At 36.2% G+C, this 111370-nt stretch overlaps 6 protein-coding genes and 2 pseudogenes across 7 annotated transcripts; 3 read left to right on the top strand and 5 right to left on the bottom strand.

The window, feature by feature from the left end:
* The first annotated feature begins 8928 nt into the window (after window positions 1–8928).
* Window positions 8929–13919, top strand: LOC142613871 (uncharacterized). The gene is made up of 6 exons (XM_075786385.1): window positions 8929–9202; window positions 9400–9959; window positions 11293–11485; window positions 11719–11783; window positions 11968–12178; window positions 13422–13919. Exons 1-6 carry the CDS (start codon window positions 9044–9046, stop codon window positions 13755–13757), a joined length of 1524 nt encoding a protein of 507 aa, XP_075642500.1. The 5' UTR covers window positions 8929–9043; the 3' UTR covers window positions 13758–13919.
* Window positions 13920–16601: 2682 nt separating this feature from the next.
* LOC142612109 (uncharacterized) lies at window positions 16602–18229 on the top strand. The gene is made up of 2 exons (XM_075784234.1): window positions 16602–16739; window positions 17483–18229. Exons 1-2 carry the CDS (start codon window positions 16602–16604, stop codon window positions 18227–18229), a joined length of 885 nt encoding a protein of 294 aa, XP_075640349.1.
* A 24249-nt stretch (window positions 18230–42478) lies between these two features.
* On the top strand, window positions 42479–47838 carry LOC142611656 (putative LRR receptor-like serine/threonine-protein kinase At1g63430). The gene is made up of 13 exons (XM_075783754.1): window positions 42479–43032; window positions 43457–43595; window positions 43713–43784; window positions 43909–44052; window positions 44133–44282; window positions 44978–45094; window positions 45170–45234; window positions 45567–45818; window positions 45929–46134; window positions 46261–46393; window positions 46507–46664; window positions 46971–47186; window positions 47323–47838. The coding sequence occupies exons 1-13, from the start codon at window positions 42948–42950 to the stop codon at window positions 47566–47568; spliced, it is 1983 nt and encodes a 660-aa protein (XP_075639869.1). The 5' UTR covers window positions 42479–42947; the 3' UTR covers window positions 47569–47838.
* Window positions 47839–48842: 1004 nt separating this feature from the next.
* On the bottom strand, window positions 48843–51003 carry LOC142614160 (RNA-binding NOB1-like protein; annotated as a pseudogene).
* A 1786-nt stretch (window positions 51004–52789) lies between these two features.
* LOC142613725 (actin-depolymerizing factor 7-like) lies at window positions 52790–55617 on the bottom strand. Of its 2 annotated transcripts, none has more exons than XM_075786196.1 (3): window positions 55516–55617; window positions 54064–54323; window positions 52790–53539 (listed from the first exon to the last, which is right to left on the bottom strand). In XM_075786196.1, the coding sequence occupies exons 1-3, from the start codon at window positions 55516–55518 to the stop codon at window positions 53383–53385; spliced, it is 420 nt and encodes a 139-aa protein (XP_075642311.1). In that variant the 5' UTR covers window positions 55519–55617; the 3' UTR covers window positions 52790–53382. The 2 variants fall into 2 exon arrangements, with proteins under 2 accessions (XP_075642311.1, XP_075642312.1); XM_075786197.1 differs by lacking the exon at window positions 55516–55617 and adding an exon at window positions 54529–54608.
* Window positions 55618–72928: 17311 nt separating this feature from the next.
* LOC142613891 (calcineurin-binding protein 1-like) lies at window positions 72929–74623 on the bottom strand. Its single transcript, XM_075786410.1, has 3 exons — window positions 74105–74623; window positions 73674–73746; window positions 72929–73457 (listed from the first exon to the last, which is right to left on the bottom strand). The coding sequence occupies exons 1-3, from the start codon at window positions 74390–74392 to the stop codon at window positions 73219–73221; spliced, it is 600 nt and encodes a 199-aa protein (XP_075642525.1). The 5' UTR covers window positions 74393–74623; the 3' UTR covers window positions 72929–73218.
* Window positions 74624–76667: 2044 nt separating this feature from the next.
* LOC142613343 (uncharacterized) lies at window positions 76668–77319 on the bottom strand. The gene is made up of 2 exons (XM_075785654.1): window positions 77050–77319; window positions 76668–76919 (listed from the first exon to the last, which is right to left on the bottom strand). Exons 1-2 carry the CDS (start codon window positions 77302–77304, stop codon window positions 76893–76895), a joined length of 282 nt encoding a protein of 93 aa, XP_075641769.1. The 5' UTR covers window positions 77305–77319; the 3' UTR covers window positions 76668–76892.
* A 12720-nt stretch (window positions 77320–90039) lies between these two features.
* On the bottom strand, window positions 90040–100056 carry LOC142611548 (G-type lectin S-receptor-like serine/threonine-protein kinase LECRK3; annotated as a pseudogene).
* Between the last annotated feature and the right edge of the window lie 11314 nt (window positions 100057–111370).

Consider the following 111370-nt stretch of genomic DNA (forward strand, 5'->3'; position numbering starts at 1 on the left):
CATTAGGAAAGAAAAGTAGTGATATAAAAAGCCATAACACATAAATATTCATCAATTATTTAATGCTATAAAGAAACACAAACAGCTCAGGTTATAATAGGAAATGTAGTAAGACTCTTTTTGATGGCCATAATTAGGATATCAAGGCCATAATGTTTGACTTATATTTGGCTTTAATGGTGGGGATATTAAAGAGAAAGTGGTGAGATTTTTTGGTCACTGATCTCTTTGCATTCTCTTTTCCCCTGCCATATATATTGTTAAGGATAAGATTTGCCAACCAAAATAGTGGTGCCGTGTAGCTGTGTTTTACCTACATAATAGCTGTTGCATATTGCTGCCGTGTAACTGTAATGTAGCTGCATAATATTCAAATTTAAATATGATCTGTGTGGCAGCTGTAGATAGATATTTCAGTACTTGATTTGAATTGTAACAGAGTTTAAATTGAGATATGATGATAGGGTAGGGTAGAGTTAATTATATTTTGAACTTCTTGTATTTGAATTTCATACAGTTGTAAAACTCTATAAATGATAAGTCCCAAATCAGATTGGTTGGGTTTTGCAAATTATATTAGATAACTATTATCTTTACATATATACACACACGTTGCATTCTTTGAACGTGTATAGATTGTAGCTATAAATCCTCTCAGTTGTACATCTATTCAAATCTAGACTTCAACACCCAAATTGGAACATTAAATTCAACAATCAAGGCTATTTTAAAGTTGGCATATTTTTCTTAAAATATCTCTAAACGGCATATATTTATTTTCCCTAAAATTGGTTACCATGAATTCACGCTTTTCTAATTAAATTATGGAATTTTCCATCAATGGCTTAACATAAACATGGAAATTATAATAATATCTGACTTTTTGCATGTAAGGATAGAAAAGTACCATAGTGATTTGTTTTGTTAAGTCTTATTTGTTTCACCCACATGTCTCTTAAGAACAATGTAGCGTGAAATAAGCTTAAATATTGTTTGCAAATGCTTGGAAAGTAGAAAGGGGGTACACATAAATCTGACCTTAAGACCATAATGTAATCTTTGAACTGGGCCATATCCTTGAGGATTGTTGAGATCACTCGAATTTTGTGGTCGTCCTTTGTGTAGTCCGTGCCTTATAATGAACGAACCATCCCATTAATCTCCCTCGGCCATAACACCCAAATGGGTGCTTTGTTTCCCTGCTTCTATAGCGTGGGCCCTCAAGGAGAAAAGGTAAAGGCCATAGGGTTTGAGACCTTTGATTTGGATTCTCACATCTTCATCTATGTGTTTGGCTAACAAGTCATGCCTTGACGACAATGGTGTCTCAACGATGCCTCTTTATCTCCTTCATCTCAGCCCAATCTTGACAATGACAATGCTTTAGTATAATATGTTTGAATCAGATCATCTTTTGTAAGACTTGGAGAGGTTTCATCGGAGTGTTCATATCTTTTGATTGAACTAAATGACCCTTTGTCACAGGAACAACTTAACGACTTGTCGAGTCCCCACAGACGGCGCCAAACTGATGATGCCAAAATCGTCAGTTGGGTCACTCATCCAATCCGGAGCTTTAGATGATCTCGTAGGACCTGCAAGATAAAGAGAGTAGATTAAAGAGACCACCGGGTTGTGCCCATTGGGGGAGCCTCAGATGCTTAAGTTAGTATCAACCCATATCTTTCATGTTTAGATAATGATTTGTAGTAGTTTTCTTACGTACCTCCGCTAATGAGATAGATTGTCCTTTTTATAGGCGGCTTGGATAGTTGTTGTACATAAATTAGGGTGATTATTACCTTGATTGTAACGTTCTTTGTCTTGATGAGAGTTTATGACCTTTGATGGTCGTTATTGAATGTGTTGAGCGGTTATCTTTGATGGCCTACTAAATATGGACGACCTTAATGATTTTTCTAGACTCATCAGGACGCATTAATTTGAGTAGTAATATTACTTTCTTTGTCTTGTAATAATAATATAGACAAAATTCAAGGCATGAATAAAATCAAAATTACAACAATTAATTCCACTATTTTAATGTTATACCTTGTAAGTTTGTAACAATAAAGAATTTAGTCAATTCAGTTTAAGTGGTTATAATAAAGTTGGCTTCTACAGTTCTCTACTCTATAGCCATATGAACATATTGTATTTTCTCAACCAATAACTGATATTGCAGTAAAATTATTTATTATTGAAAAGAAGAAATAATTAAGCTCATCCCTTAAAACTTTATTTCTTGGACTTTGTTTGATATGATAATTGTCATTCAATCTTTAAAACATATTATGCGTCTTACCTGAATATTTTTCTTGTGATGGGGACAAAGAGAATAAGATAGGCGCTTCATGACCATTCAAAGCAAAAAAAGCTTTCTTTCTAGCCAAATCCCAAACCCTCTTAAAAATTTTAGTGAAAAGGAAAAACTCATCAAGCTAACAAAACTAAATTGACTAACTTCTGCTAGAAGTTGTAAGAGAGAAAGAAATTACTTAGTGAAAACTATTGTGAAGGAAGAAAAGATTTCAAATTTGAGCTCCCAAATAACAACCATAGATGCAAAATGTCAAGTTACACCAGTCATTCATAGAGGGATTTTATGGAACACCTAGCAGATATAGCCAAGAAATAGAACTTTGTTGATCTACATGTGTTGAAATAGAGGGAAGCATAAATTTCCAGTACCAACAAAAATTTAGAATAATGTAATCTTTTTTTTTTGATAGGTAGAATAATTTAATCTAGAAATTAGAAACATATTGAAATATAAAATAAAAGCAAGCACAAACAAACACACAGTAACTCTGAATAAAGAAAAATATAAGAAATATAACCATCTTCACTCAAGAGAAGCAAATAGACTCAAACAAATAAAAGTCCATCATCAAATAATTTGTAAAAGAATGAAAAATCTATCCAAAATCCAACCAAATCAAATCTAGAATAAAGAGAGATGTGGCACAATAGGGACTCTGCCCTCATACAAACAACAATGAAAACAATGGTCTGATGAGTAAGTCTCTATTTGCATCAACTTGAAAAAGGAGCATGATCACTAGAGGGACTGCGTGTGATATGTTGTTGGCTTTGTAAGTGATAAAACTGAGCCAACAATACTACTTCTGCAACCTCATCTCTTCTATCTTCCCTTTTTTTTTTTTCTTTTTTTCTTTTTTTTTTCCTTTTCTAATTCTATTTTTTGAACCTACAAGTTAATTTTATTTGTAAGTATCAAACAGTGTCCATTGGGTAGACTTCAGAAATAAGAGTCACAAAGCAAACCTACTAAATTGTAGATTTGAAATCAAGTTTTTAAGAAGTAGCCCACATAATAACACTTTTAATCAACCAAAAATCACAGCTTTATTTAAGAAAACAAAAAAAAAAATCACATGAGCCTAAATAAAAATTTTAGCTTAAATATTGAAAGTGATTGTAACTTGGGAATTTATTTTTTTTTTGCTTCATGTTTGTCACCTATAGTATTCAGTGTGTAGCTCTAAGTGTCTTTCTTTTGTGTTTAGACGGGAAAATTCACGAATGTTTGCAGGAAAGTAATACATCCTTTTTTTTTCTCGCCATTTACTGCAGGAAAGAAACAACCAAGAGGCTAATGAAGTGGAGGGTAGTTGTTGCTTTGTTGATTTGAGGGATAAAAGAATTACTTGTGGCCCAATTCATGTATTTGAAATAACTCAAATATGGTACTTCAAAGTTAGCTTGAATATTGAAAGTCTCATTATTATAAAGCAAAAACCCCAAAATTAATCCTCCAAATTTTATATAATCCCAAATTCTACTTCAATAACCCCAAAATATTAACCAAATAAAAATGTTATGAATCCTCTCTCTCTCTCTCTATATATATATATAAACACATATAAAGAAACTAAGGGCATGTTTGGTACATGTATTTAAAACATATGTTTTCAGTTTTCATTTTTTAAACAATATTACACATTTTTTCACACATGTTTTTACCCACACGTATTTTCAAAAAATACAAACAACATTACTAGAATAACGTTACCAAACGGCCCCTAAACTAACCATATTTACTGCCAATGGTGGCGTAAGCCTCTTCCACAAGCTTTGCCAACTGCAAAAGGGTACTTCCAGCATCCAACAACAATGTATCATATGCTTTCTCAATCCACTATCCCCCATCTACCCAAAAGACCAAAAAACAATCAGAATATGCAACCACCCCATGTTAAAATAGTGCCCCAAAACTATAAATCACATAAAGGCACCAAAACATCAAAACCATACAAAAACCCTTCAAATCCAACACTTTTTTTTTTTTTTTTTGCTAATTCAAATAAGGCGTAAATGCACTTTTAGTCCTTATATTTTGTACTTTTTCCATTTTGGTCTTTACATTTTGTTTTTACCACTTTTAGTCCCTAAACCAATTAACGTCTAACATTTAGGTCATTTCCGTCATCCAACTATCAACAAAAGCTAACGTGGCTGATAGTGGAATAAAAACATAATATAATTTCACATTAATTAATTAAATTTAAAACAAATATTAAAATTTAAAAATAAAAAAATAATAAAAAAAACTCATTAGTTTATGGGAAGAACATGAAGAAATCAAGAACTCAAACCCAAATCAAAGAACTCAAGAACACAAACCTAAACACAAAATTTTCTTTCCAGCCGAACCCAAACCTAGAAATTTTCTCTCTACCTAAACACAGAAAAATCCAGCCACCACCTCCACCGATTAAACCCAGCCAACAAACATAAACACAAACCCAACCAACAAACTTAAACCCAGAAATTTTCTTTCCACCCAAACCCAAACCCAAACCCAAAAATTTTCTTTCTACCCAAACATAGAAAAATCCAGCCACCACCTCCACCGATCAAACAACCACTACCCACCATCATAGCCACCACAAACCACCATCCCAACCGCCACAACCAAACCCAACTCGGTTTCAACCCCAGCCACCCCGATCTCTACCCACCCTAGCTGGCTTATAACCCACCCACCCCAACCGAACCTCAACCGCAGCCACCCCGACTCAAGCCACCCCAGCCGGTCTCAACCCACCCACCCCAGCCTAACCTAAACCCAACTTGACATCTACCCACCCCAGCCGGCTCACAACCCAGCCACCCCAACCCAACCTCAAACCCAGCCACCCCGACTCAGGCCACCCCAGTCGATCTCAACCCACCCACCCCAGACCAACCTCAACCCACCCCACCCCAATCTCAACCCATCCACCCCAACCACCACTCACCATAGCCACCACGAGCCACTGCACCACCATTTACCACGAGAGTGAGAAACATGAATATGAGAGAGAGAGAGAGAGAGAGAGAGAGAGAGAGAGAGAAGAAAAACTAATTTAATAAAGTGAGAAGGAAGAGAAAATAATTTGAACCCATTTTATGATCTCTTCCCAAAAGTGATCATTGAGTCAAGATACTTTTTAGATCTTAATTTTAGTGATTTTTTGTTTTAATTCTTTTTTTTATTTAGTTAAAATTGATAGATTAATTTTTAAATTTATATATTGATGTGGCATTATATTCTATTTGATTATATTATTTTTTTATTCTACCGTCAGTAACGTCAGCTTTTACTGTTAGTTGGGTGACGAAAAGGAACTAAATGTCAGACATTGATTGGTTTAAGGACTAAAAGTGGTAAAAACAAAATGTAATGACCAAAATGAAAAAAGTGCAAAATGTAGAGACTAAAAGTGCATTTACGCCTTCAAATAAAACAAATTTATATAAATTACCAAATAAAAAACCATTGTGCTTTAGGTTGAAAGTCTAAAACTGCACTAGATGGTGGATTGGGGAGAGAGAAAGCAAGGAGAATGTTGCCTTACCAAGTTAGGTTTAGGGATTTCCCAAAAATTTTCAAATACACAATCTCAAAGATCATTGTGATTCCATCTTGGATCAAATTAGAGCCTATAAACAAGGGCAGAGCTACATGTTAGGCAAGACCCCACAAAAGTTTTGAAAATATCATTATAGTATATATAGAAATATTTAATATTTTAATAATTAGCCCCCAAAAATGGCCCTTGCCCCCTCAAATATTTGAGTTAGTCTAACAATGTTCTTAAAAAATTGGCAATTGGTATAGTAGTTATAGAGAATGTATTGTTACTCAAATTCTTTTTTTATTATTGTAAAATGAGTTCTTGTATCTCTCAAAGTTTTATTCATGTCTTTGAAAATTTCATCAATTCATTTGAAATTTTTTTACTCGCAATGGTAGACAATTTAGTAACTTATATTGGAAATAAAATTTTAAAGATTTTACTATAGAAGATGGTAAAAGATGAATTTAATTCTATGAAACATATAACTTTAAGGATTTCACTATATTAACTTATGTGTGTGTATAGATGTATGTGTTTGTGTATGTGTATGTGTATGGATGATTGTATAAACGAATAAATTAGTAACAAAATCGGACCCCCCCCCCCCCCGCCCAAACAAAATTTTTTGGCTCCAACCCTGCCTATAAATTCCAAATTTCCAATAAAAAATCAAAAAAAAATTCCCAATAAGCCAAAAAATCAAGTTTATAAGAGGAGTCACAGGAATCCAAATAAAAGTCCACAAAATTAAATCCAAAACAAAAGAAAAAATCTAACAGCAATTTTTATTAGTTCATCATCATTTTTCTTGTTAACCCCTCTCATCAACATTTTGTCAAACATATGAAAACATAAAGATACAAAAATTGGAATTATTTTCAGTAACAAAATTGAGGGCAGCAATCCATAGTAAAAGAGAAAAAAGAAGAAGAAAAAAGAAAAGGCACTTAATATTTCAATATAAAACATATGTTGAAATCAATAGAAAAGTAATAACACCAAATAAGAGATACTGTAAGCGCACAATTGCACCTGGCCCCAAGAACAGTTACGGGCTCAGGCCCAATGAGCCTTAAACAATATGAATTTGTAGAGTGTGGGCTTGAAACCCAGGTTAGAAGTGAATAAGGATTAAACGACAAGTCAAAGATTGCCAACACTTGAAAACAACAAGGAATATGGTAAATCAACCTGCTCGGACGCAAGCCGAGAGCTGTTCTTATATTATCTCTTTCTTTTTTTTTTTCTCTTGGTTACAAAAAAAGGGATCCCTCTTCCTGTTCTAGGTTACTCCTTAAATACTCCTCTTTTTGATACTTTGTACACGTGTTGCCCCAACTCTCCCTTAGCCTAGATATTTCTTTTCTCAGTGCCTTTGAATAGTAACCAGAAGTTTCCCTTCCACTGTTCAGGTGTCACTTCCCCATTAATGCGGCCAGGGTGGTAGGTGCAGGGTCTTTAATGTGGAGGTGGCAGCCTTTATCTTTGGTATTTCTCTAACATTAGTGCTTCCAGAACATTCAAAGGTTCACCCCTTTTAACCATTGGTCTTGACCATATCATTCCCTAACCTTTACCATTAAGTCCCTCGTTCTCCAGTGTCTGTCCGAGGATAAATTCACCCTCGGCTGGATCCTCGAATCCTCGGCATATGGGCCGACCCGTAGTACTAATAAATTCTAAACTCAAGAGCAGGTCGGCCTTCTTTAGCATGGCCTAAAGGCCCACATCCCCATCAGGGTCTTTTTACCCCCCACAGATACAATAAAGGGGAAGAATTGACAATTTCTTCTTCTTCTTCTTTGGACTTGACTTGCCGTTCAACACCATAAAGTTCATAAACAAACAAAAAATGGCTTTAATTAATAGTAAACATCAAATAGCGAATCAAATTCATGACCTTCACCTTAAAATTTTCCTTACATTGATATTGCGGGGAAGAGATGGTTGGATGAGATTGAGATTGAAGAGGCCCTGCTTCAGAGGCTGCATTAGGATTTTTGGATTGCTTCCAGCTTCCTTGACGACACTGGTGGTGGCTGTGAGAGGATTTGAGTTTTGGGGGAGGGGGGTTTGGTTTTGATTCTGGGGAAGGAGAGAGTTTTGATTTTGGGGGAAGAGATGGTCACATGAGAGGATCTGAAAAGAGAGGGGAAGCATCGGGTTTTGTTTAGTTTTTTTACTTTTTTTTAGAAGAAGAATCGGGTTTTGTTTTTGGGTTAGAAATAGTTTTTTTTTTTTTTTTAATAAAGTTGATGTGTATAAACGTGGGAGCTGTAAAAAAAAAAAGTCAATTATTGGTCAAAAACTTCGATTTTATAACAATAATAATAATAATAATAATAATAGGGTGACATCTTTTTTTTAGAAGATAATAGGGTGACATCCTAAATGTGAGGGCTGCACTTCATTTTGTTTTCCCTTCTATGTAAAAAGACTAAAATAACACCCACATGCCAACTTCTCTAAATTTAATTACTAAAAAAAATAAAATTAAAAAATATGTTAGAATTTTTTTTTTTTTTTTTTTTTTTTTTTTTTGTAGAGGTTTAAAAAATACGGGTTATTTGAAGTTGACCAAATCCATGAAAGTCTGAGTAATTAAGGCTCATAGGAATAACAATCCGTTTTAGTCCAATAATTTTTTGACCCGAAGCCAATGTAATTCAAACCTACGGACCCAATCCGCTTGGTAGGTGTACCATATTGTACGCATAGAAATTGCTGCATGAGTACTGATCCTTGTCCTCATGCCGCCATGTCCTTACTGCCTGTTGTGTTTGCAAAAGAATGACATCTGCTAGTCAAATTGTATGTCATCAAGAACCTCATAGATCTCCTGTAGTGAAGGTTTTCTGGAGAGATACTGGATTCCTATTTTACTATATATATAGATAACCGCACCCAAGTTCTCCTTTGGACCAATATATTGTCCTATCTAGCCAGGGCTTAGCTACAAGCCTAATATAATAGTAATTAATTAGTACATCAAAGTTGATCTACTTTGACGTTCTATTTTTTATGTTAAAAATAAAAATAGAAAATTTCAACAGTTATTGGTGAGAGGGGCACCTGAAAATAAGTAACGACTAGAAATTTTTGCATAATCGAAGTTGCATCATTTTCTCTCTGCAACAAAAGACATAAGAAATTACACAAGGTTCCTGAATCTCCTGATGTTGCGAGTTTCTGAACTGCTAGCTAGACAATTCTCAGGCACAACAATATGGCAGACTCGATTGAAAAAGGGACCTACAGCCACTACTGCTACAACCATCCTCTTCTTTCTCATTCTCATCACCCTCACCTTTATTTCTGCCATTCATCTTCACACTGTAAGTCTCAGTATACTTCGTAGCCCATAATTATTTAGTACCATATATACATATATTTGTTCTTTGCTTTAATATTCCCGTACTTTCTTTTCTTGGGTCATTAATTTTTTGTGTCAAAACTTGTATAACTAATAGTTTGAGCTTTAGCAAAGAGAATTAAAAGTGTATCATCTTTTTGCTTTTTTTTAATCTTGCAGTCTAAAGTTTCTGCTTATATTTCAACAAACTTCACTATAACAATCTCTGAAAAGCATCAAACACCCACCAAAAGAATTGAATTCCCACTGAACTGTTCCATTGGAAACCAAACACAAACCTGTCCAACAAACTACCCTAAATCCTTCAACCCCATCAATGATCTCGACCCATCACCAAGACCCGTATGCCCAGAATATTTCCGGTGGATCCACGAGGATCTACGGCCATGGAAAGCCACAGGAATCACAAGGGATATGGTTGAGAAAGCCAAAGGGAGCGCACATTTTCGGCTAGTGATAGTTAGGGGCAAGGCCTATATTGAGCAGTACAAGAAATCAATACAGACAAGGGACGTGTTTACTATATGGGGTATTTTGCAGCTTCTAAGATTGTACCCTGGTAGGATTCCGGACTTGGAGCTCATGTTTGACTGTAATGACCGGCCGGTCATCCGATCAGACGGCTACAACATGACGCTGGCTCCACCGCCGTTGTTTCGGTATTGTGGTAACAGGTGGACGATGGAGATTGTCTTCCCTGATTGGTCCTTCTGGGGTTGGTAAGTTTGATAATGGTTTTTCTCTTCTTCCTAGCTATAATTGTTGGTTAATTTCTAAAAACTTTTCAAAGCTCACGTTATTTCACGTCAGCCTTATAAAATATGGTATTTTTCAATTTTATTTTTAGAGTTACAAGTAATGTTAAATTATAAATTAATTAGAAATTACCCTCTCTTTTTTATTTATCTAAACAAATTTTATATACATTAGACAAGAAAATATTTTCTATGAAATATCTAATTTGATTTTTTAGTACTTATCAGATAAACATGAGTCATATTTAAATATCTTTTACTGAATTTTTCATATATTGTTAACAACCTATTTTTATGATTAAGAGCACTCCTTTATTAGTAGGATTCAAATTTTTCATCGCTATTATTATAACATCGAATTATCAACAACAAAAAAATCAAATTAATAAATAATAAAAAAAAACCTAGTTTTCATGTTTTGTTGCAAGAATGGTAGGTAATAAGTTCCATTCATGCTAGAGTAGACTATTCTTAGCTGAATTTAGCCTAATGTTTGTGAGTCCTACTTGAGAAGCTGACCAATATGAAAGCTGGATATTTAACGTGGGTTGCCACTAAAATAACATATGACCTATACCACATGAGACCTAAACCAGTTAAAGCCTGAACAGTAACAGAGTGGGCTCTTCTCATTTATTTCAAGGAATCAAATTTGCCCACCTAGCTTCCTCTTTTTCTTTTTCTTTTTTTTTTCTATTGACAGTTTGACACAGTCGTTTCTCTTTCTTTCACACAAATTAAAAAGGTTCTTTAAGGTAGTCATATGATTACTACTACAAAGTTATTAAATTATTTGCTCAAATATTGGATTCTAACTTCTTTGAAATACTAAAAAATGTATGTAGTATATAATATATAGTACAATAGTGGTTATAGCTATTATATATTTAGTCTCTCAACAAAAAAAAGCTATTATATATTTATATTAGTAGCACCTCCATGGGCTACATGAAGATGCTAGGTCCGAAGCTTGTTTATTTATTTGATCGGATCACAAAATTGACATATATATATATATATATATATATATATATATATATAGACACTGAGTATTTGTTTTTCCAAGGCTTAGATCATTAAATAAAAAAAATTACAATTCCCATTTGACTGAATCAACAATTCTTTAAAAATTTAAATACAAATGGTCATACATATTCCTCTTTGGAATTCCTTTAATAGGAACTTTCATGATTAGGATCACCCCCTCCCAAAAAAAAAAAAAAAAAAAACTCTCTATTTTGTGCCTCTAATCAAGGAAATCGTTCTTACCCACTAAAGTGCTACATGGTTTATATAGGTCTGAGATAAATATAAAGCCATGGGAGAGCTTGCTAAAAGAACTTAAAGAAGGTAACAAGAGGAGCAAGTGGATCAAAAGGGAACCATATGCTTACTGGAAGGGAAACCCTGCTGTAGCTGAAACCAGAAGAGACCTCCTCAAATGCAATGTCTCTGACAAACAAGACTGGAATGCTCGCTTATATGCCCAGGTTATTATGAATTCTGTGATTTTAGGACTAAGATCACATGGTACATGCCATTAATTTGGATCATTTGATTAGAAAAATTTCTTATACTTTTTTCTTAGATAACTTCAACATGCACGAGTGTTAAAAATCAAAGGCCCCTATACATGCCATTCTATTTATTTGGCTATATGGACCTCTTAGGCAAAATTTTGTTACAATTAATATATGCATTACAAAATGGGTATAATTTGCAGGACTGGATCCTTGAGTCTCAGCAAGGATATAAGAAATCAGACCTAGCAAGCCAATGCACACACAGGTAATTAAATAACTCATCCTGCCCATCAAACAAGAAATTAATATATATATATATATATATATATATATATATATATATATATATATATATATATATATATATATATATATGTTATGAATTCACTTGTTTTCGAATCTAGCTAATCTTAGACACTTTCCTTTTTACTTGTTTATAATTCACATAGATACAAGATCTATATTGAAGGATGGTCCTGGTCTGTGAGTGAAAAATACATTCTAGCCTGTGATTCTGTCACACTGCTTGTAAAACCAACTTACTATGATTTCTTCACTAGAGGTCTGAAACCTGTGCATCACTACTGGCCTATAAGGGATGAAGACAAGTGCAAATCCATTAAATTTGCTGTAGATTGGGGAAACAATCACAAACAAAAAGTGAGTCACTTTAACTTCATTTTTCTTTTTCGCTTTAATGTGTGTTTGGATCAGTGTTTTGCTAAAATCTTGTACTTCTTATATGTTGAAAGTTAGCAAAAATACAATTACTCATAAAAAATGAAATATTAAAAAATTGTACATAAACAAATAAGCTAATAAGCTAACCGAAAAAATAAATAAATAATCCAACTACACTTGATAGGCCAAAAAAGTATTGACCCATTTGCCAAATAATTAATTAATTATCCCAATTAATTAATTAAGTCAATTTAACATACAATAGCGTGGTAGCACAAACAAATCACCAACTAAATAAAATATAGCGAAAAATAAATTTGACACAGGTGATTTGTTTACGAATGGAGAAAACCACCGAGGCAAAATCCCACCGGGTGAATTTAAAGTCACCACTCCCGAGAATTCACTATTATCAAAATAAGCGGTTACTAGTAAAAGAAATCTCAGTACCTAATACCAACCTACAATTGAACCCTTACCCCAATACCCAATTGGACTTGTACTGTAGTAGCAATCTCTCCGTTCAATGCACGAATCCCAGTACGTGACTAACCAATAATGCACGAATCCTAATACGTGACTAACTCATTTGCACTAATCTAGTGACTCACTCATCAACTTGAGGAAGATGTTGTTTGCAAAGTTCTTCAGTTCATCAATATGAAGATCAAAAAGTTCCTTGATCACAAAACTCTTGGCGCAAAGACGCGGTAGCTTCTACAAAGAGAATGATGAACTAGAGCAAATTCTGTCTTCGATTACAATATGCGTGTAACAACAGGTGCAACAACCTTTGCATCACTTGTGACGGCTCTTAAAATAATCCTTATATATATATCTAGAGTTGTGAGAAAAGAAACCCTACACAAATACTCAAGGATATGCGTGTAATCAGATCTGGAAATTCTAATTTCGTAATTCTCGACAGATACAACTTGTGTCGAGCTTCAACATTAAATCTCGATAGATAAGCTACTGTCGATACATCTGTCAAGTTTTAATGAACAACACTTCTTCACTTGTTTCTTGAACAGATTTGCATGGCTTGACCACTTGACTTGAACAGCATATTTCTTTAAGTCTTAAGCCATCCTAAATCTACATAATTACAAGTAAAGTGTGTTTTGTCAAAAGATTAGTCAATTACATCAAATATGTCCCTAACAACACTCCTATACAATTCATTGCTTATTAAATTTATAAGATCCCATGGACTTTGTAGGCACAAGCAATTGGAAAAGCAGCAAGTGACTTCATTCAAGAAGAGCTAAAGATGGACTATGTGTATGACTATATGTTTCATCTATTAAATAAATACGCTAGGCTCTTCAAATTTGAGCCCAAAATTCCTGAAGGAGATATGGAGCTGTGCTCGGAGACTATGGCCTGTAGTGCAAATGGATTAGAGAAGAAGTTCATGATGGAATCCCTAGTGAAGGGGCCTTCTGCGACAAGCCCATGTACCATGCCTCCTATTTATGAACCCCGAGTTCTTGGAAATCTTCATAGGAGGAATATGAATATAATTAGGCAAGTGGAGAAGTGGGAAAATAAATAGCGGAAAAATATCACTTCTCCTAGAGGTAAATATAGAGTCTTATTTACTACGACACTAACTGATGTAAAAACGTTGTAACACACATGCTCTCTTGAGCCATAATAAGAACTTCACTCACATTTAATTTTATATTAATACAGTTGGTTTATAAAGTTCAAAAAATGAGTGTTTTTAGTTTTTGAAATTTCAAGTGATCATTATTGGTCTCTGAAGTTTTAGAAATGATTGTTAGATATATCTAAAGTTAAAAAAAAATTAAATAAAATAAGCATTATCATTATGTTATACACATGCCAAAAAAAGTAACAGATTTTGACAGTGGTTAATAACGGTTAATTTAAACATTAAAGACAAAAAATGCTATTTTTTTAACTTTAGTAACCAATACAACTCATAGGTAACCTTTAATACCAATTGTGTATTTTTGACCTAATTTTAATTATTTTTAATAGAGGAAACCTAATTTTAATTTTTGATAATATATTTATAACAAAATGCAAAGAGAAAATATGTATATAAAGGGAAAAGGAGATGTCATCTGATCTACTCAGTGCAAATCAAGATGAGTAAAAGTGGACACAACTTTTGTTATATAATAATAACATAAAATTACAATATGATGTGATAAGACTTTTTTTTTTTAAAGCTTTCATAGCAAGTGTAGCATTTATATATGCCCGTCAAATAAAACGAAAGCTTAGAGGGCGTTTGGATTGAAATTATTCGGGCTGCGTTTCCGCGTTTTTGCGTTTTCAGATTTTTTTTTTTTTTTTTTTCAGCCGTAGTTGTTGACTAATTCCTCATGAACAGTACATCCGTGCACTGTTCATGGACCCACAAATTTTACTTTTCAGCAACTTTTTCATTAAAAATGGGTCTCACGGTACTATTCACACATTTAAAAATGATTTTGCTACAGTGTTTTTAGTTTTCAGTTTTCAGCAATAAGTTCTATCCAAACGGACCCTTAGTTTATACAGATAAACCAACTCTGAGCAAGAAGAATTTTTGTTTTGAGAAATGTTACGTTTATAATATTTTCACAATAAATTATAAGAAGTTTTTTTTTTTTTTTTTGAATACTAGGTACTTTTAACATACACATATGGAGAGAGAGGAGAAAGTTTTAAAAAAACTGACAGTGGTATATATTCAAAAGACCTAACTCTTGGAGAATGTCATAATTAGTAAGTTGTTATTGATTCTAATTTTAATTAACAATTTAAATTACTTTTTTGCTCACTTATAATAACCAATAACAACTCACTGCTTAAGATTTATTATAAAAATGTTATAGACATAACATTTCTCTTTTGTTTTTTCCCATAAATATTCAAGTATTCATTCCAATTCAATTCAACATTAACTCCTGATGAGAATCAAATTTAACCTCTTATCACATTGTAATCATTACTAACATCCTTTTAAGATAAGAATTGTTAGAGATATCCAAAACTAATAGTTAACGCCCAAGTTCAATCTTACTTGAATCTTTGCTTGTACACCAAGAAGGATTGGCTAGGGCCTTGACTATCGAGCTTGAATATTTTTAACATGAATCAAGATTTACATTCCTCTCACTAGTTATAACAATTTATAATATAAAAAAATCCAAGAAATGAGAGGGTCACATTGACCAACTATGGTTTTTGACATGGTTTAAGGGTTATATATATATATATATATATATATATATATATATATATATATATATATATATATATATATATATATATATATTGTACGGTGTACGATTATAGGCCTACTTATTTTGGGCCCAGGCCAGGATGAGTATAAATATTACCAAGCCCAAGCCCAAGCTGAACGTCATGATCGGCCCACTACTCATAAGCTCGGCATACGGACACACCTTACGTATAGGGTGATCAGAAGGTATGCCTATGGTGTGTGGCAGCCTGAGAATGCCCTCGGGAAATATGCTGCCAAGCAATTTTTGGAGGCTAGCACCAATTCCAACACTCTCAATCCCATTTCCAAAGGAGCATATTCCTTGTCAAGAATAATCAAATGGGGCCCCACCCACACGAGTGGAACCAAAGGGGTAATGATGATTCTTCCACTATCCTAAAGCTATAAATAAGAGGAAGAATGAGGAAATGGGGTTGGACAGCTAGGAGTGAAGGAAAAGAGAGAGAGAAAAAGGGAGAACAAACAGTCAAACTAGAGAGCTCAGAGAGAGAAGAAGAGAGGCACGGTTGAGATGTAGATTTTTCTTGAAGTTCACCCAGGAGCTACCCATAATAAGAAACCTAATACTCACAGTATAAATAAATTGTGAACCCAAACAATAGGCCCAGTTAAGAGAGGGAACTTTGGGTACGCACAATTGACGCCGTTTGTGGGAATCTCCTACACAACTGTAGTTTTGTCGAGATTCAAGCAGTGAAGATTTCTGACCATCATTCAAGGAGCTACACTGCTAGCGGGTCTAGAGGATCTTCTCGGAGTTCCAGTTGGCGAGAAAGGAGGTACAAAAGGAATGAAGATCGAAGACACGAATGAGACGAGGAGCATTCTGACTCTAGGGAGGGGTCATCCCAAACATACCGATCAGTATCTGATGTTTTCGAGCATGAACATCATGATAGGAAGGATCAGGATTTGGAGCGCTTACGTATATTGGTGAGGGACTTGGAGTTGAAAGTCCGAGGTGGACGTCGACGATGGAACCGTGATGAGCATGCCGAGGGATTTGCAGTGTGGGGGGTAGTCATGGGGAAGCATCCCATCAATTTGGGTTCTTATCGGTCTAGGGATAGGTCTCGGGATTACATCAACCGAGACTCGGCTTCACCTGAGAGGTGAAGGCCACGGAATGCCGCGATGGATGCCATGAGCCAAGCATTACTCAGAGCAGCCCGGTTTCCGTTCTCGGAAGAGATTAAGGGAGCACCAATGCTAAGTAGATTTACCAGACCCCATTTTATTGCCTATAATGGGAAGACGGACCCGGTTGAACATGTAAGCCATTATATTCAAATGATGTCTCTGCATAATTAGAATGATGCGTTGATGTGTAAGGTGTTTCCCTCTAGTCTTGGGCCTACCGCTCTGAGTTAGTTCAATGGGTTAAGGAATGGATTGATTCATAATTTAGGAGAGTTGATTCAAGAGTTCAGGGTCTAGTTTATGACATGTAGTCGAGTACTATAGCTGGTGGATGCATTATTATCGATGAAGATGGGGGCCAGGGAAACTTTTCGGAGTTACGCTAGTCGGTATTAGGAATTATACAACGAGATTGGAGAGAGTAATGAAAAAGTCGCTGCAAGTACTTTTAGGTTGGGCCTCGAGGATTCTGAGTTGTGAGAGTCCTTGACAATGAGACCTCCCGAGGATATGAGATAACTTATGAGGCATATTAAGGAGTATAAGATGTTGGAAGATGATCAGCAGTAGAATAAGAGAAAGGCGCTAACCTTGACACTGTATTCGAAGGAGTTTTGGCAAAGGGGTTTTCAATTGAGATCCAAAAGGGATCTGAGGATTCAAGAGCCTAGTGCTCGGGTAGGGGAAGTGAATGTGACATTTAAGGAGCTTGTGCATAAGATTTTGGGGTGGCTAAAGAATGAGCCTCATTTTCGGTGGCCGAGCAAGATGGGGGCGATCCGTCCAAAAGAAATCAAAATTTGTATTGCACTTACCACCAGGACAAAGGGCACACCACCAAATAGTATAGGATTTTGAAGGATCATTTAGAGCAGCTAGCGAGGTCGGGGCACTTGAAGGAGTTCGTTGTGGAGCCTAGGGGTAGTGAAACTGGGCAAACTACAAGATCTCGGGGGAATACTCTCCCACCTGCATTGGGCATGATAGAGGTCATCCATGCTGCTTCAATGGGTACTTCGGTGACCCGAAGGAAAGGGGGGTTGATTGTGGTGCTAGTAGAAAGCCACCGAGAAGAACAACCCCCGAGGAAAAGGATGAAGTATGCTTGGGAACCGATTATGTTTAATGATGAGGATTTGGAGGGAACGTCTCAGCCTCATGATGACGCTCTGGTAGTCACCGCTCAGATAAACGGGTTTATAGTAAAGAGGGTATTGGTGGACAAGGAGACTGGGGCCGAGGTGATGTATCCTGATTTATTTAAGGGGTTAGGACTAAAAAGTGAAGATTTATCCAAGTACAATACGCCCCTGGTGGGATTTGATGGAGAGATGGTGGTCCTTGAAGGGCAAATCTCACTTCCTGTAAATATGGAAGGAAAGGAGGTAATGGTGAATTTTATAGTCGTCAATTCATTTTCCCCTTACACAGCGATTCTCGATAGGCCATGGATCCATGCAATGGGAGTGGTCCCGTCTACTCTGCATGTTAAAGTCAAGTTTCACACCGATCATGGTATTGCGGTAGTGAGGGGAAATCAACAAGTGGCTAGGCAGTGTTTAGTGGCTGCTGTGAACCGAGAAATAAAGCAGAAAGAATCTACCGAGGAGATCCCATTATAGCAATTACAGGAGCCCTAAGGGGAGAATGGGGCTGGTAGTGCAAAGGATCTTATTAAGGTAAGTATATTACCGGATGAGAATAAGAGTTTTCAAATAGGGGCAAATATGCCGCATGATGATAGGGTAAAAGTGTTATTGTTGTTGGTGCAAAGTTTGGATGTTTTTGCTTGGAATCTATATGAGGTGCCCACGGTGGATCCAGAGTTCATAACTCACCGACTTAATTTGGACCTATCATACCCACCAAAGAAGCAAAAACCGAGGAGTTCAACGAAAGAGCATGTAGAGGCTATTAAGCAGGAGGTCAAAAAGCTTAAAGAGGCGGGAGCGATAAAGGAGGTCTATTTCTCAGAATGGCTAGCTAATATGGTGGTCATGAAAAAGAAAAATGGTAAATGGAAAGTGTGTGTGGACTTCAACGATCTTAATCGAGCCTGCCTGAAAGATCCCTTTTTGGTGCTAAAGATTGATCAATTGTTAGACACAACGTACGGACACCCGAGAATGAGTTTTCTAGATGCTTTTAGGCTTACCATCAAATTGCTCTAGCTGCCGAAGACTAGGAAAAGATGTCATTTCTCTCTCTTGAAGCTAATTATCATTATACTGTGATGTTGTTCGGCCTTAAGAATGCAAAGGCCATATATCAAAGGATGATGACTAGAATGTTTAGGGAGAAGATCGAGCATACCATGGAGGTATACATTGACGATATGGTAGTGAAAAGCATGGAAGAGCAGGGGCATGTGGGTGACCTTACAGATATCTTTGAAGTACTCAAACGACATAAGTTGCATCTCGATGTTGATAAATGTGTCTTTGGCGTGGGGGTTGGTAAGTTCCTGGGGTACATGATCACTCACCGAAGAATAGAAGTGAATCCCGACCAAATTAGCGATATAGAGTGCCTCAAGTCGCCGAGTAACCCAAAAAAAGTACAAGTTTTGACTGGCATGTTGGCCGCACTAAATCGATTCGTTTCAAAGTTTGCTGATCAATACCGTCCATTCTATCAACTGTTGAAGAAATTTAAGGGTTTTCAGTGGACCGAGGAGTCTGAAGAGGCTTTCCAGGATTTGAAGAAGTATTTGGTACGGGTACCGATATTGTCAACCCCGGAGCCTGATGAGGATTTATTCATGTATCTATCCGTGTCCGAGCACGCTGTAAGTGCTGTCTTGTTGAGAGACTGAGGCTTACAGGAACCGGTCTATTATAAGGTATTTACCTTTAGAAAAGTTGGCATTGGCGTTGGTACATGCCACTAAAAAGCTGCCTTATTACTTTCAAGGCCACACCGTTTACGTATTGACTAAGTATCCATTGCAGTATTTGCTAAAGAGATCTGACTTCACGGGCCGAATAGTCAAATGGGGAACTAGGCTTGGTTCATTTGATATATGGTATAGGCCTAGAAGTTCGGTCAAATGCCAAGCTCTTGCTGACTTCGTGGCAAAGTTTTCCCCGAGAAGAGAGATGGAGATGGTGTGCCATGTGGAAGTTTAGCTTTGGAAAGTATTTGTGGACGGCGCATCTAGTGCAAAGGGTGCGGGGGCTAAGATTGTTATAATCACACTAGAGGGAATACAGATGGAACATTTTTTTAGACTGGGTTTTAAAGCTTCCAACAATGAAGCTGAGTATGAAGCCTTACTCATTGGACTAAAAGCCATTTTTGACCTAAGAGCACAGGAAGTAGAGGTTTACTTGGATTCACGACTGGTCATCAACCAAGTAGAGGGTAGCTTTAAGGCTAAAGATCCCCAGATGATCAATTTCTTGCGGTTAGTAAAACAAACCATGAGCCAGTTCCAGAATGTGAGGTTGATTCAATTGCTCGGGGATAGAATAGACATGCGGATTCTTTGGCCACATTGGCATCATCGTTAACTGAGGAGGTGCCCCGATTGATCAAAGTGGAAGTTGTAAAAAAATCCAACATAGATGTAAAGGTGAATGTCTCGAATGTTAGGGTGTTTGAGCTATGTTGGATGGATATGATCATTGACTTTTTGGCTGAGAACCATGTATCGAGCAATGCAAAGGAAGTTGAAAGGGTACGTAGAACTGCTGCTCGGTATTGGTTGTCTAAAGACTGGAGATTATATCAGAGATCTTTTGGGGGTCCGTACTTGTTGTGCCTCCACCCCAACAAAGTTAATGAACTCCTAACCGAACTACATGAAGGGGCATGCAGCAGTCACGTTGGGGGACGATTCTTAGCTCACCGAGCAATGACTCAAGGGTTTTGATGGCTCAAGATGCAAAAGGGTGCTGCCGAGTATGTTCAAAAGTGTGAGCAATGTCAAAAACATGCCCCGTTTATCCGTCAACCTGCAGGAAGCCTGAATCCAATTAGCAACCCTTGACCATTTGCACAGTGGGAGCTAAATATCATCGGTCCATTCCCCCGAGCTACTGGAACCAAAGATTTGTGCTAGTAGCAATGAACTATTTTACCAAGTGGGTTGAGACCGAGGGCTAGCCAATATAAGGGATGTGGACGGGAAGAAGTTCATATGGAAAAATATAGTGACTCGATTTAGGGTGTCGGAATCTCTAGTATCGGATAATGGCCTACAGTTTGATAACAAGGCTTTTCGCAAGTCCTGTAGTAATCTCAGCATTAAGAATAGGTACTCCACCCCAACTTATCCTCAGAGCAATGGTCAGGCTGAAGCCACGAATAAGGCCATCCTTAACGGATTAAAGAAGAGGCTAAAAGGGACCAAAGGAAGATGGACCGAGGAATGTCCAAGTGTTCTATGGGCATACCTAACAACCCTAAGAAGGTCAACAAGTGAGACCCTTTACTTCCTAATGTATGGAGCAGAGGCTATTGTCCCAGTGGATATAAGTTTGTGCAGTGCGCAGGTTTCAAGTTTTTCATCAGCTAATAATGCAAGCCTGGTGGTGGGTCAATTGTTTTGTTGGAGGAACAATGAGAGGCAGTAGTGATTCGCCTAGGTGATTATCAACACAAGCTTGCTCGGCGATATAACTAGGGTGTAAAGGTAAGGGATTTCATGGTCGGAGACCTCATAGTACGCAAGGCCATGGGAAGTGCCCAGGATGTTAATGTCAAGAAGTTGGCACTGAATTGGGAAGGACCGTATAGAATCACTGCTATAGCCGGCGCATGAGCATACTATCTTGAAGACATGGAAGAGAGACCACTTCCTTGGCCTTGGAATGGTCAGCATTTAAAGAAGTTCTATCCTTAACTTTGTAAAGCCTGTGTTATGTACAGTATAGTGAAACTATGTATGAGATGTTGTAAATAATGAGGTATATGTGCACTATGTAAAGAATTGTCACCCCCCATTCCAACTATCTAAATTTTCTATGGACAGAAGCTCAGTTTGGTTCGATCCCCGTCACCGTTCAAACAGAAACCTTATATATATAATTACCTAAGGACAGAAGCTCAGTTCGGTTCTATCCTAGTCACCGACCAAGCAGAAACCTTATATCTAAATTACCTAAGAACAGAAGCTCGGTTCAGTTCGATCATGGTCACTGACCAAGCGGAAACCTTATATATATATATATATATATATATATATATATATATATATATATATATATATATATAAAATTACCTAAGGACAGAACCTCGGTTCGGTTCAATCCCAGTCACCGACCAAGTGGAAACCTTACTGCTATAATTACCTAAGGATAGAAATCTCAGTTTGGTTCGATCCCAGTCACCGACCAAATGGAAACCTTATTGTCATAATTACCTAAGGACAGAAACCTCAATTCGGTTTGATCCCGGGCGGAAATCTTATTGCTGAAATTATACTAAGTTTCCTAAAAATGAAAGCCTAAATTTAATTGAGTCCTCCATTCACGGATAGACGAAACCCTAGTTCGGTATCGATTATAAAACATCTACAAAGGACAGGAGAATTTAAATATAGCCAAGATAATTTACATCCAACAAGAAATAATAGCAATAAAAATTTTCCACAAGTCATAAATATAAAGTTCTCAAAACCCACATAATAGTGTTTTGTCACCACAACCCGGTGAAGATAGGCAAGTTAACGGAGATAGTAAATTATGACAGTAGAAAAGAAAAAACATTTTTTAAGCAATTGGGCCTTGTGGTTGGTCTGGTTCAACAAGGGCAAGGATCACTAAAGGCTAAAGATTAGGGTTTGGGAGTTGGGGCTGAGCCGAGGTCGGTATTGCACTTGGGTTGCTAGTAATCTCCAAGTCAATCAGCTCGACATGAGAATCAATGGCTGGCACCAATTCCCTCATCCTCAGAGTCTCCTCATCTTCAACTTCGTTGGGGTTTTGAGTTAGGGGTGGCTCTGGGTAAGGGATCTGGTCGGGGTTTCTAAGAGGGGAATCCTCTGGTACTCCCATAGCCATTACGGCGAGCCATCCCTCACCAAACCCATGCTTTCGAGCTTCAAACATTATTGGCTCAGTAGAGTTTTCGGCATCATTAAAGCCCATATTGTAGTACTTGTTCTCACTTCGCTCTAGGGCAGCCTTTAGTTTTGCAATATCTTTACCCTTAGCAGAGATTATACTCTCGGCACCAGCCACCCAAATCTTTACCTCCCCCAGCTTGACCTTTGCCTCCGCTCTCTGTTTTTCGCCTTGCACTCGGGCCCTCTTAGCTCCCCGCGCCCTTGCTTCAACGTTCTCGGAGGCCGTGACCTTCTCCTTTACGGTGGCCTTGGCAACATACTTTAAGGCTCTCTCCTTATCAGCCTCCTCCGCAGTGTCCTTCAATCTATCCTCCATCATATAAGCCAGTTGCGCCGCCTACTTGGAAAATATTAGTAATTGTACAAAAAATGTTGGAGTAATGTAATGGGAAGTAAGAAAACAAATGAGAATAGTTACCGCGATAGTATGCCATTGCAGCCGAACAGCCAAAGCCTCACCGCTCCCGTCGAAGAAGTATTCTACATCATCGGGCAGCTGCATGGCTTGCCCAAGGCTCCGAGCAATTTGCCCACCCTTACCTGAGGCCCAATTTATTATACTAGAGGTCATAGAAAGAGGTTCACTCCCAAGCATGAAAGTGGTTTTCCATCCAACAGCAGGGGGGATAAAGGGGAAGCCACATTAGACCCAACCTGCACAGTTGGACGTGTGCTGTTGGCAGGTTCCTGAATGGTCACGATCGTCATGGTAGGGGCTAGAGGAGTCTCTTCTAGCCTTCTAGAGGGCTGGTCAGTATCACAGAGCCTTTTTCGAGCACGGGAGGCTAGAGGGGGTTGATCCCTGTCTTGGGCTTACTGTTGTTGCACGAGAGGACGTCCACCAGGTAGAAACCGGTCAATAGTCATGTTCCATCAGACCACCATTTTGTCCTCTACGTTTGCGGCTTTGGCACCCGAGGAATCTACTGACTCAACCTCTACTTGGTGGGCAGGTTAGACTTCAACACTAGGCTCCTCAACTGGGATGTGAACGATGTGACCTTGGAAAATGGAGTCAACTGATGCGTCCCTCACAAGTCCTAATGAACCTACCCTAATTAGTTGTAGGTCGAGGTCCCGAGCTTCACCAACTGTCAAATGCGGTGGAAAAAATCCTTGGTGTCGTACATCGATATAAGATAGCAATAGGCTATCCACAGTCAAGGCCTGTTCGGAAGGTTGACAGCTTGTGTAGACTGGGGTGCAACCGAGGATGAGGTGGGATGCTTGCAGTTGCCTGTCAAAGTGGACGAAAATTTTCGACCTGAGTGCAAAATTTAGGTCCCTCACATTTACGGCATTGACATCCGATTTGAACTTCTTACCGTCTGCATCAAGGTAAATAGAAATTGTTAATATATACTTAAATGACAGTGAAGACAAGCAAATCATAATATGAGTTAAAAATAAGTTAAATGTGCACGGTACCGACCAACATCTCAGTGCGAAGTCAGGCAGGTGAGTTCGTTGGTGTGCCAATTGTCGCTCACTCGAACAAACTCTCTCGCTAAATTTTTGTTAGAGTTGGGAAGGCATGATATTAGCCGTACCAGCATGTCCTTAACCTTCAAGTAATATCCTGTTTTTTCTTTACCGTGTAAACTATACATGTAATTTATATCTTGGTGGTCTAAGTGTAACCCGTATAAGTGATTCAGCTGACTAATGCAACGTACTATTCGGTAAAAATTGGGTGGAAGTTTTTCGGGACACAGGCCGTAAAACCTAAGGGTTCTGAGTATCAAAGGATCTACGGGAAACCTAACCCCTCCTTCAAAGATAGCCATTAGGGGGAAGAACATGACATACAAACACCGTTCAAGAGCGATATTGTCCTCATGACAATATGCCACTTCTACGTCATTAGGGATAGCAAACCTAGCCCTAAAATTGGCTAAGGCTGCTTCAGTATTAAGAAGGTGAGAGAATCTCATTCTTAATTATAAAAAAGAAAAAGAAAGGAAATTAAATAAAGGAGAGAAGTGAGCAAAGAGACTTATTGTGGGCTCTAAGAATTTTTTATCTCGGTTGAGAAATCTATGCTCGGGAAGAGGAATATGCTCCACAGTGAAGAACTTAGAGAAGTGAGGAAGTGAAAAGATAATTTGAAAGGAGGAAGGTTATTATTTATAGAGAGGAAGCATTTAATGAAAAAGATGCAGGAAAACCTTTTCAAGTTACTTTTTGTAACTCCCACACGCATGGCCTCGATTCACGAACCATCAATCATGATTACGGCCTAATGTGACAGGTTGTCATAACACTTCTTTCTAAGAGCATTAATTACTGTATTATCTAACATTAATGACTAACAATTACTTTTCCCAAGGAACTATTTTATCCAGTATTAAGGACTTTCCAAGTCCTTGATTAGTCCCTGAATGCCGGACACGAACCAAGGGGGGGCCTATTGTAGAGTGTACGGTTATAGGCCTACTTATTTCGGGCCCAGGCTAGAATGAGTATAAATAGTACCAAGCCCAACGTCATGATTCGCCCACTATTCATAAGCTCGGCATACAGACACACCTTGCATATAGGGTGGTCAGAAGGTATCCTTATGGTGTGCAGCAATACCTCGACAGCCCGGGAGTGCCTTAGGGAAACATGCTGCCGAGCAATTTTTGGAGGCTAGCACCAAATCCAACGCCCTCGATCCCATTTCCAATAGAGAATATTCCTTGTCAAGAATAATCAAATAGGGCCCCACCCACACAAGTGGAACCAGGGGGTAATGATGATTCTTCCATTATCCTAAAGCCATAAATAGGAGGAAGAACGAGGAAATGGGGTTGGACAGTTGGGAGTGAGGGAAAAGAGAGAGAAAAAGGGAGAACAAACAGTTGAATGAGAGAGCTCAAAGAGAGAAGAAGAGAGGCACAGTTGAGAGGTAGATTTTTCTTGAAACTTGCCTAGGAGCCACCCATAGTAGGAAACCCAATACCCACAATATAAATACATTGTGAACCCAAACAATAGGCCCAGTTAAGAGAGGGAACTTTGGGTACACACATATATATAATTTCATGAAAGGATTTTTAAAGATAAAGTTGCACTTCAATTCTTATTTAGGAGTCCCCTTTACGATGGGCTTGTTCCTTCCTAGAAATGAGAGAAAATGAGAACAATGTTCATGATTGTATGCCACAAAAGTATATATCATTTTTTGGATATTGTAATACATAACTATTCCACCACCAAATGTGATCCAAACTTGTTTTATCTCCCTTCAATCCATTATGTGATAATTGAAGAGATTATTTACATGTATTTTTAGTTATATGACTCTTTTAATGGGTCATGTAATTTATTTAAATAATACACATGGATAGTCGTATCAATCATCGTATATTGGGTTGAAAAAAATAACTCAAAATCGATTTGGAGCCAAACATTATTTCCATTAAATTGATAAATTTCATTTAAAAAATAAATTACGATTTTTTTTTTCTTTTGGGAGCTTTCGTAGTAGTTTGCCTGTGCTTTTCTTGGTTTAGGTTTGGGCGTATAAGGAGGCCCAAAATGTTGAACAAAGCTCAATGAGTTGTTGAGCAAGTGTAGCTTTTAGATATACATGTCAAATAAAACGAAAGCCTAGTTTATAAAAATAAACCGACTTTAGGCCTTTAGTTTGGCCCAAAATTTGAGAATGAGCCGGTAAATTTTTTGTTCTTTCCCCCTAAATATTCAAGCTTTAATTCAAATGCAATTCAACATTAACTCATTGAAAGCTTGCTTGAAATATAAGTGAGACAAATTAAACTTAAGAACCACAAACCTTCTTATCAAATTGTAATCATTATGTTTATTTTTTTTAAATAAAATATATAAAGAATTAGTCAAATCATATATTAATTATTAAAATAACGAATCTTATCAGTTGGAAGATGAAATTATTTTGCAACAACAATAAAATACGTGCTAGTTTTCTCAACCAACTTGGTTGCCAAAATCTTGTGCTTTAATCAAGTTCGACTGGACAATAGATGCAATTAATGCAATCACTTAAGGCTTCAAATAAAAAAATGTCCCCACTTGTAAAAAAAATTATATATATGATATGTTTATCTATATATTTTATTTTAAAATTTTAAATACTTTTATTGGTCAATAAAATGCATTAAAGAAACCATATTGTATCCTAAAATGCAGAATACTACACAATAACAGTGCACACAATTTGATAGGACAAGACTTCACAGTACTATGTGCACAGTGTAGTCTTGTCCACAAGCCCTAACACATCACAAGGCCTAAGCTAAGCTGGCCCTCACACGGCCCCACACTAATTGATAAGTTATCACTTTTTTTAATGTAAGCTCTTACTTTATCAATTATTATAAATTATCACACCGATTAATAATTTGATGTATATAATATCAACTCATTTGTATTATAGTGATACTAATTTATTGAACCATGTAATAAATTAATTTTTATTTGTGCAAATTTAGATTATAAAGTTTAAAAAAGAATCTATTTAAAACTTTCGCCTAAGACTCCAAAATTGTTGAGCTGGCCCTAGCTTTAATTTTGTTCCGCTCCCTATCCCTTTCTTTTTCTTTTTTTTTTTCTTTTTCTTTTTTTTTTGGGCTGAATAATACTTTCCATTAAAGTAACACAAACAAATTACAAATAGGATTAGGGGGCCACAAGCTCTCCATCCCTTTCAGCCAAACATCATTTTTGTATTATTAGCATATTATTCCACTATGTAATCATAACCAGGGTCCGTGACATGTAACTCTAAGAGCATTGCCATCTAGGGGGTGTAAAACACCCCCAATTGCTATTTTAGCCATTGAGAACCTAAAAACATTCTCCATCCTGGTATGCAAATTTTAAAAATTTTACAACTTGTGAATAGTAGGTACTTATAATTAGAACTTATTGTTCATGAGTTCGTAAACTGAAATATATTATTTTATTTATTTATTTATTATTTATTATTTTTTCTCTCTTTCTCACTTTTTCTCTGAACCTCTCATCTCTCTTCTCTGAAACTCTCCACTCTCAACTCTTTGCTTGCTCGGTGCTTGTGGGTTTTGTGTGGACTATCCTTTGATTTTTTTTTTTTGTGTGGGTTTCTATGCATATGGTGTTGCTGTGGTAGTGAGGTGGGTTGTTGCCGTGGTTGTGGGGTGTTGTTGTGGTGGTGAGGTGGAACCGTGGAGGACGTGGGTTTGTGGATCGACGTGGTGGAAGTCTGGGTTTGTGGATCAATGTGGTAGAGGCTTGAGTTTTTGGATTGGCGTGGTGGAGGGTATGAGTCAGCGTGGTGCGTGGTGGATCGGCGTGGTGGAGGTCTGACCTTGCTTTGTGTTGATCGGCGGTTAAGTATGCTTTGGGTAGATCGATGACTATGATTTTTTGTGTGTTAGAGGTGACGGTGGTGGTGTGTATTGGTGGTAGGGACTGGGGTTGTTGTGGTTTTTTTTTTTTGTTGGTGGTTGTAGGGGGTGTGCGTGGTGGTAAGGTGGTGGGTGGGTGGGTGGGTGGGTGTTGGAGGTGGTGGGGGACTGTGTTTTTTTTTTTTTTTTTTGCTAGTTGCTGGGAGGTGTGTGCGGTGGTGGGGTGGTGGACTAGTGGGTGGTTGAGCTAATCTTTCTGGTGGTTGCTAGAGAGAGGAAAGAGTGAGATGGGAGAAGAGAGAGAAATTAGTTTTTTATATTATTTTATTAATTTATATGTAAAAATAAAAACTGGAATGTAGAGTGAGTTGTAAAATGAGTTGATAAAATAGATAAAGTAGATTTTTAAGGGGTAAAATAGAACTTTTTTTGCCAGGATGCTAATGCTCTAAGACTAATATTATTTTATTATATATTAAAATAGTTTTACTATTTAATAAATAAATAAACATAAGAATGTAACTCTAACTTGAAGCCAAATGCCCTTTTTGACTCAATACAACACACACACACACACACACACACACACACACACACATATATATATATATATATATATATATCTTTTCTTTATAATAAAAGTGGCAATGCCGCTACAGTGCTTTCGCACTGTGCATCCAGTGTATTGGTACTGTGCAGCATTGTAGCTGCAACAGTGCTTTAGTTTAGTGATTTTTTTTTTTCAACCCTTTTGTTTATTCAACTGTCACTATAGCTAAAGTTTTTTTTTTTTTTTTTTTTTCTAGTAATCCGTTTTTTTTTCTTTTAAATATTGATGTAAACTGACATTTATATTGTTATACAAATACAACAAATTTTACAATATTTACACAATTATTGACGTGTCAATTTCTTACAAGTCGAAATAAAGTAATAAAATAAAATATGAGATTGGTTTTTTTTTTTTTTTTTCAGTAATTGATTTGTGTTTTTTTTTTCTTTTAAACATTGATGTAAGCTGACATTTATATTTTTGTACTGACACAACAAATTTCACAATATTTTCACAATTATTGACGTGTCAATTTCTTACAAGTCGAAATAAAATAATAAAATATGAGACTATAGCCAATCGCAAGTGAAAATAAATGTTTTAAAAAAATGTTACAACACTTATTGTTATCATAATGCACTGTAGCACTGTAGCTATAATAGTGCTTTGGTTTAGTTTTCACAATTATTGACGTGTCAATTTCTTATAAGTCAAAATAAAATAATAAAATAAAAATCAGTGTCCATTCGAAACTTTTTCATGTTTTCTTATTTACTTTTTCTTTTTGTCTCAATTTAAAAAATAAAATAAGTGTAAGTTTGTTGTCACATATTTAATATAAAAATTATAATTTTTTTTATCTTATATTTAGCAAAAAGCTTTGGGCTTGTTTTCTGTTATTGTTTAAACAATAATTTTTATTGTTTAAATAACAGTACACTTATTTTTATAATATTTTTTCACCCACACATTTTTCACAACGCTTGAATAATGTTACTAAAAATCTCTTACCAAATAGACCCTTTATTGTCAAATGGACACTCAATAATGTGATGATATACAATAAATTTCACAACTGAAAATAAATGTTTTAAAAAAATGCTACAACACTTATTGTTATCACAATACACTGTAGTTACAACAATGCTTTGGTTTAGTTAGTCACTTTTTTTTTTTTTTTTTCAGTAATCAGTTTGTGTTTTTTTTTTCTTTTAAATATTGATGTAAGCTGACATTTATATTGTTATACTGACACAACAAATTTCACAATATTTTCACAATTATTGACGTGTCAATTTCTTACAAGTCGAAATAAAATAATAAAATATGAGATTGTAGCCAACTACAACTGAAAATAAATGTTTTAAAAAAATGTTACAACACTTATTGTTATCACAATATTTTCACAATTGTTGAGATCTCGGTTTCTTATAGATCAAATAAAAAAAATGCTAAGTCCATAACATTTTAACATTAATTTCTACAATGCCTAAAGTTTTTTTTCCCCCAGTAATCGGCTTGTGTTTTTTTTTCTTTTAAATATTTATATAAACTGGCATATATATTTTTATACTAACGTAACATATTTCACAATAATTTTACAATTATTGAGGTATCAATTTCTTACAAATCGAAATAAAAAAAATAAAATATGAGACTGTGCCAACCACAATTGAAAAGAAATGTTTTAAGAAAATGTTACAACACTTATTGTTATTACAATATTTTCACAATTGTTGATATCTCAGTTTATTATATATCAAATAAAAAATTGTTAAATCCACAACATTGTAACATTAATTTCACAACAAATCATAGGTAAGCTATTATTGATGGATAACACTGGAGTTACAGTGCTTTTGGTTTATTCAACTACAGTGCCTAATGTTTTTTTTTTTCCCAGTAATTGGTTTGTGTATTTTTTTTCTTTGAAATATTTATGTAAGTTGGCATATATATTGTTATACTGACACAACAAATTTCACAATATTTTCACAATTATTGACGTGTCAATTTCTTACAAGTCAAAATAAAATAATAAAATATGAGATTGCGACTAACCACAACTGAAAATAAATATTTTGAGAAAATGTTATAACACTTATTATTATCACAATATTTTCAGAATTGTTGAGATCTCAGTTTCTTATAGATCAAATAAAAAAATGCAAAGTCCACAATATTTTAACATTAATTTCTACCGTGCCAAAAGTTTTTTTTTCCTAGTAATTGGTTTGTGTTTTTTTTTTTCTTTTAAATATTTATGTAAGCTAGCATATATATTGTTATACCGATACAACAAATTTCACAATATTTTTACAAATATTGAAGTATCAATTTCTTACAAGTCGAAATAAAATAATAAAATATGAAACTATGACCAACCACAACTAAAAATAAATGTTTTGAGAATAAAAATAACAATGTTGTCAGTTTAAAACCAATATTAACTTGTCATTTAAAATTTGTTCTAAAAATGTTATGAATGTAGCATTTCTCTCAAATAAAATAAAAAATATTTATTCGGATCCTAAAAATGAAAATATTGTGATATTTTGTTATATTCTTAGACTTCTTTTTAATATAGTCAAATTGGGTGAGCCAAAATTCATAGTTTCACACACAAAATCTATATTAATTTTGTTATTACTGGGGCAGCACGTGTAGCCAACACTAGTGTATGCGTGTGTGTGTGTGTCTATATATATATATATAAAACACCCTTAGACTTTAAGTGCCAATTGAGTCCTTGGATTTTCAATTTGAGCAGATTATGTAAGATATCTAAACCCCATTAGCTGAATTTTGTGAAAGAGCCAGTCTCTCATTCAATCATTGAATATATATACCCATGTAAAAAAAAAACTGATAGCCTTAGCGCATTCCTTTAAAGGTGCTAAAAATGTTTTTTTTTGGAAACAGATGCTAAAAATGCTAAATGTTATGTTTTAGCATTTTTAGCACCTCAAATGATAAAAACACACTTCCATCAAAAATGCTAAATCTTAAAAAAATTTAGCACCAAGCTACAGTGAGCTGTTATCAATAACAGCTCACTGTAGCGAGATTGTAAAAAAAGAAAAAAAAAAACTTTTTTATTCTCATAATTCCTCTCTTTTCTTACTTCTCTCCTCTTTCCTCTCTCACTTCTCTCTTCTCTCTCTTGATGGATGTGATTCGGCAATGGTTCTGGTCCGACGATGGTGGTCTGATGGTCACGGTGCTATTCCTGGGTCATGGTGGGGTGTTACTGGGTCGTGGGTCGTGGTTTTGATCTTGATTTTGGGTCACCGACGGTACAATTGCTGGTGGGTTTGGCTAGTGGTGGTGGATCATGTTCTTGGGTCACCGACGCGAATCGAGTGAGCTCATTCGCTCATCGACACGGATCGTGTTCCTGGGTCACTCGTGTTTCTTGGTCTTCTCTATAAGATCCATGAGTTGGTTTGATTGATTTTGATTTTGATTTTTTTTTTTCTAGTGTTGATTGGATGTGGATGTGGATGTGGATGTGGATGTGGAGGGTGTGGTGGGTGGATGTTGATGTTGATTTGGTCCGATGTTGTTGATTTTTTTTTTGGTTCGACGGTGGATGTGGATGTGGTGGGTGAATGTAGAGGTTTTTTTTTTTTTTCTACTGTTGTTTATGGTTGCGGTGGATCTGGTTGGTGGTGGCGGCGATGGTGGGTGGATCTGGTGGTTGTGGTATGGGTGGGTAGATGTGGTGGCCGGCGGTACTGAGAATAGTTGGGTTGAAAAAGAGAGAGAGGAAGTATAAAAAATGAATAAAAAATAATAAAGAAAGAATACGTAAATAAAGTATTAAAAATAAAATAAAATTTTTGATGTATAAAATATTGTAAAGTGGTGTGCTATATATTATAAAATTAATTTTTGAGACAGTAAATGACTAAATGCTAAAAAAATTTTAAATCTTTGATGGGAATGCTATTATCGCCTATAGCCAGTCATTTTCTCTCTTGCCAGGCACTCAATGAAGGTTGGCACCAAACCATTAAATGAACCAACCTATGCAACGTTGAGATTCGGATACCTCATCCCTTTCTTTGATCCAAAAATGGGAATGAGTTCCCTTGTCATAGGATTTTGCCAGAGTTCATCATATCATGTGGAAGATATTGGTTTGTCTGATTCTCATATCTTATTAATGGTGCATCAGTGCAGGAACTTTCAAAGATTCACCATACCAATACGACATAATAGGGTAAATTAATGAGTACTGTGATGTCAGAAAAACATTAATTTTAGTTATAAACGCCTGGGTCGCTTGAAACTTTGAAATTTGAATAGTCTAACACCATTTTTGTAAAGAGTCCGGCTAACGTGTGATTTTAGGCACATATTAACCCAGTTATTTTTGAAAAAAATTTCTCAAAATTAAAATTGAAAAAATTGTCAAAATTTTTTTAATTCTCAAATTTTTTTTTTAAAATAATAAATTATTATGTATTTTAAAGCACACATTAACAAAATCTTTTTGTAAATTGCAAGATTCTAGGTTGTCACATTTCAAGTATGACACGGCCTTACTGTACATGCTTCAAATCACATTAAGAGGCCATTCACCGTTGGGTTCTGAATGCTTCAAAGCCAATCCAATGGAAGCTCTATATACCATGGGATTGATAGCTATACCTTGGGTTGTAGATGTTTCAGTTTCTATTTGGCAGGTGGTAAAAGATTCGGATTTCTTTTCTTTACACTTCCCAACATCATGTTCTTGTCTCTGAACTGAAATGAATAGACTGGTAATTGACATAAATAATCATTACCATAACTTTGCACTTTAACGAACAACTCGGTCAAAATGAGAAATTAACAATAATTTTCAAACAATATAATTAATAGTTACTGTTTACAAACTATATTTTTTACTAGCATCTCGAGTCTAAAAGACTCAATTTTGGGCTTATAAATCGAGTATTTGAGGATCAATTTTTATAGTCTAATCTGTCTGATGTGGCATTTTTTTCACGTGGCGTCCACTTGAAAATCGAATATTTAAGATTCGATTTATAAGCCAAAAAAAAAAAAAAAAATCACAAACCACTATATTAAACCAATTTTCAGACAAACTCTTTCCTCTTCTCTCACGCTCTCTCCTCTTCTCCAACAAAAACACTCTCTCCTCTTCTCTCACGCTTTGTCTCATCCCTCTCCGGCTCCAATTTCCTCTCCATGGGCTCTGATTCAGAAATTCTCTCCATGGCACCCTAGATTAAGATTTCCTCTCCATAAAAATTTTCAACCTCATGCTTGCCTTGTCGTCTCAAACAATGCTTGATCTTCCACAAACAACACGGTGGTTTTCTGGGTTTCATTTTTTTGGGTTTTAATTTTCTGGTTTCTGGGTTTTATTTTTTTGGTTTTCTAGGTTTTAATTTTCTGGTTTTTGGGTTTTCTAGGTTTCATTTTTCTGCGTTTGCTGGGTTTTATTTTTCTGGTTTTTTGGGTTTTATTTTTCTGCATTTTCTTGGTTTTATTTTTCTGGTTTTCTGGGTTTTTTGGGTTTCATTTTTCTGGGTTTTAATTTTTTGGTTTCTAGGTTTTTTGGGTTTCATTTTTCTGTGTTTTCTGGGTTTTATTTTTCTGGTTTTTTGGGTTTAATTGTTCTGCATTTTCTGGGTTTTATTTTTTTGGTTTTCTAGGTTTCATTTTTTTGGGGTTTTAATTTTCTGGTTTCTGGGTTTTCTGGGTTTCATTTTTCTGGTTTTTTGAGTTTTATTTTATTGGTTGATTGGGTGGGATTGAATGTGATTGTGGTTGGGTTGTGGTAGTCTGGTGGTGATTGGGTTTTATTTTCTCTCTTTTTCTTCTATGATGAGAAAATGTAAATGGTGGGCTTAAAATGTTATAGACGATCTGTAAAGGGTTGTAAATTGAGTCTTAGAGACTCGATTTCCAGGTGGATGTCACGTGAAAAAAATGCCACATCAGACAGATCAGACCATAAAAATCGATCCTCAAATACTCGATTTATAGGCCCAAAATCGAGTCTTTTAGACTCGAGATACTAGTAAAAAATATAGTTTGTAAACAGTAATTACTAATTATATTGTTTGAAAATTATTGCTAATTTTCCATTTTGGCCGAAGAACTTACACACAAACAGTGCAATTTTGCAGTCCTAGATGTGCACCAATTAATGGGGTGTACCACTAACGGATTATTATCCTCTAGAATTTATAAGATAATTTCTTTTAAAATCTTTTTTATTTGTAATTAAATTAGTAAATTGGATTTTATTGCCTCATTAATAATTTAAACAGAATATCTAAAACTATCTTGTTATTTATTTAAATTATTGACATAACAAAAATCAACTTTTTTTTTACTTCATAATGGTAGACAAGATTTCAAAAACTATGCACAAGAATTATCTTAAAAACTTTAAAGATTCTTAATCGTATTTCGAACTACCATAATAGTGACTACGGCTCAAATTTGGCACCATCTGTGTTTTGTATAACACGCATCATAATTATCTAAGTGAAGCAACCATATGACTAATATCAAGATAATGAAGTTATTAGGATTTTTATTATTGGCTACTTCCATGAAAAAAGTTTATACTGTAATTTAGGTTATGCACATTGTAATATGTAAGGGTGGTGTAAGGGTTGAAGTTTGAAGTTCTAGTTCACTGTGCAAGATCAGATATATCATTTGAGAGAGAATTCATAATCAATCAAGCGAAATTGGAATTTGGAAAAAAGTCTCATTTCAAACTCGCTTGAAACTTGTCTGAGCAAACGTTAAAAAGCATTGATTTAATTTTCCACGGCAGATTCTATAGCCTTCTTAAGCCTAAACTCCACACCTTTATAGGCAAAATTTAAACCCTAACCACAAGAGAAGAAGACAACCGCTCCTTCACAAGAAAAACTAGATCCAAACACTTAAGCACCATGTGTGAGTTAGACATTTTCTGTTGAAAACACAAAGACTATATCAAATCTTTTAAGAGATTTGGAGTAGCCGAAAGATCGATTTGCAAACAAACATATCATTTTACGCAATGAATAACTTGAAAGGCTTAAAACAGGAATCTACAACTTGAGTACGATGTTTGACTACACGTATAAGAAGTCATGTGAGTATTGTATATACCGTAAAAACCTTGTATAGGGGATTTGCTGATTGGGGGTTCACTCTTGGAATGTTTTTACTATTTTAAATTTCCAATCCATAAACATATATTGTCTCTGCGTATGTGAGTTTACTGCTTATGTTCTTTATTGTTTTTTATTTGTTAATCCATCATCATTGTGATTGGAACCTTGACTAATTAACTATTCACTTAATATTTGAGTTAGGGGAGCAAAGGTTTTTTTTTTTTTTTTAAGATATGTATATATAAATATAAAATTGAATTCGAAGGATAGCATATGCTCACATAGACTAGCCTTGCATGCCCAAAATTAATGTATATATTTTACAAGTGGATAGTTAATAACAATATAAAGATCTTTACATTGTTATTAACTATCCACTTATAAAACAAATTTTTTATATATATTTCTTGGTCCGCCACTGCTTAGGAACCCATTTACCCAGATTTGTTATAAGTAATCTTAATGCAAATTTGGTTCTACGGAATTTAAGTAAAATGAAAAGGCGAGCCTTCACTTATTGTTTAGAACCACCCTCGGCGGAGTGGGTGGGGGCAAAACTATGCTTGCATGTAAGCCAAGATTATTTGGGCATGCAAGGCTAGATGGCTTTCACTTTAATTATGTTAATTATTACTATTTATGGGCATGAATTAATGATTATTAGAAGACCTTTTTTTTCTATGTGATTATTCGAAGAATTAAATTGTGTTAGGTGGACCGGTGGACCTCAAAGATGACAAGATTATTCCTTTGCGGTCACTCTAAGTTGGTTTTAAAAAGATTCCATTGGCTAGATATTGCCATTGTGAGTAGATTAATTATGAGCTTAGCTAGCTTGGACTTTTCTTTTCTTTTTATTTTTTTGAGAATGGAGCTTAGCATGGACTTGATTTGTGGAAAATCAGGCTAATGCCAAGGCCGCTCTAGTCTGTATAATCAAGGTAAATTTTGCTTTTATTTTGACTTCAGCAGTAAAATTTCCACTCATCTTTCATCAACGTTTCAGCTTATATAAATGCTTAACCACAAATTGGAAACATTTTTTTCCTTAATGGGAGTTTGATGATCTCTCTTTTTATCTCCTCAATTTACTTAATTTAATGGTGAAGGAGACAGATTATCCAACCTACCCACATTAAGCCAGGAATTAACGCAATAATAATTTTTCAAAAAGCATCGTCCCCTGACACATTTTTTGTGGCTGTCTATGCACACGTTTATAGACATGGTCATAGTATCAACTATCAAATGATAGAGGAAATATTTAGTTTCACAAAGGGCTAATAGTTTTAATTTCTTATTTATATTACATTATTCAAAGTTTTGAATGAACTTTTTAGGATAAGTTACGATTTATAAGTGTGCCAATTGAAATTTTTCTTCACCTAACTAATCTGTTTTTTTTTTTTTTTTTTTTTTTTTAAGATAAAACTTATGTACAATACAATTTCTTAAGGGAAATACTTAAATTCTCTAATTAATTCACATTATTTAATTCAATTTTTCTAGAAAGAAAAAACAATTTTTTACACTATATTGATTAGTGAAATCCAGTTAACTTAAGGAGTTAAGGTAAAGCACCTAAGAATTTGTACTTAAATTTTTTCTTTCTTTTTAATAATTCTTGAAATATAGAAATTGAAAGGAAAACCAAACTAAGAAGATATGGTGGGCATAGAGGAAGTCAATTAAATGCAAAACCTAACAAAAAAGTGAAAAAAGAAAGAGGAGTCCTTATCTCTTCTACCCAACACCATTTCATTAATTTAAAAAACATGAATGGTCCTTATCTATGATAACACATATGCAGTGTCCATAATTCATGCTCATAGCAAGCAAGAGAGGAAGATTGTGGGGTCTCCTTGGCCCCTTCCAACATAGATATATATGAATGTACCTTTTAAAAAGCAACAGAAACACCATCTCAGCTTGGAAAATTCAAGCCTATGGAGGACCCAGTTTTATCTTATGCTTCATTTTAAAGATGATGACCAATCAGACAGGTCCATCCAATTAAATGAGAGGGCGTGTCAGTATTCTATTGCCTAGATTGTTCAAAATTGTCACAGAATTTTGCTTTTCTTTGACATTTTATTCTTTGAAACAATCATATTTTGACATCTATCCAAGTTCAACTGAGTTAGAGTCCATCTGATCATTGCAGCCTTAATACAAAATAGATACGGTTAATGTGTGTCTTAAGGGGCTCCTCTCTTTTAATATACTAGTCCTACTTTTAAAGGGGTCTTGCTTGGAGGTATTGTCAGTGAGGACCCTTCATGCTTAAACAATCTTCACTGTCTTCTGTCACCCCAAAATTATACAAACAGAGATTTCTACTCATGCCAAAACAGAAAAAGGCAAACCCAGAAACATTAAAGTACCAAATAAATTAAAAATTACTACTAATTACTTGCCTCTTTCATCATGTGCTATTTTATTATTATTATTATTATTATTATTATTGTACCTAATCTACAAGACAATGTCTTATATGCATTATGCATTATGGTAAAACTTACCGAGATGCATCATACATGCCATCTTTTTTAGGTATTAGTCTTTTTCTTAGTACCCAAAAGCAGAAAGTAGGAAAAAAAAAAGAAAAAAAAAAAAAAGCAAGTAGTGGTTGATACTTATTAAACATCTATTGGTGTTCATGGAGAACAACTGTAATACATGGAACTTAAGAAGGAAGTCTAGCTTGGTAACCCTTTTATTTCAGAGATTACTATTTGTCCAAATAAACCTAACATTTATTAAACAACATCAAAAAGCTCAAAGAGCCTTTTATTTCAAAGATTACTATTTGCCCAAATAACCTAACATTAATTAAACAACATAAACAAGCTCAAAGTGACGCGTGTTTATTCAAATGACGTTTGGTTTCTTTGCCCCTTGTACTAAGAAATGAGATGGCTTCAACATAAAACAGAGAGAAGATTTGATTTTCAAAGAGCAAATCAATGTATGAGAGAGTGTCAATTCAATTCAACCCAGACCACGTACGTATCATAGAATTTTGGCACTGACGACCAAAAAGTTTTCACCGTACTAGGCCACAGCTTGGGTAGTATCATTCATCTCATATCATGGTATTTTGGCGATAAAATAGGTAGTACACGACTCATGCCTTGGCTAATAATGGATGGTGATGATTCTAACGTGCGCTGAGAATGCGGGCACATGATTAGTTGATTACTAGCGTGTATATCGGAGCCTCGAAAAAGCCTCTCTCCGCAAAGTGCTAAACTAATACATAAACTAAAAGCCTCTCTCTCTCTCTCATGCCGACTCTCCCCTTTTCCTCTCTCAAGTCTTGCATGAGAACCTCCCTCTCCTCCTCCGCCTCTGCCTACTCCTCCACCTCCGCCCCTTGAAGCCATCATTCTCTAAGGCCATCATGTAGCTCTCTCAAAATTTTTAGAGAAGGTTTTGATGCTCAATTCCTACTATGCTTTCTACCAAATTTATGTGTGCATTCTGTTCTTTTGTTTTTTTAATATATTATGGGTTGTGTTTTGATTTTTTTTTTAATATGAGTTTTTGTGATTTGAAATGGGATAGTTGACAGAAAGATAGTGAAATTGTTTGTTTTGTTTTGTTTTCCTTATTTATAATTTTGGGAATATTTGGGTATTTTAATGATTTAGATGTGATTTTTGTGTTAAATCTATCGTGTTTGGCTCTTGAGAAAATTGAGAAATAACCAAACTAACCGCATCGAATCGGCATAGTGCACCGCACCTTATGTAGGCCGGTTTCCACCCTTCCATAGTTTAGGTGCAGTCAGACATGCAAGGAAACTGCCCTTGCAGGTGCGGTGCAAAATAGCCCCTAAAAACCGACCGCATTGCATCGTGTAAAACCCTATATAAAATCATTAACTTTTGCATTATTTTAATTTTCAGATTATAAAATTGATTAAACAAATGATAAATTTGGAAAAAAAAAACAAAAAAAAAAACAAAAATTCGCCGCTATCTGTTAGTATTTTGAAGCTTGGCTTTACACCATTATCCACTTGGAACCTAGTGGTGCCATTTTCTATGGGATGCATGAAGTCGCATCATTATTGGTGATGATAGACTACTTTATCGAATGCCTCTCCTCTCACCGCCACACTCTGCTGCATGATCTTTAGACCTAAACTATGTTCTCTAACTTTTGCTACCAATAAGATCATGATTTAAAATAAATAAATAAAAAGACAGATAAATAATCTTTACCATCTGTAATTGTATATACGTAGGGGGTGTCTTACTGTATGTAGTGTGGATCCTTAAACTATACATTTAGTTGTTGCAAGAGATACATTCTCTCCTCATTTTTTATTTATTTAAAATTCTCTTTTCTTTTTTGTTTATTAATAACTTAATTATCCAATTGTTACAATAAGAGGAGTGATTCAAACACTAATTCTCCTCATAAAAAAAACGTGTCACTAAGTTACAAAATTCATGATTTTTTCTCACTCACTTATGATAAGACCATACATAATCGACCAACTAAATAAAGCCCAAAATTGTTGAACAATATCTAAAATTGAGTGTTTTATTAGGCAACTCTTGATGACTTGAATGCTATACATAAAAACAATGAATGAAATCTTATTAATTTTCTTTTCATTTCTTTTGCCAAATTTTGATATTTTCATGGAGTAAGATTTAGGTTTAAATGAACTATGGTCATTTTTTTGGATAAGTTAATGAACTATGGGCCTATAGGCATAGCCCGTGGGTGACTAAGATAATTACATCATTAAAAAAACAAAACAAAAAATATTGGTGACTTAGACAAATAAAAAAAAAAGTAAGAAAATTTAAAATTTGAAACAAAGGATTGACGTGGAGATAGTTTTAGTTTATCACAATGATTTTGATTTTTGAACCGAAAATATTTTGGCTACCAAGTCTTACCTAATATACCACCTAAGTCAAATCGAAATAGTAAAAATTCTTAATTTTTGTCTTTTTAACTGTACTTTTTTATCTCAAAAAATAAAAATCTGCATATTTTTTCACCCACCCAAAAAGTATGCACCTAGTTTCATTGAACTAGCTCTGTGATTCAATGATTGTCCCCAAATATTTTTTTGAAAGTGTTATGGATTCTATCTTTAAGGAGATGAATAAGTAATAGCATGGTTTATACTTTATATAACGTACAAGAAGTTCTGAATGAAGACAATAGTCTAGACCTGTTTGCCATGTTTTTTTGGGCAATCTAGAATAGGCGAATTCAAATTCGTACCAATCAACCCTCTTGCCCATTATAACCAGCTTGCCCAAGTCTATAGAGATCGCTATCATCAATTCCAAAGTCTCAAGGGAGCCCATACACCGGTTCTACCGCGCCCTCGAGCAACTTGGAAATTTCTAAGGGTGGTAATTTGTGTTTATGTGTCAGGTTCATGTTGTGTCAACTTATGAGTATCTGATTATATAGGTCAACACTAACCCGACATGTTTATTAAATGAGTCAAGATTTTTCAACCCTAATATGACTCATTTGTTAAACGGGTTAGTCGCGTCGACCTGTTTATCAGATTTTATCAAAATGAAAAAGAAAATATGAAAAAGCAAATAAATAAATATTTTTAATCTAAAATTCAAAACTAACAAGTAACTCCATCACAAATAATATTTTCAAAACTAAAGTATATCCCAATATTACAGATAATCAATCACAATATGTTAAAGAAATAAACCACAACAATTAATAAATTTATATACCTATAGTTTGAAGGGTATATTGATAAAATTTCATTTAATTAAACGAGTCAGACAGGTCAAACGGTTTCTATGTGTTGAACATTAACCCAACCTGTTTATTAAACGGGTCAGTCTTATCAACCTGAAGATGACACGAACCTATTAAGTCTCAACCCATAACTTGCTAATTTCGTATCGTTTCGTGTTGGATTCGCGAGATATGTCCAATTTTTATGTAACTATTTTTGAAGCTGAAGGTTGCGCTAGAATATGAGTGGTAATTAGAGATGAGAACGGTTTGGTGATTGCATCCATGTCCTAAAACTTACCCCTATCACACTCGGTGGCTAAAGTGGAAGCTATAGCGGTAGTCCGAGCCCTTGAATTCTCTTTGGAAGTTGGAGTGGATAAAGTTGTGCTAGAGGGAGGCTCTGAGCTGATCATTAAGATAATTGAATCTACAGAAGAATCTTTTTGCTTCATTTGGTAATTTATTCGAAAATGCAAAATATATGTTAGCAACTTTCCAAGTGTATGAGATAAGTTGTTTGAGATTTTCTCATGCATACCCAACACCAAAGCAATAATGTAGCTCATAATCTTGCAAAACATGCTAAAAGTATCATAGATCTAATAGTTTGAATGGAAGATGTTCTTCAACAATTCCAAAAAATGAGAGAACAATTTTCATTGTATTCCTAGTCCCAACACCCAACATCTCAGCCGTATGGTGTACACACACTGTTCAACGGATCCATGGCGGCATACCCACTTAAAAATGCTCCAACCCACAGCTTACCAAAAGATTCGAGAAGTTAAATTATCATCTCACGAGTTACGAGATATAAACACCTCCCAAAGCAATCAAAGTTATCAAACCCCTCTGTTTAAGGCAATGATTAGTTAAAAAGATCCAAATGCACCACCGTACGACACCAAAACACTAATCAGAAAATTCAAAAAAGAAAAGAAAAGAAAAAAAAGCCAGCTTTCAAGTCTTTGACCTAACATACACTACTAAATTACTAATTACTAAACATTTTCTCACTCACACAGTCTCTCTATCAAAATCTGCTTTATTTTTAAGCTCTTTCTTTTTCCTTTTTTCTTTTTTTGTTTTACATATTGCAAACCTCTCTTTGAATCCAAGTTTCATCCACTTCTTGGTTCTTTCAAATTCAATTTTCCTACAATTTGTTTCCCACTCACTCAGTGATTTGCTTTCATGGGTTGTTACCAAATCTTGGATTTAAAACTCCCTACTATTGCTGCTTGAATTTTGTCTCTGTCTCTCTCTTTTAGTATAGCTTTTCTTTTTTTGAGTTCTCTACACCTAAACACATTCCATAAGTACATTACAGTATTAAAGACTTGAACTTTATGTAGGTTCTATTCTCTCATAAAACCCATATCTCCAACCAAGTGGGTTTTCTTTTTCCTCCTTGTTTCTTGTTTTAGTGTTGGTTTCATGACTTTTTTTGGGTTCTTGGTTTTATGAGGAAAACTACAGACAACAATGAGATCATATACTTCAATTCTGCTTCTATGTCTGATATCTGGGCTTCTTTTTGTGACCTGTGATCCCTTTCCATCATATGAAGGTATGTGCTCTTTTTTTTTTTAGTAACTTTTCTTTCTCAGATCTAGATGTTTTGTTAAGATCCATTTGGTTGCTGAGAAAATGTGGGAAAGATGTGAAACCCGAGTTGCCAATGTATGTTGTGAATTTCATTCAGAGTAAGACTTAGCTATAAATATGACAATTAGGCCAAATTTTGAGTTTCAAAGCTGTGTACTTATTTTATTTTCTCTTTGTCTGCTATTTTCTTACACCAAATGTGGATTAGTTTTCTTGAAGTAGTGTTGGCTTACTGTTGTTAAGTAAACCTTGGATTTTATTTTATTTTTGGTTTTGAGATGTGTACCATATTTGCTTTTTTTGAAGACGACAAAAGTACTGCATTCATGTACTTAATTGCTACTTCAAAGAAGGTTCTCTTACTGGAAACTCTGTGTTTTGCACAGTTGAGGCCCTTACAACCTTTAAGGAAGGTATATATGAAGACCCACTACTGGTTTTGTCCAACTGGAATGCCCTAGATCCAGATCCTTGTGAATGGTCTGGCATTTCGTGTAATGGTGATCGAGACCATGTTATAAAGCTGTAAGATTTCATATCTACCTATCTTAGTATAAATTGTAGAGTAGTGTTATTTGCAATTAAATGCAGCTGATTACGCTAATACATGCTTCCTTTACTTGATGGAATTCTGAGCTGCAGAAACATTTCTGGGTCATCCTTAAGGGGATATCTTGCACAAGAATTGGGGCAACTTGCCTACTTGCAAGAATTGTATGCTCTTGCTTTTCTTTTTTATTTATTCCCTACACCTGAAGTTTTTCTTTTCTTTTCTTTTCTTTTAATTTATTGAGAATATGATGGTTAAAACTTTATTTCATGGATTGATGGTTTGTAGGATGTTGCATGGGAACAATCTGATTGGGATAATACCTAAAGAAATTGGCATGTTGACATTCCTCAAGATTTTGGATTTGGGGATGAATCAACTTTCGGGTCCGATTCCTCCAGAGATTGGAAATTTGACAAATCTAGTGAAAATGTAAAAAGAATTGGGTTGGTGATCTGTTTAAAGTTAGGCTGTGTTGGGTTCTCAGAATTAATTAACTTTTGTTGTTGCAGAAATCTTCAGTCAAATGGATTGACTGGTTTAATACCTCCTGAGCTTAGCAATTTGAAGAGTCTCCTAGAACTTCGGCTGGACAGGAATAGGCTTCAAGGAAGTGTTCCTGCTGCTAGCAATCCAGATTTCTCATCTGATATACGTGGAAAGTAAGTGGAAGATTCTTCAAGTGGAAATGATTGATTAAGTTCTTGTGATGCTCCCTTTAGTGTGCAATTCTGGTTGCAGATGTGTGTGTGTATGAAGATGGGTACAATATAAATCTTAATATCCCAATAAGAAGAATTGATCAACTGATGCTAAAAAGTATGCATTGCATAATCTGCTTTCCTTGCAAATTTATTGAGTTTCAGTATATGCATATATAATATAGATAGCTCATACACAAGCAGTATGGTGTCATCAAATACATCTACATCTTCTTCTTTTTTTGACAAATTTCACCTGTTAGAGAGGATTTTAAAAAGATTCTTTCTTCTTATCATTCTTGTATAATTAATTTCATCTTTGCTTTGGCAATGGATATGGTAAAAATGCTCATCTGTCCTATGAATGTTAATATGGAAAATTATTTAACTCTTAGCGTCTAGTATTAAGATAAGTCATCTTGGCTTTGACAATGGATATGGTAAACTGCACATATGTCCTTTGTGAATATGAAAATTTATGTAACTTTTAGCGTCTAAGTCATCACGAGTAATGTTCGGGGGCCTCATTCAAATTTGGTGTATAGTGACATTAATTTTAAGATATTGGGTGGCTTACTAAAATGGAAATGTCATGTTACTTAAACCTGCTTAAGGTTTTGATATTTTTAAAGTGTATCTCTTCAATTCTGCTTCAGGTATACCTCAAGTGCAAACATAACTGGCTTCTGTCGCAGTTCTCAATTACAAGTTGCAGATTTCTCATACAACTTCTTGGTTGGGAGCATACCTAAGTGCTTGGAGCGTCTTCCAAGGTTCCTTTTTCTGAGCTTTTCTCATGCTTGCTACTTTTTGCTTAAGTCTTCTTTTACTTGACATTTTCCATACAGGTCAAGCTTTCAAGGGAACTGCCTGCAAAACAAAGATCCCAAACAACGTTTAACTGTGCAATGCGGTATGTAAGTTTTCCCTTGTGCAATGCTGTTTATTGGTACACATATACATATAAGTTTCGGTAAATAGTAAATGCAAAATGAAGAACAAACCCTTGAACATTTAAACTTGATGACAATATAATATGCTCTATTCTAAGTTCTAAGCGAACTAGCTTAATCAATTTTTCAAGAACATCCTAATTTGCAATTCAATGTCAAGCTGGTGATGCAGTTTGCTGATCTCAGTTTCTGCACTGGAACTGAATTCATTCTCACAATTTTATAAGCCTTGTGGCCTATAAAAATTCATTTCTAACTATTGTAGTTAATAGTGACAGTTTTTCTTTTGTAGGTGGTGCTCCACCTTCCAAAAGCCATCCAGGAGCCAACTCAAACCACCGGCCAACTGATAACATACCTAAGCATCAGAGGGCATCAAAACCTACCTGGCTTTTGGCTCTGGAAATAGCAACAGGAACCATGGTCGGTTCTCTCTTTCTGGTTGGTATTATCACTGCTCTTCAGAAGTGCAATGGCAAATCTTCTATCATAATGCCCTGGAAGAAATCAGCAAGTGGAAAGGACCATATGACTGTATACATAGGTTGGGTTCCTTAGCTCATGCTACCTCTGCCTAAATGCATTTGAAGTTCAGAAGACTAGAAGCGTATTGAAAAAAAAATCTATTGGTTAATTTGGTGGGTTTTCTTTCAGATTCTGAAATATTGAAAGATGTTGTAAGATACGGCAGACAGGATCTAGAAGTAGCCTGTGAAGACTTCAGCAACATTATTGGCTCCTCACCAGACAGTGTGGTCTACAAAGGTACAATGAAAAGTGGGCCTGAGATAGCTGTGATATCCCTCTGCATCAAAGAAGAGCATTGGACAGGCTATCTTGAGCTTTATTTTCAGAGAGAGGTAACCACTATTATTACTGCAAAAAACTGTAGCCTAAAGCATTTAACGAAACATACAATCACAGAATGTAAGATTTGGCAATTCAACCATGTTCAAAAAAACTATTTGACTTGAAATGCCATTCAGGTGGCAGATTTGGCAAGACTAAATCACGAGAATACAGGAAAATTACTGGGATATTGTAAAGAGAGCACTCCCTTTACAAGGATGCTTGTTTTTGAATATGCATCAAATGGAACACTGTATGAGTACCTACATTGTAAGTCAAATTTCGTAATTGCGATGTTTGTCTACTTTAACCTGCTTCACTGGAAATTTATTCTTTTACGTGCTTCACCAACTCAAACCCTGAGCATTTATCTTCTATTGCAGATGGAGAAGGATGCCAATTTTCTTGGACTAGGCGTATGAAAATTATTATTGGCATTGCCCGTGGACTCAAGTATCTTCACACAGAACTTGAGCCACCATTTACCATATCAGAGTTGAATTCTAGTGCCATTTATCTTACAGAAGATTTTTCCCCCAAGGCATGTCCCAAGCTCTTTTTTTTAATTTATTTATTTATTTATCGTGACATAATGAATATCTATTTCCTCTTCTTAATCCAATGGTAAATCAGTGAACTATCTTTCTTTTTGTCAGAATAATAATTCTTGTCACTGTTTATCCATTTTTTATATAGTGTGGTTTTTACTTATCAAAAAAAATATAGTATGGTTTTTAATACAAGTAAAAATGTTTTGATAAAACTCCAAAACCCTCTTCATAAGTCCTTTTTTACTGGCTATTCCTCATAAAATTATGAAGTACATTCGTTTTCGCTTCAACTGCAGCTGGTTGATTTTGAAAGTTGGAAGACAATTCTTGCAAGGTCAGAAAAGAATTCAGGTGCTATCGGCAATCAAGGTGCTATCTGTGTTCTTCCAAATTCTCTGGAGGCACGCCATCTGGATGTCCAAGGCAATGTGTATGCTTTCGGTGTACTTATGCTGGAAATAATCAGTGGAAGACCTCCATATTGTAGGGAGAAAGGGTGCTTGGTAGATTGGGTAAGAAACTCTCTAAATTATGAAAATGTATGACTATGACAAGCTTCTTTTAAATTAAAATGTGATCTTAAAGGGATGGTTAAAAAGTATATAATATTTTAAGGTAGTTAATGCACCAAAACTTCTCTTGCTACAGGCTAAGGAATATCTCGACCTGCCAGAAATTATGTCTTATGTGGTGGACCCAGAGTTGAAGCATTTCAGATTTGAAGACCTCAAAGTTGTGTGTGAGGTAGTTAATCTCTGCATTAATCCTGACTCCAGCAAGCAGTTGTCCATGAAGGAACTGTGTACCATGTTAGAGAGTGGAATTGACACATCAATATCGGTCGACTTTAAGTCATCTTCTTTGGCATGGGCTGAACTTGCTCTTTCTTCATAAATAAGTTGAAGCTAACACACTGTAAAGCAGGAGTATACAGTAGTACATTTTTCTTTCTTTTTCTCCCACCTCAATTTTATGTGTTCCTTGTAAATGCTTCCATGCGAGAGGAAAAGTAAAGCTTCAGGCATGACAAAGTCTCTTTGTATACGAGTAGTTAACTAGTAAAGTTCTGAGATTAATTGAATCACAATCTTCTTAGAAATTGTTCTTTGGGTGAAAATCAGAAATGAATTTATTTTACATGATGGAACATTGACTTTTGAGTTATTTTTGATGTGGTGAGCTGTTTATAAAGAAAGCTGTCAGCAAGTACTTATCCATTTGACCAGCACTCACCCTTCCCCACTTCCTCAAAGAATAAAAAAAACTACATACTATACGTCTATGCCCCTCCTGTTTTCTTGAGCATCAAAGCATTAGATATAATCACAATCAAAGTGCTTTGAAGTTGTGTCTGATTAATGTTTATCAATTCTGTCTTTGCCAATTGGTTTCCTTGTATCATCTATCAACAACATTGTGGCCTCAAGTTCAGGGCTCTTATAGAACAAATTCTAGGGTTCTGTAAGTAGTTAAAGGAATTTTTGAATTTGAAGAGTTCTTACACAATCAAAAGATCCAGCACTGCTTACTACTTAAATTTAGAAGGATACTACCATCTTGAAAGATAATTTCAAAACGAAGGATAGGTTTTACAAATAATAATTCACAGGGGACAATCCAAGTTGGATTTGGGAAAAGGCAAGCAAGGATTTACTTGCATCTTTTTTGTTTTTTTTTTAACTTTTAAGCACATGATTCTTGGCTGGCCTCTTCTCCTATTCTTTTGAGCTTGGAACGAAAACTTGAATGTAACAATACATGAGAAAAACTGTGCTCACACTACAGAAAGTAACCGACTTCATTTTTTTTTTTTTTTTTTTTGTTCTTTTTATTATTTCATCAAATTCTCATTAAGATGCCCTGAGATACGACTAGCTTTTTAGGCAGACCATGATTAGAACTTATGAAAACGCATCTTTGATCGCATCAAAATCTAGGACCAATAGATTTGGAAGATTCGCTGCATTTGACCATCCATTTATATGGGAACCCAGTACCTAGTTTGATATCACATAAATTTTGAACATACTTCCACATCTTGGCCTATGAGAACAATACTGCAATTGGTATGCAATGATTGCAATCCTTTTCTGCAATCTAGCATGAGGGGTAAAAGAAGACAAAGAAAGAAACATAAAAGGTAAAACCTGACCAAAACTGTGCTCACATTTAAGCAAAATATCTATAGAACATAGTAATCATAGGTGACAGTTCACTAGAGGTCTCACTCAACACGACAAAGCTTTCACCACTTTGGTGGCATTAAGCTTTTAAATCTCAAAACCAGTTTTGATACATTTTTCAAGAAAACAGAGAGAACAAAATTTCAGTTAACCAACTAATGCTTAGAACGAGAAAAATGGTTGTCATTAGGATTCCCCTTTCCACTGAAAACTGCTAATGCCTTTCTTACAGGAGGCTGCAAGGGGGCTCTTTTATCAACATGGCGGCTGAAGTCATCTGCAGTGAAGATGTCGTCTCCCTGAGAATCAAATATACAGTAGTCTCAGTTATGATTAAGACATGATCTCCAAAAAAAAAACGAAAAATTACAAATACAAGAATCAGCAGGTACACAAACCAAAACAAACCTCCTTATTCACTTTCTTCTTTGTCCTGGGATGAAGAAACTTTTGTGGGAGTTGATCTTCACGCAAGATGAGGTTCTTGGCAATGACCTCCCTTCCACCCTGGGGTAAAGGCAGTGAAAACTGCAGAGGGACAAATGTCAAAACACATGCATGCAAATAGCCAGTAAAGCTCCAATCTGGATTCTGAAAGGCCTTGAGAATGAAATATCCACCAAACAAATCCAAAAAATACTTATCCTCTATAATGTATTAATATTTTCATCATAATAGGTAGGAACCAGTAAGGAGGGGATAGTTTCTGTAACCAAATGGCAGGAAGCAGTGATAATAAGACAAAGTACGCAACAATCAAATGGTAGGAACAAGATAGAGAAGACTACACTTGTATAGAACAAGTGTTTGCTAGTTAGAAACTAACAGAATTAAGCTACAATTAGAAGCACAATAATTCCCTGTGAGTCGCACATTTGGATATACTTTCTTTAGTGCCATGCAATCTAATCCGTGGCCGATGATCTGCTAAAACAATTCCATTTTCACCAACTGTAACAGCTACCTTGCGTAAAGTGCCACCATTTCCACACTTTGGGCAGAAATCCTCCCAATCACAGCAGTCACTGTATAGCATGCATGGCATTTCAGAATCCACCTGGAAGGACAGAACTGTCAAAGATAAGCATATATATGGCGTAAAAATTTCATTGAGATAAAAACAGATTCTCTGGTCAAGAAAAAGGATAACAGTATACACCGCTCAGACCAACAATCCAGATGAAGCATATTAAGACAGTTTCCATTACTTAATACGAAGCATTGTCAATGCACATAATTTCTACATTTCTTTACCCAAAAAATAGGGGATGGGTGAGAGGAAAATAAATACAAGAAAATGCAAAAGATGACACTAACTAGTAATCACCCAATGAAGTGTACATGAAATATATACCTGTGCAGCTGTCGTATCTGCATTCCTCCAGGTGCCAGCAAGCGTAAACCCATCTGTAGAAGAACATTTTGCATTGCGAAGTCACTAGTTACACAGGCCACACTGGACTCAGACAACGATCTCAGCATCCAGCTTTGCTCACTACTACCATCATCAGCATAGGATGCATCAACATTTTCATCGGCCTCCACATGATCCAATCCTTCATTAACCATATCAACCTCATCTTCATCATCTACCTCAGCTTCATTGCTCTCAATCGTTACCTCTTTCTTCTTTGGCAAAAATCTCCTAGGCCTCACCCCACTCACACCCTCTTGATTCTCAGAACCAACCTACCTTCAAACCATCCTCCTCCGACTCCTTATCATCCACACCATTCAAGTTCAAGTCCTGCAAAGGTAGGATTCTCGAATTGGAATTGGACATACCACCATCCCCAAGCGAATGCTTCCCATTCTCCCAAATTGGGCACATTGGAACCCCAGCCTGGCAGGGTCACGGACCTCTGCCATGACCTTAGGGACGGTGACCAACTTGTCGGCACTGCGGGTGAGTTTATCGCCGCCTTTCGATTAAGTCTTTGGCATCGACTATGGCCACCATTATGCCCTTTGTGGAATTGCAGTTCTTTTTGTTGTCGACGACGAAGACTCTGGTTAAAGGGGCTGGGGTTTCGGGGTTGGGCTTTGGAGGTGGTTGGCTCTTCACTGTGCTGCTCCACATTGGTGCTGGAGCTGGAGCTGTTGGGGTTGTGTTGTCCTCCATGGTTACGTTGTAGAGACTAGAGAGACAGAGCGCTTAAACCCTTGAGAGCGCTTAAACCCTTGAAAGCTAAGGGAGTTGTAGACGTAGTGGGGAAATAAGGCATGCTACAAACGATGTCGTTTTTATTTTACGGTTAAATGAGAATTAATTCAAGTTTTAACTCCTAAATTTGACTTCCTTCTGTTTTAGGTTTCTTTTTTATTTTATTTTTTTAAGATTTAATATAAGGACTAGGGTGTTCATGGGTTAGTTCAAGTCGGATTTGTGTTCAATCCGTACTCAATCCAATCTTGTAATTAGGTGATAGAGAGCTAGACTTGTAACAATAAGGGAGGCAATGTCGAAATTTCATTGAGTGGTTGTCAAATTTGGGTGAAACTGGTATCAAGAGAGAGAGGCAAAGCAATAATAGAAATGAGTGGATCCCTACCGAATTTCACTAGAAATGTTGCCGAACTTAATGAAACTCACTGAATTTAAGGGTTTTTACGGTCAAATTGGATCAAGTTGGATTTTGGAGAAGGAGACTTGACACCCAATTTGCTGGTGTTGATTTTTGAAGGTGGAGATCTGCCATCGACCATTGGGATCATTGGATTGATTGAAGGTTGGCTTAGGTCTGGTCGGATGGCTTGGGTGATCGGGTTTGTTGGACAACCCTAATAAGGACCAAGTTTCAAAATATACTTCTCTCATCCAAAAAAAAAATCACAATACTCGCTAATTAAAAAATAATAATAAAAGAAACAAAGAAAAAAAATAAGAGGTTTTGAGGACCTAATTTTATTCCCAATTTGGTATAAGATGTTTGAAATATTGTGTAAAGAGTTGTTGATCAAAGGCAAAATTCAAGCACAACTTTTTTTTGGGTAGAAAAAGAAACCTTTATTTTCTCTTCATTCTACACTTTATTTTGCCAGGAATCAATTTAGTTTCCAAATCAAAGGCCTTAGTTAACAATTTTTCTAACACAAAAGGTACTTTTTTGTCAAGCAAAGAGCCTACAAATAAACTTGGTGAATAGATAAGGTTCAAAATTTCAAATCACTTCTCATTTGGCCCGCTTGGGTTTGATTTAAAGTGAGTTGAATTAAAATAGGTTGTAAAACCTATGAGAATTTGTTGGCGAGTTAGATTAACTTAGTATGACATGTATCTTTTTTTACATATAAAATGATTAAATATATAAGTAAATACATTCTTTTTATATTCCTTTCATTATAGTACACACTTTTTTTTTTGGAGAAGGTATAGTACACACTTAAGAGAGCAAAAAAAAAAAAAAAAAAAACTTAAAAGGTTCCAAATTGCCTTTTAAAAAAAAAAAATTTTATGAGGATTTCGTGTAAAACCTACTCTTTGCACCCTCTAATAAAATAATGACATATCAACCTTTTCAAAATGGGACAATGGGACATACCAGTGTACCACACGCAAACACAAACTATTAAAATCCTTTACTCACTATTCAGTGTAATAAAAAAAAAAAAAAAGAATAATGACCAACATGTCAAACGCCGCTGTAGAAGCCATCAAAGACCTAACAAGAACCCCTTTGAGTAGGAAAAGCCTTCAGGAATGTTCTAAAGCTCCAGGTTTGTGATCTTTACACAAATTACTATGTCATTTCACTAATCATCACGAATTATATATGAGTGATTATTCAGTATCCTTGAAGTACAATAATACTATTTTCTCCTCTTACATAAATAATATATCCCAATACTATTATACTCGAACACTATTCATTAATTTTATATTCAATCTGTCACCTTATAGGATGAATTGGTTGAATGACTTTAGATAATTGATCAACTTTTTTTTCTTTATTAGTGTAATTGCACTCTTTGAAAGAGATGGTAATACATATTTGTACAACTATCTTACAGTTAATGCTTTTTTGGTTGCTAAGGCTAAGCTAAGCTTGACGTTTGCTAGGCTCTCCTTTTTTTTCTTGGATGAAAATTGGTTTTCCATTTCCAAAATGACAATACCATCACACTTCCAAATACACTAAGAAAAGAACAATATCTTGTCCTTAAAAACAAACCCTTAGACAAAGTTGACCCCCCTCAATTCCCAAGTGATGAAGATCCACAATGAGCACAGGATTAGGACTTATTCCACAACTCACAGTCTTACCAGCAAATTAGCTAAATGCGGCAGAAGCAGCCCCAGTCTAACTCACCCAATTCTAATTGAGAATTGCAAAAGCCATTTATAACTCTCTGTTTTTTTCCAGCCACATCAATACTGGAGCTCTACAGGGTTGAGGTTACAAAAGAAGGTATAATGAATTTACATTCCAAGGGTTTAGAACTTGGAACCAACTTACAAATGGCAATAAATAAAAGCCCCCCAAAGATGGAAACAGTTTAAGAAAGCAAAGCAAAAGGGTTCTTATTAAGTAGATGTGGCTCGCCCTTTTACAATGTCCAAGCTCAGCTCACTGGGATCAGTGGCTTGCAACTCAAATGAAATGCCGTCCAGTTCTCTCTTGAATCTATCCTTGGAACTAGCATAAACCATTTTATGCCTCACCTTTGATGAATCCGGTGACCTGCATCCAAAACACACCCATATGTTGAATTTTGCATTGTTGGAAATAGAAGCAAAAATGATTGTTTATTTGTGGACTTCAAAATACAAATCCTATGTGCCAAGGTGTGTGTTCCATTTTTTTTTCTTTTTCTTTTTTAACCTCACTTGGGCAATCAAGCAAATGTTCATGAGGATGATTCTAACAATTGCAATCCTTCCACTAATAGAATAAATCTACATAGATGATGGCTTATTAGGCCATACAAGTTGTTGAAAAAAATATGCTTGTCATAGTGTCTCTAAAGTAACCAAAGTTAAAAAAAAATTCAAATTCATAACATATTTTAATTAGGGGAGCAAAAAATGAAACATTGTACGGGGGATTTTTGTTCTGAACTTCACCAAAAAAAAAAAAAACGCAAAGTATACTTGCCAAATACTAGTAATCAGTAAACTATTAAGGAATTAAGTCTGAAATTACCTTGCAAATTACTTATAAGAGAAACCACATTTTCTAATAAGTGTGTTTTTGTGTGAAATTACCATGCAGTGAAGAAAATTTTGCTCCTTTGGCAATTTTCTGCAGTTATGAAATCCAAATCATAGACAGCATAACGACACTCATTGGCAGGCAAACTGGCAGTGAAATCGTCATAGCTTTCGGTAGGCTCCCCGAGCTTCTCCACCACCACCTGTTGTTGCTCAATCTTGAACACAATAAAACGATAGCTCCTCTTTGCTTTAAGCTGCAAGAACTTTAGCTTACAATCATCGTGCACAGCCATTCCTGATGCTGCGTTTGCCTTTATAAACACAAAATTTACAGAAAATTATTTGGTTATCCCTGGAAATTCTGATATATTGGTGCAGCTACTATGTATTAGACTGCATTGTATTTGTATTTGCTATTGAACATAAACCAGCTTAATTAATCACGGCATTGAAAAAACTTTATTATGAAAAAATTTAATATGTTTGAGCTGCAGAATTCTTTGAGAAAGATTTGACCTTTATCCCTTGGCTATATGTGATCCTTATCTGATAAATCCCTGACAATATTTTTAAATGATTGTGCCAAAAATCATGTGTCATCTATGACCTTAAGGAGGATAAAAAAAAACTATATTGGTTGGCCCTTAAGAAGGATAAGCAACTGTTTATGGCTTTCAACGGTATTGCAACAAATGAATAATGATTGCCCTTTTTTACTTTTGATGCATTAGTGATTGCTTTTATTTATTGTTAGCAAGCGTCCAAAGAACACAAGTTAAGATGTATTTAATATTTCATCACACTACTGTGCACTCTTGGTGCGGTGGTCAATCTATAAGTATAAATACTTGTGGGGTCTGAGAGAAGCTTCACATACATATATACTTAAATTAGGCTAGAGTAGAAATTCTATCTTATATTAAAAAAAAAAAAAATTTATCACATAATACTTTTATACATTTTTTTAATTAAAAAAATTTAAATTTTATCTAAATGTCAAGAAAAACATACAATTACATTGAATTTGTGCATACGATGCAATGAAGTAAAAAAAATTTCTTTTTAATTTTTTTTTTTAAAACGGTGTGCATTGTAGCTTGTATTTGAATATTTATAATTATTTGTAGGCAGATCCTAAGACACAAAAGATAGGAATGTACTATTCAAACATACAGACGTATCCCTGAAAATTATTCATATGTTTACTCATTCATTCATTTTTTTTTTTTTTTTTTCTTGGTCATCTAACATAAAAATAATCATGTTTTAGGCAAATTGGCTGGACTATATAAGCATTCCTTTTTTAGATAACAAATGTGACCTACTGGCATTGGTGTTCGAAGTAGAATCATAAAATTTCTCTATCAATTGATTCAAAGAAGGAAAAAAAAATTACAGTATAATAATCATACTATTAGTTTATGAACTTATCTAACAGTATCATCCATTAAAAAAAAAAGGAAAGAAAAGATTAAGAGATAGAAAGAGATGGAAGGTACGTACCATTTTGCCACCAATGAGGAAAGGCCTTGTGAAATGTGACAAGGGGGAAAGAAAGAATGAAAAGGGTTGGGAAGGGAAAGAAAAGGAGGTATTTGAATGAAAAAAAAAAAAAAAAAAAAGAGATCCTTGTTCTTTGGGGGTATCAGCGGTGGAACTTTGATAGCGGAGGGAAAGGAGATTTTGGAGCACAACTTGTTTCTCATCCAATTATGTCCACAACTCACTTTCTAGTTTCTAGCCTTATGGGTTGTAAATTTTTTTAACAATTACTAGAAGGACGGCCTTTAATACCCAAAATCAAATACTGATTTTTATTTTTTATTTATTTATAATGTTTGTCCATGAAAACTTAAGCCATTACCATATATTTTTGAGTATTGGTGAGAGGGTTTTTAGTACAATTTAAAACTCCAAGTAAGCCATGCTCAATATATTTGGTCACAATGTTTTCATAAGAAAGGTTGAGACTTTTTGTTTTTTGTTATTTTCTGGTTTTGGGGGGGGCGGGGGCGGCGGCGGCTAGGAAATTAAGCCATTGGGATATACTTATGAAGAATGGTTGTGAGGCTTTTGTACAATTTAAAACACCAATTAAATCATGCTCAATATTTTGGCCGCCATTGTGGTTCGTTGTTTGTTGTTGGTAGTTTTCATGACTCAACAACTTTTTTTGATAATAAGTGACAATATAGCATAGTCACATGAATATGCCACAAGCAACCTAGGCAAATTATTCAGCAAAAAAAAAAAAAAAAAAAAGCAACCTAGGCAAATTTAAAGTAGGAGCGTGGATGAGTTTTTAATATTTTTCAATGTAATCCAAGTTTCTTGGGCTCAGAAATAGCTAACCCAAACCAATTCATGGTGGTTTTAAATGGGTTGTTGGATTTGTGCTATTTTGTCGAATTTGGTAAAAAATTTGTGTTGAAACTCATTATTCAATCAATAATTATAGGTGATACAATTAATATTAACTAATGTTACATCCACAAAAAATTCATTATTTTTTACCTACTAATAACAACATAACATCTATATTTTATTGTGAAATTGTTACGAATGTAGTATTATTCGTTAATATTTTAACTTTATTTATAAATCCATCAATATTAGCGTATTGTGTATAGTTTTAACATCATTGTTTAGCCTATCCAATGTCCCAATGCCATCCACACTCTTTTGGGGTTTGTGTTTAAGGTTTGATCCCTCATTTAGGGTGTTTTTAAATACTGCTTATTTGCTGAAAACTGAAAACACTATAGCAAAATAATTTTTAAATGTGTGAATAGTATTATGGGACCCAAATTTATATTGAAATTTGTGTTTGGATGACTTTTGTGGGTCCGTAAACAGTGCCAAGAGACCCATATTTTTTCAAAAAAATGCACAAGCGCCAGCCATAAACGCTATCCAAATGTTCACTTAGTGTTAAAATGTTCTAAGTGCAACGATTTTTAAAAATCATTAGGTGAAAATTAAATCAATTGAAACTTGTAATTGAAATGAGAAAAAACACCATTAAATGGCAAAAGTCATTGTTAAATCTTAAAAAGTTTTTAATGGTTAATTAATCATCAATGACCCTTTAATTTATTGACCTTTTTCATATAACCCACAAGGAAAAGAGTAGTGGTTGGTTTCGGTTTTTGCTTTGCTCCCAAGATAGACTGAAGAGCTTTTTATTCTATGATGGTCACTACGTCTACTCTGCTCAAGGAAGTTAATACCGTACCAGAGGCTGTACTGGTTTGGCCATCGGTACGATATATTTTGGGTACCAGTTAATACCGGTATACCGTTTCTAGTTTACCACTATTTTATATATTTAATATATATATACACACACATGTACATGAGAACACATTAGTAAGTTATTGATATCAGGCAACACAATATTAACAATGGCAACATTCTATAATAAAATATTGGTTAGAGATAATGTGAGCAATAATTTTGATAACTTAATTTTAATTAAATGATTTCAAAAAAAAAAAAAAAAAAAACCGATGCCCCATTGCTACCAAATACCACACCACAGTCCTTTATTATTGACATGTTTTTCTATTTCACTTTAAAATGGAGTTAGAACCATAAAACAAAGCAAAATGTGGCAAGAACTAAAATTTCAAAGCACACCTCATTCTCATCACCCCTTTATTCAAACCAAAACTAGGAAACTACAAAACATTAATAAATAAAAGAAGGAGAAAAAAATGGCATTGCTAAAGAAACAGAGAGAGGGAACCTTGATGTTGGCTAAGTTAGAGGTGATGGTAGTTGGTTGCGTGATGGTGACTGGTAGGTGTTGGAGTTGGCGTGAGAGTACTGATGAGAGAGTTTTGTTGCATAAAGAGTGAGAGTGAGGTAGAACAAGAGAGTTGAATTTTTCTTGAGGGAGAATGAGAGAATGTTGCGGCTGGGTGGGTATTGTTAAGGTTAGAATTAGGATTTGAAAATTACCATCTTACCCTTAAAAAACTGCCACAATTACAAAAAAGAAGAAGAAGCATTTCATGTTTCGGCTCGGTATCTATTTATTGGCCGAAACAGTTGGATTTCGTCGGTATGGGGCCGGTATGGTCGGTATTTTTTCCGTTACGAAACAGGAGGTGTACTTGTACCGTTGCACTGGCCAGTACGATATGTACCGACCGATACGGTACGGTATTGCCCATATTGATGTAGAGCGAAGTAAGACAATAAGATACAATGAGTAGGACGGAACAAAGAATTTTTGCCATTCTTATGTGAATATGTACAAATAAATACTTGTGAAATTTAGTGGGAAGTCAAAATGTTTATTTAGAGAATAATACTAATAAGACAAAGTTTAGCTACAATATTGGTTGTAGCCTAAATCTACAACCTTACTTAATATCATTAACATTACTACATATTTCAAAAATCTAACCGCTGGATTGTATGTTCTTTACGCTCTTAGTACATGTGTCAAATTTTGTATCAATCGAATATTATTTACTATATGATTTGTGAGATTATATTTTATGTATAATATTAAATTACAAAAACTTGCATTATAAATAAGTTATTGATGACATAGTTATTAATCTTTAATGATAGGTCAAACACGTATTGATCCCTTGTTATGAATTATCCAATTAATTATCCAAGTGAATTAATTAGGTTTAATTACATGCAATAAGCGTGGTAGCACAAACAAATCATCAAATAACTAAATATGCAGTGGAAATTAAATGACACGATGATTTGTTTAGGAATGGAGAAAACCTACACGGCAAAAACCCCACCAGGTGATTTTAAGATCACTACTCCCGAGAATCCACTATTATCAAAACAAGCGGTTATAAGTAAAGGAATCCTAATACCTTATACCAACCTACAGTTGAACCCTTACCCCAATACCCAATTGGACTTATTCTATAGTGACAATCTCTCATTTTCAATGCACGGCTCCCAGTACGTGATTAACTAATAGATGCGCGGATCCTAGTACACGACTTGATCACCAACTTGAGAATGATGTTGGCTGCAGTGTTTTTAAGTTCATCACACAATGAAGATTATGAAGTTGTTTGGTCACAAAACCCTATGGTGTACAAACACAACAACTTTTTCAAGATGAACTAAGTCAAATATTGTCTCCGGTCACAATTTGCATGAACTAGACTTTGCTCAATACTTGCGCAACCCTAGATGACAATTAAAATAATCCTTATATATGTTTAGGGTTGTGAGTAAAGAAAGCCTAAACACATATCACGGATTGGATGAAAAACAGTCCTGAAAAACTGAGTTTCATAAACATCAACAGATACCCTAGCTGTCGAGCCTCGGGCTGAATAGCTCTTTTAAATCTCGATTGATACTAGTTGTCGAGATTTAATGAACAATACTTCTTCATTTGATTCTTAGATAGACTTGCATGGCTTTAACACTTGAACTTGAAATCTTGTTTCTTGAAGTATTAAACACATTCTAGATCTACCTAAATACAAGTAAAGTGCGTTTTGTTAAAGGATTAGTCAATAACATAAAATGTTGACATATGTTCTTAACATCAATCACATATGTTCCTAACATCAATCACATATGTCCTAACATCTAATTTTCTAGAAATTTTGCAAGTATGAAGGATATAAGAAGAAAATGTAATTCAATAGTGGATTTGTGAAAATTCATCTCTAAAAAAAAAAAAAGATATTGGGTAAGGTTGTATCTTTAAGCTACAGTCAATTTTGTAGCTAAATTTTGTCCATACTAATATATGACATTGAAATTAGAATTAATTTTTAAAATATTAATTAATATAAATGATAAAAGCAATACTTTAATAAATAAAGTTAATTGTTCTACAAAATATACTAGAAACGTAACATATAATTGAACTGCAAGTTAAAAGTTTTTTCTCAAGGATTTGCACAAGATTACAAAAAAAACCATCTAGATACAAATTAACTTAGAACTCAATATAATCTTATTAGGTTCATTTTTTTTCTATAATCTCAAATAGTTATAATAAATATTTTGTACAGTGAAAATCTATAAACAAATATGATCATTATAAAAGCATTAACATAATGATTTAAAGGGTAAATTACACTACCTTCTCTTGAGATTTTATGAAAACACAACACCCCCTTATACGTTTCATAAAATGGTACTCACTCTTTAAGTTTGTATAAATGCAATAATTAAGGCTATATCTTCTCAAATTGTTATTTTATTAATAAAACATTTCTTTTTTAAAAAACACTCTCACCCTTAACTATGGACAAATGACACTCTCCTCCATGGTAGTCTATCATGGGGATTCTAGCATTTTGCCCTATAGTGGCGTTTTCAATGGAACTCGAGCTCTATGAACTCGAGTTCTATGCAAGTTTTTTTTTTTTTTTTTTTAGTTTGATTGCAACCACACCTATAGTTGCATTTGCATTTTAAATGTCCTATAGTGGTGTTTTCAATGGAACTTGAGCTTCATGAACTCAAGTTCCATGCATTTTTTTTTTTTTTTTTTTTTTTTTTTTTTTTTTTTTTTTTTTTTTAAGTTTGATCGCCTCATACCTATAGTTGCATTTTAAAAGTCCTATAGTGGCGTTTTCAATCGAACTCGAGTTCCAGGCAAGTTTTTTATTTATTATTATTATTATTATTATTATTATTATTATTATTTATTTATTTTTTTTTAATTATTTTTTTTAATTTTAAAGTTTGATCGCGCTATACTCGATTTTCTACAAATCGAGGTTTACATTGAAACTCAATTTTGAGAATATCGAGTTGTAAAATAGGAGCATGGATCTAAATAGTTTCAAAACAGGGACATATTGCTAAATGTTTTAAAAAATAAGGGCAAAATGCTAGAATTCCCAATCTATCATACTAGAGGTCGTTTTGGTTTGACTAAAGGGAAAAAATATTTTAGTACCAATCATTACCATTGTTTTTCAAGGTTGTTGTTATATAAATTGATAAATATGTAAGAGTCTTTGAATTGGTATAAAAATATGGAGATTCTGGCCTTTTGCCCCTATTGAGCAACATATTTGGCAATATGCCCATATTTTGAAACTATTTAGGTTCGTGCCCCTGTTTTAAAACTCGATTGGCTTAAAATCGAGTTATGCCGAATGAAACAAAAAAAAAAAAACTTGCATGGAACTCAAGTTCATAGAGCTCGAGTTCCATACCTATAGTGGCGTTTTTTAGTGCTATAGCGGCGTTTTTTATAGAACTCAAGCTCCTTGAATTTGAGTTCCATGCATTTTTTTATTTTATTTATTCTATTTATAATTTTTTTTTAAAGTTTGATCACCCTATACATATAGCTGTGTTCAGGGAGTCTATAGTGACGTTTTTAATGGAACTCGAGCTCCTTGAACTCGAGTTTCATGCAAGTTTTTTTTGTTTTTTGTTTTTGTTTTAAGTTTGGTCACCCATACATATAGTTGCGTTCAGGGAGTCTATAGCGGTATTTTTTTTATGGAACTCGAGCTCTATGAACTCGAGTTCCATGCAAGTTTTTTTTTTCATTTGGCATAACTCGAGTTCCATGCAATCGATTTTTTTATTGAAACTCAATTATTAAAATCGAGTTTCAAAATAAGGGCACAAACCTAAATAGTTTCAAAACAAGGACATATTGCCAAATATGTTGCTCAATAGGGGCAAAAGACTAGAATCTCCATAAAAATATTAGGTTTATTTAGACCTTAGAAACACAGGTTAACTAATTTTAGAGATAAGTAATTAATTAGTCCAATTTTGATCATACTTTGTTTACGTTGAACAACACAATATTGTGCAAGAATTAAACAACAACAGAAATAAAGAGGTATACAATATGGTGACGCAAGAAAAACCAATGGAGTAAACCATCCTCAAGTAAAAACACTGTGGACGCTTAACCTATAGACCATAGTGGCAAAACATACCCACTAATTGAATTGAATTGTTTACAAGATAGAATAGCTATATTCTAAATTGCTGCAACCTAATTCTATACATACTAGTGTTACCTAACGTGGTTTTGAACCCACAAACTCTTTAATAGTGACTTCTGTTGACGTGAACCTCTCAACCATCACTTCAAGTGTTTACTTGAAGATTTGGTTCCACTAACTTGATATTTTGGAAATTGCAGCAACTTCTACACCATCAAATTTGAATATGCTTCAAGCTTGATCATCGGTAGGGGGTTTTGAGAGCAGGATGTACTATAACCCTAGATACATAAGCGGTAGCTCTCCGAAAGTATTTTTCACATTCTCTTGGGATTTCTTATATACATTGGCCTTCTTTGCTTAAGACCCGAGTGACTTGATGGGCTAAAGGGTATTGAGTTTTCTAACTTACACAATTTGATCGATTGAAATATATGCTTGATTGATTGAGAAGTCATTAAATAGGCTTGTTGTTGAATCTAATCAGAACTTTGAGCTACTATCTTGACTTCAAAATATATTCTAAAGATATTTTTGCAAGACACAGTTTGTTCACGATTTCTAACCTAAACAATAGACTCAACAAAACTTATATCTTATATTTTTTCCTTCTTTTTTTTTTTTTTTTTTTTTTTTTTTGAGAAACAACTTATATCTTATCTTTAAAAAAAAAAAAATTATATCAAAATCTAGTAGTAGTATATATGTACATGTGCCTCCTAGATATATAATGGAGAAAAAATATCAACATGCAAAAGTTAAAGCTTAGCCACGTGTTACGATACATTTTAAAAAGTTTTGAAAATTGAACTCTCATAAAAATTAGTATTATAAGTGGTATGATACGATATTGACACTCCTCTCTTATGATTTGTTGATAAATGACATTCCTCCCCTTAATATGTATAAATTAATATATATATATATATATATATATATATATATATATATATATATATATATATATATATATATATATATATGAGAATTTTTATAAAAGTAGAATATTTAATTAATAAAACCCAAACAGCTACATTCATAAATTTTAAGGGAGAAGTGTCATTTCATGAATTATTTGACAAGTGTTAAGGGCCTTCATTTTTTTTTAACAAAGCTTTGGAAACCATACCCAAAGTTGGCCAAATCGGCCCAATACCATCATTTTTAAAAAAAATTAGGCAAAAAACACTGTTTCGGAACTAATTGGGAATGTACCACTTTTTGGTGTACTCGAGTTTACCAAACTCGAGTACTGGATTTTACACTTCCACCGTGGCATGCCAGCATGGAATTTCTATTTTAAAAAAATTCACCTAGTACTCGAGTTTGGTGAACTCGAGTACTGTATGATCTAGTCCCCGAGTCCACTAAACTCGGTTACCAATCTGGATTGTCCGCCTAGCTGTGATTGGATAATCCAGATTGATACTCGAGTATCTGAAACTCGAGTAACTTGAAAAGTACCCGAGTTCTTGAACTCGAGTACTAATCTGGATTTGCCCAAATTTGTTGAGTCATGCCGATTAATGAGTTTCACGGAACTGTCACCATCAACTTGATTTTTTACATTATTCTCAGTAAGCTCCTGCTCCTTTATATTCTCATTATTTGCACCTGACATTTTCTGCTTTTGGCACCAGTGAGGAATGTAACTATGAACAACCGATTTGATATCTATCACAAATGAAAAAACTAAAATTTAAACTTCTCAACAAGTGCAGGCATTTGAATGCCATGTCCAAACAAAAGAGAGAAATTTCACGGCAATTACATTACAAAAGGAATGATCCCATTCAAACAATAACATAATTACACAACACTCAAAATAAGTAACCACTCTTACACAACATTCAAACAATTCTTTAAGATTGTAAGGTCCTGTGACATTGAGAGTTCCACTCCACATTTGCTCTGCGAATTGCTGGTAGGCCTTTTCGGAAAGATGACCAGTGTCAAAGAACAAATATTCACTAGCATTCTCACATAATTCGTACTCTTTAACTGATCTCTTCCCTCCACAACTATTTATTCCTTTGTATGGACCAATTCCACAACATGCAATATTCCCTTCCTTGAAACCTTCACAACATGGTTATAATGCTATCAGTTAATGACATAATATAACTAAAACACAAACTTTAACAATATATAATTAAGTATTCTATACAATGAAAAATGGTCATGACATACCATATTTCAAAGGGCTATTTATTCTTTCACTAAGAATAGTGTAGGTATCGGTTATTGAATATTTGAATCCATTGAACTCATTCTCTAGCTTCTGGAGGACTTCAGAGAGTGCGTTATTGTGCAATATTGCTAGGGCTGTAAGTTCCTGCTTGCATGCACCTGTGTTTCCTGGAATTAGTGCTCTTGCTAATGGTAAACAACCCAATGGCGGCAAGTTTGGAAACCCAAATTTCCTTCCTCCTTTCTTATATATTTCCTAGCAAATCAATATGTAGCTATGAGTGTAAACAATCTATAAGGTAAAGGAGCACGATAAGTAAAATGAACTTGCTTCAATTATTAAATAAACTGTTAATTTTTCTTACTTCAATCACAAATGTTAAATTGCTGATCACCATGTCTACGTATTCTTCTGGAGTGTAGGATTGAAAAATGCTAGAATTCCTAGTGAAAGGGACTGCATAATCATTACTCCCCACGTTAATGATGTATACAGCTCTGAACAATAATTTTTTTGCTTCTGCATCTCCGAGTTCTTTGCTCAACAGACTCTCCAAGTTCTTGAAATTATTCAGTTGAGATTTTAGATCTATCACCTGTTGATAAACAAAAAGATATCAAATTATTTCCTTCAAGAAAGCTTATGCCATAAAAACATGAGTAAAATTTAAGTACAATCATATACACTAGGTTCCTTAATTAAATTCAAATACAAGGTTGTATTGACCAAAAAAGCAGAAACAGTAATATATTCTCTAAGAAGAATTAAATTATATACAACTATGTGTATTGAATTTAATTGAAAAACTTAATATAATACTACATCTGCCTTTTACCCAAAACATAATACTCAATTTTTTTTTTATTTTTAGAAACACATAATTCTCTATTTAAGAGAATATGATGGAACATATTAGGATTTAGGACACACAATTGCCAATACCAATAGTATTTGGACAAAAAAGGAATTTTTGCAACCATTAGTAGGATAGAGAGTAAAATCAAGATGTCAATCCTATTAATGTACTTATTTAAATTAAGACTCCTACTTAAAATTAAAGATCAAATACCATTTCTTGGTGAGTTTCAGCAAGAGCACCAGCTCCTGCAGATGCGAAGTTTGCCCCATCAGTATATCGATGATAACCAGGATGTAGATATGGTGTAATGAATGGCAAATTTGCAAAACTCAGCTGAAATAAATCAAAAATTGTTAATATATATAGCAAAAATTCAGATTCTATAGTAAAGAAGACACACACATAGCAGCATTTTTTACCAATAAAATCTGGAATTATACGGCCATTTGAAAATCTCCCAGTAGAGTACTTGAAAAAGTTCTCCCCATATGGCTCATAATTTGCTTGGTAATCAGTAATGTTGTTGATATAATTATTATTTCCATCATCAAATACTGAATCTCCAAAGATGAATAAGGCAACATGTTCTTCTGGCAGGCAAAGGTGACCAAGGCCGAGGGTTGAGATAAAAAAGGTTGAAAACAAAGCCAAGAAACACAAGTAGAACCTTAAGCCCATAAAAATTGTGATTTATAGTAAAAACAACACAAACCCAGAAAATATTTCGTGGGGAATTTTACATTGAAGAAAAGATGCATGTACACATCGAGTAGTTAAAAAATGTTTGTACTCTGCACGTTCAAGAATTAGAAGGATGCCACAGTTCAAACTTAGCGTACCTAGTCTGCGAGACCACCACTCGCCGAGGCCTCGTTCCGCTTAGGGCATGTTCTTCGGTTATGCCCCTCTTGGTCACACAACCCGCATTGCACCTTCCTCCCCCCTCCTTCCATGGTGTGGTTTTAGGCCGTTTCCCGCCCTCGTCCATCTCATTCCTGATTCGTGTTGAGACAGGGCGACCTTTCTCTCGAATCAATTGGGGGTTAGGGAGGACCCTTCGAGTTTCTTTAGGATTTGGCCATGATAATCTATCTTTCAAGACAGGGAAAACGGGAGCATAGCTCCGAAACAATGCGTCCACGCTATAGCATTGGTCAATGTACTGCTCTGCATCATGTCGATACCTAATACAAACTGCAATGACATGTGAACATGGTATCTTATACAATTTCCATTTCTGACATGTGCAAGTTCTTTGCAACAAATTAACTCCATGTGTGTGATCCCCATGTCCAGCAGTCCCTGGATTATGTGGTGTATCTACTTGATATGATTGTTGTTGCGCACTCAATCTCGTCACCCTATGATGCTCCGCCTTCTCCTTATTTCTCATGAAGATATCCAAGGCATATTTACACCATTTTTTTCCTGAATTCAACTGCTCTATGCTCTTGTTGCGACGATCATCGAAATAAGCATTCAGTTTGAACCATGTGTATTTCACCATTGCTGTAATGGGCAGGCTACGAGCACCCTTTAGAACACCATTGAAGCACTCGGAGACGTTTGTAGTCATCGCCCCATAACGGTAACCCTCGTCAAAAGTTAGAGCCCATTTCTCTTTGGGCACATCCTTCAGATATTGGTGCGCATCCCGGTTCACATTCTCAATTAAATCGAAGGTGGCATTGAACTTTCGCTCCTGGGTTGCACTTGCTGCCCTCCATACTAGATTCTTTAAAATTTCATTGTTCCATCTAGTGTTGACGTTACTGCATAGATGACGAAGGCAGTAACGATGTTCTGTCATGGGAGGCTGCAAAAAGTCTCGATTAGTTTCTCTGAAGATAGCTTGTATCCCAGGGTGTCTGTCAGATATGACACACAAGTGTCTCCGGTCAGTAACATACCTTCTTATACAAGCCAAGAACCAACCCCAAGTCTCTGTGCTCTCACTCTCGACAACGGCAAAGGCTAGTGGATAAATCTTATTATTAGCATCCGTCGCCATTGCAATCATCAATTTCCCTTTATATTTTCCATAGAGATGGGTTGCATCAATGCTAATCACAGGCCTACAGTTCTTGAACCCAATAATACATGGACGAAACGCCTAAAATACGGACTTGAATGTACAGGTTCCCGGTTCATAATTATCGTCCACGTTTAACTTATACTTTGTACCCGGACTTGCATCCTTAAGTCCTGCCAAAAAACACGGCAACTCTGCATAAGACTCCTTAAAATCCCCGTATATAGCTGCAACGGCCTTTTGTTTGGCATCCCAAACCTTGTATTTGAACCATAATGATTATGTTAGAAATGAAGACAAGTCAAATAATTATAGTTGAAGAAAACAAATCAAGACTTGTAAGGCTATAAGATGAAGATAATATTTCTTTCTCTTTATTCCTTTTTTGTTTCAATTCAATTTCATTTTTCATAACATCAGGTATTCATGGGTTTTGGGAATTACAATCACGCTTATACTTCCATGTATTGAAAAAAGAATGCAAGTTAAAGAATACCTTGTAGTGAGATACTTCGTGTTTTAAGTCTGCCAAAGCAACGTGACGTAAGTTCTTTATCTTATACGCGGGGTCTTCTCGTATATAGCGCTCAAGTACGTATGCTAGGAACACCGAATCAATCATCCGTCCATCATGAGCATTCTGAATTTTGTCGCACGTGTGGGGGCCCTTGCATTTTGCGATCTTCCAAACATTGTCTCCTTTGCAACAGATCACACGGACTGACCATGGACAGGAATCATCCTCACAACTCACCATAAGCCTCTCTGAGTCTGAATGCTTAGTTTTAAACCTAAAATTCTCTCGCAGTGCGTACCAAGTCAATGCATGTCGCACCGCGAATTTAGTCGCGAATACCATTCCTTTCATTGGCTGCTCCCCAGGCGTCCAACTTGATACTTTTGCTTGCATAACCGGTGATGGATCAAACATATTATCCCAAGTGTTTTTGGTGAACCATTTCGGCGTAGGATCGGGACCAGGGCATGTGTCTCTATTCTCTTCTACAACCACATCCTCGATATGATCAACATCATCATGTTCACCCATGGTTTCTAGAAGCTCCTCAAACTCATCCCTAGTAACATCAATATGGGTTGCATCATCACCAAGTCCGTGATCATCTTCGGGTTCAGATTTGCCCCCATGCAGCTCATCATGAGATAAATGCTCTCCTGCATGCACTTCCTGGGGCCCTTGCTCCTCCTCAATGTGTGAAGCATGGGGAAATGTTTGCCAGGTTCAGTACCATACTCATCTCCTGTGTTTTCTGCACACCCTTAATAAGATTGTAATGGTATTGACTCAATGTGCTTATCTACAGTTCCATCTAAAAGAGTGTGTTGTGAACTCTCCCCAGCCTCTACTATGGTGGGCTCAACAGTGACATAGAGATCCGAAGCAAAAAATCCTTTCACCACCATTTGCTCAACAATTTCCCACATCATCTTCACTTGAGCGCCACTCAATAACTGTAGTGAATTGTAGAAAACATGGGTGTCTAGAACCCGTTGAGGTGCTCGATACACGATGGAAATGTTATGCCTAGAGTGGTCTAACCTCATCACCTTCAATATTCTTCGTTGCAATTTCATAAGGCCTATCCCACGCTTCACCCTAACACAATTTTGCTTTTGGTTCGAGCCTTGGTATGACAACCCATGCAAGTCATGATAAAAAATCTCTCCATCGTAGTATACATAAAAAAAGTGAAAATCCATCACTGACCTGTTGGCATCAATATAATAGTTGTCATAATGTATAACCACTTGCAACTGATCTTGCGTATGATAAAAACAATTTATATTCAAACTCAATCATAGACATATAAATAATTGAATATTTGACAAATATAAAAACAATTAATAGTATATCGAGTTCTGCGTTCTAGTTAACTCAATTTATAAAATTTCTTTGATAAAAAAAATTATAAAATCTCTTATTGTCAAACTCACATGGTTTTTAAAATCAAATCACGTCTAAAAAAAATTATTAGTGTTTTCACATAATTAAGAACCATAATCAGACTGACAATTCAAATACAATCATATTTACATTTTAAATGAGAAAAAAAAAAAAATAAAGTCAAGTTAAAACAACATTGTGTTATGCGTTATTATTGCCATATAACTAGGGCGATGATTTAAGTTACAAGATTTTCACTATTGTGTTAAGTTTTTACATATATAATAACGCATAACAACATTTTTACATAAACAACATTTGTGTTACGCATAACAACATTTACTGCAATACAAGATTCAAATACAAGATTTTCACTATTGTGTTAAGTTGTTTATTCAAATACAAGATTTTCACTATTGTGTTAAGTTACACTATGACGCATAACACAGAAACTGACATATTACTGCAATATGACTGTAGCAAAATAGACTAAGCATTACTCTTAAAAGGATCCGGTTTACTGCTGTTGGTGTGCATTGGCTATGGTTAAGTTTTTTTTTTTACATATATAGTTGATGATTTATGTATTTGAATCTTATATATTTTTATTTGAAATAAAAAACTGCAACAATAAATTAAGTTACAAGATTCTTAGCAAGTTAAATTTTTTATTACAATAGATTAGTTATTAAACTCTTTTGGTGAACATAAGGACATTGACACAAATATGTAGCTAGGATAGTTTGATGATACTTTTTTTTTTTCGAATAATGGAGGTTTGAACTTTGAAATATTACTATTCAAAGACATCAAAGACTTGTGGATTTTATATGTCGAATAATATGTACAAAAGATGAATGTGTTCATGAGTTCATTAAAGACTCGTGGATTTTATTAAAGATGAGTACAATTGCAAAAAAAACACAAACCAATTACAAAGAATAATTTTTTAAAAAAAACTTTAGGCATTGTAGTTACAGTGCCAGTTGAATAAACAAAAGGATTGAATAAACGGGAAAAAAAAAGTGACTAACTAAACCAAAACACTATTGTAGCTACAGTGCTGCACAATGCAAAAATATTGGATGTACAGTGCCAAGACACTGTGCGCGCATTCGCGCTTTTATTATAAAGAAGTAATTTTCAGCTCAACTTATTACATGTGTATAAGCCTAGGTTGGATTGTCGAAGGGTTGTGCATATATATTTCATGCTTTTTAAAATTTTAGGGTTCGTTTGGTAATGCTGTTCTAGTAACGTTATTTGTATTTTTCGGAAATACATGTGGATGAAAAAATGTATAGAAATACGTGTAATGTTGTTTCAAAATTGAAAATTGTTGCTTAAAATTCTATACCAAACAGCCAAGTTTTTATAAACTATTTAAGTACTTTTAAATAGTTAAATAAATATTTACCATTCATATAATTTGCCTAAATTATATTTCAAAATTTCAAATTTGTGAAAATTAATGATTAAGATACCAAACTTAATCAAACTGAAAATGAAAATAATATTATAAAATAAATTTCTATATATGGTGGGTGGAGTTTTCTGCCCACGTGGTTGAAAAAAACTATTACTTTGAATTTGACCCAACTCAAATCCAATCCAACAATGAAAAATGATTCCAATCATCAATAATTTTATGGGTTGGCCACACTATTTTTTCCACGGAGATTTCCCCAAAAACATCTATTACAGTCACAAGAAATTACACAACTTTTTCACATGTGTTGAGTTTGTATATTTTTACAAATACTCATATACACTGACTACTTATATCACTTCTTTAAATTTCCAAATTTTTGAAACTTCAATACAAAGGTGTGAATATCAGCAGTTGTACATAGTTATTATTGAAAAATTAGGGAGTGCAAAAAACTACTCATGCATGGAGTACAAAAACACCACATGCGTAACAATCTGATACGAAGCACATACAAACACATTTTCAAACTAAGCACTTAGCTATTACCTCTTATGTTCTGGTCACAGCAGGGTTGACCCAAAGGATAAATGGACAGCACGTTGGTCTTGCAAACTGAAGGACCTGCAGATGGTGACTCAACTACCAGTAGCTTCTGTGTCCACGTAGCGCTCTGACTCGTCACGTGGAGTTGGGAAGATGGACGCGAGTAATGCTGAGAAGTTGCTTAACCAAAAATAGGTGAAAGGTGATGGGGTTAGTATTCTGAAGGGGTACTCGAGTTTAGAGAACTCGAGTACCATTGATTATGCATTTATATGGTGGTTGCCGTCAGGGAAGTCGGTGTGTGCAATAAGTATGGAACGTATTACTCGAGTTTGTAGGACTCGAGTACTGTGTTAGGAAGTACCCGAGTCCTTGAAAGTCGAGTATTCCTCGGGTACGATATAGTAATCATATAGATTAGTACTCGATTTTAAAGGACTCGAGTACTATTGTGAATAGGTACTCGAGTTTAGGGAACTCGAGTATCATTCATTATGCATTTTTGTGGTGGCTGCCGCTAGGCAAGTCGGTGTGTGCAGGAACGTATTACTCGATCCTGTAGGACTCGAGTACTGTGTTCTGAGGTACCCGAGTCCATTACTCTCGAGTACTCCTCGGGTATGATATAGTAATCATGCAGACTAGTAATCGAGTTTAAAGGACTCGAGTACTATAGATCTCCCCAAAAATACTATCTTAATATCTCCCCCTAAATTTTGAATTCTAATAAATAAGATATCTCCCCCTAAATTTTGAATTCTAATAAATAACAAATTCATGCTTGTAAAACATGATTATATATTAAACAAGTTTTATTTTTTTTTCTTTTAAAAAAATACATGTTTCATAAAAAAAGGTAGTACATATATTAAATTTAAATTAATACATAAAGAAAATGAGTTTGCAATTTGTTTTTTTTTTAATATTAAATTTAGCACTATAATATAAAATGATTATGGTATTATATTATTGCAATTAATATTTAGAAATGTTACTTTTATTTATTAACAAAAAATGATCTTACAATATTATAGAGGAGCAATTATTTATTTATTTGAGAGAGTTCCAATCTTTAAAAAAAAAAAAAGAAACCCTTATTTAAATTCCTTATAATGTTTACCCCTAAAAAAAGAATCCTTATACTGAAAACACGTCCAAATGAGTATTAGCTTATTACAAATTTATAGCCATCCAATTCTAAGTATGTTCTTTCGCACGAAATATGCCGTAAGGTTTGACTGAGAAAAACAACCATCTACTCTATAATGAATGGACCGATGGTGCCGTGGTGGTACTGGTGAATGATGAGAATGAGTCATCTCTCCCACAAGTAATTTATTTAGAGATTCCGCACCCAAAAAAAAAAAAAAGTAATTTATTTAGAGAGAAAACTGAAGATAAAAACATCCTATCTTAAAAAGGTATGTTGTTTTAAAGAGGTTATCAGTTATCACAGTGAAACCTTAGGAGGGGGTAATACTAGAGATAAGCATGATAATGATTGGGTTGACAAAGACCCAATACCACTCCAAAATAAAAGAGGCAAGAAGCTATTTCCTTCATTTTCATTTCTGAAGTATGAATTTACAAACATAAAGATGTGTCGTGTCATATTAGCGAACATACATAGAGAGAGAGAGAGAGAGAGAGAGAGAGAGGGGTGGAGGGGGCAAAATCAGCCATTATTAATTTATATATGATGTTATGAGATGCTAAATGATGTTACCTTGTATACCTCACAAAATTAATATATCTCCCATCAATTAACCTTTGTCTATATTTTTCTCAATGAAAAAAACTATTGTCTATTTCAAAGCAAATGAAATTCTGCTACTATGCGACACTTTTTATTAATTTTAGATCAAATCCAAAGATCCATAAACTATATGGGTCATTCATGCTCTAGTGATGTACCTTTAATGAATTGTTGTGAAACTTCCAATAGGATAAAGATGATATATACATATAGTTTAGCAAGAAATCAAATGAAATCAAAGACAATTTCCTTCTTAAAGTCATTGATCCATGGAGTCCGAGCGAAAAAATGCATGCCACTGATATGTCAGATCATAATATAGAAGCATATCCTTAACAATTCTGTACAGAAAATACTGGTAACATTTCATTTACTCTTAAATCAGCCTTTGGCTATCATACAACAGGGATTTTAGACCATACCAACTCTTAAAAAGCCCTAAATCCCAAGATTCTTTTTTATATGTATGATGTCATATTTTCTATGATAACAAATTAGGTGTAATGCACAAGGATGGTTTCTACAACAATCAGTTAGATGCAGTTCAGTCAGTGAGATGAAGTCAACTTTTGTCAGAATCTCCTTCGTGACCTGCCAAGTTGCTGCGTTCTGCAACAGTATTTTTACACTGATGCAATTGCAGTGTAACAAATAACCCCTTTTGACTCTCGCCTGGAGATGGCATTTGATTCACACTATGTCTGGTATCACCCTCAGACAACAGAGTAGATGTCATTGTTGTCAGTGGAGAAGCCTCCACATCACTGCCTCCAACATGGCTTGCTCCATCTTTCCCAGCACCTGCAACAAGCAATGATTTTTCACCTATTTTGATGTGTAAAAACCGACAAAGAAAGTTTGGAGAAAGAATGAACAAGAACATCTCCAAGAAAAAGAAAAGGCAGAAATATGAGTTTAGCAGCATTGCTGTTTTTCTTTGGATAAGCAACAGCCCTGGGTCACACATCGAGCTGCAGAAAGAAATCTAAAAAAGCAGAAATGGAGAAGAATAACAACCTGCAAGAGTAGTGGTAGTACTAGATACATTTATAGTTGCAGGTGAGGTTCCAGTTCCTTTTTTCATCTTTGACTGCAAAACATAACCAGAGTCCCAAAATATATTAGTCAACTTGAATTCCTCAATTACCCCATATTTGCTCAACTATCCCTTTCGTTTTTCTATGGATGTGATAAGAACATGTAACCTTGCATGTTTTCACATGTCATGTATATTCTAAAACATTAGGTAGAAAAGCATGTTTAATATTATCAATTAACCCAGCTTCAATGCTAATAGGATTTGTGCTCCTCTCAGCTTTTAGCTTTACGAGGAAAACAAACGTCTACTCTCAACTCATGCTCCTCTCAAACCTTGTCTACTATAAAACTGCTATTTACTTACTCCATATGCCAACCAAAACCAGTTTAGAATGTTTTAGTATCTATACCTTTGCATTTTCTTCACAATACTTTACAATAGCTGTTATGTTGGCACAACGTCCATGCAATAATGTATAGGCCCACAAGAGAAGCTTCCTTGGAATGCTCAGATCAAGTATTTCAACCCCATCCATGCTTGGCTGAAACTGTGTTCCTGTTGCTAACCGAGATGGAACCAGATTAAGAATGACACCAGATTGAAGCACCACACAGGAGCTCTCCCGATAATAATTGTAAGAAGATTTAAGCAAAGCATTTGCAGTCTCCAAATTTTCTTCAGATGCTTTCTTGATCATTATATTCTTGATTTTAGACAAAACTGGGTACCATTTTGTTTCAATATTTTTTAATTGAGTTGAGTTTTCAAATGCTGAGTTCCACAATTCATTTATTTGAAGATCAACACAAAGCAGATGACTATTTTCCAACCATCCATCTGATGGAACAAGGACTGGAGTCTCACTTGAAAATTCATAAGGTAATGGAGTGATTGATGCCAAGCTTATTATGAGGGATCGACACCAAGCCACAGAAGTATGCCGACAAACTTTAACACAGTTACTGTTTGACAACTTCGGATTCTTAAAACGCTTTCGAATCTTCTCATTTATTGCTTCAGGAGTTTCCAGCTTTCCATTCCTCTCTAAAGATGTGATATGTTCATGAAGATATCTGCAGTAAGGGGAGCACTTGCATTACGCTTGTGAAAATCACCACTATCAATTTAATATGTCAGAACACATGATATTATTGAAAGAACGCATTGCATTCAACAATAACAACCCCATCTCTCTTAAAAAAAAGGATCAGTTAGCTCCAGAAATAGAGGATATGATCAAGGTAACAACAAACAATATTACATATATTACACTGAGAACCAACAATATTACAAATATCCAACTAATCATATGTAGGAAATAGACTTTTGCAAATGTTATTATTTCAGAATTTTCTCCTTGAACTCTACACCTAATTTACAAAGCATGAAACACTGAGAACCAACAAAATTACAGATATCCAACAAAACATATGTAGGAAATACAGTTTGCAAATGTTATTATTTCATAATTTTCTCTCTGAACTCAACAACTAATTTACACTGAGCACAAATATGCAGTTATAACACAAAGTAGTGCCCAAAAAGTCAAACATACATATCACAGTAATACAAAGCACAGAGAGAGGTTCAGGGATAAGGGATTAAGGGTTCATTACTTGCATCCTTGTTTTTCTACCAAGTATTTGACATATCTAATTATACAAATTATAAGTTCTTTAAAATTTCCTAGTTTTTCTGCATATGCAATAGTCATGAAAAAATTTTTCAAAGTTTTCTGCATATGCAATAGTCATGAAAAAAAAAACTTTCACAGGAATGACAAAATTGTGTCTTCATGTGTGTGTGTGCAACATGCGTGTTCATGTTTGATGCAGCACTGGTAGTGCAAAGAGTAAAATAATGGGGAAAAAGGGAATGAGTCACAAAAGTCTAGGCTTCACCACCTAGGAGTGCTTGGAGTCACCACGGAGTTTTGAGACAAAATCTCATTCAGGATATTCTCTACTCAAACTGCACCCTTTAAAACCATTCCTAAAGCCTCTGTTTACTAGCCTCAGGGATTACATTAAGACACAATTACATCACATAAAATTCTCAACAACATAAAAACCCCTATTCAAAAATGAGATCTGGAAGAAAGTATAAAAATAATTAATTTTGAAACAACTTTGGTTGTGCTCCCTACATCAGTGTGTGTTCATGTGGGTGAAGTGAACCAAAGTTGAGAATTGTCAGTAACAGATAACAAGAAATGTCGGCAAATACACAGCCTAACTGCACTATCCCATAGAAAGACGTTATTAGGGCTTTTTACTTTTTTTCTTGGCAGTCTTGGCAATAGCATCACAAATCTCCCTTTTCCGCTTGTTATTGTTATTGTTATTGTTGTTGTTATTGTTATTGTCATTATTGTTGTTGTTGCTCAGGCCACCTGTGTTTAGCGAACTCTTGCTTTGAACTTCCAGAGAATCCTTCACAAAAAACTTCAACCTCCATAAAGGTAGATTCACTCTGGATAAGAAACACAATAAACTCAATGACTCATTCTATAATCAAGCAATCTTTTGAGAATCTAGAAGACGGAAATACTGTACAGTACTTATAAAAAAAATGTATATGATAACCTGAGCATCAATGTCAAGGTCCACCTCTTCAGCAGTTGCTTGGAAGCTTGGATTATTTTGAGCAACAATCGTCTCTTGGATTCCAACTCTGTTCTTGTCTGGCATAAGAGACGTTAACAATCGTCTCTTGCATCCCAAACAAAAAAGCAGACCTAACTCGCCCATAGCCCATAGGCATGATGAACTCAATCAACGCACTATCAAATGGACAACTAAGAATCAACTCACAATAATGTGCAACATTATTGGGCAACATTAATCTCTGGTTAAAGAAGCATTCAGACAAAATGAAACCATTCACAGTTAATAAATACCCTACACTTGCAGTTGCCACAAACTATAAGAACCTCAACAGCATTGAATTTAAGAGAACCGTAACTCATATGATGAAATCCAAAAATTTAGCAATTATAACTAATATGATTGACACAAATCCAAAATTTAGCAACTATAAAAGAAACGTCTGATATAACTTTGTTATCCAAGCCAAAAAAATACCATAGCTCATCAACATCTAAAACCATATCCAACTACAGACAAAAACTTGTAACATTCTACCAAAAGCACTAGATTAAAAGAGCTTTCATACACACAACCAGCCAGTCCAATCTCTTAGTCAAAGAGGCTGAAACCCATATCCTGCAGTAACACAAACAAATTTTGAAGTTAGCAAAATGAAAAAACCGCTTTACCAGTTTTTTTAATATAAGACAAGACAGAAACAATTAAGGTTTTGCTCATTGTGATGAAGAATGTGATAAAATATTACGTCATCAGACTCCTCTTTCTCTTCCACTTTCTCCTCTTTCTTTGACTCAGCACCAACAGCTTCAGGGGCAGCTCCACAAGCACCACCACCAGGTGCAGCAACAGCAATAGTGCCGCCACCAGAAGGCACTGATGACAACTTCTCCCTACCAGCTGCAATCAGCTCTGTGATATCTTTTCCCTTGACTTCAGACAAGAGCAACTCAATTCTATCATCATCAGCTTCAGCCCCAACTGCAAGCCAAACTAATTTCATTTCCTTAGGAAAACCTCAAAATCTTATCATCCAAATTGCAGTTCAACAAAGAATCAGCTGCAAATCACTAAAACTACACAACAATAATGTCTCATCATTTAATTCTCTGTTCTATGAAGCTTTTAAATGTGTACCCTTGTTGTACTGGTATGTACTTCATTCTTTCAATATACATCATAGAACAAAGCATATAAGATTATCTCCATTTGCAAATATTTAACATCGAATCAACTTCATCGAACATTATTTCCAACTCAGATAATTGGACTAAATACACCCCAATAGAACATCCGAATTAAACAGAAACAAATTGGGAAAAACGTCGTTCATGTAATACAATTATTTGACATATAAACCAACCCCCAATAGTTACAAAAACCAAACAAAACCACATTCATACAAAGCAACAGCAAAACAGCATAACACCTCTAATACGACCAGCTAAATCTTACCATAATTACGCATCAACCAAATCATTGCACCAAAAAACTTATGACCCAAAGCAAAACACAAATTAAAACAGCTGAAATCTTGACATTTAAGGTTGGATTCTAAGACCTTTGACTGGTCTCACCCTTTGGTTCCACCAATGCAATTGACCATCGAAAATCATCCCCGTTTTCTTCTCCTTACTGGTTCCTTAACTGGTCTCACCTTGCCTGAAAAGAACACAAGCAAATACTCATATTCAAATCATTTAACCATAAAGAGATGCATATGTAATTAGTATAAGAGGGGAGAGTACCATGTCCAGTCCCACAGTCAGGAGGATGTGTCCGTGTCCGTGTCCGTTGCGGCCTTCGCGGCCGATCCTCACTGTGTGAAGCCTCAGGTGGGGGGGTGGGTATCTCTGTCTGGATGGCACCAGGGGTGGGTAGTCCAGGGGTGGGCATGAATCTCATCTCATCTCTACCACATACATCTCCGGGGATAGTGCCGGTAGTCGGTGGGGGAGAGGATGTGGGTGGGCAGGTATCATCGCGAACCATGGATGGGGACCGACATGTCTGGGCAAACGTATGGGATGGACCCGCATCATCATGTGCCATGGAGCCCATGTCATAACGAGTGTCCTGCATCATCTCATCTGATGTCTGACTTGCCTCCTCCATCGTGTGGTCATGCACGGGTGTGTGACGGCCACCGGATGTGTGACGGTTCGCAGTTGTGGGATGCCGACTAGATGCATGGCACTGACTAGATTGACGGCCTCCATGCCCTCGACGTCCACCTGCTTGCCGACCACGCCTTACAGCCGGTTCACTTGTGTTGCCCACAGTGCGTACATCGTCCAAGGTCAATCGACTGATTTCTTCAACAAATTGCAAGGCATTCATACAGTCCGTGTAGATCTCAGACCCTGGTTCGAACTTCGCCATAATCCTCAACTGTGATTCAATCTGTCACAAGTATAGAAGAGTAGTGTTAGGATTTGGAACTAAACTATGCAAAGCAAGGTACATTTATAATAGAACAATCTTTGTAAACTTACCAAAGTGTCCCAGTATGAGGTCTCTTTTGTAATATGCCGAACAGTGATGGAACGATACCACACCATATACTCGTCATTGTAGCTCATTACCCCATGAAAGGGCGGTGCTTCAGCAATTGTGGCATGTGCAGCCCATCTAGCAATATGAGCGGCATGTTCTTGAACCCAATTTTTTTCCTGCTTGCCTTGGAGCGTTATCTTGTGAAGTTCAATTGAAGTATCGACATTGTCCGGTACGCCTTGCTTCATCCCAAACTGTCGAAGAACACGTTCGGGGTGATGGCCTTCAATCACCCAAAAATGTATGAGCGGCACGATGAACCTCCATATGTGTTGGCCTGCCGTACAATATGCGGGCAGGGAATCCAAATAATCTCTATATGGCTCCCAGACAATCTACAATGATCCAACAAATGTAAACAACCATATTAACAATATATATGTAACGATATCTTACAAACAACCATACAAACAACCATAAAGTGGTTGGTTCCCACTTGTAAGGCACGATACCTGATTTGGCCAGAGCGAAGCAAGCGACACACGATAGGCGCGTAGGACATGCATTGGATGGTCAGCTGTTATCTTAGCCCCTTTCCATCTATCAAACAACATAGACATAACCTTCATATTAATTACTTACATAATTCCCATGCGAAAGAAATTAATGCGGAAATGTAAAATGATAACTAAGTTGAAGATCCTACATACCTGATAGCAAGTGGACCTGGGGGCAGTGCCTGGTGTGGATGCCTCATCACAGGACATATTTGTGGAAACCTCGCCCACGCCCACAACTGCACTAATAGCAGTGCACCACCAATTTGCTTGGCTGTCTTCTCTGATGCCTTACAGAGGTGTCTATATAGCCAACTTAGTGTTGCACTACCCCAACTATAATTCTTTCCATTGCTGATTGGATTGAAAAATTGTAGATACATGATTGAGAGCCGTTCGCCAGATTTGTCCATAAACAGTATACTACCCAACATTTGGAGTATGTAATACCGAGCATACTGTTACACACGCACCTCAGTGGCGTTAGCAGGAAGAGGGTTACAAAACTGCTCCTCCAGCCATTTGGCTTTTATCCTCGGCCCTTCCAACACTGCAATGTTCTTTTTTGTACCAACTGGTCTGTCCGGTGGAAGGAAGCCTAGCAAATCTATGCAAAAGTCACGCCAGTTGTCCATATGGGTAAATCCTACCACTGGCAAGCCATGTACAGGTACCCCCAGGATGACCTCTATGTCTTGTAGCGTGATGGTCATCTCACCGTGTGGCAAGTGGAATGAGTGCGTCTCTGGCCGCCATCTCTCCACTAAGGCCGTGATCAGTGCATGGTCAAGGTCCATATGTGGGACTCGAAGTAGCCCATCTAACCCCGCATCTGTGATGTAAGTGGCAATCCGTGGATCTAACCCACCATCAAACAGACCTTTATCTCGGTGACGACAAGTCAGAACACCTGGCACTTCCTGCAAACAAAGCAGCTTAGTATTAATAATAACATTCACTAACCACGTAATAATTACACTTCAAACATAATGCCCAAAATCTTTCTACTACATATATTGATTACAATGACACAAGTGCATACCTCGCCTGCCAAAGGAGCATCCCAAAGCAAACTTGAATGATGCATAGGTTGCCTCGTCAAGACAGTCCCTATAGAGGGTCTTGCTCGATGTGGGTCCATACCTGGCATAAATTAAAGGTGATTAATGGCCCATTAGCATCCTCACAAGTCAAATACCCATAAGCTAAATCAAAATGATAACAAAAAACTATAGAACTTTAAAAGGGGAAGTTCCCTTTTTTTTTTCCCTAAAAAACTCTCCTAAGCACTTGATTGATTTTCTTTAAAGGGCTCTAATCTAAGCCTTTCAATTCATGTGTTCTTTCTATTTTTAAAACTAATAAGTTCTTTCTAATAAGTGAGTTCTTTCAATTCATGTTTTTTAAATTCACAATATCCAAGATTCAACATAGCACAATCACAAACTAATATAATTCTATAGGGAATATTTCCACAACTACCAAATCAAAAAGAGGAAAAGAATGTCAAATCCGTTCATGACCCAACAAATACAAACTCGCATCCTCCTATATATCATCACTTCCTATTAGCAACATTGATCCAAAACAAATTGCATTTTGGATTATTCTAGACTATCAAGCAATAAAAAAAACAACACAGTAATTTCCCAATAAACGTAACACAACACAGCTCATTGCAATAAAAAAAATTCCTACATATCAACAACAGAATGAATCAAACAATTTCAGAATAAAACTAAAATAAAAAGAACCACGTAACATAAACAACACAGTAATTCCCCTCTAAAACTTCATAACAAGGAACAAAGAGACACACCCAAATCAAAAAAGATCAAATAATTGAAAACTCCAAACATCCTTTATTTATTTATGTTAAGACACACTTATCATAGTTTAATAGAATTAGCTTCACTTCAATTTCTTGACTCCTTTTAATTACAACAATGCAACATGCACCCTCCTCTACTCTCAATTTCGTTTCACAATGTTTTCAAAAAACAAATAAACAAAACAAAAAACCAGCCAACAATATTTCATTTCTTGTCAAAATTTCACAACAATTTTCATTGTTTTCTCTGCATTTTACACAACAATGAACAACATTTTAGATCCAACACAATTATAAAAAATAACACAATTAATAATCAAAATTACCACAATTAGTTAAAAACTCATGGAAAGAACAAAAAAAAACCCCAAACATTGCTAACCTTTGAGTGCGAGGTCGTCGGCGAAGAAATGGGTTTGGGGTTTGAACGCCGGCGCCGGCAAAGAAACGGGTTTGTGAGTCCGACATTGCCGGCGATGAAAGGGGTTTGGGGTTTCTACAGCGGCGCCGGTGATGAAACGGGTTTGGGAGTCCGAGTTTTACTGGCGATGAAATGGGTTTTCGGTTTGGAGAGTGAGAGTGTGCAACTGAGTGAGAAATGAGAGAGGAGAGAGTACAAATGACCGGTTTTAGTGCGCCATACTCGAGAATGATATAATCGAGTACTTTCAATAATACTCGAGCCCATGAAACTCGAGTATAATGGGCATTTACACAAAATTGCAATCCAGATTTATACTCGATCCTCATAGACTCGAGTACCATGAAAAGTACCCGAGTTCTTAAAACTCGAGTACCAATCTGGATATGCAATTTTGAACCAGTCTGGATTGTGCGGGAAGAGGGGATGGGAATCCAGATTAGTACTCGCGTTTCAAAAACTCGGGTACCATTCAAAGTACTCGAGTATAAGAAACTCGAGTATAAATATGGATTCCCATCCCTTATTCCCGCACAATCCAGACTGGTTCAAAATTGAATATAGAGATTAGTACTCGAGTTTTAAGAACTCGGGTACTTTTCATGGTACTCGAGTCTGCGAAGCTCGAGTATCAGTCTGGATTATCCCATCGCATGGTGGTGTACAATCCAGATTGGTAACCGAGTTTAGTGGACTCGGGTACCAGATTTTCCAGTACTCGAGTTCTCCAAACTCGAGTACTTGGTGAATTTTTTTAAAATCCAAAATGCCACGCTGGCATGCCACGGTGGAAGTGTAAAATCTAGTACTCGAGTTCAACAAACTCGAGTACTAGAAAAAGTGGTATATCCCCAATTAGTTCCGAAACAGTGTTTTCTGCCTAAATTTTTTTAGAAATGATGGTATTGGGCCGATTTGGCCCCCAAAGTTCCAAGACAGAAGGCCAAAATACTTTGGATCTACTCCATAACTCCACATGTTCAGGGTCCACCTTCGAGGCCCAATTCCACACTACATGAGGCTTATCAACAGATGAGGCCATGATCTACAAAAGTTGTGTAGCACAACCCACAGCGAGGCCCAGTATTTCACCACAACCTAATGTTTATGCCCAAAAAAACAAAAACTCCAGTAGCAATAAATGACTCACTTAAAAGAAATAAATAAGCCCATCACTTAGGCCTACTGTGAAGGTGTGTGATGTGTCACTCGTTAACGCCTAAAGATTAGCTGAACAAGGCCGGTCAAGGCTCAAATCTTTAGCATCCTGATAGAGAAAGAAGAGAAGCACAGCTAGCTAATTGGGCTAAAAAAAAAAATCACTCCAAACCAACCAGTTTCAGAGAAAATGCCTTATAATGAAGACTCCATCTTAGTTCTTTTCCGCTAGGAAATTAAGCCCTGGCTGGTAAGTACGAAACTTATGAAAAACGCTGCCATTGGTTGTAAGCGTTGTATACCCTTGCATTGCATGGACTGATATAATTGTGCTAAAAGAGGATTAGCTTAAAAAAGATAAAAATTGTTACAAACAACCTTGTTATGTACACGCTCTTTTTTTTTTTTTTTTTTTTTTTTAAAATTGAAATTATGGGTTGAAAATACGATGTCAAAACTAAAATTGTGTTTTCAACTTAAGATTTCAGTTAAAAATTAAAATAAATGTGTAATAGTGTGTGTAATAAACATTACTCTAGCCTAATTTGGTTTCAAGCTTAAGGTCTGAATTTGGGGCTTAGTATATGTCATGGGTTGACTGCGTTGCCACTTTTTTTGTCACTCTTCTACAAATATTTAGAGTATCATTTTCCGTGAAACCAACTTCATTGATTTTTTTTTAAGTGCGATTAAAGATATAATTTTTGTTTTTACTACATATCATTAATGTAAGGTTGAATTTATTCAACCATTTTTTGGCTTTATTCCGTGCCAAATTTACTTGTAATTCATCAATTAAATACTCTGTATTTATGTAGGAATCTTGTAAGGGTTGTGTGTGAGATAGTGTGAAGAATTCACGTGTGCGTGCAATCAAGAAGTTTCTCGCGAGTGGCTCGTGAGTGGTGACTCGTTAGAAATGCCACACGTGTGAAGCATGCATGAAGCTGAAGAGTCATGACAGCTGGAGCACTACAAGACAAAGTACAGTCTAGCCAGTCAGTTATTTCGCAACTGAAACTTGCAACTAGTTCCAGTCGCGTGTCACGTCGCCAGAATCTCCGGTTATGTAGAAAAATGACTATTCACATTCCTTCTCATACCCTACTATAAATACCCTTATACCCACGAAATGTAGAAAGCTTCTAGAGAGAATTTTTAGAGAGAAACCTTAGAGAAAAACAAGATTGACTCATCCATAATCTTATACCTTTGATTTTCAAATTTCTCTACCCTTACCCTCTCCATTGACATACCCTTGAGAGGACCTTTAGCCAAATCCTTATCTCACCATATCCATATCAGTAAGAAGGTTATTTGGTGCTTAGGAAGCAGTTCAGAAATGACCAATTTATTTGGTTGATGCAATGGGCTTATTGCGGATTCAGTAAGTTAGAGAAGACAAGGTTAGGCTTAACCTTGTTGGAGCAAGAAGCTTGAAGGGCTTAGATACATTGAGTAGATTAAGCTTAGAGGGTTTATTACTATTCATGTATCCTAACTGATTTTTTAGTAGATCATTTTACCGCTTAGAGGGCGACGGAGAGGTTTTTCACCGAGTACTTTGGTTTCCTCTTCAATAACACGTGCCGGTGTTATCTTGTGTTTGCATCTCTCTAACCCTTACTAATTTCTTTTAATTACTGCTGTGTTATGATTAAATTATAGTTTAAAGCTGTTTACTTGTTTGGGTATAGCTTGTACTTATTATTCCGCATATACATTGTTTGGATATAAGCTTGTGTTGGTAATTAAAATTGAGGGTTTAAACATTCAGTGGCAAGTAAATCAATTATGATTTTCAGCTTGGTTATCTTGATTGCCACACATACTCTCACTGAAAACTAACCAGTTTGTGTAGCCTTTGCTCCGTGGTTGAACTCGTGCAGAACGAAGCTAATATTACTTGTCAAATGGGCGTTTTACCCTTCCAGTACCTTGCCTAGAACAAAAACTTTACATGGGTGTAGGTAAAACTTAAAAGGTAAATCTTATACCTTATGATGCGCCCATCATTATGTGCATGTACAAGAACTGCACCAGTTTCTTGCAACACCTTACTTGCAACACTCTCCCTTGACTGCATTGTGGCTTCACTCCAGATAAACTGACCACCGTAACGCATGACACTCTCAACTTTGCATTTTGGAGCACCATTTGGAATAACAATATATGCAGGGATTCCCCGTAGTTTCGCAGCCAAAGACAATGCTGCAGCATGGTTACCACTAATTTTGGAGGACATGATCAGGGGATATTTGGACAAACAGGTAAAAGAAATTATCCATGAGTAACTATCACTAATAAGTCAGGAGGAAACCTGCTGTGTGTTACTACCCCTTTAGCAGCTTCATCATTATCAAGAGAAAAAATAGCATTGCAGGCACCTCTGAATTTGAAAGCTCCATTAGAATAGCCACAAAAAAAACTAAGTCCTTAGTAATTAAGGTGTTAAACACAATGGGAAGGATAAGAAGACCAAATATATACTAAAGAAACAAAATAAGTTTAAATTTTTACCATTCACAATTGTTTAGTATCTCACCTCTTTTGGAAACATTCACATTTAAAAAATAACTGTCTCCCTGAAGCAGCATTCAGAGATTCAGAGGAAAGAACTGGAGTTTTGTGAATGAATGACTTGATGCGTACTTCAGCCTCTCTTATGGAGGAAATATCAGCCACATATTTTTCCCTCCTCATTTCGTTCTCTGCTTCCATCCTTATACCACCAACAAAATTAGTGATTCTAAATCTATGTGGAGACAGGTTAAATAACTTCACTAACTCCTGTAACAATTAAAGAACATCTTAATAATGTACAACAATCCTTATCCCTATTGAAGCAATGACATGACACTCTGGAATTTCTTAAATTCTTTGATAAGTAACAGTTGGGAGAAATATAAGTAACAGTTGGGATTTCTCAATGTTGTCCCTTGTATTGAAATAAATAAAAGGAACAAATAGTTTCATGGTCAGAAACCACAACAGAACAAAAAAAATGCTTAATTTCTCGTCTGCTAGTCTAGTTTCTTAATTCTTTATTAAGGGGATTGGTTTATCTTTAGCTGGAAAAATTGGTTATTCACCCCTTTCTTGATATACTTTACATTAGAGCAACATTATTTTCCAAAATGAAATTTATAAGAAAAATGCTAAGAAGACAGCAAATTATACAACTTTTGCCACGACTTGCCACGTGGCGAGTTGTGAGTGGTGGAGATAAAGTGGTGGGTTTACACCTCCACTACTCACAACTCACCACATGGAGAGTTGTGGCAAAAGTTGTGTAGTTTGTTGTAGTCCTAGCATTGTTGAATTTACAACATGGAGTTGGAGATGGAGAAAATGATTTCTTATATTGCCAAATTAAAGTATTCCAGAATTCAAGTTTTTTGGTTTTGGCGAGGGCTTGCATTGGATTGTAGTATATAAGTGAATAAGTATGTGATTGGTGTTAAGACAAATGGCAAATTGGCTAACATATCATAACCAAGTAGATTATATCATAAATATGGGACTTCCTATAAGAATTTTCAATTATTTGCAGTCAATCAATGTCTTCAAATGACAATATCTACATTTTCCTGAGTCAAACACAATGCACAAAAGCCCTTCACATAAAGGAACCAAAGCATGAGAGGATGTATTCAACAAACCATGCCAAGTCACCCCTCCCTAGATGCATATTTGAACTAACACACATAGCTAGATTATGAAATTTAATCTAAAAATCCCATAACCTGAATCCAACATAAATTTCACGAACATATCACAGAATATAAATTAAGAAATCACTAATACTGATTCCACAATCAACCAAATTCAACCATGCCAAACAAATACAAATTGGAGTGTATAGCCTTTGGAAGCGAAATAAGCTCGTATGAATTGAACCCATTATCAGATTATTGTAAGCTTATCATGTTGAATGAAAGAAATACACCATGAAATGTGTCTAGTATTGGTCCAAATTAGTGAACCTGGCCCAAATGGCAAATGGGTGTGAAAGATTAAGCCCCAAAACCAGCTGTCCAAGGTTGTTTTCAACAGCTTACTTCTCTTTCTTAGTTGTTCAATGGGTAACTTTTATACATATAAAAAATTCCATAGTCGTAAATGAAAAATAAAAAGTACATGAAGAGCTCATGTCAATCAAAGACAGGAAATAATGAATATTAAGAGCTTAGAGCCTCAGAGATTTTTCAAGAACTTACAGTTTCTCCCAATAGACAAGACAACCTTTTTCTTCAAGTTTTAGTTGGCTTGCAATCATCCCACTCCCAGTTCTAGAAGGATGTGCACAGATCGGCTCATTTTTTTTTTTCAAATTTGATACCGAACCGATCGAACCGATAGGAATCGGTTTTTTAATAATTAAAACCGATGCATACCGATTAGAGTTCTTGTAATAATTTGTTACCATTTTTTCGACCTATTAACAATCTGCTTTTTTTTTTTTAATAAAAAAAAATGTTCAACAGAAACTTTATAAAAAAGATCTGTTCACTCAAACACAAACAGTAATGATCCAAAAGCCGTGCAAAAAATGGGCCAAATCCAGTTGCAAAAGGAGGCCCAAATAGTAGAAGCACTGCATAAATAGTATACAATAAATCTTTTCTAATCTGAACAGCATGTTAATGTTATATATGAGTTAGGCAGGCCCACCCATTTGGCAAAGAGCTCACAACAGCATAATAACAAGGCCCATTCTCAATTTTGAAGTATTCAATTTAAATTTTTATATAAAAATCACAACCTTAATCAAACACGAAGACATTCATGCTTTCCTAAACAAAAAACAAATGAACAGGAAAACAAAACTGAAAAGTGAAAACATGAACACAAACACCTATCCAGTATCCAACACGAAGACCTATGAAGCACGGGTGCGGCAAAATGGGTGTCGCACCCGCGTCCGACGCGGCGACGCACGAGCAACACTGCTGCCCGCGCGTTGGTGCCGCGTCTCAGTTTTTTTTTTTTTTTTTTAGATTCGCGCCGGCTCGACTTCGATTCACGCCAAATTGGCTTCGACTCTCGCTGATTTGGCTAGAATCAAGTCGTATCGGCCGAATCAGAATGTATCAGCCGATGGCCGAAACTGACCAAAACGGTCGAAATCGGCCTTGGATCATGCATTGCACCAGAAAAAAACCTGAAACTAAAGCATTTGTTGTCCAAAAACTGAAACCTAAGCCTTACCTTTGAGTTGAAACGCACAAGAGAAGAGATAGCCATTCAAGGACCAACGTACGGGTCTGCTACTCTGTTTTTTTTTTTTATGGGAACTGGCCGAACTGCTACTCTAAGTCTGAGTTTTAATATAAACTTTGACTACCCAAAATGCCCTTCGTTTTGTATTCTATTGGACCCCTTAGTTGCACCTAAAGTTATGTGGTTGTTTTGGTCATTTTATCTGATATTGTTGATACCTGGCATGATTAGGTGAGAGTGCAGGACATTTCTTTTTGTTTTTTGTTTCGTTTTGTGTTTTCTGCTTTCTTTTTTATTTGTTTTGTGAATCTAATGTATTTTTTTTAAAAATTTAATAGTAAAAATATATAGAAAATATAAATAAAAATATTTTTAATAATTTTTTAATCGCCGCACCCTGCCGCACCCGCACCTTACTTTTTCCAAAATTGCTGAATCCCGCACCCGCATCCGAATCTGGAAACGCACCCGTGCTACATAGACGAAGACAAACACCTATCCAGTATCCAACAGGACCAACATGAAGACAAACACTGAAACACCTATCCAACATGAAGACAAATATGAAATACCTATCCAACCCGAGAGGCTTACTGTTGTTTTGCCGTGACTGGTGAGCGATGGCGAGGCGTTGTTGCATTAGGCGACGTTGAGAGCTCAGGCGACGACGAGAGCTGCGTCAGGCGAGAGGTGAGAGGCGAGAGCGAGAGAGAGTTTTAAACGATTCTGATTTCTGAGAGAAAAGATTGAATTTATACCCTGAGAAGACTCTGAAAACCTAGCCTAAAACACACTGTTTTGATTTTTTTTTTTTTTTTTAATAACACCCATACCATACGACAACGTTTTACTATAAAAATAAAAAATAAATAAAAATCAGAACCTGGTTCAATTCGGTTCGGCTTAGCGGTTTCGGATTTCTCAGTCCAGTGACTGCACCGCACTGGCATCGGAATAGGGTTTGCCCTCCAAACGCCGTCCTCGGCTCAGTCGGTCGACGCTGGTGTCGGGACGGTGTCGTTAGTGCCGGTCGGTTGGGTCGGCTCCAATAACATTTTGCTCACCCACTTCTAGTTTCATTCTTCTTATTTTTTTTGCACCATCCCTTTTATTTTAATTTTTTTGGCAAAGAAAACGAAACGACAGTGTTGAAGGTAAAAAAGTTAAGAAACGACACGTTTGTCTAGACGAAACTGCGCGATATTCCCATATTTCCAAACAACACAAAAACGACAAAGAATTGCCATATGGTTATTGTATTAAGAATTGTCTAATTGATTTAAAAAAAGCTCTAGAGATGACTATTGTTTTAGCGGTGAATATTAATCATCAAATATCAGATGCCATCATTGTACTAATCAGTTTTATTATTAGATATGATTAATATTAAGGAAGTACTACTTGAAATTAAAAAAGAAAAAGAAAAAGAAAAGAAAAGAAAAGATGAAGCTGTGGTCATCTATGCTTCACATATTCTGAGGACAATGAAACATCATAGCAGAGGAGGGAAGAGAAAGGACTAATCAAAGTGTCAAGATTGATGTTTGGAGGTCCTTCTTTACGAGGTATAGGATGGTGGAAATTAAGTTGAGTGAATCATCCTTATATCAAGCTAGTTGCTTCTAATATGCAAAGTAGTCCTTAACAACAACAACAACAAAAAGAGAGTGCAAATGTCTTAAGTGATAACATATAGATTTGTGGTTCAGTAGCATAGTCTGGCATCTTCCTTGAACAAAACATGGGGTCAATGGAAGTGTGCAGAATTAAAACATTTGATTTCATCTTCTCTCAATGGAAATGTGCCGAAATAAACTGAAGTTTGAGCCCCACAAATGAGGGCCATCAAGCAAATGGGAGTGTAGCACTGAAGAAACTTAACAATATTGTTGCAGAAATATTTGGGTTTTGAAGTGGATAAAAGTACAAACACATTTTTCCATTGCCTATTTGGGCAATCTGAATACTGACATATCCCCATATAATGTGGGAGGACATATCTGCACTCAAATTGCATAAAAACATTTACTGCGAAAAAAATACAAACACATTTTAGACCTTACTAAGAAAACAAGTCGAACTTGGAGGGATTGGGATATCTACAGTCCCTTCTAGCATTAGCAGAACCTTCCTCATTGAAGGGTGAAGTGATAGCTCATCAAGAACACACCAGAGTCCTACTTTAACCATTCTCTCCAATTGTCTTTTGTCAACCTCCTCATCACCCACCAGTTTTCCTAGCTCATGAGCCTCAAAGCAATGGTTTGTCCATTCCTCAAGAATGGCCTCTTCTTCAGGACGATCCCAGTCAAGACTCTTTCTACAACATATAAGCTCCAACAACACAATTTCAAAGCTATATACATCTGCTTTGACTGTCACTAGTTTGTTTCGATGCCACTCTGGTGCAACATAGCCCTTTGTCCCCCGAATGCTAGTAAAGGTATTGGTTTGATTTGGCTTTAACAACTTTGCCAATCCAAAGTTTGAGATTTTTGCCACCCATGTTTATCCATGAGTATGTTTTGAGACTTTATGTCACAATGAATGATCTGTGACCCACACTCTTCATGAAGATAAAGAATTCCTTTCACTATGTTGTGAGCAATTTCTATTCTTTTATCCCAACAGAGTTGTTTTTCAGGTGTGAAAAGTATATCTGCAAGTGACCCATTGCTTATGAACTCATATACCAAAAGCCTATGCTCTCCATCATGGCAATAGCCAAGTAAATGGACAAGGTTCTTGTGGTGTGTTCTTCCAATAGCTTTCATCTCTGATTGAAACTCTTTTTCCCCTTCAACCAACACTTTGTCTAATCTTTTGGCAGCTATAAGCTTTTGACCATTCAATTTTGTTCCCTTGTAAACGGTCCTGAATGATCCTTTACCCAGCTCTTCCTTGAAACTATTTGTCATGTTCTCAAGATCTGAATAAGTATGTTAGGACATATGTGTTTCACCTGTTTAGAACATATGTCATTCTTTTATGCAATTGGCTAATCCTTTAACAAAACACACTTTACTTGTAATTTGGTAGAATTAGGATGTGTTTAATGCTTCAAGAAACTGAGTTTCAAGATTAAGTGTTGAAGTCATCAAGTCTGTCCAAGAATCAAGATGAATAGTGCAAGTTCATTAAAGCTCGATAGCTAGCTCGATAACTAGCATGTGTCGAGGTTTAAAGAGTTGTTCCAGCCCCATGACTTGATAGCTGCTCGACAGCATCTCGAAACCTCTATCTGTCGAGGATTAAGAAAAACATATTCTAAGTTCTGTTTTAATTCCAACCCATGGATGTGTCTTTGGGCCTTCTTTTCTCCTAACCCTAGACATATAAGATGATTACTTTAAGGGCCGTCAAAGTGTGGCAAGTTGCACAAGCATTGAGAAATTCTTGTTCATGCAAATTGTGACTTGAGACAAAGTTCTTGCCCTAGTTCATATCTCTTATGAAGAAGTTGCTGTGTCTTTGCACTGTAGGGTTTTGTAACCAAGCATCTTCTTGATCTTCATCGTGTGGATGAATTGAAGAACTTTGTAGCCAACAATCTTCTCTAGTTGGTGATTGAAGTCGCGTACTGGGATCCGCGAAATTGGTTAGTCACGTACTTGGGAGCCTTGAATTGAAAGGAGAAATTATCACTACAGAACAAGTCCAATTGGGTATTGGGGTAAGGGTTCAACTGTAGGTTGGTAAGGTACTTGGGATTCCTTTACTTGTAACCGCTTGTTGTGATAATAATGGAATTTGCGGGAGTGGTGACCTTAAATTCACCTGGTGGGGTTTTTGCTCTGTAGGTTTTCCCCATTCGTAAACAAATCACCGTGTCAATTTGTTTTTCACTGCGATTTAGTTTATTGGTGATTTGTTTGTGCTACCACGTGTTTGCATATTAATTTGATTAATTAATACCTTGGTTAATTAATCAACTTAATCCATCACAAGGAGTCAATACGTTTTTGGTCTATCAAGTGGCATCAGAGCAGGCACACTCTGATTAAGGTTTAATCTTTATGTGTGATCCATTGACCCCTGTTTGTCATGGATAGAGGTCAGTCTTTTATTATACCTCCATTGTTTAATGGTACTAACTATGCATACTGGAAAGTACGCATGAGAGCTTTCTTGCAGTCTCTAGATGAGAAGGTGTGGCAAGTGGTAGAGATAGGCTGGACCAAGCCTAAAGAAGCGCCGGCCGATTGGGATGAAGCTAAGATCAAGGTCGAAAACTTCAACAGCAGAACATTGAATGCCTTATTCAATGCGGTCACTAATGAGGAGTTCAAGAAGATATCCTCCATTGAAGCTGCTAAGGAAGCATGGACCATCCTCCAGACAACCTATGAGGGAACAAAGGCTGTCAAAGATTCGAAGCTACAGAGGCTCACTACAAGCTTCAAAGAAATTAAGATGGAGGAGGATAAGTCATTTGATGAGTTCTATGCCAAGCTCAAGGACATAGTGAACTCAGCTTTCAATTTTGGGAAAACCATTCCTGAACCCAAGATTGTGAGAAAAGTGCTCAAATCTCTGCCCGAGAGATTCCATGCCAAGATCACAGCAATAGAGGAATCAAAGGATATCGACAAGATTCCTCTAACTGAGCTGGTTGGCAATTTGTAAACCTATGAGCTAGGGTTGACAAGAATTGGCAAGTCGGGCAAAGGCAAGAGCATGGCATTGAAGGCCAAGAGCAGTGAAACAGATGAGTCATCAGAAGATGAAGACTCTAAGATGAAGTCCTACATCACCAGGCAATTCAAGAAATTCATGAAAAATGCCAATGGAAAAGGCTTCGGCAAGGACCGTAGGCAATCTAACTCTTCTCAGTTCAAGAGCCAAGATAAAGGGAAGAAGGATGCTAGGGATGGTAGTTAGTACACTATTCCAGCAGGACCTAAGTGTTTCGGGTGTCAAGGCTTCGGCCACATGAAATAAGAGTGTCCCACATATCTCAAGAGCATTGGGAAAAGCAAGGCACTAGCTGCTACTTTGAGCGACACTAAGCTTGAAGATGATTCTGACAATGAGGATGACGGAATTTTGAATGCCTTCACTGCCACTGTCAATCCTACTAAAGGGATTATTGAAGATGTGGATGAAGAAGAGGAATTGGTGGAATCCAAGTTTGAAAAGATGGATGATCAAGATGATATCCATACAGCCTATGAGAAACTGTAAAAGCTTTCTGAGAAGCATGAGAAACTCTATAGGCTAGGCACCAAGAAGCTCAGTGATGTGGAACTTGATCGTGAAAAGCTTTCCACTAAGTTTGATGAAGCTTATCAGATTATTGGGGCATTGAGATTCGAGAACAATTTCTTGGCTGAGAAGACCAAGAAGCTTGAAGCGGAGCTGTTTCAAGTTAGAGCTCAATTGGAGAGGACATCAAGTGCAAAGCTGGATGAGATGCTCAGCATTCAAAAATCTGCTTCTGATCGAACCGGTTTAAGGTATGAATTCTCTTCCTCTAATATTGCTTCTGCTAGTACTACTGTTTTTGTTCCTCCTGCTAATAACATTAAAATTGAGAACAATGATGTTAAAACTGAATTAGTAAGTGAGAACCTAGACAAGGGTAAATCCATCTTAGGAGCACCACCTAAGCCTGAGAAGAAGGAAACTAAAAACCCTAGGGCTAAGAAGGCTAACTCTCAAAAGCCTAAACAGAAAAAGCAGCATCTCTGTCATCATTGTGGTATTGCCGGTCATACTCGACCATATTGCTATAAGTGGATAGCATCTGGGAACCAGAATCAACTTCAAACCTCTCTTTCTCCTTTTGGAGATCTTCTCAAAGCCCTCATGTTCTTTTCGAACTTGAATGGTTTCAATCCTTCCCCCTCTTCACCGGTTCAAGGGTTTGCAAAAAGGAAAGGTTCTTCCAAGGTGTGGAAGGAAAAGAGTTCCAAGTGATTTATTCATTTTTTTTCCCTCCCCTTCTTGTTTTTGTTTTTGCATTACTTGTGTGTTTTGCTTTACTGTTTTGAATCAGTCTAGTTTTATGCATTGTTTTGATTTGTTTAACATGTTTTTGTTTGCTTGTTTTCAATTTTGCTTTATTTTGTTTTCAAAATAAAATAAAATAAATTGAAAAATACAAAAAAAATGTGTGTATGTGTACATCGGTTCCTGTGAACCTTAAAATGGCCATTGAAACAGAATTTTCTAAACTTTTTATCTCTTGTACCTTAGATGAGCATCTCTAAGCACAGCTAAGCAAGTGAGCTTTGTGGCTTTTAGTTTGTGATGAGTTAGGTTAAGTGATCTCTTGTACTTAACACTCGTATCATTCTTTTTGACGGGTAGGACTAGAAAATCCTAAGAGAAAGGCATAAATAACCATCTCATCACTGTTACCCGCCAATCATGATATGACATCTGTATGCTTCAGCATAGCAAAAGTGCAATGTTAATGACATCTGTATGCTTCGGCATAGCAAAAATGCAATGTCAAAAGCTTAACATAATTGTGTATTTCTTTTCTCTCTTTTATATACCCATACATGGTTTGCTTAATAAAAAGGAAATATGCAAAGAAAATAAAAGCAAAAAGATCAAAAATGCTTTAAATATGATTGCAAATGTGTTTTCTAGGAGATGTGGGAGTTATAGGATGTACCTCAAAGGTGATAGTCCCCATCAAACAGTTATGATTGTGTGTGAGTTAAAGTGATTTTCTCATATCTCAAATCGTCATATCTTAGAGATACTTATGCAATCTTGCGATGTTTTCACACACAACATGCAATATTCTTTGCTATTTTTGATACATGCGCAGGTATAATGTGATTTGGCCATCACAAGGTTTACATGTGTTGATGTATGCTCACTAAACTGTCTTGACTTGTTTTTGAAATATAAAATCAGTTAGACTTGTTTAGTGTGTGAGTGTGTATTTTGATATCTCTATGCTTAAAATTGTTGTTGAGAGATGATTTTGAGAGTCTAATATGTTGATTGGATCATTTGTTGAGTTGCATGTGTGATTGCATTCATGTTTGTGTTTTTCCCTTCTCGAAAAACTGTTTTGAAAAGTTGGCTCGACACCTCCTCGATACCTCCTCGACACCTCCTTGACACCTAGCTGTCTGTCGAGCTTCTCAGCTTTTTCTTATCGCAATCTCGATTGCGTCTCGACACCTTCTGGATCGATTGAGAAACCTCCTGTCCTCTCGATAGCTTCTCGACACCTAATGGATCGATTGAGCATCTATTCTCGTGTCCTGTCTTGTTCCTCGACACCTTCTCGATAGCTGTATCTATCGGTGTTGTATTTCTCAACACCTACCTCGACAGATGTCTCGACACCTCTCAATACCTGTATCTATCGGGATTTACTGAACCTCTATTTAAAGGTTTTGTGCGATCCGTTTCTCATTTCTCTCGATCTTTCTCTCGATAGATTTTTCTTTTCATCTTCCAAACCCCTCTCTCTCACTCCAAATCCTTTTCTCAAGGTTTCTTCAAGCTTCTTCAAGTTTTTCTTCACTTGGTAGGCTTCTTTTCCCTCATTCTCATGCATTTCATGTTTTGAAACCTAGGTTTTGGGGTTTTTGAAAAAATTTGGGGTTTTTCAAAATTGATGAGTTTTTGTTGAAATTTTTAGGATGGGTTTTGTAGATTTGATCTTAAAAACTCCATACATTGCATCACATTAGCATTCTATCTGTCTTCTCATGCATTTAGATGTGTGCAATATGTTTGTGTGCTGGTAGGATTGGATTGGACTGAGCCCATGATGTTTTTCATATTGCATGTCCCATGTTCATGCATTCCCCATGCATACATTCTCTTTTCAATATACTTGTTATATTTGAATTGTTCTTGGGACTTTTCTGAGTGTTTCTTTCTCCCCTCCTCTCTGTCTGTTTACGTTAGTAGTGTCTATGGCACCAAAACGTAAGTCTATTCTGACCCAGAACCCTCTTCGTTTTAGGGCTTCCTCATCTTCTGATCCTGTTCCTCTTTCTGTTTGGTTCCGTGATGAGAAAGCCCATTAGGACTTCTCAGAGAACTTCTCTAAATGAGGTGTTCATTCAGAACGCCAAGTTGTACTGGCAAACTTCACCGACACCGACCTTCCCGATGTCTTTCACAAACGGGAATGGGAGTCACTGTGTGACGTCCCGGTCACTTGTCCTTCCGTGCTAATCCAGAAGTTCTACTCCAACATGCATGGATTTGATTCTTCAGTACCTCTCTTTCACACTCGCGTTCGAGGTACGCGCATTGTTGTCACACCGGAGTTGGTATTCGATGTGCTTCAGGTACCGAGGGTTACGTATCCTAACTACCCCGGTTGTGAGCATCTATGGACTGTGTCCAAAGACGAGATGATTTCTGCTTTTTGTGAGCGCTCTTTTGATTGGGGTGAGCACCAGTTTACGTTATGTCGACCTTCTGCTAAAGGTCCTCGTTTCTTAAACATGGTGATGACTTTTGTGTTTTATCCTCTCTCTCATTACAACTCTATCACAGAGCCTCGTGCTCGTTTTCTGTTGTCTCTTCTTGAGGATCTCGCTATTGACTTTCCTTCACATTTTATCTTTTCTATCATAGATGTGTATAAGGATACGGATACCCGTGATAAGCTCATCTTTCCTTCCGCTATCACGAGGATTTTACGCCATTTTTCCATTCCTTTTCCTGTCTCTGACCCTTTTCATGTCATGGTTACCATAGACGCCACTATCGTAAAACGTAGTGAGGCACAGTTTAGGTCGTGACAAACAGGTTCAGCAGCTCCTTCCTCTCGTTCCGCTCCATGCTCGTGTCTCATCCACTCCCTTCTCATCTACGAGCGATGTCACTAGGAGACATCATGGCGCAGCTTCAGCGCATGGATGCTCGCCTAGATATACTCTCTACAGAGTTGTATCAGGTGAATGTTCATGTTGGTCGCATTGCTCGGTGACAAGCGATCATGGGTCGCTTTGCTCCTGAGGTTTCTCCTCTACCACCTCCTGTGGGTTCTGAGTCTGAGGCTGATGGTGATGACGATGATGCTTTGGATGATGGTGATGGAGATCTCTACCGATGAGATGTCTACTTGACACTCTACCCTTTGTCACTCGTGACAAAAAATAGGAGTAGTTTTGGGCTATGAGAGTAGTCATACTTAGGGGGAGAGCTTATATAGGGACATTTTTGATAGGGGGAGTGTTGAGGGATGTAGTAAGGATTACTTGTATCTTTTTCTTTTCTCCACTTTAGATACATTTTCTTCTTGTACCTAAGTCTTGTGACCATTATTACATACATTGTGCTTATCTTTGTTATATATGTGATGATGTGTGTTTCTTTCACCTATCTCTACATGTGTTGTTTCTTTTCTCTCTTTATACACATGATTCTCTATTTGTATGCAATCTATTATTTTTGTTTCACACTAAGATGCCTCGATGAGTTTTGTTTAAAGTGTTTCAGAAATACAGGTTGTCAAAGTCTACTTGTCATAAACTCTCTTCTTGCAAAATTTTTCAAGAGTTTGTATTAGGATAGATTTTATTGTATTCAACAAGTGAGTATGAGTTGAGTGATTTATGACTTCTCTCATATGTTCATTTGTTTGTTGTGGTTTTGTTACAGATTGCCAAAGGGGGAGATTGTTAGGACATATGTGTTTCACCTGTTTAGAACATATGTCATTCTTTTATGTAATTGGCTAATCTTTTGACAAAACGCACTTTACTTGTAATTGGGTAGAATTAGGATGTGTTTAATGTTTCAAGAAACTGAGTTTCAAGATTAAGTGTTGAAGTCATCAAGTCTGTCCAAGAATCAAGCTGAATAGTGTAAGTTCATTAAAGCTCGACAGCTAGCATGTGTCGAGGTTTAAAGAGCTGTTCCAGCCCCATGCTCGACAACTGCTCAATAGCATCTCGATACCTCTATCTATCAAGGATTAAGAAAAACAGATTCTGAGTTCTGTTTTGATTCCAATCCATGGATGTGTCTTTGGGCCTTCTTTTCTCCTAACTCTAGACATATAAAAGGATTATTTTAAGGGCCGTCAAAGTGTGGCAAGTTGCACAAGCATTGATAAATCCTTGTTCATCCAAATTGTGACTTGAGACAAAGTTCTTGCCCTAGTTCATATCTCTTGTGAAGAAGTTGCTGTGTCTTTGCATTGTAGGGTTTTGTAACCAAGCATCTTCTTGATCTTCATCGTGTGGATGAATTGAAGAACTTTGCAGCCAACAATCTTCTCTAGTTGGTAATTGAAGTCGCGTACTGGGATCCGCGCAATTGGTTAGTCACGTACTTGGGAGCCGTGCATTGAAAGGAGAAATTGTCACTACAAAACAAGTCCAATTGGGTATTGGAGTAAGGGTTCAACTGTAGGTTGGTAAGGTACTTGGGATTCCTTTACTTGTAACCACTTGTTATGATAATAGTGGAATTTCGGGAGTGGTGACCTTAAATTCACCCGGTGGGGTTTTTGCTGTGTAGGTTTTCCCCATTCGTAAACAAATCACCGTGTCAATTTGTTTTTCGCTGCACTTTAGTTTATTGGTAATTTGTTTATGCTACCATGCGTTTTCATGTTAATTTGATTAATTAATAACTTGGCTAATTAATTAACTTAATCCACCACAAGGGGTCAATACGTTTTTGGCCTATCAAAGTAAATGATTGTGGGGAAACATCCATCCTGAAGCCAACATTTTTACCATTAGAGAGCCTTTTATATGCCCATACACGATTTTTATAAATTGCAATTCCAGAAATCAATGACATTATGAGTCCGAAAGCAGCAAGTGAGATGCCTATAATCAATATACCCTTTCGGGACTTTTTTTCTTGTCCTATGGGCACAATTTTATTTATGCTGGTTGTAGACACACCTACCTTGATGAATGCCATGTTTGTATCACTTGTCACTTTTCCAAATCTCAACGGAAGCTTTTGCTTTCGACACGTCCCATCTTTGTACGTAGCGGCTTCACAATTACAATCCTCTAAACATGCTGCTTGGCAATTCTCATTGCTTAATAATGACAAAATGGAAAAAGAACTATCCTCCCAAACAGTATTAGATACTACTACCATGGTATATTTAACACTTCCATCTCTGCTTTCACAACTTTCTGCAGTGAAATTCCTTTCACAGCCTGAGCTCCGATTCCCCTGGTGGACTCTTGCAAATCCAGGAAGACATAAGCAGTTAGATTCTCGATCAATAGTAGTGCAAAACCCATTGAGGCCACACAGGCCCTTAGGGTCACACTTATTATCAGAAGATGACCAATTGAGAAGCCAATTCCCATTCTTTTCCAAATTGTGTGACTATAGCCTGAAGATCCCATCAACATCAATTCTCATAAGACGAACTGTATTGTTTCTTGGATATCCGCCTTGAGTCAAATTTGATAGGTATGTACCAGTGGAATTGAGTAGGTAGAGATGGCCATCATCATCAAGACATAGTGACACGTTATTGCCTTGTCCATTTGTATTCGAACTCCAATAAGCATATTCAGCCTTTAATTCCAATAGTAATGGGTACTGCCCGAGGTTTCCATCTGTCTGCATAACTAGTTGAAAAATTCCTGTCGATTGGTCAAATTCTGAAACACTCGAATGCAAACTTGTTCCAGCTGAGAGACACTGACCCTGTAAGATGGTATTGGTTGGGTAATCAAAACTCTGCCATATAATCTTCTTATCAGAATTATGGAGAACAAAGTTTCCTGAATCAAGCATTGATGCTGATGTCGCAGGTTCAGGAGGATTGGCAATGAACATCTTTTTGCCTTGTGCTGATTGCATGATGAGTGTACCATCAGTAGTGAAATTCATTGTAGCATTAGCGAGAACTGGAGGATCGTCTCGGTTGGCTATCCAGACCACTGTCTTTTCAGGAATCCCAGCAAGAAAAACTCCAACATCATAGCCATTGGCTTGTTTGTAGAAGCCAAAGGCATATAGACCAGAGCGTGACAACCATGAAGAATTGGTGGTAGGCGTTAAAAAAGAGCCTATTTTAACAATGGATTCTCCTTGTTGAGCTACTGCAGTGAAAATTGCTGGGAGAAGAAGAAAAAGCAAGATCGTTGCCATTAGCAATTTCTCTATCTAGTTTCCTTTCACTCTGGTTTCAAATGGAAAATGAACAATAATGTTTAAGAATTAATAATTCAATCCACCTCCAAATATAGTCAATAAAGCTATCTCAAAGACTTTGGTGTCGTAAAGAGTAAAAAACAAATTGGACTGTTTGGAATGGAAGAGTGAAAGAGAATCCTACACTAGAGTAATTATCTTTCTGTGAATTGAATAGTCACCCCTAGTATATATTCAAAAAAATCTGCATAGTAGAGAGAGAATAATTCATAAAAGTCTCCTATTTTTTTGGGATGAGCACTTAAGTCCCTTTCTTTGTAGACTGAAAAGTCTGTGCATGCATGTGCATATTCAAAGTCTATACACTAAGTCTGCCAATGAATTATGAGTCTTCCATAGGACTATAAGGTTTAACCCCAGCAAGACGGTCGATTTAATTTCAGAGTCAGCCTCTAGCAACACTGCTGTCATGATAATGATACTTAAGCCTACCCCCACCAACATTTCAGATTCAACATTGTCATCGCTTCTGCATTGTAATTTACTAGACCTAAACTCCAAAATATCACACATGCTTGCAATTACAAGACACATAAGTACACTAAACTCACACCACTCCACCAATTTTTAGATTTTTTTTTTCTTGCTCCTAACATATCCTTTATTTCACATTTTAAGAAATAGTCTTAATTTTTTTTTTCCTGTTCTAATCACAATTTTTAGGTTTTTATTTACTGGATTCTTTAATTATCATGAACATAGGAGCCATTGTTCATTCCAGCCTTGTCGATTCTTGATCCTCTTTACTTTTACTCCAAAAGTGAAATGCAAATAAATTTGGAAGTTATACTTCCACACCCAAAAAAAGAAAAAAGAAAAAGAAAATCAATATTTTCTTGTTGCAACATTTCATTAAGGGGATGTAGCAATTGGAGACTTTCCTTATTATTGAAGACCAAATCAATACATTGATTAATTAATAATTATAGGACAAAATCACGGACTTATTGGTAGAGGAATTTGTGGGAATGAAGCAGTCAATTCAAAATTCAAATTTCTGATTGATTTGTGTATGTATTTGAAAGTTCAAAAAGGTGTAAAAACACCCTTGAACGTTTAAAGCCCCAAAAAATAAATTACCAATCTAAGCTTATAAACAAACAATGTACGTGCGGAAAATGTAGACAAGCTAAAACAGAATTGATAACACAATCTAAACCAAATAAAATCACATCCATAGCAGAAATTAAATGGCAAAGATTAAGGGAAGAGAGATGCAAACATACGGACAACACAGCGATGTGTTATCGAAAAGGAAACCGAAGTCCTCAGTGTAAAACCTCTCTGCCGCCCTCCAAGCGGTCAATAATCCACTAAAGAATGTAGTTGGGATACATGGACAATAGAAAACCCTCCAAGCCTAATCTACCCAATGTACCTAAGCCCTCCAAGCTCCTACTCCAACAAGGTTGCGCTGAACCTATTTCTTATTTAGCTTACCGGAGTCCGCTACAGCCCATAGCATCAACCAATATGAAATTGGTCCCTTCTTAACTGCTTCCCAAAGCACCAAACAACCTTCTCACAGATATGGGTATGGTGAGAAAAGGTTTTGGTAGTGTACCTTTGAAGGATATAACAATGGAGAGGAAGAGAGTAGAGGAATTTGAAGAGTCTCTATATGAAGATTGTGGATGAGTCAATCTTGTTTTTCTCTAGGGTTTCTCTCTCAAAATTCTCTCTGGAAGCTCTCTACATTTCGTGGGTATAAGGGGTATTTATACTAAGGTGAGAAAGGAATGCGAAGAGTCAGATTTTCCTAAACAAGGTTAGCTGCCAGTTTGACCTCGCGACTTAACTGAGTCGCGAGTTCAAGTCGCGAGCAAACAGAATGGCCAGACTAGATCTTTTGTCCTGTAGTGCTACAGCTGGCGTGACTGTTCACCTTCTTAGCACGCTTCACTCGTGTGCATCATCTGGCAGCTTTCAAGCCGCGAGCCACCCGCGAGATCCAGTCGCAAGTCCCTACTTTGCTGCACATTCTTGAGCAATTCTTCACACTCTCTCACACACTACCCTTACATGAATCCCACCTAAATACAGGGTTTCTAAGTGCTGAATTACAAGCAAATTGGCACAGAATAAAGCCAACACAATGGTTGATAAATTTCAACCTTACAATCTCCCCCTTTGGCTATTCCGTGACAAAACCCTAAAACAAACTCTAGACTTAACTTGTGTGTTGGGAACAGTTGAACAAAACTCACTCACACCTAACTCTAGAATCCGTGAAGCTCTTGAATCATAAGAACAAGTGTCTCCTGAAACACAATAACATAATATGATCATTGCATGCAGAAAAAACTTGTAATGCATATGGGACAAGCACAATGCGATCAAACAAAATGGAGTAAAGTGATAAACCAAAGCTTGACCATACACGTAATCACTATAAAATAGTGACCACAATGCTCATTTGCATTTGGAATGAACATTCGGACATACAAGCTATTAAGCTTAAATGCAAAGAATCATTTGCATGTCCAACACTCAACCAATGCACAATACAAGAAGTATATGCATCTAGGAACAAGATCCTACAAGGGCACAAGAGTGATGTACTTAAAGCAGTGCATAGCAAACCAATAAGTACAAAAGTTACAAAGCAAAGGTACAAAAACATAAAGGCTGCCTAAGCATGGTACAAACCATAAAAGCCTACAAATCAAACCCTAAAAACTTACAAAAGCAATATGGGTACAAATACGCATAAAGAAAAGCAGCAAAAAGTTAAGATACATAAAGTAAGTCTTGATGTATGATGTATGATAGAATAAGTCAACATGTCAAATGTCAATGCTCCCCCTTTGATCAAGCTCTTTTTCCCCTATCAGCTTTCTCCCCCTATCAGCATCATCTCCCCTTTTTTGTCATGGAATAGATAGTCCTCATCGTCCTCTAGCTTCCTTTGAATTCGATCTAATTGGCTTTGGAGAGAAGTGAACTTCGTATCACAACAAAGAGTGTGATGGTGTAGAAGAGAAACCAGTCCTGACATCTTAGTGCTTATGTCATGGATGGATGCCAAAATGCTGTCTAACTTCTCATCATAGGAGGAGGAGCTGGTGCGAGAACAATTATGAGATGTTGAAGCCTCTATCTTGATTCCCTTTCGACTATGGCTAATGCTGGCATTGAGTGTACGAATGTTGATTGGACTAGGCTTCGTGTAGAGAGACTCATTAGCTGATGGATAAATGCCTTTGAGTTTCAATATCCTTGAAACGAGGCAATAAAAAGGAATGCATGTCCTTGAGTCAGTTCTTGCAATAGTTTTTCGCAGAACATGAAAGATGTGAGCACAAATGTCGATCTCTTCATCAGTAATCAGATCATGTAAGAACAATGCCCTCCCTAGATTCATGTAACCGGTGCTGGATAGAGGATACAAATTGTGGAACATAATACTTGTAAGCACTTTTAGTTCTGGGGATAGAGAAGAAACACTGATTGAGTTCCCAGAGTTGGAGAATTCCAAGTTTCTTCCAAGAGCATCCCGAAGTACCTCTTCCTCTGGATTCAACTCATTATACACCGGTGGCTTGGTGAATATTGGTCGGTTGATGTGTAGAATTTCTGCCAGATAAGTGGGAGTTACTAAGAAAATCTTTCCTCTAACCCAGCATTTGAGTTCCTCTTTCTCAATAATGGCATTGGCATAGAACTCTTTCACCAGATTCTCGTATGCATCTTCAAGGTTGGAGAGAAGAAAATTCCAATCCTTGGTGGCCAACCATTTAGGGATTTTGGTGTCCTGAAGAGACGATTGGTCAACAACTCTTGCAATCAATGGAGTGACATCTTTAAAGTAGTTCTCATAGGTCTGAAAAGCAGCATAGGATCGAAACTTGTGTGGATTATACACTCTTGTAGGGAATCGGGTCCTTTTTGGCTTTGGTGAGAGATCATCAACATCAATCACAGGCTCTTTTCCTTTGCTGCTACCTCCTTTCACAGCCGCTCTTTTGAATGGAGACATTGTTAGACTGCATCATGTTACAACAAGAAGCAACATAGACCACACAAACTCTATTAGTTCAGAGTTAGATCCAAAAACAGGAATGTTATGGAAAACCCAAAAAAATGAGATTAGGGTCACAATCATGATACAGAATGTATGAGAACTATGAGAAAATGTACAGCCAAAGACAGAGTGAAACGATGCATAACCAACACAACCCATGTGATAAACGAATCGAATCAACAAATACCCATATGCACTCAATAAGGATACACCAGTCCACATGAATACCCAATCCAAGAAAACTTGGTCAAGACAAGAGAAATACAATGAGACAGAAATGGAAACCATACCTTTTCTTGAAGATTGGTGAACAAGGGAGGAAGAATATGAGGAGTTTGTGGGAGAATCAAACACAATGATTTTGAGAGAAGAGAAGACACAAAAACCCAAAATGCAATGGAAAAAGAAAAAGTGTTGAAACCATTTCTAGAAAATGCTTTATTGTGCAAAAACATGTGATTTTTGCGACTGAGTTAAGTCGCGTGCAAGTCGCTAAACCGAGTCACCAAAGCACTTAAAATGAACATTTTGAAAAATTTATTTAAGTGCTTTTCGCGACTGGAAGTTCTACCTGCGAGGAAGTTGTGAGGTAAGCGGCGAAAATCTCTGTGTACCCTCACGACTAGACCTTCCACCTGCGAACAAGTCACCACACGGAGCCGTGAAAAGCATAAAGACCCAAACTTTTTGAAAAATATTCTAAGTATTTTTCGCGACTGGGACATTTACCTGCCAGGGAGTAGTGAAAAATCTCTGTATGAGCTCGTGACTGAGGCATGCGACTGGATCAACCCGCGTCTGAGTCGCCAAAACAGGGCAACATAGTTTTTGAAGGTTTTGACATTTTTGAAAGAACAAAATACTTTCCAAACACAACTAAAAAACTCAAAAAGCTTTTTGTGTTTGATCAACAAAGAGTGAGCATGTGAAAACACATTTATCCAAGTACAATCACACAAATGAATATGGCATTCATTGATCATATGCTTGTGTGATGTGTGTGGAAATAAAAAATGAGATAGTTCGTAGTCTAATGTGAAGCTTCAATGATCAATTCAACCAAGGCATACACAATAAGCACTAGATAATGTGACCCATCTCAGTTATAGAAATATGCATATATGACCCCTCACAACACTTGATAGCATAAAAATGAAGCTTTTCATTTGGCTCCATATACATCATATCATTAGATCTTTTTGAATCAGTACATCTCATTGTGAGATTGATGCCAGAAATTTTGATATTTCAATTTGTGTGGTAGCCTTTGGCTTTTTGGGCATCATACATTTTATAAAGGTCACTTTCCTTTTTTCCTAGTCAAATACTAGTATGTGGGACAAGCTTTTGCAACTCAATATCTCTTTTCATTTGGGGATTTACATTTGGTGAGCTCTTTTAAGCAAAAACAATAAGCAAAAGAGTGGGAAGATATATAGGCACAAGTCTATGCATGTCTCAAGATCCACAAAACCATTCACTAATCATTCATGACAAGGTTGAAGATTTATTTACAACAGTCACATAGATGTCAAGATTTTTCCCACAATGATATGAGTGCATAGGGAACAAGCCATGTTTGTAGATGCACAAGGCCATTAGTACAAAGGTACAAGGCAAAACATGTTTTTAGACAAAACTCAAACAAAGACGATCAAACTTTTAGGATTTTCTACTTTTTATGTGTTTTTGGATTTTGACACAAAAAAAATGAAAAGATTGATCATGAAAATAATGTAAAAACATTTAAAGCGAAAATAGACAAGCCACCAACAATCATAAAAACAAACATATTCACACGACATAGGAAGAATTAATGCATGGACATGTTGTAATGCTTATGCATGAGTACCCTTTTTCACCCACACGTCACGTGCATTTGGGGTGATATCCCTATAGGATTGGGTACGAGAGTTAGGACTTTCAAACCTTCTTGTGAAGCTTTCCAAGCGGTTGGTAAATGCGCCAATCATCTTCATCACATCTATCATTCCGGGATCACCATTTCGGCCTCTTGATGTTTCAACAGCCCAAGTTCTCTTGTCATTTCTTAGTCCTCCTGACCTTTGATCACTAGCATTCCTCAATGCTCTCAGCTTATGACAATTTGGTCGAATATGCCCTTGAAGTCCGCAGTGATGACATACATGGTTCGTTCTAGGACCTCTTTGCAATCGAGGAAGGGATTTTGCTCTGACTTCAGACCTGAACACAGATTGATTACGGGACTTGTTCAACACCCGCTGGTTAGCCACATTCTTCTTCTTCTCAACCTTTTCCTTCTCCACAGTAGGGGCAACTACAGCCGATTCTTTGGCCTTCACAAACTTCACTTCTTTGGAAGCATTGATAGTTGTGCTACTTTCTCCAATGTATCCTAATCCGGTTTTGTCAGAAAAAGTCTTTTGAGAAGAAAGGACATCATCGAGCTTCTTTGTGGATACATGCTCTATTTTGGCATTTGCTTGAACCACCTCCAGCTCAAGGAATCTTACTTTGGTGTAAGCTTCGATTAGTTTGCCATTGAGCGTCTCAATCTCACACTTAGCCTCTTTGTATCTCACTAGGAGACTACAATAGTCCTCCTTTACTCTCTTCATCTTCTTTACGGCCACCTTGGCCACCCTTGCATACTCTCCCGACTTCTCAAGGAGTGAATTGTAGTTCTCTCGAAGACCAGCTGTATCTTCATCTTCTTCAGCATCCGATTCTTCTACAATACCCATGGATTCCTCATCACTATGCTCTCCAAGTTCTTCCACAAGCATATTCAAGTCCTCCAAAGACTCAACATGAGCAATAATCATGAATGCTGAGAAATTCCCTTCTTCATCACTACTATCCTCCGAATTAGAGGTAGAAGAATCAGAGGCACTGAGAGTTGTGGCATAAACCTTCCCTTTGATCTCAAATAATTAGGACATTCCTTTTTGAAATGGCCATGTCCATTACATTCAAAACAAGTGACTCATTGGGTAGGATGGGACTCCTTCCCATCTCTCTTTTTGAAGTCCTTTTTCTCCTTTCCAGAATTTGTGAATTTCCCTTTATCACCAAACTTCCCACTGTTCTTGAATTTCAGGAATTTTCGAAAATTCTTTGCCAGATAAGCTACTTCCTTTTCGACTACATCCTCATCCGATGAGTCATGTGCTTCAGCCCTTTCATTTATCGTCTTAAGAGCAAGTGATTTGCTCTTTATTTGATTTGGCAATGAGAGTTTATATGTTTGGAGAGAGCCAATTAATTCTTGGACTTTGATTTCATCTAGGTCCTTGCTCTCTTCAATTGCAGTCACCTTTGCACAAAAGCTCTCTATTAATGAACGAAGAACAACTTTCGAGTCCTCCGTTTTCTCTCCCAAGTTAAACTTGCCGATGACCACTTCATTCAGCTTACTATAGAAAGAGTCAAAGGACTCATCCTCACTCATTTTTAGCTCCTCAAACTGAGTGGTCAACATCTGCAACTTAGTGTCCTTAACTTTCTTCGTTCCCTCGTACGTGGTCTCTAATATCTACCATGCCTCCTTGGCAATGGTTATGTGAGATATCCTGTGGAACTCATCTGGAGATACACCACAAAAAATAACGTTAAGTGCTTTGCTGTTAACATTAGACACTACAAGGGCTGCCTTATCCCATGTGGATTTGGCTGCCTCCGGTCTGGTCCATTCGACATCAACAGCATCCCAAACAGATTCATCTATAGAACATAAAAATGCTTTCATTCGCACCTTCCAAAAGGCATAATTGCTACCATCAAAATATGGTGGGCATTCAAAGATTGAGACCGGTCCATCTCAATATGGGGTCAAGGATCACACTAAGGTGTTTAAACCACAACGAGTGCACCCGCTCTAACACCAATTGAAAGTTCAAAAACGTGTAAAAACACCCTTGAATGTTTAGACCCCCAAAAAACAAATTACCAATTCAAGCTTATAAACAAACAATGTACGTACGAAAAATGTAGAAAAGCTAAAACAAAATTGATAACATAATCTATACCAAATAAAATCACATCCACAACAGAAATTAAATGGCAAAGATTAAGGGAAGAGAGATGCAAACACACGGATAACACAACGATGTGTTATTGAAGAGGAGACCGAAGTCCTCGGCGTAAAACATCTCTGCCGCCTTCTAAGTGGTCAATAATCCATTAAAGAATGTAGTTGGGATACATGGACAATAGAAGACCCTCCAAACTTAATCTACCCAGTGTACCAAAGCCCTCCAAGCTCCTACTCCAACAAGGTTGCGCTAAACCTATTTCTTATTTAGCTTACTAGATTCCGCTACAGCCCATAACATCAACCAATATGAAATTGGTCCCTTCTTAACTGCTTCCCAAAGCACCAAACAGCCTTCTTATAGATATGGGTATGGTGAGAAAAGGTTTTGGTAGTGTACCTCTGAAGGATATAACAATGGAGAGGAAGAGAGTAGAGGAATTTGAAGAGTCTCTATATGAAGATTGTGGATGAGTCAATCTTGTTTTTCTCTCTCAAAATTCTCTCTGGAAGCTCTCTACATTTCGTGGGTATAAGGGGTATTTATACTGAGGTGAGAAAGGAATGCGAAGAGTCAGATTTTCTCAAACAGGACTAGTTGGTGGTTTGATCTCACGACTTAACTGAGTCACGAGTTCAAGTCGCGAGCAAACAGAATGGCCAGACTGGAACTTTTGTCCTGTAGTGCTACAGCTGGCGTGACTGTTCACCTTCTTAGCACGCTTCACTCGTGTGCATCATCTGGCGGCTTTCAAGCCGCGAGCCACCCGCGAGTCCCTGCTTTGCTGCACATTCTTGAGCAATTCTTCACACTCTCTCACACACTACCCTTACATAAATCCCACCTAAATACAGGGTTTCTAAGTGCTGAATTACAAGTAAATTAGCACGAAATAAAGCCAACACAATGGTTGATAAATTTCAACCTTACAGTATTTCAAGTTATAAAATATGTTCTAAGCAAATAAAGAACATGTTTCTCAAAAAAGAAAAAAAGTGTATAAAGAACATGTATCCTTTTTAAGCTCTTACTCCATGAATGTAAGCCAAGTGGATGAGCCACATAAACTTATATGATCTATCTTAATTGGAAATGAAGATAGTGTCAATAGGATAATAATAAGACTGTTGATAAATTGGTATTATTATATTCATTTTTATAAATAAATCTTTGATACCTAAGACTAACGTAGCATACCAAAATGGTATCATGATTTCATTAGATCAATTAGAATTTAAAGCACGTCACACACAGTTTTAGGTGGAATTTAGTAGCCATCACATTAACGGAATGGTTTTTTTTTTTTTTTTTTTTTTTTCAAACAATTTGAAACCTTAAAGGTGTGGATTCAAATTTTGAAACTATAAGTGGCAAAATCAAAACCATCTTAAACTTTAAGAGTACAAATTGCAATTTAGTTTAAGTAGTTCTGATATAAACAAAACACCATTGCTTCCTATATCCAAGTATCCCATAAAAAACCATAGAATGCAATACTTTTAAAGAAAAAAAAATATAGTGCTACTTTATATTTTTAAGGGAGAAAAAACAAGCAATTGATTTTATATTTTAGCGACAATGTTTTTTCCTTCACATTGGAAGTGTGTGAACTATGAAGTCATTCCCTTCCCTAGTTTGAGCCCCACAAATAAGGGTCATCAAGCCAAGGGCCATTGGCATGTACATATATTTAACATAAAAGAAATTTAACAATATTGTGCAAATTATTCTTCCAAATAGTCCCATATTTGGGTTTTGAAAGGAATACAAGTACAAAAACATTTTGCCAGTAGCCTTAAAACTAGCTGAATATTAAGGAGCTGTTTGGTTTTTGTGTTTTTATCACCCATAACTTTGTTTCCATCATCCATAACTCAAAATATGTGGGTCCCACAGCTGAGAAGACTGCTTGGCATTGTTTCCATCACTCAATTCTCTAATTTTTGAGTGATGAGTTATGGAAACTAAAAACACATTTTAGATCTTTTCAGTTTCCAAAACTCAATTTCCATGACATTTTTGTAATTAAACCCACATACATGGGACCCACTGTCAATGCAAAGTCACACCAGGCGCTGCTTTTGACAAACCCACCAACTATTCCTTCTCAGTCTTCACACCAAAAATCAACCCACACAAAAATATCCAACATCCAACCTTAGAGCTCCTCTCACACACACCCTCAGCCCAACCACGCCTACCGAGTAGCCCCACCTCAGCCAACCCGTGTCGGCCCGAGCTCAGACTGACGAACGTGATGCACAAAAAACCTAAATTTTTTATAATCTTTCATATCCCAGAAAATCCAGATTTAGCACCAAATAGAAAAAAACAAAACCCACTAAAATTAAACTTAGAAATCTAAACATATGAAGTTCAAGATCAACTCAAAATTTAACATCAAAATCCATAATCAATATTAAAACATGATTTTTATTGGGTTTAGAGATACAGATCTGGAAAAAAAAAAAAAAAAAAAAAAAAAAAAAAAAAAAAAACCCCACAAAAAGAAGTAGCATCAGGTTTAGGGATATAGATTGTCTTTTGCCCACTGTGCCGGCAAAAAAACCCACAAAACCCACACACACAAAAAAACACATGATTTTTACTGGGTTTAGGGATACAGATCAAGATCGTCTTGTTCCCATCGTGCTGGCAGCTTCGAGCTCACCATCAGAGCAAACGGAGACCACGCTAAAGAAGAAGAAGCCGTAGAAGATGAAGATAAAGAAGAAGAAGCAGTAGCTAAGCTAGACGATGATGATTGTGGCTTCAAACGGAGATCCTTCATTGGGTTTGTTGAGGGTTTTGGGAGAATATATGGGCTGAAAGGGAAAAATAAAGTGAAGTGGCCCCTTAAGTCCTAATATGTTATGCGGGTAGGCTAACCATGGCCTGACATTGTGCTCAGGTATGGGTCCCACAAAAAAGTAGAAAAATTGAGTGATGAGAAGCCGAGTGAAGTGTGCCAAATGGGTGGGTATAGGAAATTGGGGTATTTTAAGTGATGAGTGATTGAAAAAAAAAAAACCAATCAGCCCTTAACACTTCCTTGTCTTAATGAAGGGATATATCCAGCTCAAATCCCCCTCAATGACTTTTCCCACAAAAAAATAAAAATACAAACACATTTTATATAGTATTAAGAAAAGAAGTCAGACTTGGAGAGATAGGATATCTACAGTTCCTTCTAGCATTAGTAGAACATTCT

The sequence above is a fragment of the Castanea sativa genome, chromosome 10, assembly GCF_040712315.1.
Source record: "Castanea sativa cultivar Marrone di Chiusa Pesio chromosome 10, ASM4071231v1".
Lineage (NCBI taxonomy): Eukaryota > Viridiplantae > Streptophyta > Magnoliopsida > Fagales > Fagaceae > Castanea > Castanea sativa.

What these genes read in the sequence shown, in the direction of transcription:
- LOC142613871 (XM_075786385.1), top strand. Translation starts at nt 9,044, where the DNA reads ATGTTGCGAGTTTCTGAACTGCTAGCTAGACAATTCTCAGGCACAACA. An exon ending in CTGCCATTCATCTTCACACT is followed by an intron (nt 9,203 to 9,399) that starts GTAAGTCTCAGT and finishes TTAATCTTGCAG; the next exon opens with TCTAAAGTTTCTGCTTATAT. An exon ending in GAAACAATCACAAACAAAAA is followed by an intron (nt 12,179 to 13,421) that starts GTGAGTCACTTT and finishes TGGACTTTGTAG; the next exon opens with GCACAAGCAATTGGAAAAGC.
- LOC142612109 (XM_075784234.1), top strand. Translation starts at nt 16,602, where the DNA reads ATGGATGCCATGAGCCAAGCATTACTCAGAGCAGCCCGGTTTCCGTTC. An exon ending in AGACGGACCCGGTTGAACAT is followed by an intron (nt 16,740 to 17,482) that starts GTAAGCCATTAT and finishes CATTTAGAGCAG; the next exon opens with CTAGCGAGGTCGGGGCACTT.
- LOC142611656 (XM_075783754.1), top strand. Translation starts at nt 42,948, where the DNA reads ATGAGATCATATACTTCAATTCTGCTTCTATGTCTGATATCTGGGCTT. An exon ending in CCATATGACTGTATACATAG is followed by an intron (nt 45,819 to 45,928) that starts GTTGGGTTCCTT and finishes GTTTTCTTTCAG; the next exon opens with ATTCTGAAATATTGAAAGAT. An exon ending in AGCTTTATTTTCAGAGAGAG is followed by an intron (nt 46,135 to 46,260) that starts GTAACCACTATT and finishes AATGCCATTCAG; the next exon opens with GTGGCAGATTTGGCAAGACT.
- LOC142613725 (XM_075786196.1), bottom strand. An exon ending in AAAATTTTCTTCACTGCATG is followed by an intron (nt 53,540 to 54,063) that starts GTAATTTCACAC and finishes TTTTGGATGCAG; the next exon opens with GTCACCGGATTCATCAAAGG.
- LOC142613891 (XM_075786410.1), bottom strand. Translation starts at nt 74,392, where the DNA reads ATGATCAAGAAAGCATCTGAAGAAAATTTGGAGACTGCAAATGCTTTG. An exon ending in ATTGTGAAGAAAATGCAAAG is followed by an intron (nt 73,747 to 74,104) that starts GTATAGATACTA and finishes TATGTTTTGCAG; the next exon opens with TCAAAGATGAAAAAAGGAAC. An exon ending in TACTACCACTACTCTTGCAG is followed by an intron (nt 73,458 to 73,673) that starts GTTGTTATTCTT and finishes TGCTTGTTGCAG; the next exon opens with GTGCTGGGAAAGATGGAGCA.
- LOC142613343 (XM_075785654.1), bottom strand. Translation starts at nt 77,304, where the DNA reads ATGAAATTAGTTTGGCTTGCAGTTGGGGCTGAAGCTGATGATGATAGA. An exon ending in AGAAAGAGGAGTCTGATGAC is followed by an intron (nt 76,920 to 77,049) that starts GTAATATTTTAT and finishes GTGTTACTGCAG; the next exon opens with GATATGGGTTTCAGCCTCTT.